Source organism: Cyphomyrmex costatus, unplaced genomic scaffold, assembly GCF_001594065.2.
Source record: "Cyphomyrmex costatus isolate MS0001 unplaced genomic scaffold, Ccosl1.0 scaffold245, whole genome shotgun sequence".
Taxonomy (NCBI): domain Eukaryota; kingdom Metazoa; phylum Arthropoda; class Insecta; order Hymenoptera; family Formicidae; genus Cyphomyrmex; species Cyphomyrmex costatus.
Genome location: NW_017276532.1, coordinates 178,265 through 322,443, shown reverse-complemented (window position 1 = coordinate 322,443; position 144,179 = coordinate 178,265). Strand labels below are relative to the sequence as shown.

The following is a 144,179-nucleotide window of genomic DNA, read 5'->3' as shown; positions in this document are numbered from 1 at the left end:
TTGCGTTTATTGGATAAAAATGTTTATTTATTATTTATGTCTCGATATATTTTACTCTGTATCTATTTATATTTGAAATTATCATAATTGATGATACAATTTTTTCATGTTTGAAGAACTAAACATATGTTTTATTATTAAAATTATAGCAGTATAGCTACACATAAAAACGGAGCTCGTAACTATAATTATTTTACTATACAATTATAATAGCAAATATCGAACACTTTTCTCCTAATATACAATAATCGGAAAAATAGTCAAGAAAGTTTAATAAGTAGGAAAGTTAACTTTATGCTAACAATAAGATACGATGAACTATTGCCATTTTGTCTAATTCTTGAAATTTTACTATAATACTTCTGTACAGAAGACACGTCATCGCATCATTCCGAAAGTTCTTTCTTCCGCTCGGAACTAGGAACGACCGTGGCGAAACTTTGAATCGTTGCTATTGTTAGTTAGCGGGCATTTGCGAGCGAAACTTTTTTAGAATGATAATTACGATTGTAATTAAACTTCTCAGAGTGAAAAGGAACCCTCGCGATATCCGTGGAGAAATGAGCAAGCGAGCGCGCGAGAGAACAGTACGGAAAGAAGAAGAGGTGGGCTGATAGCGGGTGAGAGGGGGAGGGAGAGGGAGTCGGAGGTTCTAGAAGGGTGCAGGCGGTTGGTGGAGTACCCGGACTCGAAGGGGATGCGAGTGGAGCAGCTCGGTTGAAGCCTTGGCAAGGCGGAGTGCCATAATTGGAGCGGTCGCGTGCGCCTGCCGCAGGACAATAGACTCGTCCGAGTGCAAATTATTAACGCAGCGCTCTCTTCTCTCTGTTCCTTTCTTATCGCCTCTTGCCCGAACTACCCGTCTCGAGAGATTCACATTATTCTTATGTTTTGATATGATGATTGTGGGATTACACCGCGATACCCCATCGAGTTATTAAAAAGTCACAGTGAAACAACAAATGCAGATATATTGAAAAGATTTATAATGACTTCGTACAACAAATATACGAGTATGTATATCATATATATAAGAGATACGGATAATACAATATTATAGACATAAATTGGATAATATTTGAGATAATCTTGTTTCTTTGCAAGTTTACTGTCATACGGCACATAACGTGGTATTTACGATATAATGTACGTGGACGTGGATTATTTATTCATCCGTAATTGCGAACTAAAAACGAGGAAACTAGTAGAAAGAAACAAAAAGCTTCGATCTTTAGTTCTGAATCGCAAGCCGGCAGAAAATGCAAAATACGCGGAAGGAAAGAAGAAAGGGAATGAACGTATCCAATACTCGAGATCCTGAAGCATGGCCAGTAGTCTTTTGTTTAGCAAAAATTGACGTCGAGGGCAGAGATGATGGGAAAAGAGATAAACGGAATAGAGGAAAGGAGCGAAAAAAGGGATAACCTGGCAGAAGCTTGGGCAGAAGGCAACGCGGCTTCGAGATAAAAATTTACGCTAAGTGCAAAATCTTTCTGACCTCTCCATGCTTGGTCCTCTCTCTCTCTCTCTCTCTCTCTCTCTCTCTCTCTCTCTCTCTCTCTGTTCTCTCAATACATGAATAGCTGGTCGACGGTGGAAGAACGCGAAGAAGCGAAATTACGCTAAGTTTGAGATGCGGATGAAGCGGCGAATGGATGGCCAATCAGGGATGAGCTCCATTTAAACCGCGGCGGATTCTCTGCGCCGCGACTGAAAGGCATTTAACCGATCCAAAAGACCACTACCCCCTTTGTCTCTCCCTCGCTTTCATTAGACATCGTACTTTGTCCCTCCCGCTATGCTAAGGTTTATATTTTAAATGCTAATTGCTAGTTTTTAATGGGCCATGCTGCGAGCCTCTGGCTTCTTTTATTGTACGAGTCGCGCATCAAAAGCGGGAAAAGGGAGATACGTAAAGAGATGGAAAGGGTGAAAAAGCAGAGTGCAGAGAGAATACTTGATGATGTGAATCGCAACAGGCTGAAGAAAGATGCAAGTTGTTTACAAAATAATGCGATAAATATCGTTTATGAACACCGTAAAAAACCTTATATAATATAACATGAATTCTTATTGGATCGCTTAATTTCAAACCGAATGAGACACAGCGGTCTAAGCTGGATCACGGGTGCTTCTAAATAATTGTGTGTGAATTTATATACTACGAATGTTCTTTGATTACGCGCCGAAAGTTTTTCAGACTTGAAACGCAACACCTATAAACTACCGCAGTAATATCACGAGTTAAATTGACTAACAATTTAACAATTATTGATGCTATTTACGCATCTTATATGGATCTTACTAATATTGAATAATCTATTAAAAAAAACTGTAAATAATTAATTTTTTCTCTGCGAAAAATATTACCTCGGCCGAGAGTCGAAATCGGATCTCATGGTATTTCGTGCGATTATATAATATAATTATGCGTTTCGAGAGAGAAATATCAATTAATATATGTGACGCGAAGAGAGAGTTTTAAATCAAATAAAACTTAAAGGATTTGGAATATGTTGGGGAAATTATGTGGAGAAGAGGAAAAAAAAAGAAAAGAAGTAGGAAACGTACTCGCGTGGGATGAAGAGGGAGGAGAATGCTTCGCTCCTACCTCCCTGAGGGCAACCGCCATCACCGGTATTTGTTCCGTCGGAAATAATGTATAATGAAAAAATTACAGCTTTTGCTGGCAATTATGTATATACGAAGGTGCCCTGTGCGCGCGCACATCCACGTATAACGCGTACAAGATCCGCGTGGTTATAATTTCTCTCTCGTTCCCGCGCACAAATTCCCCCTTTCCCGACCATCTTTCCTCTTCGCATCCTTACCCCTTCGTCTCGTCCTACGATTAAACCGTGCAGACAGAACGCGTGTTGTAAGGTTCCACGTTCTTGTTACCGACAATTACGGACGCTCCTCCTCGTTTAATCCTCGTTTTTTTCCGGCAGCTCCCGGCCGCCAGAGTTATGTTAAATAGATTGAGCGAAAACAATTATGTTACCCTCGAAGGAGGGATATCGTTCGTAATACTTATTATACTCGTCACGGGACGCTACTTCGTGCAATCCGCGCGCATCGATGAGAATCTTGACGTGAGGTTTGCGAGGTTAACGAAATCGGCTTGTTCGCGCCAGTCTAACGAGAAAATTACTTCAAATTGATATAATAGCTTCTCTTTCCTTCCAAATTGCCGAGCGGAAACGTCGAAAGACGTGGAGAGACGAACGCGGTCCACTTGGTCTTTTCTATTTCAGTATCGTGTGTATTATGCTGTTTGTTTATATTTGACAAACGTTAGAAAGTTCAGCTTATTGTAAATTGCAGGGAAATTGAAATAGAAACGTAAAGCTTTAATCTAAACCTAAAACTATTTTTCGATATGGTTCTAAATAGTTTTTAAAGGATGAATATCTTTATAACTTGGAGATAAAACAAACGTTTCAGTTATTTGTTCAAAATATTTATTAGTTTAAAAACTATAATTATGTAAAAGATATAAAGTAGGTATAATATTTGATATAATAAATTGAAATTAATGTCGATGAAATCTTTGTAATAAAAAGAGAGAAAAGTATCCCATATTCCAAAACTAGGAGAGAAAAATGAAATGTGCAGTGAAACGAATGAGTGGATCAAGGGAGAGCAAGCGGATGAAGAAAACATAAAGCATCGACAAAACATGAAAGGCAAGTTGAGGAGGAAAGGACAAGCATTGTCGTTCATATTATTAGCACTTTGAATGGTTGAAAACTTTGGACGGAAGGAAAAGTATTCAAACTTCGCCCTGAATAGCATCATGAGGCCGTAGGAACATTCACAAACGCGATAATGAGGTTGTTGTGACAATGTCGAAGGAACCAGGAAGTGTCGACGAAAAGATGATGCCAAAGAAAGTCTCAATGCGCTAGAAATTATCCAGAAAAATCGTAATATCTGCATTTGAGGGTGTGTTTAGCTGAAGAAAAAAGAGCAACTCGAAAGAGGACTCGACGACGAAGAACCGGGAAAATACCGTGGACTGAAAGCCCGATTATCTTCCGCTCCTTGTCGCCGCCACGTCATAATCAGCAAATTAAAGCGAACCCGCGGGCCAACTTCGGCGCGTTGCTCTTCATCTCATCGTCTTTTTTCTTATATGTTCTCGTTTATCTTCTCCACGAGTATAGTCCTTCTCCGGATCTTTTTCCGCTTCGCGAAAAAGGAAGTCGATTGTGACACTTCCACGCAAAGACGACAGGATGCAAGAAAGGGGCTCAAAAGACTACGAAGGAAGGAAGGCTCGCGAACGAGTGAAAACTTTTACCGGGTGACCATTATCACTTCGCAACTAGCAGCACCCTAACTTCCTTGTACTGACTTTCATTGTGGTCTTTATTCACCTATGAATTATTTTTTTTCGAAAGTGGAGAGCTAGTTTGCTTTTAGAATTCTTATCAATAGATCTTATTTTTTAATATTACTTATTATTAAAAATTAATAAGAAGCATACTTTATATTTTAATTTGTACGTTAATGCTGGTTTAGAAATTAATAACACAACATATAAGTGTATGCACACACATTTTTTAATTTAAATCCAATTATTCTGTTTTCTAGCAAATATCGTTATATTTTTTAACGATATATTAAAAGTATGTGTAATATAAAAATCAAGAAGTAATTATGCATTTTGATGTTATCAAAAAGATTTTTATGACAGTTAAATTTCGTTCATCTAAGTAAACATAATATGGTTTTCAATAATCAGCCATCTCTTCAAAGGGTATAATTACACTATAAACTCCCGCGAGATGCCATTCTAACTCAATGTAACGAGTTTTCGAGGCGTAAGTTTCAATACCGTGTAACGCGAGTTAACATCAGTCACTCGGCCGAGTTAACGAACGGGAATCGATACGATTGCACGATCGCGCGGAATTATTTGGCAAATATAACGGTGCAGCTGGTGCCGTGCAGGTTTAGTCTTCCGCGCGATGGTTTTTCGTGATCCCAATAGAAGCGTGCGCGCGCGCGCGGGCGGGCGGCAGTTCTCGCGCGGTCGCGCGATAGCATGGGCACTCGTGTTTAATGCAAATTTGCAAATTGGAGAGGCCACGGTAATCAACTAACCACCAACGAGTAACTCCCGTAAACTCATTGAAATAGTTCATAACTTTGGGCGCTAGTTTGAGTTTCGGAGGGGAACGAGGGAGGGAGTCCCCCAACTTCCACGGAATTTCCCACATCATACCAGCCGACCGACTGCCCCGACGCATTGTTAGGACGTTCCTGATAACTTCTCTGTAATGTTTTATCTCGAATTGTATATAAATGTTGGCGAGAGTTTCGGAGAATTCCTCTCAATTTAAGAAAGTTGCTTTTAAGAATCGCGCGCGCAACTCGCAATCGCTTACATCTATAAAATCTTTTTGAGAATTAAACGTTTTGACACCATATCGACATGAAGGCTTCACAATTGCATAATATTATTGACGCCGTATTCCCCCCTCCCCCACCACGCGGGTTCCTTAATTATTCCAAGTTCTAAAACCTTCACCCCACACAGACTCTGCGGGAGAAAATCTTGACAAAATTAAGAAAGACTCAGAGGAGGGGAGAGAGATAAGACATCTCATCAGATTAAAAACTTTCACAGACATAAATAAATGAGCCGCCAGGCACAATGGAACAACGTTTGGTTGACGGAGAGGGGAAAGAAGTCATGGTAGCAAAAGCGACAGCAACGGTAGAAAAGCGCGACTCTCCGACTATAGCGATACCGAACAGCGGGGGACTCTGGCCGGTGACTGTGGGTTTGCGTATCCGCTCTTAGTATATTGGAACAGGAGTCTTTCTGTTCCCCTTTACCTCTCTCTTTCTCTCTATTCGAAAATCATACCATTGCCTTCCCCATCTCTCCTCGTCGTCGTCCCATCCTTTCCGCGCCCTTCATCCTCTCCCATACACCTTTCGTCGTTCTTTCTTCGACTCAATCCTCTCGACCAAGCGAGCCCGCCTCACTGCCCTCCGCGAGACTTCGTCTCCCTTCGCTCTCTTCCGCCTCGTCCTCATCTGTCGCTCTCTATCTACCTATTTCTATCTCTCCGCTTCTCTCCACTACGTTATCCGTCGCGCAGACCCTCGGCCACGTACACAAAGCCCACCGGTCCCCGGCTTTTATTACGAGATACGAGATAGCCCCCCGGCCTCGTCCAGGTTTACCCACACCTACTCACCCCATGGTATACGTTCTCCGGCGGGCGCGACGCTGTTCTGTCGCGATATATATTGGCAAACTTTGCGAATGTCGGATCACGCCGGATTACGCATCTCCAACAATATCGCTTTTTCTTACACCCTCGCGCCGCAGTAGGTACGGCAGTAACCCTCGCGACGGGACTCTTGTACGTTCTCTTATCACGATGAAAATCTAACAAGAATTCTTCTTAGACATTAAATAATTTTATTAAATACGTAGTATCGATTGGATTCAAGTTTCAAAATAATTTCTATCTAATTAATCAATCGAAATATTAAAATTACTTCAAAACTTAGATCAAAAGATAAAATAAGAATATAGGAAAGTAATACACAAGATGATCTACTATAAGCACACTCACATATACATATATATAGGTATCTCGTACACGGGTCAACAGATGTCGTATCATCTTTCTGAAATCAAATGGCACAGCGCGGATCCTTTCGATCGTGCTCGCGAGTCGATTTTCATGGCGGACGCCATGAGAAGACGAAGTTTACCTCGCTCCCGTCATTCCGAAGTGGAATAACAGCGCGCGCGCGCACCCTCGCCAGCAAAGGCGGACTTAAATCGATTAGAGGATGGCCCGTGAGATGGAATCATCGGGTATGGGAAACTGATAGAGCAACGAGATTGGACAGAATGGGAAGCCCCGCAAAGTGGATGAGAGAGCACTATCACTCCTCCCTCGCGCGCAAGGCCTGGCCTGCTGCGCGAACTTGCCCAAGTAAATTGCACTTCCTTTTTTCGTGCCGCCGCGCTTCGCGGAATATATTGGGGCCCGATCGATTTTTCTGGGGAAAAATCCATCGAAAATTCAATCATGCGCTTTCAGAGCGAACGGACGGGTCGGCGTATCTATTACTGGCGCATTATGCAAAGATACCTTCTACGGACGCATTAACGCCGAAATGTCGATCTATCTCTTCTCCGTGGAAAATTTAATGGCACGCGTAAAATCAGATTTTTATTGCGTCTCATAAAATTTCACGTATTATGTTGCTTCAAAGTCTCTCTCTCTCTCTCTCACTTTATAAATGGATACATATACCTATACATGTAAATAGTACAGTACTTAGAAAATTCAAATAAATCTTAGCTTCCTCGAAAATTTCACTTATTGTTGATTATTTAATTTTAAGTTGATTCACACACTGATTTGACTCATTGTTGACGTGAGCATTCAGTCAACTGATAAAAATGACACTAGGTAAAACACGATATGCGGTTTTCGAAAGTTTGTCATGCAATTTTGTCAGCACGAGAGGAGCAGGGAGGCATTTAGAGAGAGACAGCTGCAGGCGTGAACAGAGCAATACAGAGTGGACAGGGGTAGGCAGGCAGGCAGGCAGGCAGCAGACGGGTAGACAGGCAGGCAGGCCAGGGATGCTGGGATGATGGCGAACGGATGCATCGCGCGAGCACGGAGGAGGGACACTGACGCGAGTCCGTCGGGTGCGAAAGCCAAAACCGCAGAATGGAATTACTCCTGTTCAATCGTTTATAACGGCAGGATAAATGGATTAAACCGTCGACGCACGACTCGCAGTTTATTTGTCATCGCGCAGAGAAGTGCAGCCGGCCAGTCACATATGTTAGTGTTCGCATGCCGGAAGTCGCACGTGAGAAATCTCGGCGTTACAAGTGTAAGTCGCCAATCGGAATATCGTTATCGACACAGTTCGGAAAAATTTATTGAATCGTAAAACGCTGAATTTATTTTAGTTTACTTTTCACCCTAAAAGGTTGAACATTTTGCTACTCCTTGAAAAAGGGTGGTAAAATTTTCAATCTTTAAGAGTAAGATTCCACTTCAGAGAGTTTAGAGAATATATATTGTAAGAATTGCGAAAAATATGTTCTGTAAAGATACAATTAAAACAACTTTTTTTGCACCGAGGTGCACGTAAAAAATTTATTGGAAAATGAGTGGCAGGGAATGAATACGGCGTAATGAATCCACGCGGTCTTGTAACTAAATGAAATATTATAAAGCCGCAACGAGGGCTTTTTTTTATATTGCAGAAGAGTTTTTACGTTTGCAGGCTTGCTTAAATTGCGAAAAGTGGATATACATTACTGTTCCCTTCTTAAAGAAAGAGTCAAACGTTTGATAACAAAGTACGACAAACTGAACTTTTAAAAATCTAGTAGAGATGATGGGTATACATTTCTCCTTTTCTACGTTTGTCGAATCATCATTATGAGTAAAGGATGAAAGAAACATTATTACACATTTTTTTCCATTTTTCACTTAGGCATTATGAAATATAAAACCAGAATTGGTTCATACACTAATTGTAATCATTACAAAAGCTTTATATCTCATTTATAAAACTTATTCTTATCCAGAGGTTAGGATCATGTTGTATTTTCACGATATCTTCCGAGGTATACGAGCCGAATATTGAAGAAAAATTGCACCCCCTCATGTCACAAGCTAGTTGGTCTCTGGTAACGACGGGCGACGGCGGCGGTAATGAAAAATGCCGGTGAGGGACGGCTGCTTGATACGAGAAGGTAGATAGAGGCCGTCGAGCATAGTAGGTGTTTGCATCGTGCATGCGTGTGCAAAGGGTGCTGCAGAAGGGTGCGAGAGTAGCCCAGGCATTGTTTGAAACGAACGCTTAGTAAAGTTGCATGACGAAAAAGCCTGAGGAAAAGAAAAAAGAAAGAGATACTATCTTTTTCTCAACTAGGAATACGAAAAAAGGAATAATGGAGTAAGATGTGTATGCAACTCACTTATCGTCATCATCTATCGAACCTATGAAGAAGGCCGACTGCGATGATTTTAGAGCAGGTGCTGCTTTATGTTATAGTATTAGAAATGCAAGAAATGTGTTTTGTTTTGACTTGAAAGCAATCGGGTTGTGGGAATTTCCCATCATCGCGTGTGTTAAACAGAGATCAAATCGAACAAAAATAAATTTCAATTTTAAATCAAAATTACGATTCCGTTAATCCTCTTATGTAGTTTCACATATTTGAATTTCTTTTGTAATAAAAAGATTTTATTTGTGCGTATAAAGCTATTGAGAAACTAACTTTTTTGCTCAGGAATGTTTTTTTATACGCATAATTCAATGTCTCCATAAAACATCTCTCTTCACGTTATTATATTTTATTATATATAATACATAAATAAAATACTCTATTTATGAAAAAAAAATTATAATAATATTTATAAGATTAAATTTATTAAATCTTTATGAGCATTATTCAGCTAACATAATAATGACTGCATTAAAACAGTTAGACAGCAGATATCGGTCAAATTAGTTGAATTCTCTTTAAAAAATACATGTCATAAGGATTGTATTGTGAGTCGATATTATAGATGATTAAGCATTAAGTAACTGCATCGAGAAAGTGCGTTAGCAATAATCTTGAATTCGCTACCATATCAGTTACTTTAAATTTTTACTGATTTAAAATGAAACATTCTACATAAGTGTTATTGAAAAATATATTTTATTATTATTTTTTAATAATTTTACCACAGAGCATTCATTTTTGTAATGTAAGGAAATATTTAAACAATTTATTTAGATTTTGTTAATTTAGTCAAGATTTCTACAGAAAATTTGGTGAAGTTTTAATAATAAAACAAAGGATTGAGAGAAGTAATTTATTCTTTAATAACGAATTACTTATCTCGAGCGTTTTTCTTATTGATACGATTCTAACGAAGCGTCTCATTTAAAAAGCAAATGCCGCGTCAAAGCGGTATTTCATTGTATTCGATTGGTAATTTCTACGCTAATTGGAATAAAAAAAACTGAACATGCGCGAAATATCGTTCTTAATCTTTTCGATTGTCTCCTAGACGGGTATTCTTAAAATTGTTAAAGAAATTTTCTTAATCTGTTGGTCCTCATGCATCATGAATACAACAACCTAACGGTATTGAGTGCATCGAATATGCCAGAGCCACAAACTCGCCCTAGGCTCTTTCATAAAGGTGAGCCAGCTACGGTAGGTGGAGAAGAGAAACATCCAATTTTGTATTCCGATTTGGTAAACGAGAAGCACACAGACTGCGTCGACAATTAAAGAAATTACGTAATATTTGACACTTTAATAATGCATCGCGAATGCACCGCCGGCGGCAATGCGACGCGATTTAATCGCCAGTGATAATTGTCCACGTTCAAAGCAAATAGCTCCTATGAGAATATAACGCGCATTGTCAAATGTAAAATAACATAAGCAAACTCTAGGGGTCTGATATTTTTGAAATATAAATAGTAAATATTCGTTCTGTTTCGTACTTTCTCTAATAAAACAATATAAATATTTTTATCGTCACATGTATTAATAATATATTTATCTTTAAGATTTAAATACTTGGAGACTTGCCGAATTTTACTTTGCATTTTCAAATTGTTAATAAATTATTATTACTCTTTTGAATATTTTCTTTTCGAATTTATCACGTTTAAACTAGAAGAACATTCGGTCATTCCGAACACTCGACCTCGAGCGTGCATTTAATTGAATTTTCGCTCGTTTCGATCGAGGGTGCTTTTGAAGTTCTTCACTGATGGCGCGGACGCGATATTTTCGCGAAGTAACGAGAGACATCTTAAATCTCTCAGGAGATCAAAACAAATCGGCTTTGCCTAGGCTTCCTTCTGGCAGACTCCGCTCGATGGGAAAGAAGGGAGAGGGATCGCCGTTCTGTTCGAGGGGTTATTCTTAATATTTGTAAGATTTTCATCTTGCCAAGAGAAGTGAGATGACTGGCACCCTCCGGCATCGCGAAAATGCGCAAATCGTGGATTAGAGCGAAAATATCGACTGATCTCTTCGCCGACGAATTTGCCTAAAGCGTCGGCGAAAATCTGCAGTTTGTACGAAGGAAAAAAATCGCGATAAAATGAAAAGAAATTTTGCAACGCCTTTTTGTTGAACAAAAAAAGATCTCGTTTTAATGATTAATTAAATTATGCGTAATTTAATTATACATAATTATCTGCGGAGCTGCAAAATATCTACAAAATTGAGTAATGAGATTAAACCGAATATTTGTATTACAGCTATTAGATTAACGAAAATGACTGTTCATTTCTGACTTAACAGGCGTGATAACACTACGATAGTCGATGGATTTCTTCGTGACGGAATATGTCGCGGAGATGATTACGCCACTCATATCATACACGTTAGTACTGACAGCGCATAATCCGCCGCAAAGCTGCCGACAGTCATAAAATTAACTCGTCAGTCCTAGAGTGACTCAATGAAAAGATGGATACCATGGAAATCGCTTAAATCATTAATATTCATTACCAGTCTAACTCAAACTTTAATAACACGTCATCCAAGTGAGAAAATGCTTTTTACTAGTTTTCATATATTTATGTCAGAATTTATGACAAATAAGATTTAATTCCATTAGAGATTTTGCAAAATTCTTAAAATAAAAAACGAACCAAATAAAAAATATTTCGCAAATTTATAAAGATTATAAATTTGTTTGACAATATTATAAATTTACGTTTAAAGTGAATTTTCGTTAATTACGAAAAAAAAAACCGGACGTTCCATAATAGCGCGGCAATGATTTTCCATGAAGGACTGCTGAAAATTTCGTGGACGGACGACAGCTTTGTGGAGAGAGACCGCGCCAAGTCTCCGCGAACGTGACAAATGGAAACCGGTGGTTGCTGGCAGCTCGTTCGTTGAACACACCACCGTTATGGAATGACGACGTGGTGCCGCCGCTCGTACTGGTGGTTGTAATCGCAACGCGCTGCCGTCGTACCATCGTTGTTGCTGTTATCGTTGTTGTATTGCCGTTGGTGTTACCGTAGATGGAGAGGTTTAGGCTGCCCTGGGCTTGCTACGCACAGAGCTCACGGCTACGTAGCTAATTACCCGATCCTACCGTGAACAACTGAGCGCGTTCATTGGGACGAAAGGGGATTGGGCGAGAGAAGGATGAAGGATCGGGGTAGCGGGGGTGGCGACATGAGGCTGCGCTACCACCGCCGCTACTGCTGCTGCCGTTGCCGCTGCCGCTACTGCTGCTGCTACTGCTGCTGACACCAAAGACTTCTCAACATCCAACCGGGACTCGACTCGGTGGCAGCCATAATACAACTTCGTCCGGTTATACGAATATTTCGCCGTAAACTGGAGGCCAACGTCGAGAACCGCCGCCGGCATTTGGTTTCAATGGCCAACAGCAGTCGGCTTGGGCAGCAGCCCTCTCTGATTCCGTTGAAAAAGGGAAATTCTACGACTGCGAACCTGTAATGGTGAATAATGGCGAGTTTATAAAATGAGAGAGAGAGAGAGAGAGAGAGAGAGAGAGAGAGAGAGAGAGAGAGAGAGAGAGAGAGAGAGCGCAAAATATATGCAATCTATTTTTATTGGTAGTTTGCTATGCTTTATAAAGAGGATTGAAGCTTTATCGTAAAAGTTTTCTGAAGAATTCTTCTCTAAGTAATTGATCTCTTGCAGTTTCGTTAATGTGTTATCGAAGCCATTCAAGATATAATTTTTTATCTTATCGTCTTATTTTTTATTGATTTATCAAATTCTTATTAAAATTAAATACTGAGGAATATTTACGTGTGTTTATGTATCAACGCACACATCACGATTGTTTTATTAACAATTCTCAATGTGTAAGTCTTATTATTATTCCTTATTAAATACGAAATTTGTTGTTACTTCAATTAATTTTTTTTCTGACAAATTAATTTTTTTGAAGTTTGGATCATTAGAGATTATAGTTTGAGAATATTAACTAAAATTGGTAAAACTATAAAAAAAAGTTTAACAAAATTTGAGTAAATAAAATACAGTTTGTTTTTAGAAAAATGTAAGCAGAGACATATATTTTGCTATGAATCAAAACAATATTGACAAAACCAGAAACTGTGTAACATAATACAGAAATTACAAGAATTCTACAATAAATAGACTAAAGAAACAATTACAAGATGAGAATGCAAAATACATTATTAAATTAAAAGTTGCTCATGTAACTAATTTTAAAGAAATAGCTTCTTCGATGATATGTGTTCAAAGTGTTATTTAATAAAACGAAAATTCTCGCAATAATACGCTTCTGGATTGATCCGAAAAGCGGCGAGTGATTCTCTTTGCAAGGGAACGTTGAGGCGGATGAATCTCCTCGGTGGTGAGAGACCACATCGGACTGACGTGTGATATTGACCTGTATGTCGAGATATGATATGATAGGAAGGTATTTATACTGCAACGCGGCGACCAGCGAAATGGCAGGAGCCGCGGCGAATAGGAGGCAACCCCCCGTGTAGGAGATGATCGAGAGACTGGCAGAGTGAAACGACGGGCGAGAGAGGAGGCTGCTGAAAGGGGAGGGAGATCGATCCGATTTTCCAATCTCGACGGCCGACTGTATTTGTATTCCAGCACAAGCCAGTGGTTCCGTGCCAACTATAGCACACCTGATCTCTAACTGTATATACGGCCGTGTGGTATCTGTCTATATCGCACTCTGATCCCGACTAATAGCGGAGACTGATAGAACAACGATTGGCGTTAGGTAACACCGCACACGGCAAATGTTGTAAGTTGTCGTGATTGTGCGAATCGATGTTTCCTTAGTTCCGATAACATTGTTTTCTCTTTTGATGAAAGATTAGCCCTTGTGTGTGTAATAAGATCTACTATTTCGATATAATGATACTAAAAACTTTATATTGAATTAAAAACTTTTTATATTAAAACATAAATTCCTGCTTAACGCAGATCGATGTTGATGGTTCTTAAAGTGTGAGATATTAAATATTAAATACGACAAATTATAAAACAAAACGTTAAGTGTTACATGGAGGTAAATTAAGAAACTTTTAGAAACAAGAACTAGGAATAACAATGGTTTTGTAGAATGCAAAAATCTTTTCTAATTGATTCGATGGTAAATAAAGGTTGCTATGAAGAGTCTCACGCGGTAAAGTGCATGCATGATTAATTATTACAAAGTTGGTTCCTATCTCGATGAAGATATATCGATTCTCGTCTTTCATGCCTCATCTGAATTCTATAGCGTTTATTGAATGCAAACAGACCATGCGCGAGAAATAGTTTTTCTTCATTTCCAAAGAGAAATATCTGGTTGCATGTATTAGTTTACGAATCGAACAGTTCGAGTGATGTCAGTGAATTTCATTATGTTTCAATATTCTAATAAATTATAGTACCAAATTAAAATTAAATCTGATCTTTCTACGTAAGATACGTTTTTTTGTAACATACACAATTTTTAATTAGCGATATTAAAATATATTTCAGGATATGATTCTGTATTTGTATAGTTATCAGACTCTGTTCGAATATTCGCTTAGAATTTCCATCATTGCGTTTTGCGCCTTGCATCGTCGTTCGTCTCCAGTCGCGAGGAAAGTCGAGCGCGATGGATAAGGGTGGAAAGAAACGAGATGGGGGACGACGAAGAGGAGGAGGGCGACGAAGTGGTGGGTAGACGCGGCGAATGGATCGATCGTATTTTCCAATCTCGACGGAAACCCGTCCACCGCCGGCAACTCCCGCGTCCCCCTTCAATCCCCCCGCGACTGTATTTGAATTCCAGCGCGTACAGCTCGGACGCAAACCGAGCGATCGAGCGAGCGAGCGCGTAGAGCGAGTACAGAATGAGGCTTCTGTGCCGCATCCCAGGGTACGGTCATGGCGTGTCAGGCCTGCCAGAGGATATCCCCCAGTGGCTGTGATAGCCGCGCCACACCACACCACACTGCACCACACTATACCACATCATCCCGATGCCCCCCAAGCTTACTCTCTCTGCGAGCCTCGATAGTATCCTCTCTCAGTTTCAGTATCCTATCCGTTTCTCTCGTTCTCTCGCTTCCGTTCTCTCACTCCTTCCTCTCCTTCTCTCTCGGTGGTTCGCTATCGCTCTCTCCATGTTGGTAGTTGCGGCCGGTGCTGCGATTGAATGCTAGGAATTTCATCATGAGTTGAGTCGTGGAGACGGCAGCGGCAACGGCAACGGCAGCAGCAGCAGCAGCGGTGGCGGTGGCGGGGCTTGATCCAGGGGGACTCGGCACGATGAAGAACGGGGGCGGAAAGACGGGGGAAGAGAAAACCGGGGTGGTGGAGAACCGCCCCCGGTTCGTTCCGGCGTATCCACCCCGCGGACACGCCGTGCGAGCTAACCGGGTCTAGGGAACTCACTGCCTTGCTTAGCAGCCAGCCGTTCCAATCATGATTCCACGCTCCCACCGTTTGAAGTCTCTCGATTGAAAAGGGGCGGAGGTTTGACTAAAGAACGAGTGCTCCGGCTATCGGCTATCGCTCTATGCCCGATGCGCGCGTGTGTGGATCATTCGATGGTCACACGCGCACAGCGTATTATACAGTACGTTTCAAAATCAGTAATGCGTATCTCGATGGTAGATTCGAGAAAGTTATGTATATTGCATGATGAAAGTGTAAAAGATTGCTTTTTTACTTTTATGATTCTTTAAGATATTAATATTTTCACCGAAACGAGATTGACGCGCAAAATGCGATTCAAAATTATCACTAGCACGTATATACTATAGATACATTTACAAGTTTTAGAACAACCTGTAGACGAATTTTATGGATAACGGTCGAACTTGATTATTCTTGGGATGGAATTTTTCTCTTGTGTATCTTCTAAGAACCTGAGATATCAGATATCAAGATTTCGTTGATCAATTATCTCAGGAATTAATTTTCGAAGATATTTTTTATTTCTAAAATATTAATTGCAAATCGTGACACAAATTTCTTTTTACCTATTCCATCAACTGTACATCGTGGAGTGTACGCATTTTAAGCGTATGTATCCAAAAGCCATACGACTCTTCCGTTGGATTTTTTAACGTGCGATTTGTCGTATGGGACTAGAGATTGGAAACACCTTATTAACGAAATGAGCCCGGTTGGCGTTTCTGCCTAGGGTCCTTGAAAGAAGGGGGGCTCTTACAGAGTATTACACGCATATCGAAAGAGAAGCCTCCGTTATATATCATTGTGCCGGATCTCATCACAAAGAGTAGCGATAGCATCGGCCCTCCTGTCGATCTCAATCCTCTCCACCTCTCCCCATCATTCCTTTATTCATCCATTTTTCTTCCCTCGTTGCTGATCGGCCGAGCTGGACACGACCAAGCTGGATTCAGTGTATTTGTGCATATATGTATTTTGATGGGTTGATGTATACATGGGCGTGTATAAGAACGGGGAAGACGGTAATCCGTAGGAAATTACATATTATTATGACGTGTTATTAAACGCGCAATAACGGGGCGATGGTGTTGCGCCAGGTGGCCTGGAAACGGCGATCTTGATAGATCTGTTACGGGACGATAAAAATCAGCGACATCGGTTACATGCTCCCGATCAAAGGAGCTTTCGCGTTTTCGTTTTTCCTCTGTCTTTTGCTCTATCTGTCATCACCATCGAGATTTGAATGACGGTGCGTTGCATTATGTATTTAATAATGAACATGTGATGAGAGAGAGGGCTATAAATATACATTGTATATGATAAAAACGTTGTTTACTGCACAATGAAAAAATATTATTTCAATGCATTTCAAAATGCATAAGCCAATTGTTTATTCTATTTTTCTAAAAGTTATCTACGATGTAATTTCAGACACATTCAAAGTAAAATATGTTATTATACTTAAAATTATTAAGATCTCAATTACGGAGTTGTTATGATAAAATATTTTTTGTGATAGAATACTTTTAAAATATATTTAAAAAAATATATTTTGAAATATATATATATATATATATATATAATTATATATATTACTTTTTTCTATCTTTTTCCTTTATACATCGACTAATGAATATATTTAGTAATAGTAAGTGCAATACTAAAAAAATTATATACGTATTTAAACTTTAAAATACATTGTGAGAATAATCTATGGTATCCATGATATAGTTTTTGTGAGATGTTTCATAAAAGAATCTTGTCCGTGTGATAGTTTCTATTTTAGAATAGTACACAATAAGAACTAGTACAATAAGAGCATATCTGCATATAGACACATGGAATTCGAAAAATAGATTTTTCTAGTTATTGAGCCGCGTGTATTATAATAAACATTTGCAATTTTAATCTTTTTTCGTATTTTTAGTATGATAGTATAAAGTATATCATATTCTCTCTGCTATCTTGAAGGAAAGTAGGATAAGTAACCCTTCTTTTGCTCTTATTTCCACTCCCCCTCTCCCCTCTTTTTCTCCCTTCTTTCTCTTCTCACTCTTCTCTTCCTTTTATCCTTCTATCTCTTCTTTTCAAAGATAAGCAAGGACCAGGAACAGAAAAGAGGAAGAAGGATGGAGGGTTAGGAAAGGTAGGAAGCGTGGCGCACAAAGTGTCGAGCTAGTTTGCGCTATAATCTACTATCTCGTTTGCAATTAACTTCTCTTGATGATGTCACGTTTCGTTCGCGCCTCATTTCCAGCCACGCTGTATAACAATCTGCCGTGCTAGCCCACCCACCCTCTTTTGCTGGGACGATCCTTTTAACGCTCACCTCTAAATTTCGTAATCAAGTTTTTCCTCGCCGAGAAAATTTGCGAATCTCCCTCTCTCAGAGCGTTTCCTCGCTCTTTTTCTCTCTATCTTTTCTTCTTCCCTTTTTCTTCTTTTCCATCTTCTTCCTTTCCGTATACCCTTCGAGCATCAACCACTCCTCACACTTTGATGTCAAACCTTGAACGTCACCAGCCGACCGTTTAATTTACCGGTCGATGTGTTTGATAGGCTCCCTTTTTAGCACCTACGAAACATTCTCTCTTTGTCGCCCGAATGTATCATGCTATTCCCCTCTGTATGTATTAGCTATTCGTTTTTTCCCCTTTTTTTGACGAATATGTGGTTTTGCGAAACATATCGACTCAATTTTTTCAAATTATTCTTCTACTTTGTAAATAAAATTTATTATTACATTATTAATAATATATGTAGACTTATAATTGGCATTTAAATTTACTGAATTTCGAAATGAGGAAAAAACATAATTATAGTTTACTGTTGAAAAAAAAGGTTATATATCTTATAGTGAAATTTCGCAGAGTTTCGAAATCCGCTACTTGTATCATGTTTCACAAAATATCAATGCCGCTTATAGACTCTGTCGAGACTACTGAAAGTTACTTAACCATTCACCGATCGAGTCGCTTGTACAGTAAAGTATTAGCACACGATCTGACTTATGGCATGCCTGTGTATATATTATCCGTTATGTTCGGTATTCGTAAACAAATAATTGAAAGAAGCGATGTTGCTTCGTAAATTTTTCAGTGTCATAAGATTAGATAGAATTGATAAAAATTTCAATCGGTAGATTACTTTAACCAGATAATTCGCGACTGCATTTATAATCATTGTATACAAAGAATATCAATTATAACGACTTTAATCAGTTATTCTTAAACATTGTCTGCATGTGTAACTTTCCAACTACTTAATTAATCTTTTGTACGTATTATGTAAATTATGAAATAAGTGTTTGATCCATAAAGACATCACCGATATCCTTCGAAATGTTTTAATCTTTTAAATCGTTAAAAATATTCAATCGCAAAACATTTTAACGAGTTAACACCACGTTGCAGTGAAAGTTTGTAGCGAACTTTCAGGCTGGTAAGGTTTGTTGAAAGATACGATGAGAGAAGAAGAGAGAGAGAGAGAGAAAGAGAAAGAGTATATATAGTACCGACTGTGTGAAGTATGCCAAAGTCGCGGATACGCTAAAGCGAGGGCGACGGCCAGCATATACATATAACGGGTGAGCGAGACAGCGGGATAAAGAGCACACGGGAATTATGCGTGAGGGAAACGCATACGGTCAGGGCGGCGGGAGAGAAATGGAGGATCCGGGGTAGAAGAGGTAGAGGCATAGCAAGTGGAGCGAAAATCAGATTTGCTCGTTGTCGCCTCCACCCACGTAGCATCGCCACCCATCTCTACCCTCCGGCCCGTCGGCTCCATTCGAACCACCCCGAGCGCGCCACCCGCTTCCCCTCGACCTCTCCGCGTGGACCACCACTCTATCCTCTCTCGCCCCCATTCTCCCTTGCCGCTCCCTCTATCCCAGAGCGCCACCGTCCCTCGAAAGCTCGAACGAGCACCGCCCTTTGATCCTGCCGACAGCCACCCTCCGAGCCACCCAACCACCATCCACCCATCCGTCGACCTAACTCCATCCCCTATGGCCCCCAGGTCGTTCCCTTTCCCACTCCCTACCAAACGCATCCAGCTTCTGCCTACTGTCTCTTTTTCCGCTACACGTTACGACATTTCTATCCTCGCGCCTTGTCCCCGTCAGCACCCTTTCTCGAGATACACTTCCCTCTCTTTCTCTTTCGTCGCTCTTCTCATTTTCATCTCTCTTCTGCGTATGTTACTCGAGGACATCGGCTGATAAATATGCTACCGGTAGGAGGCCACGCGACTGCCAATGCACGTGCGTGGCCACGAGGCAACGAGTTCCGAGCTTTGAATTTGGCGTTCTCGTTTGTCTGGGATTAAGTGTAGTCCCATTGGATCTCATGCTCGCATTAACTTAGTGTAAAATGTAATAAATCATGATAAAAAAATTAGCAAATCTTGTTTTTGTTAATTGTTACGCATTTTATTGCAAAATTGGGCAGTGTCCGTACCCACAAGTCGGAATTTTTTTAAAAAATAACACTTTTCTGTAGCTCTATTTCCAGTATATACACAAGCGTGTACCATTTGATATTAATCGATCATTTAGATTTGTAAAATATTGCAAATAATATTCGGAATTTCTTGCATAATTTGTCATTTGGAAATTTCTTTTTATAAAAAAATTGATATAAAATTTTCTATCATTATGTTATATTTATTTTCTATTGCTGCGCCTTGATTTGGATCAGCACGGGCCTCTCTTTTTGCGCCCTAAAATAACTCGAGTGTGAAACATTTAGCGCGTCGCAGTTTTTTTAGTTTATCGCAAAGTTCCGATCCGCGAACGTCGAAGGATAATTGAATTCCCCTTGGAAGGGTAGCTTTTAATACTGGCGGTGACCGGTTTTTAAACGTGCCAGTGCAGTCAACAATGACATTTTCCGGTAAAAATGCGCGCGAAAAAAAGGGGGAGGCCAGTCCCGGTATTTAAATGGCCATTGGCAGATTACCAATATCGGCGTACTGCTTAGTTAAACGAGTTACCGCGAAAACTCAATACGGCTCGTGTAGAGAGGACAGCAGAGAGAGAGAGAGAGAGAGATGCGTATAGAGAGCGAGAAAAAGAATAGATCGGCCATCGGGCGTGATCTATGTGTTGAAATCACATAGCACCGTTACAAAACCGCACTAAATGTATATTTGTCCGTTTAAAAGGTCACAAAATGGCGATTCATAGGTACGAAATAAACGAAAGTACATCAGATTACCTGTCGCCGGCGGGGTCCCGTTTTAATTCACAAAATTGCATTGGCGTCGAGCTAATTGCAGTTTAATCCCGCGTTAGGAACTAATTACCAGAGCGTGCAGCCGTATTTGCGTTTACGGCGAGGCTCGTTAATTCCATAATGTATCAAAACTTTGTTCGAAGAATATATTAAATTCAATGCTGATATTTTCATGATAACTGTATCTAACGAGAGTTTTAACTCTTCTTGCGCGATTATACGTTGAGATCATTAGAGGAAGTTAATATTTTTTCGATCGATTTAAATTGCGAATTTTTTTCATAAAGAAAATTGAAAAGAATTTTTAATTAATTTATAATGTACAATTTCTATAACTTTACATTTTTATTTAAGACACTCGTTACCATGAAAAAAACATCCCTATTGAAAAAAGTGCGACGAATATAAAATAAAATCGGTGAACGCGTTGTGCATACAGAGACACATCGATCGGCCGCGACAAGTAATTCAAGCTCGCGCCATTTAACCATTAGTCGACTGAAATATTTTAATAACATCCGCCGCAATGTGTGTTCAGCGAGTACATATCGAATATATTGGCATTTTAACATTACGAATTATTCATTTTCGAACGCGATACGAATTCTCAAATAAAGTGGCAACCGATGAGATAGATAGAGAGAAAAATGGAAAGAATGGTATAATCCGAGTCTTTGACATGACGACTACGCATACTCGAGAAATTTGATTTAACGAACCTATCTCTCTATCTCGTGATTTTATAAAATCTTTCTGATACGTACTTTATTTTAATTCGTTCATTTATTTAATTGTAGAGTATTAAAAAACGATATATGACGCGTGATCATAAAACAATTAATTTTTTAAAATTAATTTTTAGATTATTTGTATACGGGATTATTTTTAATGCTTAAATTGATACACAATTCTCTACGTAATTTCTAATCGTTACATTTTTACTCGCCGAACAGTTCAGTTGAGCAACTTAGATAAAAACCGTTTTGAGAAATCGTAGAAAAGAGCATCGAGGTATAAAGGTGTCGTTTAAACAGACAGTTTCGCTCATTATTCACTGTTTCGCGCAAAAAGTCTCCACTCGGAATATTTTCGCTTGCATGAACTTCGCCGAACAGGTGCTTTGCCCTCTCTTTCATTCCCTTCTCTTCCGCTCTTTCTCTCTTTGGCAAACCCTTTTCACGTACCGTCACCCTTATGTACCATTGTGGTGTTCCTTCGTTTCGTATAGAATCTAAATCTACGCTATGGAATCTCGTTGAACAATTCGCAGATCAAACGCGTACGTGAGCGTCGTTTGATTTCACACAATGACGTCACTCGAGCGCATACGACTGACCTCGACCTTTATATTTAATGCCAAGGTAATCGCGAACATTTATTGTATTATTAGACTTTAAAAAAGTTTTTAATTCTTTAGAAAAGAAATAACTTTTATTGTTATTTATGTATATATGTATATATACATGATTAAACAATTTATTAAATATAAAGTTTCTCGGCGCTTCCAGTTATGATGGACTTGGAAAAATCTGCTTCGCAACCCGTCATACTTAATACGTATCTGTACTTAATACATCATATATGTATATATAGTATACATGTAATAACGAATAATAAATTGATTTTTTAATTAATTTTTTACGCACACATACACACAGCTTTCTCTCCACGTTTTGCCGTTACTCATATTAAAAAATATATAAAAGTTAGGAGTTGGCTAAGTCGTACCGACGATTAAATCGTACCTCCATTGTATTTTCTAAACATTTTTTTCTTTTTAAAATAATAACACCGATGTGACGCTGGTAATATGGGTTAAGAACTATCATTTTTGTTTTGTCTTCGAGTCGTCTGTTTACGAGTGACATTCAAAATTGATTTTGTTCGGTCTGATAAGTTTTGGTTACAATTTATCTAAAATATTATCAGTGTACACGGTGGATAATTGAATTATAGTATCCTTCAGAGAGTTATAATTGATATTTAAACTCTTTTCGAGTATAGCATCAAATTAGTAAAATATTTGTAAGTTATGTTGCTATTGGCAAATTTGTAAAAATAGAGAGGGTTGGGTGAATCGTACTTGTCTTTATATTGTATTGGTATATGATTGACGCGAGCTCCCATAGGATCTGAGCATAAGATTGCCGTAACACATTAAGACTTTCAGGATTAACAAGATTATTATTGACATTGCTTACAAACGATTGGATTACTTTTGCTTATACAGTACGTAGCACGCTATCAAGAGATATAGCGATGTCCATTAATTCCAACGTCATATGCCAAAGCTTGTGGATTGCTTACGTCTACAACTTAAGTCTTACAACTTAACATCGGACGCGAATAATTATTAAAAGACTTATAACTCTGAAGAATATAAGGACTCCGAAGAACAAGATTTTTTAATTTACTGATTTTTACTGCCTTTCAACAATATTACAGATATACGAATACTCGATTTCTTAACATTTTTCCACACTTAATTTCAAGTTATAGATTATAAAACGTAGTGAATAACGGAATACAGCCTGTGTATGCAGGGTCTAATGCAAACTGATGTTAGGATTTACCGTTATTTTGACGTTAAAGGTGTTATTTTAATACGTCAAAATGACAATAAGCAATGTCAGCTTCTTGTTTGCTAGGTCAGAAGTACGACTTAGGTGGTACACAATTTAACGACCCGTTTCTCCAAATCGTATCCAAAGCTACTTTTTTTCAAATCTAATTTAAACTACAATTTAATGTTTATTTTCGCAAAAGTATCATTTTGTTTTATTGCCAATGAACTAAAGTTTAATGTAAGTACAGAAATATTCTGATCTCTTCAGTACTTTTATTACAATTTTGTTTTTTAAACGTTAGGTGGTACGATATAGGCGACTTCCCCCTATATTAACTGCCTTATATCGGAGATTCTTGTTTTGATTTAAAATTTTCAACACAACTTTTATTTACAGAAACATAAATTTAGCACTGATAAAAAAGAATCTCGAAGAAATTAATATCGTATTTCAAGATTTCAAGACGTCTTGTGTACGTGTTGTACGTACATGTGCACGCAGTCAGGTATAACGTCGCGCTGTTTATAAAACAAAGGACCTCCGGTGTTTGGCGCCGAACTCACGTTTAAGGAACCGAGCAAAGCGCTTTACGCGCTTGCTAACGCTTCGTGCTTCCAAAGTGGCACCTTTCGCAGTTTTCCTTTTTCTCGACGAAGCTCGACGCGGGAAAAGACGGGAAAGGATGGAGTGACGAGACACAGTAGACGGAGGTGGGAAAAGCATTTCCCTTTTCTTCATCTTTTGTTCTATTTGTTGCTTCCTTGTCGCCTTTTCGCATTCGACATCGTTTTCTTTTCTCGGTGTGTTTAACGCACGTGGGTTTGTCTTCCCGAAGAGAAAGAGCAACATTTTTCTTATCGTCTTATGTTTTCGACTGTTTTCTCCCTATCTTCCTCTTCATTTTTACGCCTAGTTGTCGATTTTCACGCGGAGAGAAAATCACAGACAATTTTTATGTAGATATTCTATTATGCCTCTCACGGTTGTTCGTTTGCATGTGAGAGGTGATTGTGTGTGTTTATCTAACGAAATAGTAATTTGAAATTCATAAAATATAGCTGAAATACTAAATTATAAAGAAATCTAAGTGAGAAGATTGATAGCATTTATGATTCTTGTTTTTGGATAAAACCAAATAGAGCAGATTAAAAAACGATCGAAATATAAAATGTGAAGTTATAGAAGATTAGAGAAAAGTGAGGGAAATGATCGTGAATTCGTGATGGCATCGTTTTTGTTTCTATTTCTACTCATCAGTTTCGTTCATCATCTTCCTTCCGTCGTATGTAAATAAATTTTTTAAATTAGACATAAATTGTTTATACATATGTTATTATCGAAAAGATTGTCCATTTTTTTAACAGAAGTTTCTCTATGACATTGATTTAAAAATACTTTCTCGATAGCTTGCTTAACACTAACACACAATTCATTATTGAATATAAAATACTCGATAAAATAAACTGTCAATGGAATGTTCAAGGTTAAAAAGTTATTTTGCTATTTGATCTGGTTGGACGTTCGTTTCTCTCGAGATAGCAATTTATCGATTCTCTGCAGACGCGGCCAATAGTTGCAAAAGTTTCACTGGACTCCCGGCAACTTTTCGCCCTATGGAATAAGATACAAACTTATCGAGGGAATTCAGAAATCTAAAGGGTTGAGAACGGGAAACAAGGTGAAAGTGAAGAGCGGCCTTGCTCGAAAGTTTGTGTTTGCCAATGTAGGAAAAAGTATTTCCTCCACATTTGAGAACGAGACCTTCCACAATTTACCATACCAAAATCATCTTTCGATCAACGTTTCTGTTACAACATTTTCTGTATCCGTGTAAAATGTTTTTCTATTTTAAATTTCAAATCACACTGAAAATAAATTTATCAGCGATCATACCTCGATCAAATGTAGGTATATAAGCTGATGCTTAAAATAAAATTATAAATGCATGTTTTATTTTTATATCTATAAAATATTTATAATTACGAGTGATTTTTTAAATTTTATACTAATTCCAATAGTTTAACATTATTAAAACAAAATAGTACGATGGCAAAATGGTTTCGAATTATATTGCATTTATTACTTTATGATATATATTTTTTTTCAGTCGTAATAATTTCCCGTGATTATTTCCGAGATTTAATAAACAAGTAGTGTTTACGTAAGTATGGTCGCACGCGAGCTATACAAATACGAGAAATAATACGGTAATGTAATCGTTAAAAGCACGTCATCGGTGGTCAGTGAACGCAGTCCGATAAAAAACAAGATTACAGGTTCTACAAATGAGTGACTTTCTAGACCAAGAAATCTCGTGAAACGACGGCGGTCCTACGTTACGTTTCGCCCTTGCATTTCTATGGAATATGTAATTACATAATGCCAGGTCGAGGAGAGATTTAAGGGGAAAGAGCCCTTCTAGAGGCGAGTCAGGCGGACACTCCCTCTTCAGCGCACGCGCGCTCGTTTATATAACCTTGCGAGCCCTAAATACCAACATTACATAATGGTAAATTTGCTCCTGAAAGGAACAAAAACCTCATTCAAACTTGACTAAAGAGAGAGAAATTCGATAGGGAACCAGATGCGTTATCTCGAATCTCGAAACGCACGGTTCAAAACGCCATATATGTCGTTCAATAATTTTATTTGGGTATTTCCCTAAAACATGTGTGATTTATCTTAAAAGACAAAATAAATATATAGTACGTGTTGATTTATTAAAATTGATATCAAAAGTATCGAATTAAAAATTGAAAAAGAAATTACAAGTGGAAAGCTCCGTGAATATTTCAACAAAATATCTGCACCTTATATGAAATTGCATTATATATGCGTACGCGATTGAGTTATCACTCACAAAAGCAATCTCGGCACACACTTGCATCCTAATGTGTCTCGCGTATTAGCAGAACCGCGAAAGGATTAGATGCGGCTCTCCGCAAATTGCCCGGCATTATTTAAGCGGTGTGCTTCTTTGGTGCTTCTCTGAAGAACGTTCTTTTGTTCTTTGTGTTCTTCGCGCGCCTCAAAAGGGGTGCCGTGAAAAACACGACACAAGCGACGATGGTATGGCGAAGGCGAAAGGAGATCCTGAAGTGTCTCGCGAGGGAGCAACAGTTAGCGGCCGCATGCGGTTTCAAGTTGGTCGCCATTGCACAAAAGTGGGTTGAACAAAGTTCCATATGTCGCGCGCGGTATAGTTCAGCTTTGCTTTATATAGAAGGAACGATATTATTCTACATTATAGTACTCAAGGCCTAACTCATCGTATACAGTATCAGATTGTGTATGAATATAAATCGATACGATAAATTTCCTGAGATAAGAGACAGAGGATAAGATCTGACCATATATTTCGAGAGGGCAAATTTAAATCTTTTATTTTATCACGAGAGAGAAATATAATATACCGTTATATAGACCATGAAAAAATGCACACTGTGATCGAAACTGTATCGGGGTCGCTGGTTAACCAGCGCGGTTCTAGGGTTAAGTTCGTAACAGTTGCAGCGGAAAGTAGGTTAAAGGAGGAACTCAATCTCGTAGGTCCTTGGGCGTCTCGGCGTTGGCCAAGTGTAACGTCGGTATTGGAAAGGAGAAATCTTACGCGAAAGAGGGATGATCCTCTGGCGTGCACGTATACGCGCCACCCCGCGCGCGTAATACACAGTCAGTCGCGTGTGCGTTCGTGTTTCTCGCGTGTATACGTATTTCAGCAGACAAGTCTGCGTGCAAGCCGGTGGACGCAGGCGCCGGTAGCCATGGCGACGATTCCTTCGGATTGGCCGCAGCTTCCACTTGAATCCCCGCCGCCCACACCCCCGCCGGCCCCAACGTACTATCCGCCACCATCGATAACCCCTCCGGCACTCGCATAGTCATGTTCAACCCCGTCGTAGCCAACCCTACCCCCGTCTACCGTTACTCTTCATTCTCTCCTTCTCTCCGCTTCCCACCTTCTTTCGATTCTCCGTTCCCTTCAGTCCCCGTCTCCTTCCACCGACGACCTCCCCGTCGCGCGCGGTCAGAGGTGGCCGGACCATCCGACGCGGACCCGTCGCGTCCACCATTCTTATCGGACAGGCTCGTTCCCTCGTCACGAATGTCGAATGCAGGTATACGCTTTAGTCGTCGCTTTGGTTTTCTTGGTGTTGCTCGCGGTGGCGTTTGAAGAGAGAGTCTGTTGCGAGTTAAGATAAACGGAAATTAATCCTTCAATGTAGAATTGTCTAAAGCGCGTTTTGTATTAATTTCAGGATTTAAATTGTAAAACAAGGGCAAGCGCTTCCGATAAATAAAGGATACAAAACTACACAGTATCTATACATTTTACAAATATTCAAGAATAATCGTCAATCGGAATATTATATAATTATCAATTTTATATATATATATATATATATATAATAGTATTTTATTTTATGTGATGAGCTAAACGCATCTCTCACCAAACACTGTTAAATAATAACCAGAAGCAGTCTTCATGAACGCAGCTCAGCAAACTTGGTATTCGCGATTAATTAACTCCGATACATCGCGTTATTAGCGTGAGGGTGAGGAGGGGGTATGTTGCGTGCGGAGACGAGATATCGTGTACGTATGTGTGTGCGCGACGCTCTCGTTGAGGCACGCGTGCGCGTGCATACGCACAATGTACGCGCGTGGATAGGTGAAACGCCACACTCGACCAATTACCATCCTATTTAACACGAAGAACTAACCGGCGCGCCGTTGCCTCCGGGCAATTGTGTCTCGCATATATGAATCTCACGATTTATAACATGAACGTCGACACCACTGCCGCTACCGCGAATGCGCCGCGTCTATATACTCCGTTATTCACGAAACTAACGTGAAACCTAACGCTCATTGTATATAAAAAAAAACGGAATCTGATTTTACCGAAAAATACGTGTAAATTAGGCTTCTGATTTAAATCTTAAAATCGAAAGAGAGAGAGAGAGAGAGAGAGATTTCCACAAAACCTTTATTTAAAAGATAAATTTTGATATTTTCATTATTTATTATTACGATAATTTGTATAATGGAAAATTTAAATTATAATTCTCATTGATAAAGTGGAAATGACTCTTGAGATATTTTGCAAAATTTATAAATATATTACAAAAGCAACTGCAGTCGTAAAAGTATTTTTCAAATTGTTTATGTTGTTCGTGCTTATGAAAACGCGTTATCGAGGTTGAGCAAGCGTGATGACAAACGCGCATAATTGCGACAGCGGCGTACAATCCCGACACATTTTAAAAACAGTGCGAAGACGAGCGAGGTATACACGGGGTATAATGATTACAGTCTCTCTCTACTACGTCTTCTCGGCTATACGACGGGCATGCGCATAGGACGCACCTATACAGTCTCGGACGATGAATATTCAGCGGTCTCGCAACCACCCTCATATGGATTACTTCTAGAACAACTCCAGTCTCGCTCGATTACGCATACTTTCAGCAATCTGTGTTATAACCTGCTTATAAACGTTTTTCTTCACTGTACATAATATCGATGTCATATCTTCAAATTGCAAAGATTTCATCGTTATGCAAATTAGAGACGAAGAAACAAATATGTTTTATTCGACTTTTGCGATACTTACGTTATTTCTGAATCTTACCGTTTGATATTAATGTCTATAGATAATAATAATCAAACGTACGAAACATGGAAAACTTAATGAGGAAACTTTCTATATTAGGAATCACTTGAAATTGAGTTTGTGAAACTTTAGGAATTGGATCAAGTCTGGTTAAAATTCACCGTTTGTGATATACGTTTTCGGAATAAAAAACTTTTTAAAGTAATAAAATATACTTTGGATATCTTTTGTAATTTTAACGGCAGAATTTAAAATATATGAAAATTATGCAAATGGTTAATATATTTTTTTTTTGAAAGAAATGTAGAATGATTTCTTGTGAATTGTTATACCGAGTACAAGTACACGCACTACGAGGTAATGATTATGTCGGTACCCGCGCCGTCATGTTCTCCGCATCACGTTGACTAGATAATTCCAGTGTCTCGTTTAATTACGTTCGCACGGCTTCGCTTATTGCGTCAATCTGTCAAATTCATGCTGCTCTTATGAGTAATTGTATGTAATGTTCGATTCGCGTTTAACGAACGTCTGCACACATGTTGCCACCATGTTGATAATCAAGACACGTTAATGACGTCCTTAATAACTTTCAAGAACAGACTCAATAATTTGGTCCACGAGTTTCTCCAATAAGTACATATTTACATATTGTCAGACAGATTTTAATTTGAAGGCTGTGAATGATTTTATCTCAATGTAAAACAGTTGCGATTTAAGAAAATAATTTTCGAATTAATATTAACCACTCTCTAAATCACGAAACTCAAAAGTATGTACCTGTTGTTCATAATTATCCAGCGTCGTAATATCATTTTTGTTTTAAATCTAAAATGCGGCTGATAATTACGAATATCTAACGGAGAATTCCATAGCCCGTTCGCGGTAACACGATCTGTTTAGGAATAAATACAGGGACGAAGGGTATGCGAAGAGAAAGAGCGACGAGGGCTTCGTCACCCTTCTCTTCACAGCCACCGGTCGTCGTACTTGGACGTCGCGTCGGTCGTTGGTCGTCGGTCGTCAATTGTCGGTCGTCGGTCGTTGGTGCCGAAGCCGAAACCCTCTCATTCCCGCACCGAACCCTACCCACCGCTTGGCGGTATCGCCACCCCCCAATGTCGTAGCACCTCCGCGTCAGAATCCAACCTCTCGTCGTCCCCGCGACCCTCGTAACAGCCCTGGTCGAACGAGCGAGGGAAACCCTTCCTCCCTGTCCCCAGAGCGCCTACGCCTCCCGCGTTGCCCCGGCAACCTCAGCTTGGGGTTGGCCACCACCGCCTCCGTGTGCCGCGGCTCCATTCACCGCGTCCCCTCTCCTCGTTCCTTCTCCTCCACAGCGTTCTCCGCCCTCTTCTTTCCGCCGTTATTCCTCATCCTTGTCTTCCCTCTCCTCTACCCCTTCTAACCTTCCTCCACCATCCCAATACTCCCCTGCGACTCGTCCCTCTCTTACCGAGGTCGCTACTTCGCCTCGGTCCAACCCTCGTCAGTCTTCACCCTTCTACCCTGGTTTCGACCTCGTCTCTCGACGTCGAGTCTACGAGAAAGGACGAAGTGAGGAAAGGGAATGCGTTGGTATAGGTATAAAAGAAACAAGAAGAAACAGTGCAGCGGTGGCAACGACTCCTCCTCTGGAAGCCAACCGGATTAACGTATCTCGAATAATTCATGCATAATTTTGTGCCACGCGCGAGCGAGGGAATGTGCACACCTTAGCGCTAGATCCGGTTAATTTCAATAATGATTGAAAAAAGAAGGATAAAATTGCAATTTATAAATAACTTGAATTGTGTTTCCTCTAATGAGGAATGTAAGGAGTAACAGATTGTTAAGTGCACGTTAAGTTGTACTATTGATTTTACAAACGTTTAACTGCACTGCAGTGATAGCATCAATCCGATATGTAATAATCTTAGAAAATATACTTTATAAATCGTGACAAGATATAATAGTTGGAAACAGGAGAATCGTTCTCGGCCAAATAGACATTGCGTCGCTTTTCGACACGAGTCCAACACCGACCCTCTTTTAAGAGGGCTCTTATATACGCGACTCTTCGATCGAGAGGGAGAGTTTCGCTCTTGTCTGACACTTTTTCGTGACTATAGGTGAATCGAATTGTCGCTGAACTAAAGGCAGGAAGAAGAGATGGGTCTGATTCGATCTTCCGCGTGGAGGACTCGTATGGCCGTGTTGTTGCATACGAAAGAGGGAGAGAAGGGTAGCAGGTTGAAGGGGGTTAAATCGATGGTAAAATCTTGCTTTCTCTCTCCGTGGACGAAGAAGAGAAATGAGAGAGGCTGCTCTTGACGATTTGGCTCTTGCAACCAAGAGAGAGAACATCCGAAACTTGGAATCGGTCTCCGGCCGCCCTCTTCGCAAATTCGCCAGGTAATTCGATTATATCCGCGCAGCTCGTCCTGCGAGAGAGTCGCGATCGATAATACCCGCGTTTCGCGTCGGATCCTGCCGGTATCCGGTTCTCGGCAGTCGCAAGGTATCAGTTTTCGTTGCGCGTATTTCGACGAAGGGTTCGGAGAAGAGAAGAGACGAACGGTCTCGGTTCGCGATCAGTGCTCTAGTCATAAATGTCAATATATCTTTTGTAACTGTTCACAGTAAATTGGATATAATATGATAAGCATATTATTTTCCGCAACATGATATATGCAATGATTAATTAATGAATAAGAATACACGTTGAATATTACAGACAATCTAGAACCTTTTATGTCATATAAATTTTCATACAAATGAAGGGCCTTTGATTTCATACAAATTCTATTCATTTTTTTTAAGTTACAATTTAGAATTATTTTTTTGCACGATGATTCGATTATACTGAAATGATCCCATTGTAAGGCCGTGTTCAGATGTACATTACGAGTACTGAACATCTATAGTTTATGTCACTATATATATATGTGATGCTATAGGTTTTCAGTATTGGCAGTGTGTATCCGAATATGGTATACTAAATATTAGAAAGTAGTGCAGAGAATCGAATTTGCGTTCGGTCGTAGTCACAAAGGATACCGCAAGAAAAAGATTTGATAAATAGGTATGCCTTACGTAGTGGTCTCTCGTCGCTATATACGGCTATCGTTAAAATATGTTCCGTCTGGGTTGCTGGCGTTACATGGAAATGCGTTTTATCGGTAACGGGTGGTGCTGCGGGATAGATAATCCAATTAAGAGCTACATATACACGAAGATAGGCTCGTTGCTCTCGTATTGTGAGTAAAGGCGGGTTCTAGACGACACGGCCAATGTACGCTAATATTAGCAAACATTACACACTCACATCACATGACATGCATAATTATCCATATAAATGTAGCCCAATATTTAGCGAATATTGCGTAAAGCTGCGGCATATATTGACCATGGCTTTGAAACTCGACTATTTTTCATCCTCGGGCCGTATTCTCGAAAAATATCGCGTACGAAAATAGTATACGACTATAGTATACGTTACGTATGTCATACATTTCTCTAGTATTTTCGTATATGATATTTTTCGAGAATAAGACCCCCGAGCGGTAATTGATACGCGAGATTGTGTAACTTTTAAACTCGCTCCGATACAATCGCGATAAAAAAGAAGCATATATGTGTAGTCGTAAAACATTAAGTAAACGAATATATGTCCTTTGTGTAAATTCGAGTTTTCAAGCTTCCCCTTGCTTTGTCAAACGATTGAAGCAAATAAAATGATTGATCGTATCGGTAATGACAACTGTGTGAAAGAAAATGCAAAGAACGTTTTATCAACAATTTAAATTTCACGATTCAAATCTACATTGGAAAGTAGAGTCTAAAGTAAGAAGATCACGTGATCGTAATTATTTATAATTCTGCAGTTTACACCAATGTATATCGATTTCGCGCGAAAATTGGGGTAGCCCATTGTATTTCAATTAATTTCGGAATGTAGATGACCATACGTCATGTCGATATTTCCTCGAAATCGCAAATTGCAACAACGCGACGGAGGTAAACGGATCAAACCGCATTGTTGCTTATTGGCGTGCGCCTAAAAGTCCGGGGGCGTGTAGATAGCGCGCGACGTACCTGAGAGAGTAATCACGCACATAGTACCTACCTACCTACCTACCTGGCTGGCTGGCTGGCTGCTAGCATAGCCGATCGATTACCGTACAGCCGCGCGGTGCACACGCCTGCCTGCCGCCACGTACCGCAACTACGTGACAAATATTATCGCGATCGACCGACCCGCTGCGTTTGATGTGGACGCGTTTATGAAATGCCGACACGCCGATAATCATGCGCGCGACCAGCGCCCAAGGCTAAATCCGATTTGTAATATTAATCTCACAATCAGCGTTGCGCCTCGCTCTCTTTCTCTCCTCTTTCCTCTCACATTTTCTCACCCTTGCCCCTCCCCTCCTCCCCTCTTCTCTCTCTCTCTCTCTGCATCTGTCTATCTATCTATCTATCTCTCTAAACTTAGCTATTATACTTGTGTTGTATCACTCACCAAGTACTATGAATGTACTTATCTTTCTCTATTTTTTATTTTATTTCATATTTGCAATATTCATTATGCTTGTCTACATATACATTGTTTCCATTATGTTTTTCTTTATAACTAATTTTTTCTTATTTTTGTACATTCATCTGTACATTGTCTGTTTTCTATGTTATCTTTGTTTTAATTTAAGAAGCAGAGCCCTAGAACGATTTATCTTCTCTCTCTCTCTCTCTCTTTCTCTCTCTCTCTCTCTGTCCGACATTTTAACTCAGTATTTTATGATTACTTGCTGTGTATCAGGACTTTAATTTTTTCCTCTACTCTTGTTGCAACGTTTCTATGTTTATCATTATTCTGTTGCTACTATATGATTCTATGTATATCAAGTATTTTAATCTTTAGTACTCACTTACTTATTCATTTACTTTTATGTTACTTTTTCGTTTTGCTTGCTCTAAATTGCTTTTGCTGCATCTAATCATCAAGCTATTATAACAGCTTGAGGATTCAGTCTCAGAGCTCAAAATAAATAATTGATTCATTCGATCTCTCCCCGACATTTTTTAATTAAAAAACATGTAGATTTTATGAAATGTTATTGTAAATAATATTTTTTTATCTTATTCATTTCAATCAACAAATATCGATTATATTATATATTTTTAAGTTGCAATTGATGTTAATGAAACGAATGCCAATGAATAATCCTACACACACATGTTAACAACACTATGTATTACATGTATAAGCATTCAAGATACAAAGTTTATTTTCGCTTTGTCTGTATAAAATTAGTCACGCGGGTGCGATGGTAGACGGGAAATGGGTTTGATTAATCGCGAGTATAATTTACCGGAAGCGTTGTTTTTCCGATTGGGAACGTTCTGATTACAGTGCTATGGGATCGGATGTCAACGATCTACGTTTAGCGCACGCGATAAACAGCCTGAACAAACACCAGTGAAAAGGCCGCGCTTTTAACTCTGGAGCGCAGAAACAAATCTGCGTCTCTTTGTGGACTAACTTGTTTCGCGCGAGCTGGCAGAAGCGTTCTCCAAACACGTCGGGCGCCATTATGCGGCCAAATGGATCGGTATATTTAGTTGACTTTGGCCCGTATTCAGATCTCGCGCTCCCAAGATCTTCAGCAGCTGGTTGTCGTTGATGTACATATGGCTTCTCGGATTTACGCTGGGACAGTTTAGTATGTGCTCGCTAATTGTCACGGTCGCGACCGTATATTTCTCCAGACTCACCAGTTGTAACATTAGCAGACATTACATCGTTGTTTCTGTAATCTTTAATCGTAGCTCAACGTAGAATACTTTTTATTTGGTGACACAAGTCGACACAAGCATTCTGTCTTTCTCTGTCGACATTCCGTGAGTAACAAAGATAGAACGATCGACACGTGTGCCGACTTGTGTCACCAAATGGAAAGCACCTATATAGATGTGAGTTGAAAAAGAAAAAAATACTGATTGTTAAACATTGTTAAAGCTAATTTTTAAACGTTAGAGATAAAGACGTGGAGGTCTTGCCACAAGATTGTCAAAATGCGTCGTACCTCAACTGTACATTGTGCTCTTACAGAAATTTGTACGTTTGACGGATATCAGTTAGTATCGGAGACGAACAATTTGCTTATCTTATCGCCGTCGACAAGCGACAGGGGTACAGTCATCACGAACTATCGCATCGGTGAGACATGAATGTGGCGAGTCTCATACGAGGCAAAGCAAGACGAGCAAACAAAGCAGATACGCGTGGACGCTCAAATGAGGAGACGACTGTACGTGTCTCTCATCTCGTTGTGCCCCCTCTGTCTCGTTTCCGTCGCCGTCGCCGCCACCACCACCATCACCACCACCACTTGTACTCGGCCGCGCGTTCCTGTTATCTCGCTTCGACTTCCCTCGCTCCCCCGCCGCCTCGTCCCCTCCCCCGCATGCCGTGCCAACCAACGAGTCGGGGCCGCTTTCGCTTTGTGCGCGCCGGGGCGGCGGTACATCAAAGCCTTCTAGTTCCCGCTCCGGCCTTTGACGGTCGCGTCGCGGCCGCTCGCTCAGTCATCGCTCGGTTGTAGGCGATGTCGGCGCGGCGCGCTGTAGATGAGCGGATTGCGCGCGCGCGCGCGCGCGTTCTCGCACGATGAGCGCGAGCTCCCAGAGGTCAGCCGCGAGTTTCGCCGTTCATCACGTCCGTCGGGTGATCCGGATACGCGATACAACGACGAGTCGATTTTCGTTTGACGCTCATTAAACGCGTATGTATTCGTGTGAGGCTATCGCGAATGCGTTTGGATCGTGCGATGCCGTCTCGCGGCGGCAAGTGCGCGCGTGTCAGCAAAGTGGCCACCAAGGGGCGCCAAGTGCGCGCTCAGCACGTCTCTCTGGATCTTCTGGAAACCGAGGGAGCAACTATGATAATGGCGACGTCGACAACGACGTTGACGGAGGTGACCACAACGACGACGATGACAACGGCAACATTGACGGGGACGACAACATCGACGGTGATGTCGAGCGGAATGGTAGTCGCGACAACGAGAATGGACAAGCCCGCGGTAACGACGGCGTGCAACGAGGGTCGATCGCAGTGGACCGGGCGCATGCGCCAGTCCCTGGAGAGCAGCTCCGAGCCAGCCCGTGAAAACGGTACCCCCTCGGTGCATCGTTATCCGGAAAGGCAACGACGACGGGAGAAACAAGTCGCGGGGAGGAAGCATCGACCAGTAAGAGATACCACCGAGAAAGCCACCGCCGGCGCCTCATGCTCCTCGACATCGTTGTCGTCGCCGCCGGCGCTTTCCTCGCCGTCTTCTTGCGCGTCCTCGCGCCGTTCGAGCTCCCCACTGTCAAGCACCTCGTCACCAGTGCGCTCCACCACCTCGTCGGTCACGAGCGATCCGCTGGTGATCAAACCAGCGGCTAGAAGCGGGCAAAGAAGCACTCCCGATCACAGCGACGACGGGATTGGGAAGCGGAGGCAAAACGCCACAGAGACAAAACGAGACAACGGTGAGACGACTCATGGAACGACGGAAACGACGACGTCGGTATCGACCTCCTCTTCGACCACTGTGTCTTCCTCGCCATTCCCCTCCCCCGTGTCCACGTCCTCCACGTCGTGCCGAACGGCAACGACGCCGCGCGGCCACGGTGGCGATCACGGCGTTGCGCACATCTCGTCCTCTTCGTCCGCGCTTGAGAGGCTGAGAAGTGCTCTGGAGAATTACGACCGTAGTCGAATCTACCTCGCCCACGTTTGCTATTTGGATTGGCGGGATCTGCCGGGTAAACGGCGTGGCGGCACCGTCGGAGGTCACGACGCGACGCGGAGCAGCGAGCGGGTATGGGTGGTGGGGGCGGCGGATCACGAGGGCCACCATCGGACACGATTGTTGGTGGCCGGCCGCCACTGGCGACCACGTTGTCTACGCAAGGTCAACATGCTGAGCCAACCAGTGGTGTACGCTGGCGGTGGCAGGGGTTCCTTAACTTCTGATCTATTTCTATGGTGGTTTCATCGTGAATTTGCTGTCACGGCGATGGCGATGCATCCTGACGGTGCCGTGTTGGTAGCCGAAAGTGCCGATTATCTGCCACCGGAAGGTGATTGCGTCGCTGCAGACGGTCTTGTACGACTGTTTGTTGTACCGAAGGATTGCATGGAAACGCGACTGGTGGTCCGAGAGTTGAGAGTGCGTCTGGCGTCAGGTATATTATCGAGAGTACGCTGCAGCATTTACTGCGATAAATTTCCGTCAGTTTTGGGCTTGCCCGAAGAGGACAGCGATCACCGATTAGACGCGTACTTAAAAAAATTCACGCTAAAGGAAGCATTCGCGGATCTTCATCGCGCATGGCTCAGTGTTCGATCGGAGACATTTGCTCGCAGCTGGACGCTACCGCGTGATCGCGAGGATCATCCGCTGGCGGGATGCAATGGCGCCATATTGCCGCCTAGAATCCATCCGGTGGATCAAGAGGAGGACAGAATGCTACTTGTCGAATTTCAAAGTCTCGCCAGGGAGATCGGACTGGAGATCACCGATGACGAACTCGGCAGTTGGATTCTTGACGAAGAGAGCGCGCTGGCGCGGCTTGTTAGAAAAAAAGAACCAGACGAGGAACAACACTGCCGGGTCAAAATCGAAGTAGAGACGGACAGATGGTCGGATCGTAATGGAGACGAGGAAGAAGACGGGAATGACGGCATTGAGGAAGATGACGGCGAGGATGAGCCTACCGCCGAGGAGGCTGTAGGACTTCTCTCAAGAGTACTACTCTGGATGGAAAGAGAACCTCTCGATCCGGGACTTCTACTGGCGGTCAGATCGATGCGCGATACCGCCGCACTTATGGTAAGCACCGCGGCTGATAAGAGACAACCTCTCGAGAGCCTTTATATCGATCGCCCGCGGAAAAGAGAAACGGAAGAAGGAGAATGAAAAGAAACGGCAAAGAGCAGGGAATCGTGCGCGATCTTGCGAGTTTACGAGCAGATTGAACCAATTTCATCGACTGTCACTTGACAAAGAGCGACCAGAGGGTAAGGGAGGTTGAACAAGTGGTGGGTGGGTTACGCTACTGTCCTCAAGAAGGGCACTCAATTCCGACGATACGTCGCCGACATTGCGTCGAGGCGAACGGACGGAAAGATTAAACGAACCCTCGAGAAATACATCCCTCCCTCCGCAATCCTGCATGCGATCTTTGCAAATTAACGCTCGAACTGGTCCTCGATAAGCACTTCTCAATAAGTTCCCTTTTGGAGCGAATTGAATTGGATATTGTGTTTCTTCCGGGAGTGAACTGTGAATCCTTAACGGTATCCTTGCACCTTTTACATCGTTGACGTTACCACCTGAATGCACTCGTGCGATTCACTCATTCGAACGTATTATGTATACTGTATCACGCGTGCGTGATAAAGCAAGTACCGTAAGCAGATAAGACAATTTATATCGGCGTAACGATAAGAGTTAACGATGCTCGCAGCAACATTTAGATATGGATCTATTATTATTTTATTTATATTTATACACACATTACTATGGACGTAATGTTTTATTAATACCTAACACAATAAATGTTAAAAACTTAAAGATTTTAATTTTTACGTTTTATGCTGATTCAATTAATCAATAATCTGTAGTCTTAAAAGCTGACTGCTGGCTAACTCTATCGATTTTGACCAATCACGATCTCGCCGATTATCCTTTAGTCGCTTCTATCCACTCGCTTCTGATTCACCGATTATAAACTACCGAGTCATAGCAGAATCTGCATGTAATATAATATTGATATTTAATCTACACTTTTGTATTGAATATATGTATATTGTATTGAAGAGAGTATATATTGCAGCAGCAACTTTAAATATCTCTTTGATATACAGCGAAATTACAGAATAGTAGTAGTGGGAGGGTAAATATATAGAATCTTATCATTCTTTATATGTTGAACCTAGTTAAAAGAATTTCGTAGATCTGAACGGAAATTTTTCTGTATGTAGTATATTGGCTGCAGAATTTGAACTCGCAACCTGTCGATTACTTCAGTCTCACGTGGAACGACATTCCAAAAAATTACAGAATAACATTGATTACTTTTGCACTAAGATATTGATATATATATTTTGATATATTGACACATTGTCAAGTATAACAATATATATGATAAATAGTTATATATTAAATCTTGTTATTTTATAGGCGAGCAAGATGGGCCTGGCGGGGACGCATCCAAGCGGGTTGCCCTTCTTCTGTCCGAATGGAGACCACCTGACGCAACCTCCTCCCGCCCATATGGGTATACCACCTTACGGCGCGTTGGACGCGGGTAAGGCGGCCGCCGCGGCTGGTAAGTACTTTTCAACTATCTGTTAGGGTAACTGTCCTTATTAGTGTGCCTTTAAGCCATCTTACAATATATATATTGCTGAATTAATTATTAAATTAACTTTTTTTCTACTTGAAATGAATATCGGTTTTCTAGTTATTTCTTTTTCTTAGCATATTTTTTTAACTTAAAAAATATTAATACTTCACATAATGTTTTCGATCAAAAAAATTTTTTTATCTCTATGGTGTGCTCTCCAAGAATATAGCATATACTTTATTAATGTGTCTCCAATTTCTTGTGCCTATTTGCATTAGACTTATTTTAACATATAATTACTAGAACAGATAATTTGTAAGCTAATTGTTTAAGTTACTATTGCATAAATCGTTATTTTAATTATATTTTCAATTTCAATGTACATTTATAACGTAACGCTCCCTGCTCTAATACAGGACATTAATAGGGGCAAGTTTAAAATCTTGCGGTATTACTGGACTCACATAAATTCTTCAAAGTTGTAATATGTACCTTTTTAAAAGTACTTACTATAGGTACTTCAATAGTTAAAAAGTACAATATTATTCTTGGTATTGTATATACATACATTAATAATTTAACTTAATAAGAACAAACACTTTTTCTTATTTATTTATGCTAGATTTTTTATGGTTTATTTAAATACAAAGGCACGTTAGCAGACATATAATAATAGGGACAGTTATCCCAGCAGTCATTTTACATAGCCCGTTTTCTTGCTAGAACAACTTACTTGGTTCTAGTTTATTTGAATCAGGATTGATAAAAATTATGTTTTATATTCAAAATATATGTTTAATCAATATTTTACACACGTTTCATGCATATTTTTTAAAATCCTGTTTAAAACATTCAAAAACATATTTTTGAAAAACCACAATATTTTGTTTAAAAAAAAAACTTTACATTTTCCAACTTTGACTTGAATGTATGGAATCATACATGTGGAAGGTTATAAATTTACGAACTGTGAATCGTTGATACATACTGTATTACTGGAACATTTAACTATTCCGAAATCATTTATTTTTGGCATTAATATCGATTTGTTAAAACCAAGTAAGAATTTATAAAATTTGTTATAATTATCTGTTATAGTGCCGTAAAATGTGCAAAGTATTATTTTTATAAGTAGGAAGTAACATATTGACATTGACAAAGATTACAAATTTATATACTTTTAAACGATATACATCAATTGCGTTTACATATCATCACATTTCGCAATATATCTCGATCCCAAATATACAGCCGTTAATAATATAAAATCTCACTCGACGCTTTCAACATGAACTTTCAACTACTGACAACACGCTCATAGTCTCGATATCCCCAATACGTATCGGTTGAATCAACAATTCTTTCACGAAGTTAATCCGCTATTGTCCGGCCAAATATTGACGTTCCTCTCGAATTGTAATTGATGGAATACTTCTCGTCCCCGCTCGCGTAATCGACACGCTCCGCCCCCGCGTCGAGAGAGCTTTATATATAATTTTATTGTATCGAGCTGCGCAAATATTAACATGGCCGTTACAACCCGACCCAAGCGAGTCCAGCTTGTGTCTGGCCTTTGCGCAAACCGTTTGCAACCACGTTAACACACGTTAATCTTCGTTATAACGATTCGGTAGAATCGAAATACCGAATTACGTGTAATATAAATAAATCTAAAGTGATCATAGCAGTTCGTATTGGTGTAGCACTGGTATCAAGTTTGTAAATTTCTGAATAGAGACATTGCACGTTGCACAACATGGAAATGTCTTTATTGTTAAGTGCGTTTGATTCTCTCTTGAGGCTAATCGCGAACGTATTTTTCATGCTCTCGAATTGAGTCGAGCTAAAAAGTCTGCATTGATACTTCGACGTTTAATTGAAGGAATATTTCTTATCAAGTCAAGAGGCACGGTGATGTCGAGATTTAAATGCAGAGTGATTGTGAAGAGGACGGCATAATCTTTAAAGAGAGCTTTGAGAGATACAGAGAAAGAAAGAGAAGATAGCAGCAAATTGGCGTCAAGTATGATAAGAGGAAGAGGGAGAACTCACTATTAGGCTAATCAGCAAGCATGCAGCTTTCCTCTGGGTCAAGGTAGTTTTTTTTAATCCACCTATTCAGTTTTGATAAATTCTGCTCTCGTTCTATCTTTCAAACGCTTTTCTCTTCTGTCAACTTCAATTTATCATGGTGTTATTGTTGATACATCGCCAACTTAGTTTTTAGGTACAACTTTGAAAAGTTTTGAAGTAGCACCATCACTGAAAGAGCTTAAACATTGCTTCTGCTAACTTATCTTAAGACAGTTTTCGTCGCTTCACTCTTTCTCAATATATTTCTTTGTCAAAAAACTTGAAGGGTTTTCTTATCATTTTGTCTATAAATAAGTACGAATAAGATATTCTTTACCTCCTAAATTCTGAAATATGTAGATGATGTTGATAGCGTTTATGCATGCACGGCGGCTCTGGTTCTTTGTCTTGCAAACAAGGGAACATTCCGTCTCTACTCTTCGCGAAGTAAACTGAAGCTCGACCTCATCCTGTTTTATGCCCCTTCCTTTGTCGCTCTGGAACGACAATCTCCCTACTTTTAATACTTCTCGAACCCACCACCTACTCGCCCAATCTCTTCTCCGCTAGCAGTTGAATATTGTGGTAAAAATTTTTCTTTCCTCCCGTTCATCCTATGTTCCGCACTTCATCTGCTCTGTTCTCTACTTCTTCTCTACATTTATTCTCTAGTCTCTCGATCCTCTTTTCTTTTCCTCCTGTCCCTTTTCGTCTTACTTTTCTTTATTTTTAATTTGCGATTTATTCTACGATTTATTTTCCTTTACACGGATGTATTTTTTAATTAGCTTTACTTTTCGATCTCTGTTGCACGTATTTATTTAAAAACTTCATGGTAAAGAACAAGCAAAAGAGAGCGGATGGAAAAAGAAAGGAAAGTGGTAACGCAAATGAAAAAAAATAGGAGGGAATGAAACGTAAAAAGGGTGGAGACACGGCCACCAATAACAATCCTGACGTTTCGTTTCAACAGAGCTTCGCCATTGATCCGCTTAGCTTCTCTCTTTCTCTTTCTTCCGTCATATTCTTTTTTCCTTATTTTTTCTTTTTTTTTTAATCTATTTTTATATTTATTATTATACCGATGTCCATGTCCTTCTCTTGTTTTTATTTTTTTTAGGTTTTCTCACATTTCTTTTTTACTATACATTTTTTATGTGTAAATCTTTGCATGTCACAGTTTGGAAAATGACCAAAAGACCGATTTGCTTAGTTTTTTGTTGAATATGTTATTTCTCACGGTTTATTATAATTGACAGCGGCAATTTATAATTAACAATGATTCTGTATTTTGCAATCTGAATATGCAAACTAAAGTTTACTAACAACCTTAATAAGTTAATAATTAAAACTGTATTTTATAAAAGTAACTTGAATAAAAGCTTGATTGATTATTCAATTGAGATTTAATTAATATTGATATTGAATAACATTAATTTGTTTCGAGCAAAATCAATATCAGAGAAAGGATTTAGATTTAGTATGTACCGGTCTTAAGGTAAATAACCGCAATCGAAGTACCCTTTTGCAGCGTCTGCACTTTACTTCTTATTAAATCTCTTGTCGATGATACGCTCCCTAATTTGCTGACTGCTATGATTTTATGGCTTTTGTAATCTTTTTATTTTATTTTTCTCATCACCAAGAACAACAATAATAACCACACATTTAAGATTTTAATAAATTATGTACTTTGCTTCTTTTGCAATGAATTTTAAAATTCTCGATACATTTCAAGAAAAATTCTGACGATTAATTGCAAGAAATAGATTTCTCAAAATACACAATGTTAATTTCATGATATTATGTACAAAAACAATTTTTTTATTTTAATTAAGATTGAAAAACTTAACTAAATACTTTTATACACTGTAAAAAATAAAATGTTAATTTTAACTCAAAGACGTTGACTGGATTTTCTGAGATGCAAAAATGTTAAAATTAACATTTTATTTTTTACAGTGTACTTATATATATACTAAAAATGCTATAAAATTTTTAATATGCTATTATATCTCAATAACATCTCAATGTATTTGATATGAATAAAATCGTTTGCAAAAATTATGACTGCATATGTCTTATTCTTTGTGGTTTTATCAACCTTATCAAATTTTTGTGTAATTGATGTTTTACTATATTTTACAATTTAAAAGAAATAAAATTTTAAAAAACGAAAATTGGGTAATTATATATTAGTAGATAAAATTTCTTAAAGAAAAAAGGGATAATTTTTGCTATTTCTTTTTAGACTGCTTCACCGCTTCCACTCTTATTTCCATTGCATTCATTCAGTTTCTGAACCTGTACTACCGGTTTCCCGAAGCCGGATGGATAGAATTCACGACGATAAGGTTTAATAGAGCGAAATAGACGAATTCGCTCGCGGGGTTGGGCGAAGCTACGAGAAACGGTTGGAAAAAAGAACTCTCGAGCACCAGCCGAGTTAAAATCGACTTGGATGGAAGCAGGAAAAGAGTGAAGCGAGCAAATAAAAGGAGAGAAAGAAAAAGAGAATATCGCGGTACACGGAACATCGGGAACCTGAGTTGTTCGAGAATAAAAGAGTAATTTTCCGGATGGTGAGATGCCGATAATGGGGTTGCAGACTGCCGAGTCAACTGGAAAGTGATTAAGCACACATGACGGAATCTACGGACTCGTCAGGATATTACGAGGCACCTCTTTCCGCTATCCTATTTCTTCGCTCTCTCATTCGCATCTTCTTGGTCCTTCGTTGTCTTTCGTCTCTGTTTTTCTTATATTTTGTACTCACTCACTTTTTGTACTTATATATATACTCCCGATTTTCGGTATTCTCTGGCACCGTATTAGAGCTTTCGTGCTCTAACGAATACACATTTCGAGCTACCCAACGATGAGCAGACTCACCTTCAGGTTCTTTTTATCATTATAACTGAAATTATGTCATGCTTGCACGATTTTAATCCTGCTCGTTCTCAATCGCTTGTTTGAAAGTTCATTGAATATGAGAAATTTTAGTTTTTCATCTCGTCTTCTTATTCCGCATTACCATCATAGATGCGATATTAAACTTTAACAAATTACGATTGTAAATTATAACAATAAGTAACAGGTAATATATGAGTGTCTACCGCTGGTTATTGCGAAATTTAATTTAAATCTTCAAAAGCACCTTATACGTTTCGACTCTTGTTTCGAGTCATCTTCAGCAAATACATGTAGTGAAATCAATAGCTCTTCCATAAAGAAGACAGCAACAATTGAACTTTAAATCTTTTTTTTTTAAATCTTTTAATAAAATCAAAGTGGTTGAAATCAAAAAGTAAATAATATAAACTAGTACTTATAACGTAATAAAAATTGGAGTGTTCGCATATGCACATAATGTGTAATTTATTTCACGATTTATACGTAAAACGACAGACGGATATATCGTGTTGCACGCGACACATAAATTCGTGTGCGCAAGATAAAATATCGGATTATTACTTTTACGTGGGATTAAATTTCGTTTCGGCAGCCATTGTTTTCACGGGCTCGAGTGTGCTTCGTTATTCAAATGAGATTAAAAGCCCGGGGCTGAGTGGGAGCCGGTCTCGTTACAGTCGAGTGGCTAATCGTCGTTATGCGAAGATCGAAAGTAGCTCCATTGTACAAAAAAGCTCCAGCGAGTTTTACATACGTCGTCGAATCGTTTTATCTTTTTCTGTCGGTATTACAAATAATGTCGTGAAATAAAACTAATATATTGGTTTCTCAAAAGAGATAACAAATGTAACTACAAAAAAGGATAATAAAAAAGAAAGATAGAATTGTTCGACTAATCTGATTACTTAAAAAGAAATATATATGTTTGAGGCTACTTTTTGCTATTTAAGAATCAGTCTATATACACAAAGTCACAATGGACAAAAATAGAATACGGCCACGATTATTCAAAATCACAATTGTTTTCGCGAAATGTAGCAGCGCTTCGTTATTCCAACGCAAACGGGAGACGGAAGTCCGATCTCTTTACGGTCGATCAGTCGACAGTCATTATAGAGCTGGGGATTGAGAGTGGCCCTATCCGGAGAAAACCACGCGTTGACCGATTTCAGCACGCGCGATGGGATGAGAGAGAGAAGAGCCAGATTGTCACGGGGAATATGCCTTCGGGACATGATCGTCCGCAAAACGCAAAAAGGAACGTGGTGGAAACAGACTGGAGAGTCCATCCAATCCGTTCGCGTATACTATACTCGCCGAATGACATAGAAAGAGAAAAAGGGATTGGCGACGAGAGAGAGAGAGAGAGTGAGGGGGGGTAGTGGGGGGGGAGAGGGGGACGTATTGGCCTCGTCAAGCGGTTTCAGGCTTGCCGATATTCCGGGCGCTTCTCGTCGACCCTTATGAAGCCAATTACACTTCGCCTCGCCAAAGGCACCCCACTTATATCCGCGCCCAACATTTCCCGAGCTCTCTTGAAGCCGCGATCGGTTCCGCGGCACGTACTAGTTACATTAGATACCAATGTAAAAGCGATATACCTTGTCCGTTATTCAAACCTGTGAGAGCCATGTACATCTAATTTTACAATTTGTTATCCGAGTGCTGTAAACTTTAAACCTACCCCCGATTTGAGTTACGTGTACTCTTACTAAAATTGCAAGTGTCATGGTTTTAACAGGAAAACTGTTCAAATAATTAAAGTATTGGTAATAAATGATTTATTATAAAGTATTAAAAATTAGCAATTGAACATTTTGTTAAAAATAAAATTATAATATGTACTATTTTATTTTTTATAAAAAATATAATTATTTAGCATTATGTTTGATGTTTGTTTCTATCAATGTAAATTAACTTTATAAATAAATTAAATTATCTTGAAAGACTTTTTTACATAAAGTAATACTCAAAATCTTACAAAATGACAGTAAGAATCAAACACAGATAAAAGAGTGCTTAAATAGAAATATATAATACAATTAAATATAAATATAAATATATATGTTTTTTTTTTATTAAATCCTACAGATGTCTTAGCTTCAATTCGGGTCGTCAGTTAAAAAAAATTGTGATATTAATTTCTTACGAGCTTCTCTCACACGTTACAAGATAATCGTGAATCAACTGCTTATGTAACATTACCCAATGTTCGATCACTTATATATGACCGTGACAGATAGAATAAATGATCTCGGTTCAATTTATTCTTTATTTTTTTCTATAGTTCTAAGAAATAGAAGAGTAAATTGAACCGAGATTAAAGTTAATCTGCATCAGTAGAAACGAAATTAATTTTTTGTGTTTAGAAACAATCAAACAAGCTTTTTTAACAAATTTCTGTGACGGACTGTTTCATATATCTTATAATCAATGTAACGTGGCTTGATCGATCGCAATTATGTAAAAATCGTATTAATATCGATATCGCTCATCGGTCTGGGATGAATTATACGGCATTAAATTTCAACAACGACTATTCTTTGGACGACGATCCCGATGGCGTGTGCATTTCACTTCGTGTTGGGTGCTAGTTACAGAGGGTGCGGCCGCGCACGCTGATCAATGTTCGTTCTCTCGCTACGAAAGAGAGAAAGCTCGACCTCTCTCACTTCGTATGTTTATATTACAAACCTACACGATAGTAAAAACATAGTTTTTTTTCTTTTCTCGTTCAGTTTTTTTTTATTTCATCGCGCACGCTAGTATTTACTTCGTGTGTATTTACTGTCAAAATATGGATACATTTTATGATATCCAAAACTATAATAGATCGAGTTTTTAACATTCATAATAATAACATCAGTAATTTACAATATATTGTGAAAAAATCGCTGTTGTCTACGAAATAGTCGCACGCATTTTATTCAGATTTAAAATTTTCTTTTAAGAGATAGATTTTTATCTTTTATAAATAGAAATAAATACATAAACTTTTTTTTTAATTAATAGCCGTTAGAAAAACATATCTTGCAATAAAATTTACTTGTGTTTGCCGCGAATGCGTAAAGAAATTTCCGTGCATTCATTTGATACCGATTCAGTCTTTTGCTATCTCACCGCTATTAAATTGAACGTCATCACTTAGTGACCGTAAAATTAGTCACGCTGCCGACTAATGATAGATTAAACGCGTTATGACGCCGTTAATCACGGGTACGAGATGTACCCGTGATTAATGGCAGATTTATTTTGTGTTCTAACGTTCGGCACATTAATTCACGAGACTCTTCAATCTTAATTATCAAAGAAATAGAAAATATAAGAATGAAAGTGAAGGAACGTGACGAAAAAAGTTTTGTGGGTCAAAAATAAGTTATATCTAACGATCCTGTAACTTCTAAACCTCTTGGAGTAACATTTCACTTTAAAACACTGCCACTATTGAAAAAGAGTAAAAAATTTGCACTCTTGAATAAAAATGGCAGATTTTCATTTTTTTTTTTAATAGTAAAATTTTACATTTTTAGAATAAGATTTAAAAAAAAGAGTCTTCTTTGGAATGAATCTTACTTCAAAGAAGAGTGAAAATCTATTACTCTTACTCAAGAGTGCAAATTATTCACTATTTTGAACGTTGATAATATTTTAACTCTCTTAGAATGAGATTTCACTTTAAGAAATTTAGAGAACAAGATAAGGAGAAAAAATAAAATACATATATGAAATATGTAGAGTTAATGGGGAAAAAAATTTTGATTATTTGACATTGAATCTAAAAATATTTCGATAAATTTCTTTTTTTTTTTATAGGTCTCACGAGAGCACCAATGTACCCCTTCTCAACGGGCCAGTATCCATACCCCATGCTTAGTCCAGAAATGACGCAAGTCGCGTCCTGGTAAGTGAAAATATTTAAGTGTAGAATTTTACGTCAAACACTATTTGTTAATTTTTTTATATCTATATTAATACCCTATAGTTTGATAAAAGCTTCAATTTAATGCGCAATACAATTACATCGATGTTATTCTACGATTGGTTGCATTACAATATAACGTAATATTATTTCAATTTTAATCAAACATATATTCAACTGTGTGTTGAGAGCAATATTCAATTTCGTGATGCAAAACGCGCGCGTCCATAGAACAAGAATCGTTTTACATTCCCGCGTGTATACGTACATATACGTGTATACATTATATTGTATTTTATATTAATTACGCGTTAAACAATCGATTCGTATTTCACAGTAACGCAAATGAAAAGTAATGGAGAGCATCGGATTTCGATCGCGTGCCGAAGCGATTCTTGGCGATTTAAAATCGCGACACTCAAACGCAGATCGTATATCGTGAATTGTGCACAAAGGCTACTAAATATTCATAAAAAGTAACAGCAAAATACAAGAATACAAGGAAAACGTTACATGACGAGTCTTCTCGATAAATTTTTCGCTTTAAAATAAATTCTCTTTTAATGTAAAGTGCGCGAATTTGCATGATAAACGTCGTTAGAGTTTCTGCGGTTCAAAATATGCCCACTGATCTTGTTAATTTCCTCTCGTCAATAACGATTCTCACGGAGTCTCACTTATTTAAAACCGACTTTTTATTAACGGCTTCCATTACGATATTTCTAACAATGTCAATTATAAGATTGTGTCTACCTTTAAAATAAGACACGACGTGTGTTCACATTCCAGTTCAGTTTTCTAATCTGACAAATCTGGACATTGGATAAGTGCGGGCTGTTGTTGGTCAGTCGTCCTCAGTTCCGGTCTATTACATCAGATACGGAACTTTGCCTCGTCCTTTTGGACCTCATAGACGTCACCCTCTTTTCGCAAGGAGACAGGTCCTTACGATCAGGTTTTCGTTCGAAGCCGCCGTTTCCCCTGTTCGTTATTTGCTTTACGCCCGAATCGTCCCAAATTGCGATTTTCCACGGGTGATTAGGTTTCTTCTTCTCAATTAGAAGGACCCACAACATCCTTATTCGGTCGACAACCTAGCGCGCGGAAAACTGTTTGGACGTCGCCGTCACTGTGTGCACAGAATTTAACTCTCGCGGTTTTCAAGGGATAGCGCCTATCCTTGAAAAGAGAGAAGTGTGAGAGGAGGCCACTTGCAATAATGAGAAAGTCGGCAGCGTTTTTATTACGCGAAGTGCATGGATCTGGTTTCTGTGTTCTTGACAACAGAAATGCGAACAGCGCAGGAGACACGAACTAATTATTCTTATGAGAAGCAGTTTGTAACGTTAATCATAATTAATTAACTGTATTGCTGGTCGCGCGATGCTTTACAAATATTATTTTAACGTTTTTGCTCAATGAATTAGTTGCGATATCGCATTTGCGCGATATCACAAAATTATACATTTTTTATAAGAGTAATTAAAATTATTATCAATGATTGATCAGTTGTTTGATTAAGGAAATAATCCAAATTTAGCAATATTTAAATTACAAATAATTATTTTTATTTTATTTTTCTCTTTTTTAATTGCTAAAAATTAAATTTTTTTTAATATTTTGATTTTTTTCCATCAAAAATTTATCAGACTTCAAAATATAATTTACGTACAATTTTACAAATACCATTCCCCGTATATAATTTATTCATACAGATATGGCAAAATGGTCGATGTTATGAAACGAACAGATATATATACATGTATAAATGTATTAATTAATTTCCTAGAAAATTCTCCGCTAGCGTCCAAATTTCGAGGAAATATTTTACGAGAACTCTCGTTCCGGAGACATTTCCAGCAATGATAAAAACTTAATTAAATAAATATTTACAGGCACACACCGAGCATGTATCCCATCTCGCCGGCAAATGCGGGCTTCCGAAGTCCATATCCCACGATACCCATCACAAGTTCTAGTTTACCAAGGTCAGTAAAAGTATTTGATATCGATAAAAATCGTTTTCGCCGCGCTTGTTTGCCATTATTTGGAAATGTTACTTTCGAGATTAAAAACTGTGCCTTGATTTTCCAGTGATCTCTACCGGTTTTCACCGACGGGCCTTATGCCTCCGCATCCTGGTCTGAGTCCACACGCACACGCGCTAGCGTCACACGCGTTGGTATCCTCAGCGCCAAAGGCGGATCACTCCACCCTGGATCACAATCACAGGTTCGTTATGACTCTCAATTTCGTATCGCTGGCGACATCTGAACAACTAGCAGCAAAGCCGGCATCGATTATTTCCGTTTAATGCCTGATGTCCTTTGTCCTTCCACTCCGCTCGATAAATTTTGCGGGATTCGACCACGAAGAAGTTTACCTCGTTTCCGGCATCGCCGAAGACTATAGTCGCAAAAATATCAAAACATTTAAAGCAATAACTTACGAGTGATCCAGTTTATATTAACGATCTTAACAATCAATTATCATGATGATATCTATTATACGTTTGATGTACAAGACAAAAGAAAGAGAAAGGGACATGCGGCAAAAAGAAGTGCCATAATCTTTGAAACGATGCGACATAAACTTTCAAAAACAATTAATGAACTTGCCAATTTGCCGCTTGGAACAGTTTTATCTACCAGTGCTTGCAATACCATCATTGATTAATTACTCTCTGTAGCGGGATTATAATTAATTTATAATACGTCGCACGTCGTCCTTTACTTGCACACTAACAATATACGATGACTCTACGAGTTAATAAATTGAATGATATAAAAAATAATCTATATGGAAGAAAGAATTTCAGTTTTGTCCGGCATTAAACAATATTCTTAAAAAATAATTATACATACTTCCGTGTATGTATTGAAATAAATGTGAATACAGAAAATGAAATAGATCTACTGAGAGCCGCTATGATAAAACACAATTTTGTTCATTAAGAAAACATTTACTTCAAATTGGATAATCTTGCATCACAAAAACAACTAGGAATATATTATGATAGTTGTATTATGTCAACTCAATTTATTATTAATTTACAATTTATTGAGTCATAAGAAGAACGCTGTTACTGAACAAATCAGTGGATAACTATTATTAATAGATGTTATCTACCATCAAGTGGCATTCTGTTAAAAGGATATTCTTGACCATTCTGCAGATATTATCCGTCGGAAAACATTTAGTAAAATTCTGCGAGAATCTTCCTAACCACCTCACGATTGTGTGCCGATGCAGTCGTATCCCATGAAGCGCTATATGCGTTGGTTGGTGCTTTTGCTTGACGATCGATAATAACATCCGAATTGCGCTGACAGCTGCAAGACACGGGTCATGTACCAACGCAGCGCGTCTGCTGATAAGGAAGCGTCGTGTCGAGGATGAGGATAGTTGCGGCGCGAGGATCGTAGGGGGTAGCACGTCTCGACTACCCCGGAATGTTCGGCTGAACCCTTCGTCGCGTGCACTCTTTACTCTTTCGCTAGTTGAGAGAGCACGTATAACACTTATCGAATGATTCTCTCTACACAGCGTCTGCGCCTGCTACCCCGACGCTGCCGCCGCCACCGCCGCCAGTTATGTATTGATCATTACCTCTTAAACAGATTTCTAATTTACATTAGTACCCGGGCGATCGCTTGCCCCGTATTCGCGCACATACAAAGACGCGTGGTCGCGTGCGACGTACGCGCTTTGCGTCTGTTCTCTCTGTGCTTCTGTCTTCCTCCAGCTCTCTCTCCCTCTCTCTCTCTCTCTCTCTCTCATACTCTCTACATATATACTGCGCGCAAGTGCGAGGCATCATGAAGGACCAGCTGACTCATCTTCCCAATCTATCAGCAACACATCTATAAAGATGGTAGAATTGCATTTTCAAATTTTCATAAATTCGTTATATGCGTACGTTTGCATCCACATCAATCTATTGCCGCTGCATCTGTGATACAAAGAGTCTTTGATTTTCTATTCAGAAAAACAGATTGGATGCTTCCAATTTAATTCTTGGTGAATGTACTGTGAGAATGCTGTGTTTTACAGAGACTCATATATCTTGTTGATTTCATTTGAGAACAAGAGTAATTAGTCAACGTGAGTGCAAAAATTCAAAATTCGAAAAGTCACCGTCGCTTGTTCAGTGACCATATACATGGAATCAGGTACAAAGATCCCTCGAGAGGAACATTGATATCGAAAAAGGACAAAATTCCTTCGAGTAGAGCACTATCGTACTCGCGAGTGATCCATCTTATTAGCTCGCCGTACTGCTGGCGAGTGGCAGCGGAATACCCAGGTTGATCAGTGGTCGACGGCAGCGCCACGACAATTGGTCAGAAAAGGAAGAGTCACAGAGGCACGTAGAAGAAGAAGGCCACAGAGAATGCGATATTCGCTGCGTCCCCCCCACGCGCTGCCAGAATTGTAGAACCGGCTGATGGTAGGGTTGTCTCTATCGCCGCGAGAGCCATGAATCGCGATGATGCCACCCATCTCGCGATGCCACCCTCGCGCAACCCCGCACTACCCGCCCTCCCCCCTCGCGCAATTCCCCCGACCACCCCCAGACTCGCCGATAATCAATCGTCGTAACACCGGTCGGTGGTGATTCCGCTGACGCCAGAAACGAGCGCGTTTGAGACGCGCCGGAAAGTGGGAGAGAGATACAGGATACCGTGTGCGCGAAGAATAATCCGGCGTGAGGATACGCGAAAGCACGCTGGAGATAAACGGAAATCAAGATCGGGGAGGAAGACGAGGTGTCGACGTGTATCAGGAAAGCGTAGAGTTTTCGTGCGGGCGTTACGCGTCAAACGTCACTGAAAATCGAGACGAGAGGGTGCGTTTTCGTGATATAACGGAACGAGCGCGCTATAGTCGTCGATGAGATAGACGGGGTGTTTGGTAGGTATATAGAGCCAACCCTCTACTGGCGGCAGGAGGAGCGGGGAGGGGAAGGGGGTAAAAAGGGAAAAGCAGAGAGAGAGAGAGAGAGAGGGTGGCGAGAAGAGGGGGCGGAAGACAGACAGAGAGAGCGAGAGAGAGATATGACGAATGGGTGACCGTGGGATGCCGCCCCTGGAGACATTTCACCGCACGAATCGCCGGGTGACGAAGTCGCGTCAACGACTGGCGCTGCCAAAGCGGCGACTGGTGGACGCGAACGTGTAAATGAAGCCGATCAACGACAGGGTAGCAATGACGGTGTCATTAGGCACGTCGGACGTACATACGACTCGCGGCAAATGCGACGGCTACCACGTACGTCTCGGAGACTTCCGGCGGAGCGAGGCTGCCGCCAGCGTCTGACGGACCACCACGGACGGCGCGTAAGTGTGCGCCACCACGTACGTGCTGTTTACAACGCTGACCGGTTTACGGGGCTCCGTTTCATCATTTTACGCGCTCGCTCTAACACGACGCAGCGCGCGGATGTGAATGAAGAGTGTAAATTGTCGAGTGCCGCAGCTGGACCCAAATCAGCTTGTCTACGTGCGATGCTGCGAATGATGAGCGTGTCGTTTTCCGGACTCGATGAGGAATAACGCGAGTGAGATGAGGCCTCTGAGAGTTGATACGAAAAAAAGGATCTGAGGCCCTGATGTTATTGAAAGTGGACGGTGATTTGATTCGTGATAATTAATTTCCGAGCAACAGCACTCGGAACCGACCGAGTGAGATCGTGTAGCATTTAGGATCGTTCCATGGATCGATTTGGATCACTTCGACGGTCGGCCCACGAGTAAGCACGAGGTAGTCCCGTATGTGGCGATGGAGCCAGCCGAGTGCCTGGAGCCGCTGAACTTAGTGATCAAAAAGGACGACACTGAAGACAGCGGGCCGACCAGGACTGTGATTGGGGTGAAAATCGCAGAGGCGTCGATCGACGAGGAGGAGAAGGACGCTGTTGTGGCTGAAGAGAGCGCGATCGAGGATAATATGGCGATACTCCAGGACGCTGTCAAGTCCGCCGAGTCCGGTGGTTTACCAACCGCGGATCACAAACTCTTGACCGCGCTCTACATGAGCAGTCTCGTGCAAATGTCGAGCTTAAGCGCGCCGCGCGGCATTGCGCCGCCGCCATACGGCGCCAGCCAGCAGCAACAGCAAAGCTTTATGCAGCTGCTGGCGATGGTGGAGGCACGACATCGCATGTGGCAGCAGATGAACTGGCCACTGCCACAGAGCTTTCTGAGGAGCCCGCTGACGCTACCACCGACCGCGCCATCCTATTTTGACGGCGCAACAACGACGCCGACGCCGACGCCACCGAACCTGTCTGACCAGCTATCCCAGAACTCCACACCGACTTACCCTCTGTCCTGTGCGAAATCTGAACCCCTCAATTCCGAAGTTAAACAGTCCTACTTCAATAAACGGTACACAAATGTGATTGATGGGCTTTGTAGAATCGGCGTTAATCACGTCCAACATATTCATCATTGAGTCTTACATATGTGTTGCAGGTCAACGATAGAGCAGAAAAACTCCACATCGTTACCTACGGACAACGCAAAAGCTCAGGATACAGGACAACAAAACAATCAAGGTAAAGATTTAAGGGTTTGAAATCACATGTGGATAATCGTAGTATTAGAAGGCTTGATATTGATCGAAGTGGATGGTTTATTTAATTGTGTTGATGTTTTGACAGATAAAAAGAAACCCCATATAAAAAAGCCTTTGAATGCGTTTATGCTGTATATGAAGGAGATGAGGGCGAAGGTTGTGGCAGAGTGTACCTTAAAAGAGAGTGCTGCGATCAACCAAATATTAGGAAGACGAGTGAGTACATTTTTTTACCTAGATATTTTTAGACTTAAACTAAATTGTTCTACTTCGGAGTAGCAAATTTGAATTTTTTTATTCATTGAATATCGTAAATTATTTTGAGTAAGAAAGTGCTGAGTTTATATTCGAGTTATAAATAAAATTTATTTATTGCACTCTGATGTAAGAATAATTAAAATTTGCAAAAGTCACAATATTTTCTCTTATATCATAGTGGAACAAGATTTTTGAAATATTTCGTGTAGAGAGAAAAACAGAGACGAGAAACAAATTTGTTTCTAAGCAGAATTTTTATTTCTAGCAATTTATTTAGTTAACTTAAATTTACGATTAGATATATAATTATATCGTATCTTATATCGTTATAAATGAAAAAAAATTTATTTATAAATTATAGATAAATTTCATTATATATTGAACCGATTCGATTATTGAATTTTTATATTAGACATCAAGAGTTTTATATTATTTTGATTTTATAACATTGGAATGATAAAGAGAAAATATTGATCGACTGTTTATTAAAAATATTCCAGACGAATTTTTATTCTGGATATACAAGTATTGCATGTGTTTTTAATGCTTTTGTCGAACGAATCATCTATCGGGTTACTAATCGGAGCTAACTAACCGTACCTACTAGTATCTCAGTACAAATAGAGCATTGTAGGTGGGATCTAAGGAAATCTCAGCAGATTCGCCTTGATAGAAAGAACGCTGTGACAAAAAGGGAAGGGCCGAAGGGTGGTTTTATGGGTCTCATGGGACACGTGACGAGTCAATGATAGTGACTTGTCCACTTGTCGCTAGTGATAAATAAGTTTGAGCAAGAGAGGGAGAGAGAGAGCGAAAGAGAGAGAAAGGGAAAGGGAGGGAGAAATAATGGGGACGGTGCACGGTGATAAGTACGAGTACTGTGAGGCTGTGAATCTGTGAATCTGAATTTTGGGGGTATGACACGCAGTGGCACTCGCTAAGTCGGGAGGAGCAGGCGCGGTATTATGAGGCGGCCAGGCAGGAGCGCCATCTGCATCAGCAACGATACCCCGGCTGGAGTGCTAGGGATAACTACGGATATGGCAGCAAGAAGAAGAAGAGGAAGAAAGAGCGATCCGCAGATCCCACCGGAGGTACCACTTTCCAGTGCTAGAACAGCAGGCCCTTAATAATTCATAATTCATATATAATAATTGCTAGTATATACCTATACTGGTTGATTGAAACGATCAAAGTCTCTGTGCGTTTCTTTTTTCGTACGTTTCTTTTTTTGCGTTGTTTATTTATTTATTTATTTATTATTGTTTTCTGGCATTCAATCTTTTTCAACGTGTGCAGGCTATATATATATATATATTTATCGACATATATGTATATCTCTTGGATATTTTATATATGTACATATATGCATATATGTATATTTTTTCATTTTTCGAAACTTAATTGGATTGGATTGTCTGTGGGGATTGTGGAATGTGGCACAGCAGAGAACTAAAAAAAAAAAAAAAAAAAAGAAAAGTACAAAAATAAGAAACAAAAAATGGAAGAAAATCAACACGGATTCTCGCGGCATGCAATGCAATTCTTTTTTTTTATCTGGCCAAACTCCCTAAAGCGGTATTCGTTCTCCGGTGAACAAGAAGAAATGAGACGAGACAAATAATATCACCGATGATGCGATAACGAGAGCGAGAGTGAAAACCAAAGCCTTAGGTACGGGATGTCTGGTAGAGCCTAGGGTCTGATCGTTTTTCCCCTTTTTATTTTTCGCTGCGGGGCGACATCTGTTCACGCTTGCTTGTCTTCCAAGATGAGTCATGCTATGGCGATTTAACGAGAACTGTCCATCGACCCCGCCTCCTTCAAAATTCATTTCTTCTCTTCCGTTTTCTTGTAAATATCCAATAACATATAAAGCTGAAATAAACGTTTCTTTTGGGAAGTGACAGTATTTTATCATAAGTCTTACATCGAAGTCCTTTACTACTATTTCAATGACATACGTGGAGAAGAATTGAGGCAGGTAGTAAACGGAAATACACTGGAGGAACCAGCATCTTTTGTATGAAAAATGCGTACATATTATCGGAAGGATTTTTCATAGTGAAACCCGATTGAATCGTCTAGCACGATAATTGTCTAATAATAACAAATTTGTAATTCTCAATCTCTCAATTGTACTTTGATAAGTATAAAATTAAATTAATAAATAAAAAAATGTATTAGTTGGTCGAAATGATATATTATTATAATATGTATATCCTAAGAATTGTATCTTCTAATGATTGCAAGTATATCAATTGTATATAGCGTCCAAAGAACACGTTTTCTTCAGTGTATAAACATGCAAACATTATTACTCTTTCACTTTTTCATCCGTACGCGTACTGCATTAAAATATTTTACTATCTCCTCGCTAGGTCGTATTCTATCAGACACCCTGTATGCCTTTAGGTTGTTAATATCGACCACATGCGACGAATAGCGGTGCGACCGAGGGGGAGGGGACAACTTAGGCTGTTCTTCTAGCACTTTAAACGGAAAGTAGGGACCCCAGTGTTACTGAAATGCTATGAGGCAACGAGATATTGCTAAAAAAAATAAAATAATAAAATAGATAACGAAAAAGTAATAAAAAAAAATTAATTTCTAAATAGAGTTAGCTAATTTTTATACAATTAGGGTGGCGGCAGTAGCATTAGTGAATTTTCTTTTTTCTTGATTAAAAATATTGTTTAGTCCACACACGGTTCATGCACAATTACAAAAAGTGTTTGGTTCTCTCTCGGTAGTGGCACGCGCTAGGGCGAGAGGAACAGGCCAAGTATTATGAGTTGGCGCGACGGGAGAGACAGTTGCACATGCAGCTGTACCCTGACTGGTCTTCCCGCGCAAATACCAACCGAACTAAGAAGAGGAAGCGCAAACAAGACACAAACAGTGATCCTGGAGGTACCCACATGCCTCACTCCACACATTCTTACAATCCCCCCGTCATAAGGAAAGAGCCCCCGCCCCCTCCACCCTATTCATTATTACATATATACTATTATATTATATTATACATTCTTATATTGCTACACTATATTATGTTGCATGTTTCCTCCCCGTCTTAGGGGTTTTGGGTCGATATCTATATTATAATATATTATATATATATACATATATATTTTATTATGACTATATTATTAAACACACACGCATATACGTCCATATATACATATATGTATATATATATAAATGTGACTCTATTATATATATATATGGTCTTTTACATTAGTCGCGAGTACGGACGTGCACATTCGCATGCGCACGTGCGTGCCTATATATCTGCATTACACATTGGCAACATGTGACACACATTATGCACAAGACAGAGACATGCACACATCACATGCTCACGCGCGCGCGCACACACAATCGAGACAAACATCCATGCATTTTATTATTAATTACGTATACAACTTTGGGGACGCTGGCCATTTTGCATTTTTACAGGGACCTACTCCGCAATCAGACAATCCTGAGCGTTTAATTTTCTTTCAGCCTTTTTCTCTCTTTTTCTCTCTCTCTCTCTCTCTCTCTCTCATTCACTCATTTTCTTATTTTATAAATATTTATCTCTTTTACGTTTTTCCCTCTATTATTCTCTTTTACTATCACTCTTTTTATTCTTATACTTTGATTCTTAATTTGTACATTTATTTTTCTTTGATCGTTTCAATATTGCCTGGATTCCTTGATTTTTATTCTAATTTTATTATTTCGTTCTATCGTCACTTAATTGAGTCACTCAGTTTATTCTCGACCTCCACATACGAAAATTTCGTACGATAGAGCGTTCACATCCATAATATTTTCGATATTTCTTTAGATATATTCCGAAATTTTTATGTTTAATACAAGTCACGACATTTCAACCAAGTAGATCTTTGATCGTGTTTTTAAGCTGTTTTAACGTTAACGTTGCATGCTATATTATTTGTTTGACAAAGATAAGCCATTCATCTAGAAAGTGACGTAAGTCTGAGTTTGAAAAAATAATAAATTAAATAAATTTATTTTAATGTCTTATATTGAAATTTATACCATTAAAAATGGATTTGCATCGCTTTCAAAAAAAATGATTCGCATCTTTGTCAATATGCGTGGATCCTTCCTCGAAGACTATCAATCTTACTATATGAAATCATCTGAAATAGAAATTTACGAAAACATATTCTTGTACTTTTGTTTGTTTATATCATATTTTTATATAAAATCTGTTTTTTAATATTATATTTGATATCGATAGCGTCTTCGATGAAGATCTTATGACATATCGTTTACAGTCCTTTGAGGTCGTATAACACCGAAATAAATTTTTGTTATATTAATTTAAAAAAAAATGTTGTATTCAATTTTAAAATTACATTTTTTGTGTATATACAACTTTAGACAATCTGTATGGATTGATCGAATTTTTAGAAATATTTTTTCGAAAGATTGAAAACCCATATGATAATTGGTGTTCTTGGATCTCAAGGGATTAACATCGTTCTGTTACACGCATGACTAGTTGACATTCGTTAAATTCATTTGACATTCACAAAAACATAAGTACGTTTAACGCAAAAACTCGGGCACTCTATACTACGTAGATTACGTCGTTTCCGCATATTGAATCGTACACGACAATTTCGCACGGTTTGTCAATATATAACATTTATTTATATTATATATATATTATATAAACATCTGTTTTTTCTTTACACCACGTGATCATAGATTATTCGAGTTGGTTCTTCACGTCTTTCTCACATGGCGATGTCAATAACTACGTCATTCTTTTGACAGAATGTACTATGTCGAATAGTAAATCTTACTTGCCAACAATCCACGATCGTAGCATTAATCATTACTGTTTCCCTTTCTAGGTAATAACATGAAGAAATGCCGTGCCAGGTATGGATTAGATCAACAAAGCCAATGGTGCAAACCCTGCAGGTATGTATGCCATGTGCAGAGCTTTTTTTCGATATATCTTGTGCTTCAGTGAGAAAACAATTGTCAGATCGCGCGTACGATTTTTGTAGTTCGTGTGTAAATATATACTAAATTTTACGGAAGTCAATAATTTGGCAATGTCATGTTTGTCGATTGTATTAAAAAAAATTTTTTCCTTGTCTATCATTATAAATTTCATATAGAGGATACAGTACACGAAATATTTCGTTCACCAATATTGTTAATTTCTCAAAAGAAGATCCCGGATTCTTCCGCGTAACGTCAATCTTCTGTTTCACTTAAAATATAACGAGTATATAATTTAACATTTTACGGTAATGATACTCGTGTAGCTTACTTAAAGTGTACTCTGGCGCTTTAGAAGCAACTAGATGATTCGGAAACGTCTGTTATTTTCTACATGTACTAATGACCTTCTTCAAGATTGCTCGCGACATGTATCAATTACAATTCTAGTATTCTCAATTTTCGCTATCTCGTATCGGTCTCGGACCCCGTTCCGTCATCCACATGTTATCCACATGGAACTTACTATAACGACATCACCAAATGCCATATTTCCGGAACATGCACAGAAAAAAGGACTTTCGATACCACAGTATGCTCATATAATGTATAAGCTAAAATATTGTTTCAAAGATTTTAGTCTTGATTTGATTGAGTTTGTATTGATGCTAAATTTTTTATTAAGAAAGTCTTGAATTGAAAAGTAATACTTTCATCTCAACACAAATTCAATCAAATCAAAACTAAAATCTTTGAAGCAAGATTACTTTTGCTTATACATATATGAGCATGGTTGATTTAAGAATAATCTTTTTTTCTGTGTATATACATTGAAAACAAGTGATGTTATATTAACAGCATTAATTTCATTGCAAATAAATTTGTTAATGCAATATAACACTATTAATGAAACAAATACGTCATGCTCTTGCTTTGATAAAATTTTATTTGTTTAATTAATACTGTTACGAATTAACAAAGTTATTTTTAATTAAAATAATGCTGTTGATATAACATTATTTTTTTCAGTGTACAAATATCGGTGCGATACGATGCAAAACGATATGCGCAACAGGGTCGTCTCGTGTCAGGAATAATTCATACAATGATGGTACTCTCTACCTGTCGAATCTACAAATATAGCATAGAGTGAACGAGGAAAGAAACAGAGAAAAGAGCACAACGCGAAGTTGCGCGCTACCATCAGAAAATGTGTCTTCCAAAGAGAAAAAAAAGAACAAAAAGAGAAAGGGATGTGAACGACTAATCTCGTCCCTAGTTGCGAATGGGCGCACGACGCCGCCTAATGACGCCCAAACGTGTCCAACTGTACTTGGCTTGTAAATATCGGTTTCTAGAAGCACACTTTCGTAGTTTGTCGCGGTATCACGAGCCACCTGTTTTTAGCGTCGACTATACACTGCCTCGTTGTCACGGCGTAGCCCAAATGCCCCAACTCCCGGCTGGGTTTGTGAAATTTCATGGACCTCATTAAAGGGGCGAGGACGAATCCCATCGACGGTTCTTTTATTTTCTCCTTTCATTTATAACACGATGAGACGATGAGTCTCGAGAGCGATTACTAGATTAAGGCGCCATTTGGAGAACGTAGTTTATCAACGAATCGTGCCAACCTGGCAATCTTTCATCGTCGCATGCATGGGAATGAATTAGAAGCGTATAAAATTCGTGTCGTAAATCGTGTAAAATTCGTGTCGTAAAGCGTATAAAATTCATTCTGTGCGATTGCATTTCGCGGAGTCTACAATAGAAGTCGTAGCTGTCGTGGGGTCTTAAGTTGTAGAAAATTAATCAATCACAGTCGAATATGAAAAGAATAATCGACTATGATAGTTTTTTCTATGACTTCAGACCCTACGATCACTTCGACTTCTATTATAGACTCCATATTTGGTTTGTGTTCGTCCTGCCAAAATCGAGACTTACTGTCAGATATCGGGAGCACCTAGTTTGTTGCACTTGGACTTGGCCGATTGCACTCTGCATTGAATTGAATGCACGTAACTTACATACCGCCTGTATAAACGTCATTGTGCTTTCGATTAGTAATGTTATCACGAACATTTAAGAAATCATGTTAAAGGATTGTAAAACGTGGGACAATAAAATTAAACATAAATTGTAACGTAACCACGAATATTTGTAGCGCTATCAAATGCGATTCTAAACTATCGCGTCAGCGCGGATACTTGGGAGACATATTTTCTGATCGATACAACAATCGCTATATCTTCCACTATCTTTCTTCGTTCCAGTTAAAATCCAAACTTGTTCCAACGAGGCTCACAATCACTTACGTAACGCATAGATTACTATATCACTCGACTATCTTTTCTTGCCAAAGTTTTATTTTCAAATACATTTGGAGATGTCATTTGTTATCAGCAAAATATATTTACATATAGTTATGTATAAAATAGAAAAAATTTAGAGTTGCCATTTTTTATTTCTTCTGAAATAGTGATATGAAACGATTCTGTCTGGCATCGATACCGCGCATTCCAAAATATAAAAATTGCGTTTAAAAAAAATTGATAATCTTGATAATCAATCTCGATCTGCTAATCGCCGGCCTCGTTTCCGCGATTTTACTACCACAAAAGATCTAGGGACCGAAAGTTAGAGAAACGGTAACACACTCGACATACGTAGACACACGTGCGTGTGGGTGACGACACGATACGGTGCGAGATTGAGGTGGGATTAAGTCGACGATGTCTTAGCGAGAGAGCGCCCCTTTAATGGCTGGTGGTTGGTTTTGGCAGCCCAGTGGAGCATGGAGCGGGGATGGGCATCCACGCGAGCATAATCCATCACGGTGTGGGAAGTAGCGCGGGGGCAGGGGTCGGGGCTGGAGGCGGTGGAGGGACGGTGGGGACAGCCGCCGCCCCGCCAAACACCAACACTGCCTCCAATGCCTCCTCGCCTCAGCAAGAACCCACTTATGTTAATCTCTAGTCAAGCCTATCGCCTCCCTTCTACTGCAACACTTCTTCTTAAACAGTGGTCAGTCCCGACTTGAAACCTACGGGCCTTCGTCGGTCCTCGCTATGGCCGGCCAGTCGCTCGAAAGATAACTCCAATGATTTTACTGTATCTCACAGAACTGGATATTGAACTTTTTTTTTCTGAAACTCTTGATGAGAACATATAGCTCGTTAAATATCATTCTGGAAAGATACGAGCGAAGAGAGCCCCATAGTAAGCGGCACGACGGTGGCCCGTGATGCTCGCATTGTTTCTCATTGTTGTGGCTCTTTACAGCTTATTATTGTTATTTATTTATCCCTCTCGTTTAGTTGGAATTTACTCAGTGTTGCCCTTAGCATGGCTGATTTGTAATATATATCATATTATATATATATTATACATATATGTTTCTATATATATATACACATGTAACAGTTATTTACTCCGATTTCGGAACGTTTGACACTTAGAAGGTTTTTATATATTTTTTAGCATGACAGTTCGTACAATTAAGACCGGATGATTGCGGATGTGTTCTTTTTTACATTTTTTTTTACTTTTAATATCTAATCATTTTTTTGTAATATTTTATACAATAACGTGTTTTATACGTATAGTAACCACTTAAGGCACTTCTTTGGAAAAAAAAATCTCGCTGGCTGAACGTGTAGAATGAAATTTAAGTTAAAATTTTGCACAATTTCGTATTATCAGATTGAATCTCGGACTGGATTGCAATTGCAGTTCTTTTAACAACGTACCTATTGCCATGTCTGTATAAAGACATTTATTGTTTTTATGTAGACAAAAGAAAGAATGCAAATTATTATTTTTTGATATCTTGTTAAAAATAAAACGATTCTTGCTACTCGATAGTAACTACAATTATATACATAACTATCATCGATAATTCATTTAACAAAAGCGTAATATATATTATATATATGTTGCAATCCAGCACGAGATTTTCAAATGCCCGTTCGTTGTCGCGCACTAAATTACGGTATCTATCTCCCGTAAATTTTGTGTAATGCTTTGATATCCAAGTGTGACTGCGAGTTAATAGCAACTTCCGTCGTCCTCGGCAGTACGGCCGATGAAACTAATTGATTTAGCTGAGAGATAAATAATGAGAGCCAATGGCAGAGCGACAAAATGTCTCGACTGCGAAGCAGTTCTCGGACGAGGTCGGACAGGCTCACTTGTGAAAATTGTGCAGTAGCAAAATGCCTTTCTTCCTCTCGTCACACGGAATCTTTTCTATCGATGTCCATCTTTTACGCGACTAAAAACTTTACTTTGAATACACTTAGTCGCAATATTCCAAGTTCCACGTAACATCATATACTGTATCCATTCAATGTACATACGTCAATTGGCTGTTTTATGACAAATTGATGCCGAAAAAAAGAGCGCGGATCTCTATAAAGTTATCGATTAACGGATGATAAAGGATTCGATAGATGCCCCCTGATAAATATCAGTTTCAGTTTTGTTTCCTTTGTCACGTACAAATTTCTTACACGTTATGCTTGTTACGTCCAAGAATTTTGAGCATGGCATTTGCGAGCGAGTGATCAGTGTCGAGCAATCGAAGCATTGTCAGGCGCACAAAGATTGTTGCCTTCGGTAATTGAGGCATTGAAACATGAGATAATTTACTAACTCGAAATGGAGAAGTTTGTGTGTCTGACCTTGCGATGATGATGTAATAGCATGTTTTTTTTTTAGTTGGTAACAATTTTAGATGTAACATTTTTCATGAACACTGCGCATTTCCAACGGTGAGGTTTCCATCGAATATCGAGCTCCACGTAAAGTTTAGAGATAATTGAAGAAAATTTAGAGACACAAGGGTCGAATTAAAATTAAATGTTATTAAAAAAACATTACTTGATTAGTCATAATATCAGATTGAAATAAGCTTCTGCCTATCTTTTGTACGTTAAAGAACATTGTGCTTTAATCTTGCATTTTAGAACATTGTCCAAATATAAATAAAAATTTACGGTATTTATATATTTGCTATTATTTAATTAAATTACCTCTCACAGATGGAAATTGCAACAATCGAAAGACAACATTATATTGTGTTTTCAACACACCTAAAGAAGCATGTACTAATCGGTTTCATGTCATTATTTGCAGACGTAAGAAGAAATGTATCAGATACATGGGGGAGGGAGGAGACGGCGACGGTGAAGCTGACGGTGAAGCTGAGGATGATCATTCAGAGGATAATCTGGGTAGCGTAGGAGAGGCAGGGACTCCTGAGGAAGACGAATCTTTGAGTAGTCCCGGGGGTCTGTCCGTGTTGTCTAGTCTGGCGAGTCCTTCGTTGGTCTTACCATCACCCTCGAGTCTGGCCAGTCCATGTCCGTGCCCGTGCCCGTTAACACCCCCGGTGCCGCCCCCGCCTCTGTCAAATACGAACCAGCCAGCGATGGTGACGACGACGACAACGACGACGACAACGTCGGTAGCGGCGGCGGCAGCGGCAGCGGCAGCGATGGCAATGGCAGGATCGGCAGTAACATCGGCGGCAGTGCAACCGCAACCACCTCCGCAGCCTCATCGCAACCCCGTCGGCACGAATCCTCACGACATTAACAACCCGCTCAGCGTGAACCAGCTGACTGGACAGTGTATAAAAAGCGAGCCCGCACCTTCGGGCCCTTCCAACCCGGCAATCAGTGTTACGTAGCCCCGGCCGGACCCACGTGACCGAACTGTTGCTACACGCGGTGTCATCTATAGGGTCCGTCTACGTATGCACGCGATAAGAAGGCTGGATGATGAAGAATCGACTGAAATGATGATAGAAGCAAAGAGAGGAACTTGGCGAATGAGAGACCAAATAAGAATCGCTTTCGTCGTTTAACGTTCCTCTCAGAATTCCGTTCTGATTTTGGAGGATTTGATAGAGGTTCAAGGAGACTATAGTATTTTCGAGACGCCTGGAGGTAATTCGCAAATAAGTGATTACTTGGTCGACTTAGACGCAATCTACAATCGAAGTGGTACTGTTGTTGATGATTTGGATTCGAACATGCAGAATCATCGTGCGAATCTTCCATCACCATTATGGATTGATAAACGTCGTCTTGGATTACCTTCTCCTGGCCTCGTTCTTATCCATTCGCCGAAATAGAGATCATCCAAAGTCGAGAATAATGATCAAGACGTTATATACGTGTTAACAAAAGAACAGAAATAAATACTATGTGCAGAAATACTCAGGACCAAGTATTTGGTTGTAGTCACCCGCTCAGCAAAAAGACAAATGTAAGCGAGATGTAAGCGTGAGAGAATACATGTGCATGTATGCTTGCGAAGCTGGGGAAGAGCAAGGTGCACGTCTGATAATAATGCGACAGAGAAAGCAAGCTCATTGAAAGTGCGCGTGACGCAGCTTGTAGTCCTTGTTACGTTGTGATGCCAATGACTGAGAGTCATGTTCCTGTGCCAGCTACTATACTTTAGGAAAGTAATTATATTGCGGACAAATAGCTAGAAGTGTAAAGCGGAGAAGCCGCAAGAAAGAAACGAAGCGGCGCGCTCGCGCGTGAGATGCGTTTTATTATCATTTGTTTATTCGACCTCACCTTACACATCAAGTGTGTCAAAATATCTAACTTCTATGTATATGCAATTTGTTATTTTTTTAAAAGTCTATACACAGTGCGGTTGATTAGCATGTAAGATCCTTTTTATCGACTCTGTTTACTTTCTACAAATATTTGTTTCTTTCTCCTTTCTTTCCATCTCATTTTTTATAATATTACATTGATAAATGGCGCTATACGATCGATAAGGTTCTAAAGGCAACGTATTTTGTAAAACTTATCAAGCAAATTTTTATATTCCGTACAAATTTTCATTTGTACGGAATATAACACGCTTAATTACGTAGTTATTAAGTATGAATACGTATATTGGTATAATTGCGTATTAATACTAATAATACGTATTGTTGAACTTCGTGTTTTTTTATTGTCATTATTGCAACCGACTTAACATTGCTCAATTTCTTCATTTTTTGATTCTTTTTTCAAATTAGATAATAATTTCAGCCGTTAATTCGCATGATTTGCATTTTCGATTTAATAAAGACAATAATAACCGCGATAAAATAAAAAAAGAAACTAAACTCACACAAGAAATACAATTATTCTCTATAGAAATATTGGAACGAGCTGCGTTAGTCAACTTGCGAGTGTCAAAAATGTTTTTAGAAGATATCCTGTAATCTGTCTATTTCTCTCTCGTAGTTTTATTACTCTTTTCAAACATTTTCTACCTATCTTTTCACTTTTACGTATTAACGTGAGCGTTCGATGAGCGTGTAGCAATGTGCGACTTGAGGATTAGTTGATTTGTAATTTGTACGTTTGCGCGCATCAGAGAAATAAGTTTCTCTCTCAAATCGTAAAATAGAAAAATTTTTATTGTTGGAACAATCGCTCAATAAACGATGATTAAAAACGGATTTTACGGAGAAAAAAAAACATTTTATAATATCCTATAAAACATTGTAGGTTTTACTAACGTTTTATATATTTTTCTCTCTTTTCGTTATTAACTGAGTTTAGCATGTGGTTTCAAACATTAGGATAATGCAGGTTTTTGTTTCTAGGTGCAAAACGTTATAAATATTTTTATTGGCAATTCTATACGTTTTTCCTTATGTTTTATTATATATATATATATATTGTTTATAAATCGTATCTCGGTGTAACGTGCAAATGTAAAACGTACTATTTGAACAATTAATACAAAATAATATGAAATAATGAATATATTTTTTATTATTTCATTAGTTGTTTTTGTTGCGAAAAATCTGTTAGACGCTAATCCTCTTTTTATAAATGTAATAGAAATTAATTAAGTATATATAGTAAAAGATTCTTCGCAATATTGTTTTGTAAAACAACCGCTGGATCTTTCATTTTTATTTGTCTTATCATTAAGATTTTAACATCGCGCTAATTGAAAAAATTTTTTATTTTATCAATTCGATATTTTACATATTTACGAGAATGATGAGACTAAATCTTTTTGCAATAAGACATTATACGATAGTACGTTTCGTAAAAAGCTAAAATCATGTATCGTATGCCGCCATTTCGAGCACACCGATTATATAATTACGATGAGAATTGTTAATGACTGATCTCGTTCTGTTATGCGCGACATTTTGGTGCGATTCTAGTTTTTCTTTATTATCTATTACCAAACCGGAAAGAAATGCGCGAGAAGGGTCCTTTGTAACGATTGTTCCGTAAACGTTTATTCAGAGAGCAGTTTCTCTTTTGTACATAAAATAAATATGTTTTATATAAGATGCATTTGTTGCGGCGCATGGGAAAGTGCAATGGAGGTGCCAATGAGAGAACGAGAGTGTGAAATTGCGCGCGTGTGTGCGCCACGAAACGGAAGTAGACGTTGCACGAGGGTGCACGCGCGAACGTCTATGACAATATCTTTTCCCTTATTTCCCTTCCGCAATGTGTTTCTCCTTTTTTTATACTCTTTTGTTTTTCTTTTGTTTTCTTTTTATTTCATTAGCCGTATTCAGTAGAAAAAGCAGCTTTACGATTGTTGTAAAATTCTTCAATATGATTAGTTCTTGTTCCTAGCTTCTTATCAGATCTATATACATAACCAATAATATTAAATAATTTTACAATATTTTTTTACAATTGCTTTTTCTACTGAACCCAGCCATAGACTGGAATCACGGTAACCGGTGTCTGTGTATATTAAACATGGCGAAAATCGCTGTAGAAACGCATCGAGTATAGCAGCGAACTAAACGTGCCATAACAACGTCATGCCAATATTATTCATATAATACATATTGTTTTTAACATTATAACCCATTCCTAGTTCGATCGATCGTGGAGCGTAAGCCATCGACGCGAACATGCCCTTTTCTCCCTCTTTCCCCCTTCACTCGATCCGCCGTTCTCTCTCCCTTCCTACCCGCCTTCTTCGTTTGTCGATCGAACTCGTTAAACAGACTGAAAATGGCATTTAGTAAGAACTTTTTCGCGAATGCTGATCTGTATATTACACGATCGCAAACAAAGCGAAATACAATATTTAGCAGTACTCGAACGAAAGAGAAACGTAGACTCTCGCGCGTACAGGATGTTCGATCGAGGAACTGAAGTACATATCGAATAAGTACGGGGCAAGGACAACCAGCAACGTCTCACGAGAGACGAGTGCGAAAAGAAAGGAGGTAGCGATAAGGACAGCCAGGACGTGAAAACGAGACTCTTCGAGTTTCATGCGAGACATTTGAGTATCGCTACACGTGAAGGTTGTGAAGAGAGTGGCGTGAATGGGACCGATTTCTTCCTGTTGAACAATCTGATGTCGCAAAGGAAGTAGCGTACTCTCCCATGGATCATCTCGATCCCGCTCGCTGCCTCCTTTCTGCTAGAAACGACGAGGCGACGTCGTCTAGAATTCGATGGCGAACTATTCGGAGACGTGAAAACGTCCCGGTTTGACGTTACCGGGTATAAAGAGAACGTATCCCCTGGGATGCAGAATGCCATTCTCGGAATGTGAGCAAACTCGCTCGATACGGCCTACAGTCCGCTCGAGTAAAAGAGAGTATCGAGATTTGCTCGCGAGTCGCAGATGACGACCCCCTTCCTCCGGTGACGAGGGTGACCAAGCTCGTGCCGATCGAGTCGGGAGTTCGGAGCTAGTGTCTCGCTTCAAAGGAATGATTGTATCATATTGTAAAGTATCAATCGACAGTTCTCAACTGCGTTGTACAGTGTTTTTTAAGTATCTAGGCTGATAGCGCGCGTGTAATTGAGGAAAAGGAACATTGTATTTATACTAATAAGCGATCTGTATCATTCATTCTCGTATAGCCTGTAATCCTACTCATGTAGATGCTAAAAGTGATTTGTGTCATAAAGAAACCCTATAAATAAAATTAGCACTTTGAGAACGTTGTCGACCGCGTGTACGAATTCTTTCTCTCACTTCCATTTATCTTTTGTTGGCTTAGACACGAAATTTTTGCATGCGTTTAAGGATTGTGAAGTATTTTTTTTAATTCTGAAAATTTTATATAGATACATGACCTTGAGACTCGTATCAATCGTAGCTATTTGATGAATAAGGAAAAGTAAAACGTACAACCAAAAATTTATTAATATTTAGCACAAATGCCTCTAGTGGTTGAAAAAAAGTGCAGATTCAATACGTTAACCGCGTTCAAAGTGTATACATTCGGTCTCTTCGAGTTGCAATTGTCCACGAATATCTTAGCCATCTTTGCGATACTGTTACACTTGTACATACATGCGGCGCCGTCGTAGGCAGGTCTACCCTGAGCGTTTCTCGAGCACGGGTCGAACATGTAGAATTTACCGTAATGCTGCATCACAGCCATCGCCAGATTGGTCGTGTGCAATATCCCGGCGCAGTTAGCGCGGAAAAACATGGCGAGCGCCTCGGACAGATCGAAGGTATGAAGTAACCCCGCAGTGGTGTGATTATGAACGTGAATACTGACCCTCAAGTCACCCACGATAAACACGGTGAGTAACTCGCTGGGTGAGAGATTCCTGGCACCCGGTCGAGCGGCTCGGGCACTCTCTAAGTACAGAGAGTCACCGTACTTGAGTACGGCGTCGACCAGCTCGGAAGTCCACGTGGATGGCACGTGCAGTAGCCCTACTACAACGGCGACCGCCGCGATTGCCGTACTCTGCAAACCCCTGTTTCTCAGATTGAAGATACGATGATTCATGTGCAGGCTGCCACGCAAAACGCTCAGTTCGTCGTCCACGAAATTATACTCGTTCAGCGGCTCCACGTTCAACATAACTGTCTTTTTTGGGCAGATAATTGGAACGAGTGGCGCGATACGATCTAAATATGGTCGAAAGCCACCTGGACATGGCAATGTCTCAATTATGACATTCCTTATGATCACCCGGCAGATCTCGAAAACTCCGTATCTCTCACGGGGATCAATGTTTACGATGATTGTATCGTATAAAGGTTCCAGACAAGCGAACCACATTATACACGAAGTTCCGTTAGAATCCGGCAGACCCTGATCGTTTTTAGCTCTAGGATCGTACATGAAGTAAACACCTAGATCTTTCCAAATAGCTATCATACCGCGATCGGTTATTAGAATACCGGCACGATTATCTTCAAAAAATTTCCGCAAACCTTCCTCCAGTAAAATCGAAGAAGGTAATGGTCGTTCTCGTCGAGTCGTTCTCTTCTTGCGTTCGTCAATCTTTTCTTTCATCTCTTCTTGCTTTTTGTCTTCAGAGACGGATGGTTCAATCGCCACTAGACCGATTACGGTATTAGGCTCGATGTCAGCAGTTAAAACATTGACACCTGCGAGAATAAATTCAGAAATTTGTTTAGAATAGTTTCTATTCTAAAACAACGGAAAAAGGAGACGTCGGATACGACAAATTGACGTACATACCTACATAGAATACTCTGATAATATCCTTCGGTTTCAATCTCGATTCGGGTTTGATCTTTCTTGTCTCCTGATGAACGTTACTACCGATCGCCAAAATCTCGTCCATGGTCTTTTTCGTCCAGGTGACGGGGTTCTTGACGATTGACATGCCGAGCGCAACGACACAATTTGCCGCCGTTTGTCGACCACGCAACGTTTCGGGGAAGATCTTGTCGCCTTGATGATAGCTTCCGCGCAAGATAGCACGCGCCTCGCCCCGTAATTTTCTGTAAGCGTTCAAAGGAGGCAGGTTCGCCGGCCGAATCGCCGGACTAGGATCAAGTTTCCAAAGTGGCGGTTTAGTCCAATCCACCACGTCGATCGCAGTAATTTGGTAATCGCCTTCGGTTCCCAAATGGCGTAAAAGATAATCTACAAGGAGACTCGTATCCTTGAATCTGATTACTCGCGGTACCATTGACACGTTTTCTTTCGTAGTAGTGGACTGATAGTTGGGTATCAGAACATAATACGCGTTATCGACCTTCCACATGGCTAAATTTTGGTTTCCCCGTACGGTCAATACGCCAGCTTCGTACTTGTTGAAGAAATCGTCGATTCCTCTCCGTAAATCTTGAATCTTAGGTGGTTTCCCAGTAAGACTACCCGCTTGAACGCAATCCTTGATTGTTAGAGCGATTCGTCGAGAAGACAGGAAAAATTCACTGATAATTTCGTTCACTAATGGTATCGAACCAGTACCCAGTCTCTCAACGCACTTTGAATGCAACTTGTCGCCAGTAACGATAATTTGGTCAAGAATGGATGGTGTCCACTGTCTCGGTTGGTAGACCTTTATTAATTTTCCATGTTAGTTATCTTTGCACAGTTTAATTATACAGGAAAAATTAAATAAAATTAATTAAAACTGATTATATAGAGAGAAAAAGAAACCTTGGAGAAGACGATGGCCATCGCAGCGATGGCTGCACTTTGTTTGCCACGATTTCCCTCGTCGAACCTCTCGTCTGTCATAGTGACGTTACCGTCGATGCTCCAAACACCATTGGCGAGTTTGGGAAAGTGATGCCACAGATCTTCACCGGAAGTGGTCTTTTTGACACGTTCGGCTTGGGCCACTCGCGTCTCATACACATTCTCAATTAAGACGGCGTCGATGACGAAGTTATCGACATCTCGTGCAACTGTTCGAAGAACGTCAGCTAACGAGGGAATATCGGTGAACCACATTACAGCTGCAGCTCCATCCTTATCTCTGGGTTCGCCTTGAGCGTTTCTACCCCTGGGATCCATCGTGAAGAACACTTCACCTTCTCTCCAAATCGGCATCATTACATTATCCTGACGAAACACTCCCATCGAGTTTCCCTCGAAAAATTGTTCGAGTAGTCTTATCACGTCAGTCATGCTTCCGATGATAGATTCTTCTTCAAGCTCGATCGACATTCGATTGACTCCTATGGCGAAATCTTCTGTGATTTCCGAAGGAAGAAGATAATTTCTGGGAGTTTCTTCTTCAGCCTCTATTTCAGGTAGATTTATCAAGTTCTCATTGGTGAGTTTATCACCAATCCTTAAGATATCATCTACGAGTTCACAGTACCACAAATGAGGATTGTAAAGTTTTGTCATAGCCAAGGTTGTCAAAGAATTAGCGGCTTGCTGTTTATCTCTTGTTGTTCGTTTGAAAGCCGATTCATTTCTTTGATCGATGGTACCCAAAAGTAAAGCGCCAGTCTTGCCCAAATTCGTATAGTTGTTCAAATCCGGCACAATCGGTATCTGTTTATCCGCTTCAATCTCTTCGTTAGTCATAAGCGAGCCGATAGAGACATTCTTTAACTCGTGTATCATGAAATCGTTCTTGCCTTCATTTTGCCCCGCATTCTTTTTAATGAGATCTGCTAACGCTGAGATGTCCGAAGATCGCACCAAGCAAGCAGAATTTTCTTCGTCTCTTGCCGCTGACAGTTGACCTAATTTATCACGAGGGTTTGGATCAAAGTAATAGTAAAATATCTCTTTTTTATCCTTGTCCTTGATCTCTTCTTCTTCTTTCCATACCGCCGCTGAGAGTCTCTTCGTCTCGATTATTCCATAATTTTTGTCCTCGAAGAATTGATTCAACCCTTTTTCCAGGTTTGGCAGTTTAGAATCATCCGATGCTGATAGATCACCGACAACTGCCGCCTCGTTGATATCAATACTAACTTTTCGATTTTTAAAGTACAAATTTTTCTTCAGATCTTGGACAAGAAGCAATCTTTCAGTTTCTTCTTCCGTTTCGGTAGGCTTGGACCAGTTGTAATAAGCATCGCCCTCCCTGATCACTTCATCGACGGTCTCCTTACTCCAGTTTGCTGCTGGTGTTTCCCTTGCGCTAACCAAGGCCACAACTGGCATAGCAAGACCTTGAACTCCTTGGTTTTCTTCCTCGAATAACTCATCCACATTGGATATTTCACCTTGCAACACCCACGTCTTACCCGCCATACCTGGCTGAAACTCATTCCAAGCTCGAGTGCCAGGCACATCATCCATGATCGTGACATGCCGAATAGTAAATCGATCGTTCTTTTTTGTAGAATCAACATTCTTCAGGAACAGCGCAGTTAAGGAGTCTAAGTCTGGAAATCGAATCACACAACAATTTCCTATTTCTTTCTTATCTTTCTGTATTTCCTCCTTCCTATCTCTTTCTGCAACTTTGGCAGTTTCCTCTTCTCTTATCCTGATTCCGGTAGCATCGCAATGTCGAGGATCGAATAAATAGTAACAATCATCCTGGCTCCAAACTGCCACCGCCATTGAACTCGTTTCGATCACACCCTCCTCGTTTAGTAGGAAAAACTCTTCCAGTGCCTGCTTCAGATTCAAAACTGACGGCACCTTTGAGCTAATCGTACCGGTCACGGTGATCAGATCGACATCTATCACTAGTTCACGATCTTCTATTTGCAATTTGGTATTATCTAAATCGGCCGCTGTCATCGTCTTTATTATTGGCTTGTCGAATTTAACTTTAGCATACAATGAGTCACCCATCATCAGGATTTCATCCAACGTCGATCTCACCCATGTCTTCACCGGATGCATCTTCTTCATAGCAATAGCCGTCACGCAATTTGCTACGTTTTGTCCACCTTTTCCTTTATAAATTTCATCTCCTTCGTGAGTTAAACCATGAAGAATCGCTATTTTGCCAGGTAATTCCGTAAATGTGGATGGCACGTTTACTCGCATGTCATCGTATGAATATCCTGTGTCAAACTTGTTTCGATTCACCAACAACTCTGTAGCAAGGTAGCGATCGATGCTATAATTCGAAATATTGATTAATAACGGTTCTTTCCGTATCCTTGCGAGTGTATGTAACTTTTCCTCCTTTGGCACAGGCTTTGTGCAGTCCACTTTGTGATCATCGATGTCAATAGGATTAATGGATCGTAGTACGCTCTTCCGAACTACGGGTGGACTAACGACATCGAATGAACGGTCAACGAACTCATGATCGACCTATAAATGTTTACTTTTCATATATATGTACGTAAATATGTTTTATATAAAAATATATAAAGTTTTATATATATATAATTTTTATAGACATTTCTCTTTTTATCTTTATATAAATATAGTATGGTATATGAATTTCTTTATGTAATAATAATAATTTATTCTTACAACATTTATAGAGAAAAGTAAGCTTCTCTCCCTTCTCTGCCACTATTATCACTACTCTACTGCTTATACTATTACCTCTGTAGCACGCAACAAGGAGACTTTGACGATACAATATCGAGAGTCATAACGCCAATTTAAGTTCTTCAGCAAATGGTCGTGCAAGTCATTTATGTATTTAAACCTCATGAGGCAAGCTGTACCACCAGGATAATGCAGACCAGTCTCATCGCATGAAGATGGATCATAGCATAGGAAACCGGCATTTCCAGACTGACGCCATACAGCAACGGAACTAGCCTGAGCGGTGATTACTCCGGAATCGTTATTCTTGAGAAATTTTTGGAGACCTTCAGCAAAATCGGAACAACCAACTGACTCGCTAAAGAGATTGCCGTGAATACCGTTATCTTCGATATCAACCAAAATTTTGTAGAAACCAATATCGAACTCATTGTGTATGAGATTGGTCTTCATATATTCATCGTCCTTTAGCTTGTTCCTCCTCAAGCTTACGCGAAACAACTTATCACCATATTCAAGTACTTGATCTATGTGATTGCTTGTCCACTCCTTCGGTTCAAACAGACGACCATAAACAATGGCCACTATCGCACACGGTGCTGCTTGTCGTCCTCGACTTTTATACTTGAATCGGCGATCACTCATCGCACGAGAACCTCGAAGAATAAACGAACATGGCGTTAGAACTCGAAAGCGATGCCATCGTTTTCCGATATTGTTACGAGGTGGAACTTTTTTCTCTTTAGTTTGTCCGATATCACCCTCGCCGATACTACCATGATTCTCCATGCCTCTAATTTTAGTGGTAATTTATTTTTCGATATTTGTCTTAAGATATTCAGATAATCCGAATATGCATACGTGTTTATCTATAAAAAATTAATAAAGAAATTAAATAAAAAAAGGTATACATTTATTATATATATATTTTTGATAATTTTATAAAATTTAGTATTTTAAGAATTTATACAAGTTAGTTTACTTACTTAACCCATGATAAAAATTACTGAATGAGAATGATATTAAACTACATTTTTGTTTCACGTTTTTAACAATATAAAAATTACTATGTTGTGCGCAGAATTTTGCTTTGGGATTGATCCACTTGTAGATTTACACCAAGTATGACTAAATAAACTTTATATATACGCAAAGGAAGACGTCTGTCAAAAGATAAATTTGAAACCGAAACAAAAGGTATCGATCAACAAGCCTGTAATTTTTTATTTTTGATACAGTAATTGTATAAATGTACGTATGTTTCAAAAAGTAAACAATAAAAATCATACTTTAAATTTCAAAAAGAATTTATAGCGATTTGAAAGGTAAAAAACATACAGAGATAATTCGAGTAAAGTATATATACTTGAAACTTTATTACGTCAACATATGAAAATTGTAATAAATACTTTATAAATACAGAAGTACAAATAAAGTGAAGCTAAATACAACTTGCTTTTCATAGTAATAATATCAATGTTTTCATAAAGATGTATGTACAATGTACGGATAACAGAAATCAAGTTGCATTATCGCTTATTCGATTTTCAAAAAATTTAATATTCGGAACTATAATTATATCCCACAAATAATCAAAGAATGCTGTTGTACATATGTATTTAACAATAACAAAATTTTGATTAATTTTCACGCAATGATAAAAGCTCTTTTGCTTTATTCTTTATTTACAACGCAGATATATATATATGTATATTTTTTCTTCCTATATATATATATATATATTATATATATAATATGTAACTTAACTGGTCTAATCAGTTATTGTAACAAGTTACCAAAAAATATCTACACGTAAAAATATATAGATATATATGTATATACATATAAACACGCAATTATATCCACGCAGGCATGCGTGCATGTGTGCCACGGTTGTACTATATATACATACACATATACACGAATTCTATTATATGTGTATATGTATACCTATACATATGCACATATAATAGAATATACATATAATATATATACACATATTTGATATATTTTTTATATTATTAAACATCAACGAAAGGCTCCAAGAAATTTTTTTCTCATTGTGTGCGTGTAAATATATCATTTTTATAGTACATATTCGTACATGTATATTAAAATATATGTTATACATGCACATATCACGCTGCGTATACCTATATATATATATATATATGCATACTCAATAGTATCTTTTGGCTTACATTTTTTAACGCGTCTAAGAGATCTACAATAACATTCTCATAAATGTCAGACTGATCTAAGGTCTATCTACATTGAAATTGTTTTCGTATGAAGCGTATCCGCCCCGAAGAGCAACGTAATAAAAATATGCGTTACGCATGTGTGTGTATATACATATATATACATACACCAATAAATGCGCGTAATACATATCAATCTTTGCAAATATATATCTGTAATATTTGAATGTGTGTCTGTATTCGTTTAGTCCATTCTCGTATTCGTTTAGCGACATGTTATTAATTTACTACATTAGCTATACATGTCAGCTCAGAGAATGCACTTATATACATTATGCATATATTTCAAAAATATACCCCTAAATACGGCGTTATCTGTTTCATGCTGCGCAAATGTCAGCTAAAAATTTCACTACTAACTACATTAATCTTATTAAAATATATGTTTAACAATTACACGCATTTATAATTTGAATGTCAAGAAGAAATATCTGGCCACATTGGTATTGATCCGCCAGTCGATTGCTACATTATTATAAGACCGCGAAATTACTCAACGGTGATTTATTCTTTCATTTATTTATCATCACAGACGGAAAAGAGTTAATTATTTAATATTAACAATATTATCGCATCTCTCTTTCTCTCTCTCTCTCACACATACACATACACATAATTCTTCTTCTTTATAACTTTTGCCCGAATTCTGTTCAATTACCAAACGCGTCCAATCGACGAATAATAAAAAAAAAATATAATAAATCAATATAATTTATACAATCAATGCATCTCCAATTGCTTCATCAACTTATATATATATATATAATAAAAAAAATATAGATTTACATGTAAACTTCTGCGGAGTGTATTGTAAGAAATGTTTTATTATTCGAACTATATACATAAAAGAAGACAACAAAAATTTAATAAAAATTGTAAAGAATGCAATACGTTTCGTACTTGTTAGAGATTCAACAATGAATCACAGGTGAATAAGACAACAAACCATCTTTGACGCAATTTAAGCTATAATTAACCTTACTCAGCACTTTTACAACATACATATAGCATACACGCAACATTCATCGGATGCTAGGAAAACGTGAACAGTCACGCGATTTGTTACCGCTTTACTTGTACATTATTAGATGAGATTCATAATCGTTTATACAAATATTTGAAGAACCGCGGCATTTTCATCGACATCATTAAATTATGTTACTCTTCTTCCTCAGATGGGAAAAAAAGTCAGTTGGGCAAGAAGTCGTTGAAATAATGAAACGCGAGAAGAACAAAGGAAGAGGAAATCGTGTGAAAGGTCGATGACTTTTCATTATTTTTGTCACTCGGTCTTTCCACGAATGCAAAATTGTCTTTTACATTTTGCACACTTTGTTACATTACCTCTGCAATATATATATATGTATATATATATATATATATATGACAACATCCGGTGTATGCACAAGCGTACGACGATCTTATTCCGTGAAAACACGAATGCTTCAGTACTTTCCTCTTTTTGTTTTGTATTTTTCTCATTACTCTATGTATGATACTTTCACGTATCAACTAATGGAAGTTAGAAGAGCGAGTATCTTCTAGAAATTCAATGTCCAAGATATGTTATAAATAAACTTATCCAAATCTGGGGCAGACTGTATGCATGTGTGTGTGTTGTGTATGCGTGTGTAAAATTTAAAAAATATTATTAAGGAATTTTGTAATTTTAGTTAAATTATGTAATATATGGCCCAACGCAAGTAAAATTTGGATTTTTTATCTGCCATATATACAAGTTATTGTTATTATTAATTCGTGTACATATATAATTTGTATATATGGCAGATACGAGATGCGAATTCCATCTGTGATGGTCATATATTACGAAATTTAATCAAAGTTACAGAAAATTCCTTAATAATGCTATTAAAACTTTTTATCAACTTTATGTATACATATATATACACATATGTATATATACATATATAATGGAGATGTCTTCTTATGACTTGGTGCATTTAGTCTGTCAATATTATATGATTTAATATTCATTATTGAGCGTTCTTGTTTTGGTCCCGCGAAATTGCACAATCGCTTCTAGTATTGGATATTGGGTATTTCTCTCCAAAGCACGAAGGAAACAATTTCGAGGATAATCAGCAATAAAAAACTTTAATTAAGGCATATACATCACGCGAATCTACAGTACATTTTTGGCAAATTCGTTTGCAAAATCGTTTTTCATCGGAATAATTTCGTATCGCAAATGCAAAGTCAGGGACGACGACGTCTAGACATTGGAAGATCAAGACGTCGACTCAAATCGAGCATGTAACGTCAAAGATTCGTTTAGAGGAAGGATTAAGATTTTGTCTTAATATTTATCTATACAATGGCCCTTTAAAGTTTACAAATACTTCTTATTGCATAATATCGAGTTTTTAAAAACACACATTTATCCTATGTTCATTTATTATATTACTTTCAATTTGTAACTACATAGTTGAAAATATAAACGCTATAAAGCGAATTAATATGTGTCTTATTAACTCGAATATCTTCCTCCATCCGAATCTTTATGATATTATAATAAAATCCATCTTTCTATGTCTATTCTTTATACTGTATATAAATTGTATAAAAATCAAGCAAAGTAAATTCGGGCTGACTGGACGATAATTTTACGTGAAAGAGCACGGGTACTGTGTCTATATAAATTCACGATTGAATTATACAGAGGTGAACAACACAAAATTCATGTTTCAACAATGAATGCGCGATTACTCTGAAAACAACCGTATGTCCCATGCATATTCTTTAGTGACTCCATGTTAACAAGCCTCGATTTATATACATACATTTGTGAATGCGTGCGTATGTATGTGTGGGATATGTATGTATGTGTATGTGTTATATGAGTGTATTGTGTAAAATATATACAACAAAAGTAACTCCTTTGTTTTTAACAGCCTCTATCATAAAACCAAGATAAGTATTAACTGTCCCGGTTAGGATGCTTGGCAAGAAACCGTCGAGGCCAAGGTAGAGGCCAGTCGTATTGTCGTGGCACTGTTCCGCCCACATTTTTCTCAAAATACTTGAAAATAGAGAACCACCAGAGACGGGCCAAAAAGTTGTTTGGTCCGTATTGCTGCAAAAAAAATTTATTATATTATACATTAACAATATATAAATTATAATACAAATGTAACATTAAATTATAATTAATGTTATTAAAATTATATTAATTTTTAAATAAATTATATTTTTCGTACAGCAGAGAATTTTCATTTTTGTTCGAAAATGAAACATACCTTGAGATTTGAATTATTGGCTAGCGTGTGATAAATATACCACAGACGCGTAGTAACGTAGTAAGCTATAAGTACATCCACGGTATAATGGCCATGAGCTACCAAGACCATAATTACCCCGACGAGTACCGCTAAACTAGCTAACCAATGAATCGGTTGACATCTCCTTGGAGAATCTGAAATTACAAATTACTATGTGAAATTATACCGACATCATGTATATCCGTATTTATTTCTTGAACAAATGACGAAGATACATACACTCCTTAATAATCAGGTAACTGAGTACAAGCACAACCGTGTGCCCACTGTAAATGTAATCTCCGCAATAAGTGTGCTTGCCATTAATAGACAAACCGAAGCCGGAGATGAGCTGCAAGACTCTCTTTGTCACGAGAAGCGGACTGGTGTTGTTCGCCTTCGGGCTACAATAGTAAGTTTTACTGGCGATCGGTAAGACCGTCACGTACATTGTAACGCTTCTCATCATGTAGAGTAAGCCCATCAGCAAAAATATTCGTCTAGCTACTATGAATCTACGGAAATAAATTAATTACATAGATTTATCTTTAGCAAAGATGATTTGGTATCGATTTACTTTGGGTTTAATACATACCTATGTTTATGAAAAATAATAAAAACCATCGCGGAATTGGACATGATCATAATCAAGACTTCCGAGACATTAAGCGCCCAATCCTGAGCATTGACATTGTCTAGTACCACATCGGGAAGCGGTCCATACGTGTTTCTGTCTGGGACGCGCTCGTGTACCATTGCGAGGGAAGCCGTCGTTAGTATGAAGTTTACAACCATAAAGAGAAATGCTGTAACAAAAAGCATCAAACGTATACATATAGATCTCTGTATGCAACTCTCCGAATGCAATTAGCATACTATTTTCTTTTTTCATATATCATTTCTTAGTTTCTTCCGTTCCCGGGTGTTCGAGAATAACCGCGAATTAATAAATTCTGTCATGCAACGACGATCCGCATCGTATCAGATATACATAACGGGACTCGTGAAATCCGCTGCGTTGTGCATTTCGTGAACAACAGCGAATATCCAATTGCTCATTTCAATTAACTCTGATGCAAAAAGCAATCGAGATAAATTATACGAACTCTAGGCAAGAGGAAATCGATGGGAGGGAGGCTCTCTGTGATATCAAGTTACGCGAACAGAGATGTATCGAACGAATACCAGGCCATGTAATGACCTCGATCTCGATGGTCTGCTCGCTGCGAACGAATGTTACGTACACGGAGTTAAATTAGAGAGGCTCTGCAGTCGGCGGAATTATCTGGTGAGTTTCTTGATATTTGCTCAGAAAATAGTTTGCTAATTCTCGTTCCATTCTTATTGCGTCAAGACGTGTCATCAAAACATCCGGCCATAGTAAAAACCGAGAAAACTGATAGAGTAAATATAGAACATTTGGTGTTGTTCTCGGTGTTTAATTACTCAATGCCGTACGTACGTTTTAACGACGCATTGCTTAATGGTCAAAATATCTATTTACTAATTATTATAATTAAATAAAATATTCGAAATATCTTATCATTTCTGAAATTTATTTTTAAAAATTTCATATTTATATATTCTTGTAAATTTGCGACACAAAAAAAAAATTAAGATACAATTTACGAAATTTGTTTTAAAAATTATAATAAAAATAAATTTTTTTTAAAAAAAGAATATATTTTTTGTGAGTTTAGTGAATAATATCGTATGTCGATTTAATCATCATGACGAATATATAATAGCTTGGCTATTAATGATATTAATTTTTTCGGCATTTTAAAGGTCTTGGACTTTTATTTTAAATCACGAAAAAATTATTATACTATTAATATGCTAAAGTAGAATTTTCGTATATCAGAATGTTTATTCAAATTTTATTACAAAATTCTCCGAAAATTCCTAAATTTTGCCATTCAGAATTCAAGGTAAGATTAGAAACTTTTTAATGCATTTTAAAATAAATTAGAATGCAAGTAATGCAAACTATATATTGTAAATTAAAATAAAATACAAGGATTCCATGAGACTGCATCTATCCTTTTCTTCAATCAGAGTCGCAAAATTATATGATAAGATAAGTATAGGGAACGCTCACTACAATATCAGTGAGTTTCTCTCTTCTGCTGTATATTATCATCTACTGTCACCCGATGTTTTTTTATAAAAACTCACGAGATATAAATGAGAATGTAAATGTACAGTAGTAAAAACCAAAAGTTAATATATCACTTATTGTTAGATTTTTTTAGAATAACTTGATTTAAAATGTATGGACTTTTATTAAATTAAAACATTTTGATAGCATGATTTTTCATCAAATAATGGAAATAATAATTTGAAAAAAAATTCATTTTATTTGAAATCACAAAAATAAGTTAAATTGAATAACGAACTTTGAATCGCGCGCCATAAGAAGTTTAAATGCTAGCAAAATTTTGAAACACAAAAGTAATCACTAAAATTAGTTTGTAATTGTGAAAATAGCGATATGAAACACAAAGACAATATAAAAACACGATTTTATAAATATCAACAAAGGTTTTAAAAATCATGATGTATTCTATTAAACTTCATCATACGTATGCAAAATGCATCTGCCACTAAGTGTCTACTACAAAATTTTAAGCGAAATCTATTCTATTTTGATGAAAGTTATACTCCTGAAAACTTAAAAGATATACTTTTTGGTACTGTATATGCATGTGTATGTCATACTCATCGTTCAACTGATTGCCGACACTTTGTATTATCAAGAACAAATAATAAAAAGAATTCGTTTTCCAAAAAAAGCACGATTTAAATTTAAAAGCAAAATTTAAAAAATTTTCCTAAGTACTGGTAAAATTGGTATGAAGAATTTTAATTTTCAAAGATGAAAGAGAAATCTTTTGAAAATTCCAAGTTTTTCCATGTAGAGTAAACATGTTTTTTTTCCAAGGTACAGCTTTCCATGTGTCTACACGTTTCTAAAGAACCTTTCTTTTTTTTAAGTACAATGACTTTCGCACGTTCTCTTACCGAGAAACGTTTTCCATTTTTCCTTGGGGAAACGTGGCTCTTCGCGTAGGGGCGCCGGCATGTCGATCTTGACCATGCCACTGCTGGAACCATTCGGTATCCCAGGATGTCTACCCAGACCTTCGATGTCCTTTTCGTCCTCATCATCCTCGTAGTATTCCGAACCCGAGGCCACTCCGGACCACTTGTCCTTACTTTTGGATAACGGTGCGCCGGGCAAGAGCGGTTGCCGTTGATAAACATCGCTGGACTGTGCCATCCCGCTGCTGCTTCCATCAACCGCCGCTTCAACGTCCCTCTCGTGGCCCTCCCCGGCGCCCAACGGTCGATCGAAACTTCCGTAATCGTTGTGCAAACTAGTGACCTTGGGATCTAATACCATCCTGCACAGAACAGAAATCGACTCGTCCTGAATCCAAACTTTCGAGATGCATACAATACATATATCAGGAAACCTAATTATTGTCTTGTGTTTTACTAGCATCTTCATTGGCGGCAAAGATGACGAAAAATGAGAAGAATGTATGAACTTGCGAAAATGAAACTAATCTTGGTTTACACGTTACTTGATCGTGAAAAATAACTGAGCCATTGCTGAATCCACCATTGGATTCAACTATGGTCGAATCTAGATCGCGAGATAAAAAATTGCTTTGCATGTTGCGTGTAAAATACTTAAAGGTGATGCACTATCTACCTTATAAAATCACATTAAAAAATTCTCAAGTAAAAAGATAAATATCGTTTAAAGCACTGAACTATATTTATACTAGAATATACTCTGGTCAAAACTTTTAGACGTGTCTGTATTCTTGGAGAGATGTGCGGATGCATACAGATGCATGCGTATAGATGCAAGCTCACTATCCTCTTATACATAAAAGCATAGAAGTGATCATTCTAGTATAGACATAGTTCAGTGATTTAGGCAACTTCTGATGGTCCGTCATATTTTTCGTTTACCTGCTTAAGGTAGAATAAGATAGATGCATAAGATAGAACGAGACAAGATAATGCATAGATCTCATTCTATCTTATGTATTAACCATCTCAAACTATCTCTATTTCATAATACCACGATGTAGTCTTTCCAATGACTGGTTTGACCGTCTCGAAGATGTGATGTTTTCACATATTGTTCCCTCTTTTTTCATATTTTTATCTACACAGCGTCGAAAGTGTCTTGAAACATTTTTCTCATTATCTGAAGGTCAAAATTTATTCGACTAACGTTCATTTCTGTCATTAACAATATAGATTCTTCAACTGAATTTAATTTACTCTCTTTTTTTTAGTACTATACTAGTACTCTACTAGATATTAGAAGAAGATAAAGAGTAAGTTGAACCGAGATTGAAGTTAATTGGTAGAAACAGGCATAAATGGTAGTTACTTGTCCAACGATCGACGTACCGATAAAATTGACATTGTACGTGACATACATTTGCGAACGGTGCATATTTACCCAGAGCGTCACGTCCCGTAAAGTGTGATATTTTTAGACATTTGCTGCCATACAGAGGAAAAAGATTATCGTGACTAGAAAGAAAGTGCGGATTCGAGCTGACAAAAGTCGCTCGTCGCAATCGAACAAGATGACTGTCTATTTGTGGATAGAGCTCACTCCGCGTGATGTCAGAATCATAATCGGAAACGACGGTAGAAGGAATGCGGCACCGCTAGTAGTATTAGTAGCTTGTAAGTATATCTTATTTTGTAAGAGGTTGCGCATAATCAAAAAAATAGGGAGCAGAGAATAAGAATTTCAGCCTATTACAAACTGTGAAATACTTTTCCACAGTACGTAGTTTCTAATAGGTTAATAAAATTATTATTCTTTTATGTCTTGTTTATTTCTTTGATTGTGTACAGCTTCTAATTCTTAAGGGAATGCTGGAGTCATTTGTAATATTGACGAAACGTGCATTCCGTACTCTTTTTCATTTTCGTCGTTTTCTATAGAATATAAAATCCTTTTTCAAAATAAAAGAAAAGACTCAAATTGCAAATAACTGTCAGAAAACACAAACCTGTATAAAAAACAAAAAAATTACATATATTGTAACAATTTCCTGTTACCATGTTATTTCTTCACATTATAAAAATAATCCCAAATACATATATCCAAACAAAAAGTAGTTTTCTGAACATTTGAATAATGTATAAGAATATAATGAGATTTTTAAATTATGATTTTAAAGCTTACAAGAGAAATGAATGAAAATATACGATCTAAGTATACATGACTTACATAAAAATATGTGATATAACACACAGCACAAGAAATGTGTGTATAATTATAATATAATATATAAACATTACATACAATACATTAAATAAGGTATTAAATAAACATTATGTTTCACCCTTGTGAAGCTAGCCTTCCCTTATTAAAAAAAATAATTTTTTTGATAGTTCTGAATAGATTTCCAATAGTTCCAGAGTTCCTGATAGGTTTAAGAAATAGTTCCGTTCGAAAAAGTAAAAAAAAAACGTCTTTAAAAAACTCGAAATTGACACCTAAAAAACAGTCATTACTTTTGATTCAACAGACTCAACAGTTGAGTGAGCGCTCGCTGTTATTGTAACGTATTTTTCTAGATCATTCAATCACAGATCTTTAGATCTGATTAGATTGATTAAGTCCGCCCGTCACTCCAGCATCCAATTAAAGTTCGAAGTTTACATAACGATATTGTTATGTCGTCGCGCAGTAACTTTTTTATTTTAACTTAAAGCAATAAAATTGAACAATTTATAACTTAAGAAAACATATATTAAATTTGACTCCTTAATTTATTATTTATTAAGTACATACAATAATATGGATGCTGTTAACTTTGAAATGAAACACAGAAATAACATAATTTACATTTAAACATACATAAAAGTTAAAAATAACAAAGTTTAAAAAACAAATGTCAAAAGATTAAGTTGCCATTGAACCTTTGACAATCTAACAATACTGCATTACGTATAAGGCATAAGAAAAATAATTAGTCTTCCATTTTGTATTCTCATTAATTGATTTTTTTATGCCTTATGCATTATGCAAAAGTCAGAGCCATATAAATTACAAAATTATCTACTGAACGAGTACACGGAAAGAACGATTTTGCTGAGCTATCTAAAGCCGGATACAAAAATTTGAAAATAATTTTGTTAAACTCTTAAAATATAATGATTAGATAAATCTCAAAATAATTAATAGAATCTCAAACATGATGATCAATGCTGGAAAAAGTTTTGATATTGTCGCAATTAGTTCCAGCATCCCACATAATTGTTTCGATGATTTAATAAATTTATTTTCAGATTTGTATCCAGTTAAATTTGTTTAAATACGTATTTCAGCAAAACCATCTGTGTATTTCAGGGGTCTATGTTTTGTGCAATCAAGGTAATGATCAACCAAATGAGATGTATACATCGGTCACACTGAGAGAAAAAATTTTTATTCCTCTATATAATTTTTATGACCCATTTGTCCTTTCGCTTACACTGCAAAGAAATAACAATTGGAACAACTTGCGTAACAACACGTAGGTAATCTGAGGTAATCCTCAGGTGAAGAAAAATATTTTAATTTTCTTACTTAGCGTCATTATGACGAGTCTCTTCTTTTACCTGCGCCTCGTGCACGTCGCTTGGCGTCTCCGAAAACATATCACTGCGGCGCGGTGCAGCGTTTCGTCCAGGCGCGAACTCTCGTCAAACACAACCAGACGCATTTTAATAGAATCGCGCTATGCTGCACCGTGCATCGGTGAAATATAACGCATTGCTTTCGATTGGCGAACCGGCTATACCACGCGACGTTAGGATGATGTATCCACCCGTGACATAAATGTTTAACATCAAGGACCGTGCTTAACATGATATGTGATTTCATGGGAAAGGTAACGGCTGTGCCCGACACCTCTGTCCAACAACTCGAGCTCGGCACGGTAAGGCTAAGTATCGCCCACGTTTATTGAACAAATTACAGTTTGACGATACAGAACATGATAGTCTGCACTCATTAAAGCCTGGAGCATTTGCGAGATTAGTGTGATTACACAATTGTACTATTGTAACATATTGCTCGATCAATCAGGGGTACACACAACGTCAGAATATAATTTAAACTAAAATTCTCAAAAAATAGATATACAATATTACAAAATCTCACAAATATATATAATCTTTTGAAGAAATAATATCGTATTAATGTTCACGTACTATCATTAAAAGACTTAACTCTTTGTGTTTGAAGTGCTAATCTGATTGATTTTATAAATTGATTGATTCCACATACCAATTCAATTGATAATAACGATAAAACTTTATATAGTGTGTTACATCTCTCTTAAAAGGATAGTAGTTAAGAAATTTAAAAAATTAACTTTTTTATCTTTTTTAAATATTAAGAATCTCAAAAATAAGTTCTCAAAAGGAATCATTATCGTATTATCTGTATTTCTCAATACAAAAATGTATTATACATCATATATTTTTATTTAAAAAATATAATAAATGTATCATATCATATAACTCTAGAATATCTCTTTAATGTACATGTATAAAAAATATAGTATACGAAATATACGATACATATTTATCATAAACTCATGGCACGCAAAGTTAACTCATTGCGTGAAAATTTGCAGAATGTAAGTTAATGGGTTTTTTAATGTGAAGCTTATTGCGGAGATAAGTAATGTTAAAGAAGTCCAAACCGTCATTATATATATTATATAGATAGCAATCTTCCTTGACATTTTCACTAAAGAAAAATAAAAAATTAGTCGAAGAATCGGTTTTTGCAAAGTAATGCAAAGTAATGTACAACAATAGAACATCTAACAATACGGTTCTATTGATGATTCGGCATAAAAATGCGAATTTCTAGAACACAATTCTAATAAAAGGCTTTTCGTGCGAAACATCAAGAAACGAATCCTCAAGACGGGGATATTACTTTTACGAGGTCAAAAGACGGAATTCTCGGAATGTGACTTCTGGATACTTTCGTACCGATAAGGCGATAAGAGCTTTCTCACCTTAATCACGACCCTTTGACCCGATTATCTCATAGAAATCCATATAGTTAAATATGATATTTTTTTTTATTGATATAAATAAAACAACTATACAGTTTCAGTAGCACTTTTCCTGGTGCAACAATTCATTCTACATAAAAATACAAAAAATTCCGCATTTTATATACTAAAAGAATAAAAAAAAAACGTGCTAATTTCAATAATGTTCTAAGATTTTTAACAAAGTTTGGGTTGCGCAATATGCTGCATATACATATTTAAACAGCTTTTTTATTCTCTAAAGCTCTAATTCATTAAATCTTTTCAGGCGCTCGTAATTTAATTAGATACATAAAATTATAAAATCTCTAGTAATATATTTTATGAGGCATGTAGTTGATAATGTTTTTTTTTTAACAGAACATTGTTTTTTTTTTTCAAACATGTTTTTAATGCTTTATACATACTTCAAACAGTAATAATATAAAAAAACATGATGGAAACATGTTTAAAACATGTCAAAACACCGATTAAGCACATTTAAAACAGTTTAAAAACATGTTTAAAACATTATTTTTATCAATCATGGAAATGGTGTGCTTTTACAAATTTTAGAAATAAGAATAAATTTAACATATAAATACAAACATGCGTATTTATATGTAAAATTTGCTTAATATATGAATGACCGTATAATCGAGTCTTTGTGAACAAAGTACGTGGATCAAAATTAAAACATCATAGACATTTCAAAGAGAAGTCAGAACGGTCATACAATTTTGCGTTATTGATGATTTCTTACAAGTTAGAAAAAAGTAGGATAAGATATATGTATATAAACACGCAAGAAAAGCCTATTTACACATAAAAGGACAGTTCTTGTTCATATAAGACAGTTGAAAAAAAGTAAATAGAAATAAATTACTGGTGATTCTAATTGCGTTAATTGATTGAATAAAAATTTTTTGTTTATACTGTACAAAATTTTAAATTTTTTAAATTGTTATAATTACAAATTTATGTAAATATCATTGAAAATTAAAAAATGCAAGAACAAATAATTAATCTTACAGTTATTTCGAAGTATACATATACATACATTTAATTTTAATGCTTTAGTTTAAACTTGTGTAATCATAACATATTTTAAAGAACTAATAAAGCTGCTACGCATAAAGGTGCTTAAAACATAACTACAACTTACTTGCATAACGACGCAAATTATTGTGTGTATCTCTATATATGTATATATATTATATATATATATACTATTGTATATATGCTACTGTATATATGCCACTGTGTATATACTACTGTACGTATCGCACTTACCGCGCAATACTCACGTGTGAACAGCCATTGCTTTATTCTAGTTAATTCACAAAGTTCATTAATACTGCACACAATCTAGCATTGTGTAGTAGGTTTTAAATAGAAACTTGTGTCAAACTTTTGTATAAAACGAAGAAAGTCAAACAGATATGTAAAAATTAGTCATTAGCAAAAATAACATTTCGTAAAACAATGATAATTATCGATTCCATATTTGAAATTAAATGTCAAATGGCTGAAATATTTTTAACGCACATATATCTCTTTTAATTATTAAATTTGATTCTCTTTAATTACATGCTTTCGCGAAACATTATGTATATAGCTATATACCATACAATAAAGTATGATAAACTTGCGATAATATCAGTTCTTAAAGGCGGATTATTTACTTATTTAATTGAATATTTACTATTCTAAGGTCTTATATAGTATATAGAAGAAGTATGTAGAAGTCTCAATAACTTTTATAACAGGTGAACATTTTCACATAACTATGTTCGAGAACATACGACACTATCTAACAGTTCGTAATCCATTAGAGTGGAAATACGACAAAACTTTACGACAGCTAAGCACATAGTTATCATTATTGTCTACCAATACTACTACTATTACTATACTGTTACTACTACTACTATACTATTACTATACTATTACTATCTACTACTTTCGACGCGTCACTGTGCCAAATTGCAACGCGCGGTTTACTGTGAAATACGATAAGTATAGCCACTTGTCGATGCAAAACATGAAAGAAGATGTCAGTATAATTGTAACAATGTTTGGAATTCCCAGACAATTCTATATTTAAACGACTACGATGCTTTCATTTAGTTTGAAAGTCTACACAAATTGCTCAAAAACAATTCCATATATACGAAAAGAACGACTTGCGGAGATATTAAAAAATTTAACTATAGATACAGATCTAAAAAATAATTTTATTGAACCAACAAAATAATATGTAGAAATTTCAAACATGATAAATAATTATACTGCTAAAAAAGTTCTGACACTCTGACAATCAATTTAAGCGTTGTAATTATTTTGATGATTCAACAAAATTATTTTCAGATCTGTATCTAACTAAATTTTTGAATATTTCAGTAAAATCGACTTTTCCGTATACATTTAATGCTTATTGCGTATGCATATTGGCCATAAAAATAACTGTAAATTGTATCGCGTGTATTTTCTGATAACAGACTAACATCCTCATGTATACATTTCAATATTTATACTTCGCCAATGAATATATTATTTGTGACTCTGAGAGAAATATATATAAAAAAAACTTATTAAAAAACAGAAAACTCTACTTCAAAAATAATTTGTTTTATATAAAAAAATTTATAAATATATATTTTTTCAAGAATTGTTATTTAAAAAAATGATTCTAATTTTCAAATGTTTGTCGATGTTACAATATTGCATATAATATTTAGATAAAATACTAATACATCAAATGTTCAATAAATAAATGATAAATATGATTCACGACTTGGTAAATTAACGTATAATTTAAAGTATAATGTTCGAGATATGGAGTTTATTAACTCCAAAACTGAAATGAAATATAAATTACGACCTAAATAAAAATTCTTTGTCATCGCGCAAAAGCGATCGCAATAGCGAAACCATCTATGTTTTTCAAAGCCTGGAGAGTTTGACTGCAATATCGCACTAGTCTCTTAAATTAAACGTGCCACAAAATTACTATTCTATCGTCGGACTACGAAGTAATTTGCAAAATGGCATGAGCTTTCTGTTGCCACGCAAATTGGAAAATTGCTCATCATCAATTCTAAATGGTGTAAAATTATAGCTTGCCGAAAATCTTTTTCGCGTATATGCCGTATAGTAATGACGTCACAACGTTATTTTTTATACGTTGGAAAAAAGTGTCTTTTATACTCGAATAAATTATCTTTAATAATATTTCCTTTCTGTTATAATTATTATCTGTTGATAAGTTTTATAATTTTATGGACAATATTGAAGCTCAATATTAGATCATGGTTTGCATAATACGTCATTATATAGGTATTTGACTTTTTTAAAAATCGGTTTTAAATGCCTTAATAAAAAAAAACGTTAAATTTCTATGTGTATACCTAATATACATTTTCCAATATGATATTCCCTATGATATTTCGTGAATAGAAAATCTCGATAATTAAAATCAACATACGAGAATTAAAATGAGAGATTTAATTTTTATTTTCTTTCTGAATGTCTATACTGTCCAATTTCATATTTTTGTATTAGTTTTTTGGAAAAGATTTTATACTTTAGAATTAATTGAAAAATTGTCTGCAAGAATGGTACAGATTGACTACATTATTATTATAATGAAAATTGCACCGATGAGAATAAATCTAATTAAATTTATCATTGTGTTTCAAGATTAAAAAAAATGTCGGTGCGCAGTTTACAGAATTGAATATAAATTCACATTGAAATGTTTAAGCACCCAGATTCGCTGCTTTGAGCGAGAGAATACAAGATTCTCTTTGTTACTTAATTAGATTTAACTATATTAGTTTTAACCTTTTCAAGATATATATATATACACTTATCGTTTTCGTGACCATAGGGTCACGGGAACTCGGGGGAGATCGATCGAGGGTTCAATCACCGCTCTTCAGACACGGTTCAACAAGCCGTATCAGAAAACTAACGAGATTTGTGCAATCTTGTTATATGCGGCATGACTCACTTATTCACTGAATAATTTACAACGCAATTTGTTCAAACTGTAAAACTATTGATTACACTGTATAACAAGGATTTTGCTTCATGTCTTGTGGCAGGTGATTCCAGGGTTTGCCGAGGTGGGTTTTATTGGGCTGGGCCCACCTAAAAAAACCCACAGAAAAACCCAGTCAACTATTTTTATTGGAAGTAACAAAGTATGATCAATTATCGAAGAAAGATAGAGTACCATGATACTTAAATTAATTCAAAATTAACTTATTATTGTTATATATTTTTATTTAAAAAAAATTAAACTCAAAAGTTACAAATAAAAAACAAAATTGTAATTTAAATTAAGACCAATCGATGGTTAATGAGTTTTGTTATCAATGGAACGCAAATAACGATAAACAAGCAATAACGATAAGCAAGTTTCGTTGCTTTCTCTTCTATTTCCCCCGCTAAGAATTTCAATTTCCGTTTTCATGGACCGTTTAATAACAGCAATACTTTGGCATCTCGTAAGGTGCTTCAAATTGATATTTTTGAATAGAGGAAATCATAACCAATCAGTTGGTATAGATAAAAACAGAGGAACGGGGTTTTATTAATTTTTTAACAATTTTTCAAGTTCGAGTTGGACGCCGCTTCTCAACAAAAATGCAACAGCAGTATAAAGTTTATAAAAACTTTCAATCAAGGATTAAAAATCATAAAAGAATTAATAAACGACCATGCCTCTGTTCTGATCAATACCAATTGATTAGTTACGGATTAGTTATGATCTCTTCTATTCAAAAACGTCAATTTGAAGCACTTTACTAGGTGCTAAAGTACTGCTAAAAAAAATTGCAAATTCTTTCTTAAGAATGAAACGATGCCACGACCTGCCCGGAGATGGCCTTGATTATTGATAAAAAAATATATGCTATAATATGGCTGCTAAATTGTTTTCCTTACATTTAACTCCAAACAAAAGTGGAACTTGAAAACACGAATAATCTAATAAAACCCAATAAAACCCAATAAAATCCGATAAAACCCTATAAAACCCGACCGGGCTGGGTTTTTTCAAAAAAACCCGGTTTTTTTCAAACCCTGGGTGATTCTGCTAAATTTTGTTCCGTAGATTACAAATCCGTAATTAAAAATGTTTTAATTGTCAGATATTTAAAAAAAAAAACGAGATTAAAAAGTAAAAAAAAAATATTTCTGGCATATTTTTAAAGTTATTTAAAAAAAATAGGATGTCATAGAAATTCGAGTATCATCTCGAACGAAAGAATAAACCCCCCCCCCCACCCCTTAAAGTAACCAACCACTCTCTCCTAAAAAAATTTAATCATTTTATTTATTTATCTTTATTTTATGTTTACAGTTTAAGGTTCGAGCTATCATTCGAGCTAATACCCGAATTTCTATGATGTTCCTCCCTCTCTCTATTCTTTTAAAAACAACTTCAAAAATAGCCAAACACGCATTTGTGTGCATTTATTTTTTAAATCGGTTTTTCTAAAAAAAAAAACTTGATGTGCTGAAATATTTTTAATTACGAATTCGTATTCTACAGGAAAATTCTTACCAGAATCATCTGCCACATTTCATGAAAAATGATTTAAAAATGATTTATTGTAGTGTTATTGTACACTTCCACGAAAAAGTCCTCGATAAACTATGTAATATTTGAAAAAGATCGAATAGCGCGATGCGCTAGCCACGAATATTTGTTTCAAGATTATTATTAAAATATACCAATACAATGCTGTTATCAGCTATTGTGACGAAAATTAAAAAAAAAAAATAAATTGTAAAATATTTTTTTAATATATTTAAATAGATATCAGTAGTGCCTGATCATTCTTCACATCAAATAAACTAATATAGTGAACGAATTTTTATACAGATTATCGAGTAATAAATAACTGATACATCTGATAACGTCATAGTAAAAAAAAAATGAAAGAAATCGATGAAACGTTCGTACAATATGTTGTTTAAAAATTTATATATTTAAAATTTATAAAATTTAATTTAAAAAATTGAATATATATATATATGTATGTACATTTTCAATTTTTTTATTAAATTTTATCTCACACGATTTCTTTTTTCGTAATTCGAGCACGGCTTTTCAGTGAAACCCCTATCTAATTACGTCACGAACAGACTGCCTAACCCATGACTCACTTCCTTTTTCCTCTCAACTGATTCACGGCAGTCGGCCTCCGATATTTCCAATTAATTTTCGATCGCTCAAATAGATGCCACGTTGGCGTCATTAAGGCATTGAGTGATGGCGCCAATTCGTTAATATAAGTAAATAATGTTAGAAAATAAATTTCACGTTCGCAGAAATACATTAATGTCACGAGGAAAATAATTACCCTATTATTACAAACGACTATGCTGTTAAAAATGTCATGAAATTTAATGTACTTTTAAGTTACACAAGTTAAATTTAATTTAATGACATTACTTTAAATTTTATACATCTATAACTAAAAAATATACGTGTGTAAAATTTAGTATATTTTCTATAAAATTTTATATGGATTTGGGTAAAATTTAATTCGTGGATACTAAATTTAAGTTACTTGTAACTTTATTTTCATTTCACAACATCAAATATTTTTATTAATGCAGTTTAATGAAATTTGATGCTTTTTTTGTAATAGTATAGATACTTATATTCAACAATAAAATAATAGTAGGTATATTGATTAATAACTCCAAAAATAGAATAATGAAGTGATGGATTGTTTATACTGTCTTTTTTAAAAGTATCTTACAATAATACGATTACAATTTCATCATTTTGCATATAATTATCTAAACAATTAATTATAGATTTAATAATAAATAAACTATATAATTTTTTGGAAGCTATTCTATTGTAGTTAATAATAAGCGCTAGTATATGTGTATGTAAACGATCGAATAGTTATATTTAGAGAACAGTTACGAATGTGACGAAATTTGTAAATCTCGAGGCTGAAACAACTGATTAAATAATTTATTGCAAGCGCATATAAATCAGTTCTATCACATATCGGATACACCCGCGTCTATCATATTACAGAGTAATCTGGGTCTGTGTTCTCGAAAAAAATATGGCATATGAAAATGTACAAAAATACTGTAGGACGTTACATATATTATAGATTTTTCTGGTATTTTCTGGTATTTCTGATATGCGATATCTTTCAAGAATAAGGAACCTTATTGCACACATGGTGGGTGTTCGTGTGTGTAAAAAGAATATACATGCCATTCGCTATCATAAATATAAATGATGAAATCAATCACAAATGATACGGAGGATATTGTAGCAGCTTGCTAATATCGAAGAATTGATGACGAATCTTGTAAAATTATGGATAGAATCGCTGTCATAGCACGTAGGCGATTGGAGGTCAAATTATTCCAATCATTTTCATGGCAATGTGAAAGAAGTTATAAAACTGACAGAAAATTGTGCATATTACTTTTAGTGTAGTTTACTTTATAATTTGCTCTCAATTATTCAAACAATAATTAAGCATAAATAACTTTGAGAATAATAAATGAATATTATTAGAAGCTTGTATGTTTTATCAAGAAGTTAATCTATATAATCTTTGCTAAAATCAACTCCCAATAGATTCTACTCATTTTCGGGAAGGAAAATGTATTCAAATACATTGATTTCAATTCCTAAGCTTTTTATTTGGAAAAGTAAGTTAATTAGAAACAAGAATTATATGTATGTTATCGTATGTATATTATTATATGTATATTATTATATGTATGTTATTATATGTATGTTAATATATGTAATTAGAATTACATGCATTTAAGTAAATTTATTTAAGTAAATTTTCCTCGAACTTTTCAAATTTTGTTACATTTGTAACTGTTTACAATTATCGATTTTTCAAACGCATCTCACAATCTAATGTATTTTCAATGAAAATTTGAAAAACGGTATCTTAGTCTTTTTTTATTAACAAAAATAAAACAAATAAAGGACTCTTTCTTTAAAAACATTATAAACATGGAAATGGCATTGTAAGAGTCAAACGAAAAGTAAATTAACAAACAATTAATACATATATTCCAAAATGAACTTATAAAATTTACATAAATGTAACGATTAAAAAACAGATGTTAATTACATTACTAGTTTCGACCACCAAATCTAGTCCTCTTCAGATGAAACACTTTACGTTGAAATGTACATAATTATGGAAAAACATCAATACATAAGAAAATCTTGTGCGTAGTTAAATATATAACAAAAAATTTACAAATCTATACGTGAGAATATTAGTTGGTCCGTGAATCCATATATTTACAAAAATAGTCATAATGATAAATGTCACACAATAAGAAAATAGTCGGAATTGGTCCGTTGAGGATGTTTGACGTGTTCCATGTATAACTTTTTATCTCAAGATGTACTTCGATAGTTTTGTAATATTTCTGACATAAGTTTTTTTAAAGGAAAAAAATTTTTTTTTACTGTTTTCTTATTGTGTGACATTTATCATTATGACTATTTTTGTAAATATATGGATTCACGGACCAACTAATATTCTCACGTATAGATTTGTAAATTTTTTGTTATATATTTAACTACGCACAAGATTTTCTTATGTATTGATGTTTTTCCATAATTATGTACATTTCAACGTAAAGTGTTTCATCTGAAGAGGACTAGATTTGGTGGTCGAAACTAGTAATGTAATTAACATCTGTTTTTTAATCGTTACATTTATGTAAATTTTATAAGTTCATTTTAGAATATATGTATTAATTGTTTGTTAATTTACTTTTCGTTTGACTCTTACAATGCCATTTCCATGTTTATAATCTTTTTTTATTAATGCAATTTTTTTAAGTCTTCTTAGCTTGCTCGCTAATGATTAAAGGATCAATAAGGTTTCGATGTAAACGTTAATAGCATTAAACATCTCTTATCGTCAATAGGGGTTTGTCACGAAGCCGACTTTTCACGACGGTTTTGACGTCACTACATCCCGGACGTAAATACAATGAATGTCGTGTTATGTAATAACTACAGACACATTAGGAAATATTACCTGGAGAAAAAATCCGTACAAAAGAAGAAGACACGAGAAGATGTTCTAATCAGGTCTGTGGGTCATAAATAGCGAAATCAACAGAGCACAAAATATCGAGCATGTTCTTACTCACACGTCAAGTAAAAAAACCGTTTGTCGAGGCTTCATACTGCCGCGCTACATAATTACTACAGAAAGGAAAACCGTGCGTGAGTAACAAGGAAGAGAGAGAGATAAAGAGGGAGATGGAGATCTGGAGAGAGGGAAATTGTGGTAACCCTGACAGACGAGAAAAGAGAAGAGTGGAAAGGGAAGAGAAATGTCAGGGCAGGATCGAATAATCGAAACGATAAATGACGATAAGCGAATAAATGTAAGTATAAAAATTATGATAGAGTTTATTTAATCTTAACTATATATTACATTAAAATTAAAAATTTAAACACGAAAATTGCGATTGTATATACGGTTTGTAAGAACCATAAAGAATTTCCGTAAAGGAAATCATGAAGAAAGAAACATGTATAAAAGAAAAACTCCAGAAACACGATTTAAAACATCCCAAAATTAATTTTGTAAAATAGTATGACATAATGAAATCGAAATAACATGCTCACGGTGAACGAAAGCTGCTCAAGATCAAGTGAAAGGTCAAATCGCTCCAAGGTTTCGTAAGAGGCGCTGCTCCAAAAATACCAAGTTAAACATTATCCATTATATTCATAATGTCAAATCGTACCCAATTTGAATTTATTTTTATATGTCGTAAATGCTTTCATTCAATGTCGTTAATTTTTCTAAAACGTTGGAGTTAAACAACTTAACTCAAGAAAAAAATGTATTAAATTTAACTCGAATTTAATTTATTATTTATGGCCACCAGTCTGGCCGCGAGATAACAAACTTTAAATTGGCCGGTCGTTTTTGTCGTCAACTTCAGTAAGTTCGAATGAGATAGCGTGTATAAAAAGAAACGATATATATTATATATCCTTCTTTTTCACTCTTAGTTTGATAAAATAACTCGTGACCAACGGTCTTTGTGATGTCATTCTACACATAGAAATATACCATTTTATTGATAAAAACGATATTTAACAAAGAATATTTCTTTTGATAATAATTTTAAAATATACTTATTATAAATTTTAGAAAGATTCATTATTATGAACTCAAACAAATTAGTTTCTTTGGAAGAATATTATATAAAATTAATCGAAGAAACGAATTTATATAATGCAAATCGAATTTGTTTTAATTAAATAATCTTGATTAAAATATTAAACTTACCAAGATTTAGAATATACAACCTTGTGCAAAAATAGGCAGTCTTATTATTGTAGTGTATATCCGATAATTTTAGAATTTATTCTTTTATCAGTGATTCGTTGAATGGTATGTTTAGTCTAAAATGTAAACACAGATATGATTTCAATGAAGTAATAAATGACTAGAAGGCATCAATTGAAAATATTTATGTTTTTTCAATGAAGTATTATTCCATTGTCAGTGTTCGTAATGAAAATATAAGCGTCAATTTCATATTCTACTGCTCATATTTTTGAAAGATAAATTTTTTTTCCATAAATAATGCCTAAAAATGCACAATAGCGCTTGTTGATTCAACTTTTACACGAACAGGGCAAATCTCAGGTTGAAATAGCCCAAAGAGTTAAATGTTCGCGTGGACTAAAACTAAGAATGGACCTACTAAATACTGATAAAAGCAATAAATATTGACTAATTAAAAGTATATATAATTTTATTTTTATCTGCCTTTACCACAATTTAAAATAACTTGGTAGTTATAAGGTGGCTGATACTTTTGCACAAGGCTGTACGTATTTTTGGAATAAATTTAATGCTTGTGATAAACTTATAGATTTGCGGATATATAAATTTTTAAAATATACTTACAGGGACGGGTAATTATTACTTGTACTATAATACAATATGTATTTTTCTGTGTGCGTCGTTATTCAACAGACCTAAAATAACTAAGGATAGAATGACACAAATAGTGTGCTAATAGTATTTTCCCAAACGCATTTATAGATACAAAATTATACAGATCCAAAATTTGCGGATCTAAAAACGGATGAACGTTTCATTTTCTCGTGCACGTGCACTTGGCAGCAATGAGTGCGCGCGCACTCGGATACACAGGTGGTTCACGCGGTGATCTAACTTTACCTAAACAATCTTTAGACCGGAATCAGACTACACATTAAAGATTGAAATCGAAAATTGAAGATTAAAATTTGACCAATCAAAACAATACGAGCTAAAATTCCTTTGTTCCCATTGGTCAAATTTCAATCTTTAATCTCAATCTTTAACGCATAGTCTGATTTCAACGAGGATTTCAACCCTAGAAGGATACAGGCCGCACGATCACTCACCCTTCCATAATTTCATGCGTGTTTCTTATCAGGATTTAACCTTCATAGAGAAAGACTTTTCACGATAAAAATCAAATATCATAAATCTTGGAAGTGTTATCTATGTATAAGATCATAAGACATGCGTGATAAGTAGATATAAGCAACGAATTAAAATGAATATATTCATGGATGATGAATTGTTATATCAAGACCATAAATTTCAGATTATGTATATTTTTTTAGGATTATTAAATTCCCCCCCCCCCCCTTCAAAAAGCTAACAGCGCTTTAATCTCTTTCAGGATTTAAGAGATAAAACCAATGATATATTTTAAAAAATATAAGACACGCGCGTGATAAGTATAACCTCCAAATTAAAATGAGTATTCATAAATTTCAAACGTTTTTCTCAGGATTATCAAATTTCTCGAAAAAATTAGCAGTGCCGCTTTCTTTTTCAAGATTTAAGAGATGAAACCAACAATATGTCCCATTTACAAATATTTATAGCTTTCTTTAGACTTCCTCAAAGGATTTTAGAGATTTAAATCACAATTTACGTAACAAATCGTTTCATACAAATAATAACAAATCGAGGTTGATAATGGCTAAGGTTAACCGCTTTTTATAATACTGAATAGTCATATAGTTGTTGCGACGCTACAAGACGAACGAAGCTTGATTAACGGAAGGAGGGACTAACCGTCTTTGAACATTGAAGTGATGACGAAATTTATCGTCTTCTCGAGTCTCCATTGATACTGCGCTCTGAAATGCATTCTATGTGATAACGATGTCGATTAACTTATCTATAATAATCATCTGAGTGCAGTAAAGCGCTCAGATCGTGTAACGATTTAAAATTAACGAATCAACTTTAAAACTAATTTTGGTGAATTTATTACCGACGAAATCTTTCCTTTTCGATCATCATTGTCATTTGTAAGAGATCAACATCGTCAGCACGATGCGTTTCAGAGGACATTCTCGTTTCAACGTTCACATCTGCGGTAGACCAGATTACACATCAGATATTTTCGTAACCAGCTGTTCAATCAGCTGCGTCACAGATTACACGCGTATGCAACAATAACAAATATAAATTAACTGATAAGTATTTTCTTGCAGTATTTTTTTGTTTGTGATGATTATCTCATCTTTTTAAATCTGAAAATGTCAGATAATTGATATATGTATACACATAAAAAGAATAGTTTTATTGTTTGAAGTAACTGAAAATTTAGTTAGACACAGATCTAAAAATAATTTTGTCAGACTATCAAAATGATTATGTAGGAATCTCAAATATGATAAAAAGATATACTACGAAAAGTTTTAACGTTCCAACAAGTTTAAGCATTTTACATAATTATATTTTATTAATGACTCGAACGAAATTATTTTCAAATTTGTATTTAACTAAATTTTTAAATACTTCAATAAAACCACTCATTTCATTTCATGTACGAATAAGTATTCGTTGAAATGATATGACTAGTTTGAAAGTGAGATAATACGAATATTGTCGTGAGATAATACGAACAATGATAACGTTTGATTTGTATGTAGCTATAAAATCGTCACATAAAGGCGGCACTCGAAAGATTGAAACTTGTATTCAGAACGCTCTAATATCATAACCTTTATTTATCGATAAATACATGCTTTTATGCTCAAATTCTATAGTATATGCAACGTGAACTATATGCTAAATACGCTAACATCGCAAAAACTGCATTCTGAATACGGAAATGAAATTCTAAAAATAATTCAAAACGTATTAAAGATAAATAAAATTTAATAAAAAGCTTTCGTAACATTAATACGTTTTAAATAATTAAAATCTTGATTTTCGGAAAAAAATTTCTTTTTCTGAAAAAAGTAATTTAAATTTTAATCTTTCAAAAATTTTGTTTCATAAGATTTTATTATATTTTATTAATAAATGACCCATATTTAGATTTTTTCAAATATTCAATATGCAAAATATAAAATTGATAAAATTAATTAATGTCTAGATTAATGACTTATCTAAATCGCGCTAAATGAGAAAAATGATATCGATTATTAAAATACGTGATAATAAAATACGAAACTTTTATACTTGGAATTATGCACGATTCTCTATCGGAAAAATCATAAAACATTTTATCACGATCAAGTAGCGCAGTCAATTTCGTCATCAATTTAAAATCTGATAAATATTTTTACATTTTTGATAAATAATAATTTTCAAGAATGTGTGTAGTGTTCTATGGATGTTTTGTGTGTGTAAAATCAATAATATTAACAAACAATATATACAATTAAATATATGTGCATCTCTTAAAAAATACGCTACAATATACAAATATTTTTCTTATTTGGCTGAAAACTGTTGAAAAAGAAAAGTTAATTACAATGGATTCCATAATTCTAGGTGCGAGACGAACGTATTGCACGATTGACACGATATCATTAGCATAACTGTGTTGTCATGATAACGAATGAAATAAGAACACAGGGCAATGTCCATCTTGCGAAAATAATGATGCATGTTATTTTCTAAGCATTTTTTAAATACAAATATATCTACTTCTTACGTATAAAGACAAAATTAAATTTTTTAGTAAAAATCAACGTGCAAAAAATCAACGATAACAGAAAAGAACGGTTTGGTAGAAGTACCTAAAAATTTAGCTAGATACAGATCTGAAAATCATTTTGTTTGGACCATGAAAATAATTATGTAAAACGCTCGAACTGCTTGCAAAAATGTTAAAACTTTTGCAGAATTATCGTCAACGTTTTAACATTCTATATTATTTTGATAATCCAACAAAATTAGTTTCAGATTTGCATCTAATAGCGAATTTTAGTGCGCATCTAGTGCATATTAAAGCTGTTGATTTAAGCAATAGTATAAAATGCAAATATTTCGAATGATAAAATACAGACTTCACTTGACAAATACAATATATTTTTATATTCAATAGAATTTTATATTCAACATATATTTACGTCAATTTGTGTACGATTTTAACGTGCACTCGTGCGCACTGAGTGCATCCAATCGGATTCGCTATTAGATATCTCAGCAAAACCGTTCTTTCCCATGCAAGAATTAAAATCGTACGATAGAAATATTATAAATTTAAGTATCGTACAGAGTGTCATCGTACCATAAGACTGAAGGAAACCTGGCGAATATCGGCAGTAAAGTATACGAAACGAGGCTTTGTGCGATATACTGTAGAACTACGTAGACACCCAGAATTATGTATATCCAGAACTTAGGCATATAACCCCGATATCAGAAACGGGAATAAAAAACGAAAGAGAAAATAAATAGAAAGAACGAACCTGTAAATTAGGTCTCGCCATACCTTGTTAAAGCACTGGGCAATTCGACCTTGACAGGTAGTCTTAATTTATGCATTTTACTTTATACGTACACACACTGCTATGTCATTAACAGTACAGTCTCCTCTTTGCCTCTTTTTCTCTCTCTCTCTCTCTCTCTCTCTCTTTCTCCCGCAGCCAGATGCGTAGACGTACCCACAGGCGCGCGCTTTGCACGTCCCCGCTGTGTGTGCTGCGTCTACGTATGACTACGTGCGAAGCGATGTGTAACGGGAAACATAACCAATAAAATATGTACCCAAATACAATCGCTTTCTTCAAAGAGGGGAACGGAGGAGGGAGAGAGAGCCACAGAAAGAGAGTACGAACTCGTGGAGCGTGGGTATGGAGAGAGAGAGAGAAGAGACCGAGGGAATCGAAAGTCAGAGAAAGAGAAAGAGAGAACGTGTGAAACAAGAGGTATTACACACACAACACTAATCAAAACGACACACGAACGAAACTAACCAACTATATAACGGAGGAGAGCGGGGGAGAGGGCAGTCTAGTTAGTGATTTTTACATGGACGGCAAATGATTCCTCTTCGAGCTCACGCTCGTCTCTCGGCGACGATGAATTCTCGAGACTCGATCTCCGATGCAAATTCATTTAGTCGCTATTAGACACTCGCGACACGGGCAACGGACGCACGTCAACGTACGTATAGGTACTTAAAACATAGGTTTATTCCGTACGCGGAGTGTATCGGTTGGACGTAGGACGACGCCACCGGTGGCGATCCGCGTTGTCCGCCGTCGGGTCGGTCGGTCGGTCGCACACACACTGACTCCGACTGACTACGCGCACCGCACTCCCGCTCCCGCCTCTTCAGTCACCCCCGTCATCCCCCGTGCTGATTTGCATACTCCGACCCAGACGTAACGTTTCGTGGAGAAAAAAAAAAAAAGCACGAGCGAAGATGGCGTCGTGCGAGATTCGTCTATCGCGCGCATTCGCGACAACGCGAAATGACGAAACGAGCAATCCGGACGTATACTGTATACGTAGAGTAATTGTAACGAAGGAATGGAAGAGTCACGTGTGCAAAAAAAATGTTAGCGTTCGTCCGCGAGATAAAGCGTATGAGCGCGCGTTCGTTTCTTCGAATCGTTTGACGTCGCGCGGCGATGTGAGCGCACCTACGACGATTACGAATTGCGATAAAGTCAGCTGCGAGATATCGAATGCCAACCCGGCAAAATTCGAATTGTTCACGGAAAAAGAAAAACGGCTGCGACCAAAAGTGGTCCATCAATATATTTTTGGTTGTAAGAACTGTAGTATTACGATTGTGATAACCGTAAGATACCATATGTTAACGGTTGCTAAGATATGGGTCCATCTTACGGTTATCACCAAATTTGTATTAATAATGGACGGAAATTATCATTATTTCCGATTATGGCAATCGTAAGATTTTTTTCTCTTGGGTCTCTAGTTTGATTCGATCCATTATGATTACGATTGGTTTTGAAGATGTCAAATGAGGTTACTTACTGATTTATGTAAAATTTAATTATGAATTAATCAAATAAATCATTTGCCACTATTTATAATATATGACACAGTCCATTTAAAAAATAATTAGTTCGATTAGAGTGAAAGTCGACCGACAACGCTTATATGGATTTCAAAATAATTTATCCAAATATTAAAAGTCTGTTGTTTTTATACTTCTAGCATAATTTATTTTTTCTTTTTCTTCTCTAGTATAAAAATAAAAATAATGAACCGTGCAAGAATTCAATTAAAACGAACAGGCCTATTCACTTAGAAAAATAAAATTAATTATCACAATCTCTATATTAAAAAAAAATACAATTAGTTCAACTATAATGAAACTTGATTAACATATCGCTTGTGTGAGTTTCAATTAAAGTAACGTCTATCATTGTTTTAAAAAGTAAAATTAATTAATCGGTTTTTATTTAAAAAAAAAAAAGAATAGTACTATCCGATGGAATGAATTATTTGCTTTTAACAAATGATAATAGAAGAAGAAATAATATATTATACTTGTTGATATTTCCATCGCCTTATCACCGACATCACTAACATTACTGAAAAACGCTTACGATGAAGTATGAAATTACTTATGTACGATAATGAAATGAGATCGATGAAAAATGATATAGAATTAGCGATGAAAATATTGCTTTATTCAAAGCGGATGATACATTATTGATGTCGTTTAATGCTGCTCGTAAATCTGGCTGGGAGTACAAACGCGATCATGATATACGATCTGATCCTTTCTTCAAGTGATGATTGGATAACGCATAATGTAACTGTAATAAAATAACCAATAACATGATAAATAACTCATGATAATACGTCTCATGAGACGTAAAAAATGTAGAATTCTTTCAAGTAATAATAAAGCAGAAATCAAAGATAGCTGCGCTACAGAAATTAGTAATTAAGCGTATTATTGTTAAACCTACGATACATTGCCTTCCTATTCTTTCTCATGAATCCAAATCGTTAATCCGCTAACGAATGAATAAATGTCGAATAAATGAATGATTCATTTATCTGATTTTTGCGACATAAATAACCAATAAAAAATATATTGCAATACAACGTCTTTACTTGTAGATGATAGAAAAGCAATTGGATTTATTAACAACAGCAACATCCTTTTAATCATTTCGTATTATTCATGCAACTCAAAATTGTCAAAATAGCATAAATACAAACAAGTAGATAGACAAAATGTACACATAGAATATTTGTTGGGGAATCGAGCGGAGATAAAAAAGCTTACCTAAGCAACGCTTTCCTCCAACAGTAGTCCGTCTCGATAACAAGCAGCTGCAATTTCATCATATATACGGACGTGGACCAAGACATACGAACAAATCATAAACGGTTAATGATTCTCTTCTTCGTCTGCCGGCAAAAAATCTCCCTCATTTTCTAATCCTTTCTTTTCTTGCTCCTTCTCTCTCTTTTCGTGAATGGAGGCGTGCTAACCGAGTTGCGATTAGCCGTACGCGACCCAATTATCCAGGTCTGTGTTATCGATCAATTAGAACGAAGCACACGGAACGAAACAGAGCAAACTGACACATAAATGCTCCTCTTTCTCTCCTTTTTCTTGCTGGCTCGAAAAAAGAAAAACGGAAAGAAAGATACAGGTTGAAAATTTCCCTGGGAAGCGCACGAAATGACACACTGCACAGTATAGCTGAAGATGTATTAAACGCGATGATGATCGCTTATTTGGAAAGCGGTGAAAACGGAAGCGGTCGAGAGTTGCGAGATCTCAATTTCGAGGAGAACGGTTTCTGATCGTGTAGCTTGTTGTCGTTACGTGTTTCTATCTGCTGCCGTTTTCTCACACTAAACTCAGGTAATGATGAAAAAAAAAACAGCACGGAAACCCGCCCGCCTGGCTGTCCGCTTGCTACCGTAGCTGATATACGTGCTCCTCCATCCAATACGCGTCGCGACGCCAACGAAGGCGCACGCGCTTCCTCATGGATCGCTATTTCTCATGAACTAGTGTTATGACCAGTTAGCTATTAGTGACGTCAAGTAGAACAAGGGCACCGGTTTACACACGAATGTTCAGCAGCTGTATGTACAGGATTCATACCTTAAGAACAATTGGAGTATTAATTAATCTTCTTATTTACTAATCTAATAAAGATCTTTTCTTTTAGATTAAAACTATATCTTGAAAATAACATCTCCAAGACAAAACAATAAAACATCTGTACAGACACTATGTGAAACAATTAAAATGGACGTGCATGTGTGTTTCAAATACAAATAAAATTCTTATTTACAAGTAGACAAAAAATCGATTGTACAAAACGGGGATATTCCTATAAAATTTATATTATAACTAAAATATAATTACCAATATTAATTTTTATTACAACTAAATTAATAATATGTATCTATTGAAACTTTTTTTGTTAATAACATTAAAATTAAAACGTTTTACGTTTACACGTTTAATTAGCATATCCGTTTTATTAAAAAAACACACACACACATTTGTAAGAAAAAGGCTTTCTATACAAACTTTAAGCATGTTCTATAAACTAAAATGAGAAACAAAGTGTTATCTATAAATTTACATTTCAAAGTGCAATCCACTCGTGGCAATACAATTAAGCTTAACATTGATGTAACTGAATAAATTTATCACCTTTTTTACAACGACAAAAAACCTACTTGTTAGAGATTATATAATAAAGATTGTCTCTCTCTCTCTCTCTCTCTCTCTCTCTCTCTCTTTCTCTCTCTCTCTCTTTCTCTCTCTACATTCACAAAAAAGGTGATAAAGTGAAATTTACATTGACGTCAAGCTTGCATTGACATGGCTTAACAACACATTACGAAATACAACCTTAGATAAAATTGTTTCTTACATATTTCATATTTTTGTTAAAATAACTTTTTAATAAAGCATTTTAAGCATTTACCTATATTCATATAACATTTCTTCTTTATTTTGGCTCATGAAACATTCAGCTGAAGTTTATATTGAGAAATCGAAAGTCATCCTAAATCAGCTATTTTTTTTATAATTATAAAAAAGTTGACAAATAAAATAAAGAAAAAATATACAGTACTTATAATACACCTTATCTTCCTTTATGACTCGCTTGTTAACAATTGCCAACCAGTCTATCAGTCGAAGATTTTGAAGAATCTTTTCAATATTAATTGTATATGCATGATATCTAATTTTGATATTAATATTTGTAAGATTTTCTAATTTTTTGGATTAATCAGAAACTCATCAAATCTTTCTTGCATATCGTTTATCACACTCATTTTATAGCTTTCATTGATTGTAATTGGACAATAAAATTATTTATGAGCCGTATTATTCCAATAACGAGTGTCGAATAATGATCGATCTCACACGATAAAATATTGTCGTGATTTGACTATCACACACAGATTCAAAACTCTCCTATAAATAAATCTTTATATTGAAACAATAATCTCTTATATGATTATACGTTTTATAAATATAAATCTCGCAGCAGTGTTATTGCTGCTTTAATATCAAAAATTGCGCGAATATGTCCTTAACCTATACTAACCTATCATATACGAGTTGTGTGTATCACAGATTTGTACATATATACAGATATATATGTACATATATACAGTACATACATATTATGCATGCTTTCTCAATACTAAACATAGAAAAAGAGAGAAGAAAAAGTACCGAAGTAAACAAACTGAAAGAGAATACCTATATCGATAAAACTCGATCGTGATTTCTCGACAAAATCGATTGGTTTTCTATTTACGCTACCAACAGATGAAAACTTATCATTGAGATCATTTAGTTCGCAGTGGTTCGCAGCTAGTTCGCAGCAGCATGAGGAGACACGGTAGTGTTTTCCTTCTCCTTTTTACTTCTTTCTTGATTCTTTGTAATTTGAAAAATATTTCGGAGTTGTGCATTGCAAAAGGAGATCGCCGAGTGCGGATTTGTAATTTTTGAAAATTCTGACAAAAGTAATTCTCTTTTTTTCTTCACTTTTAATAAGTATTTAACAAATATTTTAACAAATATTAATCGGACTATTGGTTATTACCGACCGAATTAAACTTGAATTGAGGATTGAGAGTCATGTGTGTAACCTAAAGTCCAAATTGATGCAGATTGGAACAATGTAAAGATGGACGATATTTTGAAGAATGTAATTTAATTATGGAGTATTTTACCGAAATAATTTTACTTGGAGTTGACACGATCGTATTCACTATCTGCTTGAAACAGTATATTCATTACAAAAATGCGATTAAAGCGGTTAAGGTAGACTATATCAATTCGCTATTAAAACATATTAATTTAAAACGTATTAATAATTAGAACATTTTAAAATATTAAAGGCAATTTAAAAACTTGTATTTTTTATAGAATGTTGAGCTACACGACGTTGGGCCAGATTTGGAAAATCTACTGGATAAGAGCCTGAATAACAAAGTAGATTATATCGCTGTCAGAGGGATCGTGAAACCATTAAAAGAATCATTACTAAGTGTTAATAAAAAAGATGTCACTGGAGTTATACAGAAGCTTAGTGTCAGAGAACATGTTGTCGCAAGAACGTCAGCTGGTTATTGGTAGATTATTGATTATTGTAACTTTATGATCAATTCTGTACTGATTGTAATATAAAAAGATATCAATAATCTTGATATTTTTTTTTCTAATTATCTAGTTTGTAATTCCATAGGTCTGACCAAGAACGAACAATTCATCAAGTATATCATATGGTACCATTTGTTTTGCAAAATAGATGGTACCGTGTTGAGATAACAGATCCATTGTCAGCCGATATTTTAAACTTGGATGTAATCTCTGATAATTTTCAACCTAGTGTACCTACAATTTTAGATCACATATGGGGATTTTTTATAGGTAATTATAATAAAATTTGTAATCTGATTAGTTTTTATTTTTATTACATAATATAATAATCATTTTATGTACAAAATATGTATACATATGTTGTACATGATAAAAATTTTATTTGAATTTATCATATGATTTATTAGGAGTACGCCAACGAGGTATACAGTCTACAGAAAAAATGTTGCGTGAAGATTCAATTATTACAGCAATAGGTGAGCTCTCGAGGTCAAAAACTGAATCCAATTATCTTATTTTGCAACCTCCATTAAACAGATGTCCTTTTTATATAACAAGCATGTCAATTACTTCTTTGATGCGGAAATTAGATGATCATAAGAAAATATACAGGCATGTACATTTTAGTGTATTGGAATATTATACAAAATAATTGGAATATATTATTTATTATATTATTAAGTCTACATTTATATAATCTTCTGAAACACACAGGCTATTTTGTTTGATGAGTGGCACAATTGGATTAGTACTCGGAGGAATTATGGTAAGACGATATTGGAAGAATAAACAGCAGCAAAGATTAGCAGATCAGTTACGTCAATCGCTTGAAACATCTCGTCAAGAAAGACGTCAAAGAGTCAGGGATAGAGATCTTAGAGAGGATCAAATATGTGTAGTTTGTAGAATAAACGCACGTGAAATTATTTTATTACCTTGTGGCCATGTATGCATATGTGAAGATTGCTCAGTTAGCATCAATAACAATTGTCCTGTTTGCAGAACACAAATTACTCAAAGAGCGGCTGCATATATAGTATAAATTTCATTATGTATGAATACCACTTTTATATAGCAAAAATATTTTTATTGTTTTAGAAAAGTGTGAAAATGATGATTGATTAAAATATTATTCCATACGATCCTATCTCCTTTACATGATACATGTGTGTACAGTTTTGTTATTTACAAATGAAATTTACTAATTTACAAAAACAATATATAAGTATATTAATTATAATAATTATAAAAAATACCAAACTATTTTCTGATTATATTATTTTTAATATGTAATATGTTTATTAATAATTCTTGGATATACACATATACAAGTTATTTTTTGTTATTAATGCTATTTTAAAGCTATATATTTATAACTTTTATATTTAAAAATATATTTATAGTTACAAAATAGGCTCCTTAATCTTTAAACGAAAAGATAATAAAATAGTTTTTTTTTTAAATAATTGAAAATACATATGTGTAAAAAATTGGTTTTTGTAAAAATATTTGAAGTGCACATGTTATATATTTAGACAGTTACACATTTAATTACATAAGAATCTTAAAGTTCTATATTTTGCAGTTTGTTTTTTTTATCCACATGTAAGTTCATTATCTTTTTGGCTTTGTTAGATTTACCAATACCGAGTTTCGGCAGTCCTCTATTCAAACCTTCCAACAAAATACATGCTTTACATATTTCTTGACTTGAGACAAATCCACATAGAGTACAATTTCTTCTCTCTGGCATTTTTACATTATCTTTCACTTGTAACTGCTCACCTAGTAAATAATAATAATTATTTTACTCATTTGAAAACGACTCATTCATTTTTCATGAATTTTGACAAGAATACTCCAAATGATTTCAACGAATAACCCTTAAATGGATTTCTATCTTTTACTAATAAAATTTAATGCTAAAAATGTTAAAATAAAATTATAGAAGATAGGATATTATAATATAAGACATATTAGCTATGTTCTATAAAATTTACTTTTAAAAGTAACTTGTTACCATTTCACAAATATAACGCAAAATGGTGACAAGTTACTTTTGAAAGTAAATTTTTCTAATCTTAATGCCACTTTAACGTTTAGCTAATTATTATTATAGTCATAAAATATTGGAAAGTCATCAAATTGTTATGATATATTATGCATTTTATAGAACATAGCTAATATGTCTTATATTATAATATCCTATCTTTTATAATTCTATTTTAACATTTTTGGCATTAAATTTTATTAGTAAAAGATAGAAATCCATTTAAGGGTTATTCGTTGAAATCATTTGGAGTATTCCTGCCAAAATTCATGATAAATGGATGAGTCGTTTTCAGATAGTTTGTTACTTATAACACATTGATATGTTACTTTATTCATTACAATGAATAAAAGAAACTCGTTATAAATATATTAAATTATTTTATTTCTATCGATAACAATCCATTTCAAGATAATTTACACTATTTCAAGTATTTTTATCAAAATTCATTGAAATTGGTTGGATTATTTTCAGAAGTTATTCATAATTTTTATAATTTTCAGGTTACATGACAGATAAATATTGATAATGTAATAGAAAATTAACAAAAATATATTCTTACCTGAATATATTATGTCTATGATAGATGATGGTCTTATTTTCTCTAAATCCTTCAGAAAGGCTCTTGCATGACCTCTATAAGCATTTGGAGCATATATACATTCTGTAGAGAAGTATACTAGATTTTTAAAATATGCATACATAACAATCTCTTTTTCATATGCATATTTCAGAGGTTTACACCGCATGATAGAATCTGCACCAGTCTGTATTACATAAAAATATAAATATCAAAAATTTTAAACTTTATATACATTTTATATATAATAACATTCTTACAGTGATTACAGATGTACATCTCTGCAGTCGAGCAATATCACCCCTCAAGATATTCATTAGTACTGTTTCAGCTATATCATCTGCATTATGACCTGTTGCGATGCAATCTACCTTTAAAATTGCAGCCCCTCTGTCCAATGCCTGTCTTCGGAAAACACCACAAAATGTGCAATTATTCTTACGGCCGATCTAAAAAAAATACACTTTGTTACACAAGTGTTTGAAGTTATCAAAAAATATGGTTAGGTCTCATATCAACTTGATATAGAATAAGATAGACTGTATATTTTTAAGTAAAACATTTAGTTGACAGATTCATAAACTATCAGATTTAGGTAAGTACTGGATTAAAGACAAGTTCTTAATAAGTTTTAGCTGTTAATAATTTAAATTTTTGATACAATTTACCTCTGTAACTATAGAATCCATTGTCCATCCATATAATTCCTTGTATGATAAGATTTTAAGAGGAATACCATAATCATCTTTATTTTGTGTCACAGTTTTTAAGCTATCATCTCTGTAGCCTAAAGAGATACATTTTAAAAGGAAATTATATTTTTTATATATAATATAAAGTTTTAATAATGTTATTTTTATAGTTGTATTACCAGTAATTCCTTCATCAATGGATAAAAGAAACAGGTCCAATCCATACTTATATCTTTCATTCAAAGTTTTTAAAACATATGCTAGTACAGTGGAATCCTTTCCACCTGATGCTCCAATGGCAACCTTATCACCAGATTTGAATAATTTACCATTGATAATAGTATCGTGAATCTCGGTCTCAAATGCCAAGAAAAAACATTCTTTACATAATGTATCGCCAGTTTTTGGCCTCTAAAAAGGCATACACATTTTTTTAATTTAATAATACAATAATATATCAATTCCTAATGTAGTATATAAAACTAGAAAAATAATTTACCTTCAAAATAGCATTTCTTCCACATTTTGTGGAACATAGTGGAGATGGAGGCATTGTGATTATTTTTCTTAGACTATCAATAAATCTTGTTACATGAGAATTTCTTTAATAACACAAGATGCAAAAACAAACACGTGTTTTATACATACAGATCTTCACACAACTAAAGTTATATATGGCAATTACGCAAGTATAAAATTATAATATAGTCACAAGTAATATTGATCTAATGACACTCACTTAGGTTCATTAATTTTCCCCTTGAAAAGGAAATGAAATTTTATACAAAATGAAAATTATTTATATTTTCGAGAATTAAAAAGAGTTTCTATCACACAAAAAAAATGTTCGAACAAGAACGCGATTTAATCCTCTGGCTTCTCAGGCGGTGGTCCACAGGGTTGCAGCATCTTCTCCATAAGATTGAATCTAACACGTGCCTTGGCTTCGTTCTCGGCAATCGCAAAGAAATTTAGCAAATCGTAGTGGCCCATATAAGAACTGCAGGAATCCCTGTGCTGATTCACTAACCATTCGAACTTGGTTGTGTCTGCATGTCCCGTACCAATGTACTTAGATTGTAGATGCTCCAACTGACTATGGATGTTGTAACGTTCACCCATTCTTTCAATTTAAAACAAATTTCCTCGTGCGATCTCGTTTTTTCTATATTAATATTGAATAATCACGAGATATCATCTACAGTTCTCTATCTTTTCGTTTAACAGGTTATGTTTTCTTAATATCCGATATACAATGGTCACATTTAGGGCCTCTTTCACCAACGCCGATTAACTTAATCGACGATTAGTCCATTGGAATTGACCAATCGCGTCTGTTGTCAAAACTAAATGATAAATGCGATTGGTCAATTCCAATGGACTAATCGTCGATTAAGTTAATCCACAGTATAACCTACTGTGATTAATCGGCGTTAGTAAGCCCGGATCTACAATAGAGTTTTAAACCTTAAAGCGGGGAGCACAGACTTTTGCATAACGCATAAACCATATACATAAAGAATTTGATTGGTCCATTGACTCATGCATAAGAAAATGGACCAATGAAATTCCTTATGCACATGCTTTATGCGTTATGCAAAAGTCTGTGCTCCCCGCTTAAGCCATAAGGAATGGACGAATCATATGGTCTGTTTTCTGTGACTGAACTAGTACTTTTAGAACTTAAAGTAAGATAGGTATATGTTTGATATTTGTAGAAAGCGCGAAAGAAAGTTCTAGTTCAGTCTAGTGCAGGAACAGGAAACAGACCAATAGTCGATTATTCTCCTCGAATTCGACTGTAATTATGGTTAATTTCTTAAGCGGGGAGCACAGATTTTTGCATAACGCATAAACCATATACATAAAGAATTTGATTGGTCTATTGACTCATGCATAAGAAAATGTGACAGCCAATCTCAAGCTTGCATTTTGAAATCAACGCTTCAGATTAGCTGTCACAACAAACTTGCGATCGGCTTGCAACTAATGTAGAACCGACTTAATGCGTCATAAGATAGTAATAAGTCGGTAGTCCGTGACCGAGTGGAGATGGCCAAATTCCATCTCTTCTGAGGGAGCTGTCCCATGATACGGAAATTACACCGGAACGGAACAGTGAGACCAATCACAATCGCAGAAAGGAAAGTAGAGTAATGATTGCAGAGATCTGATTGGTCTCACTGTTCCGTTCCGGTGTAATTTCCGTATCATGGGACAGCACCCTGACTTACAGCTTATGATTACGTTATGACTGACCAATCAAAAAACAGTATGTGTCTGCCATTTCTTACGAGAAAACTGATTTCGTATAACCTAAAAACTGAATCGAGAATATTTTGATCGAAGTGATTTATATCGTATTAAAAATGGAATATGAATGTATACAAAAAATTTATGACATGGAACTCATCAAACTTGTCGAATTTAATTGTTGAATCTAATTGCTGAACTGTTATGATGCAACGATCTAATCGTGCATGTATGTATGACGTCACTAGCCAGTATCCAGTCATTTGAGAACGCTTCTTCAGTGCAGTATCCAGCAAAATGGCGGCCACTAGCTACTGCACTGAAACGAAATGAATGGGAATGCACCCTCGGTTTACGTCGCACGGCCATTACCTGACGTGAACCGAGAACGTTGACATTGGTCAATAACCAAAAAATTTCAATTTACATTATTTATTCGTACCCATATATTGTTAAATAATGTGCACAAGCTTTTTTCATTCGTTTCAAGAGATAGATATAGATCACACTCCGTGAAATTATCTGCCGCAGCCATTTTTGTACATCATATCCGTTACGCTTAAGACATTACATTCCCCTTACCCTTTGTGCCTTATCCCGGTGGCGCTATGCTCCGTCCAGGTATTTCATACGTGGTACATACAAATGAGCTATAGCAGCTAGAAAGAAAGTGAGAAAGAGGAAACCAACGACATATATACATAGACCTAGAGTCCTAGATATCAGAGAAGCGCAACCGATGTTCCGCGTCCTGATTAGCTGACTGTCAGCCAATCATGACATTTATTCAGTGGTATTAAAAATGGCTGACTAATAGACGATTGGTGGATTTCATATTTCGTCTGCAAACGACGCCATTTTTAATACTTTTCTTAGTAATTTTGCGATACTGACTTAAGCCGGTTGCGCTTCTCTGATATCTAGTGCTGGATTCACACTACATCCGATTTTCGTCGTACGATGACTCTGCAACCAATCAGAAAACAAAATTTTGCTTCGTATCGATGTTACGATTTTTCTGAATGGTTGCAGAGTCGTCGTACGACGAAAATTGGATGCAGTGTGAATCCAGCATAGGACTCTACATAGACCGAGCATTCCCTCTCAGAGTGCAAACCCATGCAGCGGAATAGCGTAAAGCGGGGAGCACAGACTTTTGCATAACGCATAAACCATATACATAAAGAATTTGATTGGTCCATTGACTCATGCATAAGAAAATGGGCCAATGAAATTCCTTATGCACATGCTTTATGCGTTATGCAAAAGTCTGTGCTCCCCGCTTAACGCGGAACGAGAGCGGAACCAATCACGAGCGTTCCGCAGTTTTCATTACGCGGTTTCAAATCCCTTGATCTTCATAGAGCGCAATGAGCATAAGCAGAATTACCAGCAAGTTCGTAAATGACGTTTAAATATTGTATTTATCATTCATTTTTTATTATCAAGTATCTAAATACAGAATTAAATGCATTTCTCAATGAAAAAAATATTTAAAGATGTTAAAATTTATGAAATTAGTTTTAATGTGATTTGTAACCTTTATGAAATAACGATTTATGATTGGTTGCGCAAAGTCTGCGTTGCGCTTATTACGCTATACATGGGTATTAAGGGTTCACGTTTCAACGTAACAAAACTGGCGGAATAACAACGTGGTGAGTTCTGAAGAACCACTCGACCGTAACGGACACGTTTCGAATCGTAAATTTTTGGAAAAGCGTTGCCGGCTTTGACTGAGCACCCTAAATTGACCTGGCCGTATCGACCTCCTATTTCATTATTTGGAGACGAGAGCCATTAATTAATTAAGAAGAAGAACGTGGTGAGTACAGAGATAAATTATTAGTTATTACTCACTATTAATGACAGATTTCCTAACTTACATAGTCGTCGACTTTAACGTTATACATCTTGGTTCGTAGGGCCGATCGACGCTTATTTTTGTCAAAGGCAAGTCGCGTCGTATGAACAGCTGGAAGGAAACGAGTACAGAATAAATCATGCGATTGCTGTAAAGCAATATTCGAGATCTTTTGCAGATCAGGAAGAACCGATGCCCCATGAATTAAGACCTGTAAAATCTTTGAAGATGATCTTCACGAATTGATGGATCTTTGTGAGCAGGAAGGCACAAATCTAGCCGAATGGTATCACTTTCAGTTCGCAAAAGCTATTCCGCTAAAGGGATTCAAAATCGCGTAATGAAAACTGCGGAACGCTCGTGATTGGTTCCGCTCTCGTTCCGCGTTCCGCTATTCCGCTGCATGGGTTTGCACCCTGATGAGGGGTTGCAAAATTTGGAAACAGATCTAACGGAACGATTCTGTGATTGGAAGTTTAGATGGCGTTACTGAGCAACTTACCGATTTCGCGCATGCGCCAACATTTTTGCGAACACTGATATCTAAAGTGCCGACAGAGAGTTGCCCTACTATATATATTGTGATCGAGGGCTGCAAGCGGGTTGGAAATCGTATCACTGATTCTCATCGACCTTTCGTCCATTGGTTTCGGCCCTGATGCGAATATCACCGAGGTTCGCCGTGACGTTGCAGGACATACATCGCACGTAAGTACGATTGTGAATCCGTTGTCGCGTTATTTCCCCGATGTTTCTTCTCATAGCCCTCGGATTTTCGCTCGGCAAATGAAACTGGGCGAGTCCGTGCCATGTAAGAGTAAGCGGCCGTGCTAGTTCGTGATACTCGTGGTGCTCGCTTACATCTCACTCTCCTTTAATCGTGTCTGCTCGCTCATTGTTATTTCGCGTCCGAGTTAAATTTGAGTGAATACAACATGGCTTATTAGCATAACGCAACCGTTCGCTCGCAAAGTAATCGCGTCGTTCGTACGATTTCGCTGTACATGTACGTGCGTACCGTTGATGTGTGCGTGTGTGTGTTTGTGTGCATGCGTGAATACGTGTGCACATATGTGTATTATGGTTGTGATCGCGCGTGAGTGTCATACATGTCCATGACGATTGGCCTCGAGATCTACCGAGAGTCCCGAGACACTGTGGAGGCACGTTCAAGCAATAGCGTTATTTCCGTTATTTGCGATCGTTTCCGTCGATGTCAGGGTGAGCCAGGAAGAAAAGCCTCACGCTCGATCCTGTTGATATTTTCCTTACTCCTATCCTCAGCGATGGCTCATAACAATACATTGCAATGTGAAATTACTTTTATATAGTTAGAGATGGTACAGCATATTACATGCATTTTTTTACCAAAATAAAATGAATGCGTATGTGTATATATATATATATATATATATTTGTATCAGTATTTTACCAAAACAGTTGTGGAAATTTTATAAATTTATTAATAATTGTTATGTATACATGTGTGCGTGCGTTTGAAGAATGCGGTCTAAGATATTATAAATATATAAACAGGATTTTACTGTTATTTTCCTATGAAATTTTATTTTTACCATTAAGTATGTACAATAAAAACATGCTTTTATAATTAACATTTAATTAATATATATGTATATAATAAATTTTTACACACCACACACACACGTATATAAAATTTTATTGGATCATTGCTTTATTTTTAGGAGGTGACATGCCTAGCACTCGTGATATCGAACGGGCAAAACGTAATGGGAGAATTCAATCACAAAGAGGTAGTACAAGCAGCGAAGTGAATCGCCATAACTTTGATGGTATTGATAAGCGACACAGGAGACATGGCAAAAAGAGTTCTGGGAAAAAAAAGAAGAAACGTTCGCGAGATAAATCATTAGAGACAATTCCAACCGTAGCTTCATCTGTTGTAAAACCATTGGTCGAGTATTCCGATGTAAGTAGCGAAGATCTTTCAGAGCCTGAAGCAGGAGAGATCCAATCGGAAGATAGTCGTGCCAACAGTTACACGGATGGAGAAGTACCTGATTCATTTCTTCAAAGACGATATTATGGCAGTAGCCCAATTCGTACTCTCGGAGTATCGCCTATCAGCGTATCTCCAACACCGTCGGTTCAGCATCGACATTCCAGTAGACGATACTCTTTGTCGAACGAGCAACAACAACCGACAACGATGCACGGTGCGACACCAGAATACGAAGAAGAATCGAGGCGATATGCCCGACGAAAAGAAAAGAAACATAAACGCGAGAAGAAGAAGAAAAGGAGTCTGAGCCCTTTGTCAAATTCGGGGAAAAAGAAGAAGAGAAAATCGAAGAGATATTCTCATAGCTTAAGCCCGCATCGCGTTGCCGAGGAAAACTGCCCAAGTCCAAATCGTGACAAACAATCGTCGATTATCGGTTCTGTTAATTGGTCTGAATCACCACCATTACCACTCAAGGACAACATGTCGCCTATTTCACCAGCTACGCCGCGTGAACAGAGATATCCTAGTGACGAGGTGGAACTGGAAATGTCAAGGCAGACATCTCGCAATATTACACCGCCGTCTCTTATGTCAACGCGGCAGATAGAATCTCCCCATACACCATTAATGCCTCCATGCGCCACGACGCCAGAGAATTTGAATAAAGCCGGACCTATCGTCGTGTCAAAGCACAGCAGCCCTGATCGGCAGAAACTTAGTCCCAGTATGCACATGACGCGTCGAACCAGCGTTAGTCCTGGACCCATCGTTGTAAATCGTAGAAAGCCATATAGCCCGAGTCCACCGTCAAGACGAAGGGATAACAATCCACGAAGAAGAGACTTTAGTACTCCAGTACTCCATAAACGTAAATACAGCCCAAGTCCGGCTACTGTCAAACGACGAACGGATAGAAATATTTCCCCCAAACGTAGAAGACGAGACGAATCCGATCAACGTAGCCATCGGCTTCATGATGACAGAAGAGGCAAGCGGAAATCGAGATCAACAAGGAGTCCTACTGGAAGCAGGTACATTGACAAAAGTTACTCTTTTCTATCATATTGAGATGTGTAATGTTACAATAAATTAATTTATCACGTCACGCATAATGATTTCTTAAAATTTTAGATTACAATCGCCTTTGTCTCGATCGCGATCGCGCAGTCCAGGAAGATGGCGGAAACTGTCTCGCTCGAGGTCACGTTCGCGTCCCAGAAGAAGTCGCACCCCGAAGAGATCGCGCTCACCCAGCAAGTCTTGCAAGACTTCGAGAAAACTCAAATCAAAGAGCCCACGTCCTAGAATACCTTCTCCTTCTCCTCGAGCTAGAAGTCCGTTGAGCATCACAGCTCGAAATCTTCGAGGACAAGAGAAAATTAGCGTGACCAGTCTGTTTGCAGAACTCGTTAAGGACCGTAATATGAGAGAATTGGCATTCAAGAAGTTGCAGGCCGCAAAGGAAAAGATCGGGAACCAAGATGATGTGCAAATCATAGAAAGTACTGACGAGAAGGACGGCGATGGCGGTAACGCATCCTCCGAAAATAAAGCTTCCACTGACAATAAAGACAGACCTATAAATCACAAAGACCAACATATAAAGGCTGGCGATAATGTGGTCGACGTCACCGATATTCCTGTTCCGACGAGCGACGATAACACTATAGCATGCAAAACGCCGCCATTGCCATCAACTGGTCAACCATCTAATGTACCACTACCTAATCCGATATCTACTGCGATGAATCCGCTTACTTCTCACACCATTGTTCATACTTCGCCCAACCCACCATCGGTGATGCCCAACAATTGTCCGATGGTCTTGTCACACAGTCCGAATTTCCCGGCTCCCGCTCCTGGAGTGCAACCACCACCGCCACCGCCACCACCACCGCTACCACTGCCGCAATCTGTCGAACCTACATCGACAGTCTTGGTTGGCGGGCAAGTTCCTGCTCATATGCCCATGTCAGTGCCGCCAATTCCGATTCTGCCCAACATGTCTGTCCCACCACCACCCATTCCACCTATTCCCGTTCCAGCACCCAATACAATCATGTCAAAATTTAACCCACCCAATAATCTTGTACCACTTAAATCTGTGGATCCTCCTAAACCTCCCATAGTAACATTCACGACCAAAAGCCTAAAGAGATTACCGTTGCCACCTGGCATTAATCAGAATGATTTGGAAAGCATAGATTCCCCACCGAGCCGTTCCCCGAGCCCTCCTAGCAAAGCGCAGTCGAAGTTTTCGGCATCAACGAAACCAATGCAGAAAAAGAGCATCAAGGATCTGCCAATGCCACCGGGTGAGTTTTTGAATGAACTTTGAATCATTATTGTTTAATGGCGATATTTTAACTTATCATTATCTTATCACTTGAACTATAGTTGTACCTGGATCGGAAGATTTGAGCGGCGAGGATGATCCAAATGCAACGCCGCCACGTTTGAAAATCGAACGAGTGGCACCGAAGCCAAAATTGAAAAGACCAAAAATATTGAAACGCAGAGGATCGCGAAACTGTCATGCTCCCATGTCGGCTTCTGGCGGCAAAGATTGGGGTGAACGATGTGTCGACGTATTCGAATTTATTACTCAGATCGGCGAGGGCACATACGGACAAGTGTATAAAGCACGAGATAAACGATCCAGCGTAATGGTAGCTTTGAAAAAAGTCCGACTTGAAAATGAGAAGGAAGGCTTTCCTATCACGGCGGTCAGAGAAATAAAAATCCTGCGACAACTCAATCATAAAAACATTGTTAACCTTAGAGAAATTGTTACTGACAAGCAAGATGCACTAGATTTCCGAAAGGTACCTTTTTAGTTATATTGTAGCTATATGCAATCTACAGTGTTCTATATTACAATATATTTGTCGGTGCTTTATTAATAGTATTATATATGTAGAGTAATTCACTATTACATTGAAAAGATATCGCTATCATATATAAAAAGAAGAAGCAAATTTTCTATTATACTTGTACATTAAGAATCAATATGCTAATTTAATTATCTTCTACGCTTTATTTCTCAATTATTTAAGATACTGACAAACATATTCAGTTGTTAAGAAGTATATAATAATTGTACGATCTCTAATTTTTACAGAATCAATTAATTGTGTCATCTTGTATGCTTTAGGATAAAGGTTCCTTTTATTTAGTTTTTGAATATATGGACCATGATTTGATGGGTCTATTAGAATCTGGCATGGTGGATTTCAACGAAATGAATAATGCCAGTATCATGAAGCAGTTATTGGACGGCTTGAATTATTGTCACAGCAAAAATTTTCTTCATCGGGATATTAAATGTTCAAATATACTGATGAACAACAAGTACATATACTTCATTTATTGAGTAATTTGTTTTTTGCAATTTTACTCAGTATAATATAATGTGTAATTTTAATAGGGGCGAAGTTAAACTAGCCGACTTTGGATTAGCACGACTTTATAATGCAGAGGATAGACAAAGACCGTACACTAATAAAGTGATCACTCTGTGGTATAGACCTCCTGAACTTTTACTAGGAGAAGAGCGTTATGGACCTGCAATTGATGTCTGGAGTTGTGGATGTATCTTAGGAGAATTATTTTCTAAAAAACCTTTATTTCAGGTAATAACTATTTCTCAAGCTAAAAAACATCAATATTAATTTATCATTAATAATAAGGGTAATTTTTTATTTATTAGGCCAATGTAGATATGATGCAGCTAGAAATGATTTCAAGGGTTTGTGGAACGCCCACTCCTGCTGTTTGGCCTTCTGTGATAAAATTACCACATTGGCATACACTTAAGCCAAAAAAGCAACATAGGAGACGTCTCAGAGAGGATTTCGCTTTTATACCAGGAGCAGCCTTGGATCTCCTGGATAAAATGTTGGAATTGGATCCAGAGAAGCGGATAACAGCAGCCGATGCGCTTAAAAGTGCTTGGTTGAAAAATGTTCAGCCCGAACAGTATGTTATTCTTTTGCGTCGGTTTTTCGTGTGTATTGGAATATGTATGTTTCTTTGTTCGAATCTTATGATATACATTACACTTTCACAATATATCAGGATGCCAGCGCCACAGCTTCCAACTTGGCAAGATTGTCATGAACTCTGGAGTAAAAAGCGAAAGCGCTTGTTGCGGGAACAGCAAGAGAGTGCTGCAACAAAATTGCCTCCTCTCCTTCCCTTCTCGAATAAAGGAGGTCCTAACAAGGATGATCTGTCAGATGTCGGGGGGTGAGTAAAGGCGTAAAGAGAAATCTAATTTACGGACTGCTAAGACGTATATCTTAATGCCAATTGAAAACTAATTTGCTTAGACATTTAGATGGCTGTGTACGACAGTTGTGTTTGGCATTTATTTTCTTTAGCAAAGTGCATTGTTTAAATAACGAGAATTTCTTGAAAGAAGTGACATCGAAAAGAAAATGTAGTATTTCTATGTGTTCCTTCCGATTCTCGTTTGCATGCCAACCTTTCTTCCTTTCATCTAATGAATCAACGAGTTAATTTTAGTTTCGTTCACAGTCGTTCGAACACGACGATGGCAATAATGCAGAACAATGGAAAATAGAAGCACGAAACATCCTTCTCTGTTTGTGGCTTCGCTCTACAGAGATTGTTTACTTTTAAACGATTGATTTGATAGACTGTATGAGATATACTTAACATGTATTTTTCAGGGCATACGCTACATGCCTCGGCGATAATATATTTTACCATTATGAGATATATATTATATTATTTAACTCTTTGGCTGCATCATGTAAAACTTTTTTAAATTAGAAATAAATGAAAAAAGTACGAGATAGTACGAGAGCTCAATTTTATTATTTTTATATTAATTGATTAAAATAAAAGAATGATGTAACATAAATTTATACTGAATATATATAGTTCCCCCTATAGTCCTTTCTTTCATTAAAAAGTTTTTGATTTGAATTATTTTATGATATGTGTGTTTAAGTTATGTGTTAAAAATATATACAACATTTGCAGCTAAAGGGTTAATTATCGTCCCACTATTCATATCGAATCATTTATAAAGATAATAATGAAATGATTTTTATGATAACTATATTATTATAATCCTGTATATAAATGCCTAAATAATCGCCACTTATAACGTACAAACTTCTATACAAGAAGGTATATGTCCTAATAATTACTGTGATTCAGTCTACCATTTGTTTTTAAGGACGATTGTAAAAATTAAATTATCGGTTTATTCAGTTTCTATCTAGATATGTGTATATATCTTGTCAATAATATTGACAAGGGAAACATACATGTGAATACATTAGTGTGAGCGCATGCATTATATTTTTTTATGATGTACATACATGTGAATACATGTATGTACATCATAAAAAAATATAATGCATGCGCTCACACTAATATATACCGAAATGAGAAACATTTTTGCGCATATGCATACTGATTTAGATTCTTTTAGAGATTGATTTAAAATATCTCTATATAAATATATATTTGTATTTATATTTAAACACAAATGGAAAAATTATGATTGAAAGAAATGATTGTAAATAAATATAGAGGTCACGTCAAAGTGATTTCACTTTGTTGTTTTTTCGTTAAAAGATTCTTCAGTTTAGGTACCTATAAGTAAAGCGTAAAACAACAACATGTATAAATAGACGAATTCTGGGCTGTTAAGCTCTACAATATAAATATATGGACAAGATGTACAAAGGATGCTTCATCAGAAGACTGAAGAAGGCGAATACGGGAGGATCAAGATTAAAATCATTAATTCTGTTAATTTTATTTATAATTAATTTGATTTATTCAACATTCACATTTTTGGCATATATTTATGCTTTAATCATTCTCTAGCCATCCTTCATATTACAATTTAATGATTCATATTATAGATCTGATGTTTTTCGTAATGTACGAATGGCGAATCATTGTGTATTTATTTAGTATTTACATTATTTGTTTTTTGCATGTGCGTTACATTAACTGACACTATCTTTATGATGAAATTCAGTCTTCAGTTGTTTTCGAACATAATGTCATGCAATGTAAAATAATATTCGAATGCTGCAATATACTTAAGCGTACTCAGAGACATTCACTTAAAATATCTTTATGAGCGGTGAATGGATCTTTAACGCTTTCAAAACATTATTTTTACAATTTTTAGGTTCTAGCATTTTTTTAATTTTATGGTTATATATACATTATGTATTAGTATCTCTCCAAAAAGGTCTAACAAGCAGCACTCGACAATTATGGAAAATACTTATTTACCACCGTTCACTAATTCAATATATGTAAAATAATCATAAAATATATGTTACTGTTTCTACTTATTCCACAACTATTTTGACACGTATAACTTTTTTCGTTATTTATTTTTAGAAATAAATGCAGGAAAATTGGGTGTTTCATTTCTTTAATATATAATTGTTCGAATAATGTTTTTGGTAGTAAATCAAGTACAATATCAGGAGTATAAATGTGAGAGTGGTATAGAATGAGAATATTAAAATGTTTATTACATATAATATTAGTAATGAAATTACAAATTACTTTTAATAAATAGAATTTTTTTTAATCAAACAGATTGTATAATTTATATGTATTTATGATGTACTATTAAATACATGTACATATACTGCACATTCTCTTATATATATATATGTATATATATAGCACATACACACACACACACACATATAGATACATACATGAATATGTGTGTGTTTGTGTGTGTGTGTGTGTGTGTGTGCATTTCTCTATATAATAATAGAAATTGTATTCAAATTTTTTTATTGTAAAGAATATGTTCTATTACACTCATGGTGCACTTAATATGTCATTTTATCCTCAATATTATCTGAATATTAAAGAAAAATAAAATAATACGTTATGCTCATCATGCATGAAACGGAATGCATCCAAAAATATCACATACATATATATAAAAGCGTATATGCTATATTATTTTATATATTATATAATATATATATATATAATAATATGTATAAAATAAGCACATACAAAAAACAACGATTTAACAAAATCGTTTTAAATACCAAAGTTTATGATATCTCCTGATTCATCTTTTATTTATATATTATATACATATATCTGTATGCGTGTGTATAGATTCACACGTGTATGCATGTATGTATCTATATGTGTGTATATATTTATTTGACTATATTAAAATTAATTGTTCAACATAAATCCTTCCTCGTGTTAAAAAATAGAAAAGCATACATGTATTTGTCCTTTGAATTGAAAAACAATAAAATCATGATCTTCACAATCATAATTTGCACAGTCTTTAATGGACCAGTAGATTACAGCATAACTAGACAATTTTCATATTATTTTATATTCCAAAAATGTTTCGATAAGTAAGAAAAGAAACATTTGATCTTTTATATTATAATATATATTCTGTGCAAAAATGTATAATGTAAGAAATGCAGATAAAGATATATTAATAAAAGTGTTTGTATATGTAACAAATACATTTATAAATAATGATGTAAAATGTTTTGGAAAATATAATGTTTTAAAACATGTCACATATTTTTACATATAACTTTTATTTAAGAATTTACAATAAGTGTAAAATCTAATAATATGATAATTTATTGTATATATTTGTTCGATAATTTATTTATATTGGTAATACATAATCGAATATTACGCTTATTGTATGAAAAAATGGCTATATTATTCAAATTGTAACATTCGATATTAATAAGATTCTCTTTCTCTTTTTTAAATAATATAATCTTCCAAAAATTTGTTTTTATACGAATGTATTTAAAAAAATTATATCAATATTTACATCTTTATTCATATTGTTATAATCAATGTTGTTTCATTATTAGTACGTAAAATACAGTTATCACTTGTGAATATTATACAAGATAAAGCCTTAGAATAATGTTGTAAAACTCTAAGAGAATATAAAGTATAATTAGAATACTTTATAAATGAGTTTATATATAATATATAAACTTATGTAACTTAAATACATATATATATTTTTTAATACATGTACACTGCATATATATAGAAACATTTTTTTTTATTCAAATATATAGTAATTGTTTCATATAGACATGACGTTAGTATAACTGTATCACATGTTACTCTGTATTGTGGAATATGTAAAAACTGACATATATGATTTTAGATAAATTATAGATAAAATAATTGGCACAACGTCTAATAGGAAAAAATTATGTTTCAGGAGATAATATAATTATGGCTGAATTATAAAACGGACAATTTTTGTAACACTTGTAAGAATATACATATAATAGGTAATGAAAGCTTCAAATCTTAATACGTGTTCACGTCCAGTGTGTCCAATTTTTTACTCATATTTATTAAGTGCGTGAATCATATAATCCATTCGCTTGAGCTAACCAAATGATGATTGAAGTGTATAGCGGTATAATCGTTGTACAATATTGTTTTATAGAAGGCATTTTATATAGGACATCTATGCATTAACTCGTAATGAAGAGGAAATATCTTGCTATTCTTCATTGTTCTTCAAAATTGTTACATAAATAAACAATAAATACAATTTTACGCTTTATATTAATACGTATGTATGTGCATGTGTATATGTAATTTTGGTGCATGTGTAATTGAGCTTGCTTTAAAATACGTATGGCTTGCTAGTTGCATGATTTTCCATTATTCTTTCATACATTTAGACTATTAAATATAACAAAAATATTTCATTAATGACAAATTAGATATAATGTTCATATTTTTTTTGTTAACAAGTTACATGTAAATATTTCAGGATTAGAAATTTAAAAAATATTAATTAGATATATTAATAAAATTGAATTATAAATATACAAAATTAAATTCAATTATAAATGAATTTCATGTAAATGGCAAATGAATCAATTTCATTCAAGCGTATATTTTTATTGTGTATATTCATTTCCATTTTATCTTTAAGTTGTATTTATTGAATCTTCACACATAGCCTGTAACTTTATTACAGGTCTTCTAAACGACTAAAGATGGAAGCAGGCTATAACTCATACCCGAGCAGACTTGGCGCAGAAGCTCATTATGGTGAAGATAATTTGTTTAATCAGAGTGGACCGTACATAGTGTCTACGCCATCGTACTATTATAATACTTCACCACCTGTTAAATCGCAATCGAATCTGAAAGGAGATCAATCATTGGAAATGTGTACAGAGGATAATCTATCTCGGAGACTGATAATTCTCACGAATGCCTTGAATCAGGGAAAACCGATTCGAGTTGACGATCTTCTCTCGTTACGGTCAGATCAAAATGAGGTACTTATGTAAAGAGATTTTTTAGACAATTTTTTATTACATAATTATGTATCATTTTTCATAATCTCTTGGTTTGCATTAACTAATATATATTTAACTTTTAATATTTATTAAGATAATATTTTTTTAAATATACTAAAATTTTATCTATAATATTTACAGTGTGATTCCAAGGTGGTACAATTGTTGGCTGATCTACGCGCGGAGCTTCGTCTTGTCGCAAACGCTCGGCCAGGTGGACAGCTGGATCCTCAGCTTCCTATATTGAACCCACCTCTTCTAGGTATATGCGTACCTAGTACTCCCAGCACTATATCTATTGCATTGATAGTGACACGTATAACTTTTTCTGCAGATACGAATACACCGCATATGCCAGGCAATTTTGATGCGCACGCGGTGTATGCCGGCGACGATGCCGTGAGCTCTCACGGAAGATGGTCCCAGTTGGCCACTGCTGGTGTTCGAAGCGCTTTGTCGGCGCTCATATCGTATCATGGTCTGGATAACATCTATAATCCTGCTACTTCTGCATCCGCCATCAACCGATTATCGTCAAATAAACCACCAGGCCAGCCCAATCAAGCGCAGAACCTTTTCCTGCCCTCGACTTCCTCGCAACAATCTACTTTTAGTTCATAATGTGATTTTATAAAGTCGTGCGGTACATGACTGCGTTTTGTGTATGTTGTATATGTGCGTATGTATAAAATTAGAAAGAATCTATAAATCGCTATTTTTCAAATTATGCTAGTGTGAGAGAGAGAGAGAGAGAGAGAGAGAGAGAGAGAGAGAGAGAGAGAGAGAGAGAGACTGAGAGAAGAGAGAGCAAACGAATGAGAAAGAAAGATGATACGATCATGTCATCGATTTGTGTACAGTTTCCATTATCACTCCATTAGTCTAAGTGCACGTTCAGTGTATAATTGTATAATATGCGCGACCAGATACTTAATTAGAATACAATCTCTCTCCCAATGACAATGGTATTATAGTTATCATGATACTTACCAAATTATTAATGATATGATTATTTCCAAATTATTTTTCAATCAGTCACGCGTTGAAGAATATTCTGTAACGTTTCTTTTCTACATCATTACGAAAGGTCTGTGATACACACATGTGTATATTTATATATATATACAAATATATATACATATATACATTATATATTGCGAGTGGGAAGCTGAATCTTAAAAAGAATTGTGCTTGTTTTCATTCTGATGAAAAAAGGAAAACTTGTTTACGATTCTCGACGTAAAATCTTTAAAAAGATTTGCGTTTATTTTAATCTTATAAAAGAATTTTATTTCAAGAGAAATTAGGCGATGCTATGAGAGAACGTTGATAAATTTATGTAATATTATAAATGTGAATACTTATTTATCGTTTAAGATTTTTTATATAAGATACTATTATATATCACGAACGCTTATTTATTACGAATGTATTTACAGTATACAATGTACATATATGCTAAGATTATAATAAAGATGTCAACGAGATAATCTCAAGGCTTATTAAATCGCACATCTATACACTTTATCGTATGCAGAATATACAGAATATTTGACGATTAATGAAAAAATAAATAAAGATTAATTATTAATTAATTAATTGTCAGATATTCTGTGTATATGTGAATATACATACATATTCGTGCATTAAGTGTTACTTGTCAGTTGATCAGAGCTGTATGAATATTTTTACGGCTTCCGGATATATTTTTACTTTTCTTTCTGTATAAAATTGCAAAATCATTCCGAATTATATTTTTGATGCCCACAGCTAGACGGTCCTGAACTTGTATGTGTACATACATGATCATGATATACGTACATACATACACACATGTACACGATGAACTGTGTTCAGATAACTGTTATGGCGGAATGTGTTGGAATGTGTCGAAACGTTGACGGATATAATCGGTACAAATAAATATTAAAGATAATTGTACATTTAACTAGTAAAGATATATTATGAAGATAGATCGCGTTTATATGACTTTTTGAGAACGATTTAATATTTGTCGAAAAAACAGGAAAGATACACCAGATACACGTGTTACTCCGAAACGTTTACTCCAAACCGAAGTGTTTACTCCAAACAATGTCAGTAATTTTGCAGTTTAATTGCTTGACGCAGAACGAAACTGCGAAAAAAGCAATGGAGAGCTACATTGGAATCTTGCAAAAAGCATTTGAACATTATCAAAGTAGGTATATTTTATTATTATAATTTATATCTAATTAATATATTCCTTTCTTATTGAACACTAAAGGAATGCGAAAATATTTGAAAAATAACATTTACAATATTGAACTATTCACATTTCACATAAACTTATATATTTTAGAAATCGTAGAATTGGTCAAATTTAGAGTTATGAATCTTTAAAATTCTTTGGAAAACTTTTGTACAGAGATACTCAAGTAAGATCGAGATTGGCTAGACAATCTCGTTTAGACAACTTCTGATTGGTCCGTCATATTTAGAACAGTGCTTAAAATAGAATGAGATAAATGCATACCATTATATATATATATATATATATAATGGTATATATATTATATATATATATACATACGTATTTGTGTCATTTGGTTTGTTTTCTGTTCCTGCACTAGACTGAACTAGAACTCTCTTTCTCACTTTCTACAAATATCAAACATATACCTATTTCACTTTAAGTTCTAAAAGTGTACACTAGTTCAGCCACAAAAAACAGACCTATTATATCTTTGTTTTGTCTAATAAACAGTAAAGATAAAATGAGAGAAAACGCTAATAACATCATCTCGAATGCACCTAAAGAATGAGATGTATGGATATCGTATTCTATTAATCTATTATCTTATGCATAATCTATCATTCTATCTTAAGCGGGGAGCACAGACTTTTGCATAACGCATAAACCATATACATATAGAATTTGATTGGTTCATTGACTCATGCATAAGGAAATGGGCCAATGAAATTCTTTATGTATATGGTTTATGCGTTATGCAAAAGTCTGTGCTCCCCGCTTTAACCTCTGTTTTGGATACATATGGCGGACAGTGGCCAATCTCTTTACTCTCTCCTCCATATAAAGAAACTTCTGCTCTGCCCTCTAGAAGTATAGAAGATATAAAGCGGGGAGCACAGACTTTTACATAACGCATAAAGCATGTGCATAAGGAATTTCATTGGTCCATTTTCTTATGCATGAGTCAATGGACCAATCAAATTCTTTATGTATATGGTTTATGCGTTATGCAAAAGTCTGTGCTCCCCGCTGCTAATATTACATTTGTCGTACGATAAATGTAATGGAGCCGCCTGTATTACCGATAAAACTAGTGTTTTTAGTAAAATTATCGTTAAAAAGTTACAGAATAGACCTACTGCATCATCTTAAGACCGGTATTACGGTATTATATGCCTGGTTTATGCTTCAGGTCTTAATCCCAAGATCTTAAAATTCAACCAATAAAGCTACCAGTTCTAACCGAAATTTGAACCCTATTGGCTGAATTTTAGGATTAAGTCCTTAAGACCGAAGCATAAACCAGGCAATAATAGTTAATAAACGATGCTAAGAAATTTTCGAACGATTATCCAAAATTTACTAGATCACTAAACCAAGCATTGGAAAGTGCGGCAAAATTTAAACATTACAATATGCATTAATGCCTTTTAAAAACAATTTTCTAAATTAAGCTGTTAGCTAAATAATATTCTGTTTTACAGATTTATGGGAAGATTACATAAAATTGCAGGAAAAGTATAAACAGTGTAATGCGTGAGTTCAAAATTATTATTTATTTATATAATCTGCATTTATATAATTTAGATTTTAAGTCAAAACTTAAATTATTTATAACTTAATAATATATAAGTTCTAATAATAGGTAATAAAAGTATGTGTGTATACATTTATGTACATATAATATATTGTATAATATACATATATTTTGTAGAGTGCATTCTTCATCTCAAGTGACGATCGATACAAAAATAAAAAATGAAGTGACGTCGCAACAATCAAGTAACGCTGAGATACGAGAGAATGGTAGTACTCCATTATTGAGATTAAATACAAATTCGATTGATTGTAACTCTGATATAGGACCTAGTCTGTCAGATACAATAAATGAATTTTTGCACCAAGATACCGACGAAAATAATCGACCAGAAAGTCCAGTATTCTCTAAAATATTTCCAAGAACTGGCAGCAAGTCTGCAAAAAAATTGTGTTCATCTAAAATACTATACAGTGACTCAACTCCAGATATGAAGACACATCATAGTGAAAAAGTTGCTTCAAAGTATAATCACAAATTAGAAATTAGTACAACACATCATGTGGAAACCACACTTTTGCCGGATGGAAAGAGATTGAAGCAATCTCGACTTGCATTTCATCCAGTCAAAAGTAACCAAAATATGATATTAGCTTCAAATATAGATGAACATAAGCCAGCTAGTCGATTGCATAATGTCGAACAGAATTTTACCGAAGAAATCTCTAATGTAAACGCAAACATTACTGAAAAAGATACTATAAAAAATATTGAAATTTCCGAAGATGTGATAGATGTTAGTCCTACGCAGAGAAATATTACATCTAAAGTCAAACGACGTTTAAAACTCAAAAGGAAAATTCCTTCAAAGACTTTAATAAAAAGTTCTCCAAGTAAAAATAAATATCTTGATCATAGACCTGGTTCTAGTGTTGTTCCAGAGATAATAGATGTAGATTTTGGATTATGCCCTTCGCCAAAACATACTTCTACACAAATAGATGATGATAAATCCTTAATGTATACTGCAGCTAATACATTGAAAGATAAAGTTAGCAGAAATTGTCTTTCACCAATAAAAATGTATAACAAAACTAATACTCATATTGAAAATTCAAATGAAGGTCAAAAGGAAGATCCATTATTAATAAATAAAGTAGCAAATCTTAATAATATAAAAGACTTTGCCTATGAAGACAAAACTTTTTATTTTCCAACAGCTGCAAAGAAAAATGACATGAATAATTTAAACGATGAAACACATTTACACGATTCAGAAAACAAGCCACCTGAAAAAAAGTCAAATAAATTTAATGTGTAAGTATTAGTTAATAATTGTGATAATACAAGTTGCTTTTATATATCTAATAAAAATATATTATTTACAGATTTTCAAAAAGAAAGGCAGATGTTTCAAAACAACTCAATATGCGATGTAAAGCTGATAGAGAAAGATTAAATGGTTTGGATTGCTGGGAATGTAAAAAAGTAATACATAATATTAATATATGCAGTTACGTAAAATATATACCAAAAGCAATACATTTTCTATAGAAAAATAATTCGTATCATTTGATTTTTAGTACTATCAGAATTTATCACTTTCAAAAGAAGAATTCCAAAAACGATTGAACCAATGCTCACGACATCGACATAAGTATGAGAGGCCAAATACACCAGAAGGTATAAAATTTTATTTTATTTTTTATTATATATATACATATATAACTGTATACAGATAAAATATAATTTTTTTAAGGTTTTTGGGATCCGGAATTTCCTGAGACGTTGTCATGCACTTATCGACAAAAAGAAAATTGAAGTATAAGTACATATGTTTCATCATTTAAATCTAATTCTCAAGGTTTCAATGTGACTTGCAGTAAAAATCATAATAATATAGTGCACAATGAAAAACAAAAAAGTTAGTTAAAGTGGCCTTATAATGCCCGTTTCCACTAATATAGATTAACTTTATAATCTCGGTTAAACTTACTGTTCATCTTTTTCTAATTTTTAGAACTAGAAAAAGACGAAGAGCAAATTGAACCGAGATTAAAGTTAATCTACATTGATGGAAATGGGCATAAAAAATTGACGATTCTAGAATAGAATTTTGTCTACATGTTCATTTGTACATATATTCTAATTATATATTCTAAATATTAATAACTGATAAATATAAAAAATGCACAATGAAAAACAAAAAAGTTAGCTAAAGTGGCCTTATAAAAAATTGATGATTCTAGAATAGAATTTCGTCTACATGTTCATTTGTACGTATATTCTAACTATATATTCTAAATATTAATAACTGATAAATATAAAAAAAAGTATCATAATTCCATTTTTTAATAAAAATCTTAATATAAAAATGAATATTAAATATATAAAATGTTTACAATAAATAATGTATAGATATATGTTAAAATACAAACAAAAGGAATATAAACGTGTTCATGGCTTGAACATAGATCGATTTATTATTTTACAACATATATATATAGTATTATATATTGGGTAACATAGTATAGATTTATATAATTATCATTTAAATATATATAGTCATCCCTTTACATAAAAATATAGAATTTGTTTTGTGAGTCAGTCGGTGCTAAAGAAGGCTAATCAAACTCAGTTGCGGTGACCAAGCGAAGTTTGACACAGTTTTAAGGTACATTAGTGTTGTTCCTGCTTTTCAAAATCCCTTCTAAAATAATATTTGCATCATTTAACGCTGTTAAACAATTAATTCTAGGCTTGCGAAACATTAATTCTTAAACCTATTGCTGATTTTATCTAATACCAATTTCAACATAGGTTTCAAAAATATATTTAAATAACGAATTCTGTTATCTTCCGTTTTCAATATGTTTTCATTTCTGAAAATTTATAATTCTCAATAAATAAATAGATGTTACAAATATATATATGTATATATATATATATATATGTATGTATATATATAATATATATTTGCAGAAAATAAAAATAAAAAATTTTGATACAAATTTAATCGCCGAGCAATAAAAATAGTGATATAATATTAGATGTACATTTACGTATGTAATATCCATCATTTAACATCATATTCATCAAGCTATATAATTTCTCAGCAAAACGATCGCACGCACACACAATACTTTAAAACATCAAGTCATATTACTGATTTTTTTATAATAATTCTTGAAAACAAAATGCTGATTTATGATTGACTAGATCATTTCGTAATACAAATTTACGCGATTTTTGTCTTTATTTTGCAAGTTTGTATAATATGTTTGTGGCTGTCCGATCGATCATTCGCGTACTTAAAATATATATCTGATAATTCTATAGTATCCAATCTCATATTTGATATACTTTCACGAATGATCCAATTTGTTTATAAAATAAATATAATATATAGAACATGAACAATTTTTTTATGAAGGAAATAACGAAGTTAGTTGGAAGTGGCTATTCCGAAAATGTATACAGCTTTAAATGTAAATTCTTACGTTCTGTCATATACGTATTTTGGTATCGTGCAATTGACTTAGCTGATTGGTTTACGCTGATTATTACTTATTGAATTTGAGATTAAAAGTTCATTCATTCTTTTAAAGCTATTTTAAAGCACATTAATCGAAGGGCACGTAGAAGTTAATGTAATTCAGTGTACACAAATAATGTACACGTAAGAAAAGCTTGTCTTTTTTTGGAAATGTTTTATAATATAACAGGAACGTCCTGTTATATTTTGTAAATGTTTTACATTATAAATAAATTTAAATTATTATATAAACAAGAAATAAAACGCTCATATGAATTCAAACAATAAAAAATAAGAAAAGGCCTATGTACGAATAAATAAGATGTGTGTGTGTATATGTATATTTAATAATAACTTTTAATATTAAAATAAAAAGAGATGGAACGTTTCGGCTTATTTAGTTATCTTCAGTTATCACAGAGAATTAATCCATGTAAACACAAATCTTAAATAGCATTACATAATATTAAACACAAATCACGTGACGCATATCGCAAAGTCAAGATGTCAATTGCGTATGGATACTCAATATTAAATTGTGTCATTATGAAAGAGAAGTTAATAACAGTAGTCATTAATTTTGAAAGAGTTAAAGTTAAAAAAAATGGATTCACAATATGTCTATAGTATTTGATTTCATGTGAACATCCGTCATGTTGGTGTTTTAAGATCTAGATACTATTTAAGATTTTCGTTTATATGGATTAATTCTTTATGATGGCTGAAGATGGCTAGGTAAGTTAAAACGCCTACCATCCCTTTTCGTAATATTACAAGTTATTAAATGTACATCTTATTTGCTCGTTCATACAAACTTTTTCTTATCTTTTCATTATTTAAATAATTATAATTAAATTGAGCCGCCTTTCTAATAAAATGTTAAAATTTCGAGATATATAAAAGTGATTTTATATATAAATATTTCATAAATTTTCTACAAAAAACAATATATTGTTCACGTCAGACAATAAAAATCTTGGCCTGTATTAACATCGCATATTTAATGCTAAATGCAGTCAGTTTGATCATCAGTCCACGATTAAAAATTAACTGAAAAAAAAAATATATATATAATTCTTATTAAATAAATAAAAACATCAATCTCAAACGTTCGCGTAATGATAAAAAATCGAGGTGCTAGTTAGACTTGAATCTATCAGTATAAAATGTTCCGTTGTTTCACCGATCGATCGTACAGTGTAATAATCATTCAGATGTTGATACATTGCGTATGCCTTGAGTAAACACCTAACGTATCTATCTATCTTTCTGTTGTCTACAAGTATTTAATCCTTGAAATAGGCCGCGTTTGAATGAGCGGAAGAGGACGTTACGCGAGTCAATGTAATAAAACAGTACCATCTTACATCAGAAAAAGAAAGGATTCATGCACCATGTTAATATTTCAAGCTGTCTTAACACATACAAGTATCGCTTTTACTTTCCCTCTCTTTATATATTGTTCTTAAATTAAAGATTAATTTAAATTAATACTTTTCTCTGATATATATATATATACGGCATTGTATATTTCTCATTATAGAAGTTTAAGTCTACTATCATTGATCTTTTCGTACTTTAGAGAAATACAATCGGAATACGAAAGAAGCTCGCGACAGTTGGTGCACTCTAAAACTAATCACGCGAAGGTGCGGGTCAATCGGGAAGTACCGAGCGTGTAGAAAATTCCAATTATAATGAAACAACCGATTGATTCACTCTTTACTCCAATAGGGTACATCATAGTAAACAGCTAGTAAAAGTATTTAGTTTTTTCACGACACATCAAAATTAATAGAATAGATACCTGTTATTCTCGTTCGCATCTTGATTATAATTATTTTAACTCTGAACAGTATAAAATAGCCGACAAGTAATTATACATTTAAATTTCTCGTATATTTCTTCTCTCTTGTAGTTAAATTTTCAAGAACAGAGCTTAAAACATTTCATTGGAAGAAAAATATTTTTCTTAATTTTTTAGAAAATTTGTAAACAAACATTAAAAAATAAAAAAATGCTAACTTTCTAAATTATTAGAATTAATAAGATGTCTCAATTTTATACCGTTTAGAATTACACTTGCGTCGTAATTTTAGCTTCACTGCTCCGATTTCGTGGGTGGCGAAGAACCAGTAGCCGTAACGGATTTCTCATTTGTCGATACGGGTAAAGCCTTGAGAATTGCATGTACCTCTTCCGCCACTGCCATCAGGACGAACTCGAACTGTTGTTTTGTAGCAACCATGTCAGGTCTTTGATCTCTAATATGCTCGAGAGTAGCTGCAATATCAATTTCCTTCGCTCCCTTCGTCATACGGTTTAGGACCATGTCGATCAAGCAGTAAGTACCAGTTCGTCCAATTCCATCACTATGAAATAATTAAGTATGAGGATATACCGAACGTTACACTGATATTTTAAACACTTAATATAAAAATATAGGTACCTACCTGCAATGCACGACTATCGGGCAAGACCTTCCACGATATGATTTATTAACTTTCCTAGAAAAAAAAAAATTGAAATAACTTAAAAATTTATTTTTAGACATGATGTAATATAAAAATATTTGCCATTCTTTTCTTGGATTTTAATATATGAATAATTTATATGTATAAAACACATCTTTCGATTTAATTTTTTAGATATATAATTAAATAATAATCTTTTAAACAGAGTTACATTATAGATATAATAAATTATTATAGAATAATATAGAGAGAATATAATAAATTATATAATATAATAAAAAAAGTCGTACTTTGTGTGCGACATTACAGTTAAATCGACACAAACCTACGAAACTCAAGCAGAGCCTTTGTAGAATACGGGACACTGTTCTCCGGCCAAGAGAGGAAGTGGAATTGCGTGACAGTACGAGTCTCACAAGTGCGGAGATTTTTCAAATAGAAGGAGCGCACTAAATAATCGTCGCACCAAAAATGCTCCGACACCAAATGCACTTCATAGATATGATAGAGCTCCGATCCTTCCTCGGGCCAATAACGATGGCACATGGCACGACCTTCTTCGGTAAGTCGTGTCAGCATCACAATTACTACACTGCCTTGTTCCCAAACCAATTGCCAGAAATCAGCCGTAGTCTGCGGTAATGGCCCTTGTGTGGCTATGTAAGCCGGATTCCTAGGATCGTGATCCGTCTGCAACGAACAAATAAAAAATATTGCGATTTTCACAAAAAAAATTCATTAAACTCTCGGTCCATTGTAAACAATAAACTAGATTTATTTAAAAAATTGTCTGTTCTTTTTTCTTCTTGATTATTATTAAAATAAAAGAGCAAAATTTTAATAAACTTAATCGCAGTTCGCGAATTCAATATAAAAAAATTATCATTTTTATTCTTTTTTCTATTAATTTAAAGCAGGGTCGTTTCCATTTGTTTCCAATCATGGATGTTTAATTGTAGCAAACCAATATCCCATTCAACTCTTATTATTAGTTTTTATTTTTTATTTGGGTTTCTCATTTACGGACATATCAATAAACATAATATGGCCATACATTGTCAATTGTGCAGTTAGAATATACAAAGCTTGCTCTCTCGACAAACATGCTAGTTCGTTCGCTTGTGTTAAGATTATGATGCATTAATTAAAAATAAAAATATATCTACCGCAAGCGTCAGCCTTACAAATTGTGCCGAGAACGATTTTGCGATTTTTAAATTTGACATGCCCATCGACTGTGAACTTACCGACTTCTATATGTATGTACATATTGCGATGGCAGCCGGAAAACCGAATGTCGTACGTATTTCAGCAACGTTATCGTGAAAACGAAAATATTTATTTTATTTTTACATAAGTTACCTTGCAACGATTGCATGGAATAATTAGAAAATCTGTTATTTCTTACATCATGTATATTGAATTTTTCGCGTATTAAAAATATGATAGCCTCCTGAATCCTATTTTACAAAACATTATGCACTAGACGTAATATTCTAATCATCTAATTTATATAAACAAAATATTATTTAATATTGTACTAATCCGAACATGTAATATATGTATAATATAAAATTATGTACATACATATATCCTCAAATGATTACAATGGAAAAATGATGTTATCATTCATGTAGTATCATTCACCATATTCTGTATTATTTAATATGATTATAAAATATATTTAGTTTTAAAAAAAGAAATGTTTAGGCTTCAGGAGGATTTATGGAAGAAATAATATGAAAAATAATACCAGAAATACTTACAATTGTGGAAGCATTTATGTAATCGGAATTATTAGCGTTTGCTAGATCGTTGAGGACTACTCGAGAGTGATCATAAGGAAGTGCTGCGTTAGGACGATTCTGCTTGATATTTGCCTCATTCTCCGCGATCTCTGTGGACGATGGTTCAGCTTCATAAGCACATAATGCCGCCCATTCCTGATCCAGACGATCTTTATTTTTCAAATGATCCTCCATGTAACTCTGCAAATACGAGTTCAATATAGAGCGAGAAATGTCAACATGAAATAGCGTAACGATTTATTTTAAATTAATCAAGACAAAAAATTCTAAAAGCTATGTTTAAAATTCTTTGAATATTCGAAACATTTTTTTAAAACTTTGTTTCCTATATTTTATTATGCTTACGAGAACCATGTGACCGGTTGATATGTCCATGTTGGTGAGAGCAGGTTCTTCGCCCCAAGAGGATGTACTGGATCGATTAGAGGACAGATTATTAGATTCATTTTCGCGCGATAAGCTTGTGATACGCGGCGATTCCAACTTATCACTCGGTTGTTTCGCTTGCATTCTCGCTCTGCACAGATCTTGGTAGTCTTTGGATGCTTCTGGATCCGGAGTAGCTAACCCAGCAAGCTTAGCTCGACATTTGGCGTGGCGACGCGCAATTATAAGCGTGACTATTGCGGCTGCGATTGCAGCCGCAACTCCAGCAGCTACCAATGCACCAAAAAAACTGGAACTTATATCGCTTTCTCTAGCTACCTCCAGAGTAGCTGGTAATTTAGTCTGCAAAACAATATGACTTTAATATTATTTTTTTTATGTAATCTTTGAATTGTAAAAAAAATATGTTTTCATTGTAAAAAAATATATTTTTATTGATAATATTAAAAAATAATATTTAAAAAAAATATATTTTATATCAGTATATACATGCAAAAAATTTAAAAATTAAAATTTATTTATTTGATAAAAAACATATATATTTATTATAGTACCTTATCACCTATACCCGCCCGAATAACTTCTATTCCTAGCGCATTTTGTAATTTACCACGTATTTTATCTAAAATAAAATATATTTTTAAATACATTTTGCAGAAACAGATTTGTTTTATCTCACATCTTATGTATATATAATATTCATATATTTTTATTAGAATTCATATTCATATCAAATAAGTACGGTATATAAATTGTACCGATGCTGTTAACAACGTCGGTTGCATTGTAATTTTTGTCATTTTGAATAACTTTAAACGTTACTTCGGCGCGACCCACTCGTATGTCTCTTAACGTTCCGAGAGGCAATCCCAACAGTTCTTCAACCTTAAAAATTCAAAAATTTTACATTACAAATTTAAAGTATTATTTATAATTAATACCGTCTTGAAATATTTTGATTATCGTTCTATTTTAGTCTACCTTATTAACCACGTGTTCTCCTTCAAGCCATGTATGAAACTCTTGCTCAAACTCAATATAGACATAATCTAAGTCAACGTTTTTGTAAGTTTCTGGCCGGCCATTGTTTGTTTTGTACATATTATCGTGTAATTTCTTCTTAGTCAATGGTGCATATATTTCGTTATTATTCTATAAGGATATACATATACTTCATTTTAGTTTACTAAAATATTGATGTAATACCTACTATCTAATAGGCAAAATGTCAACTCGATACTTACATCTTGATTATCCATCTCTGAATAATCTTTGTCAAGAAGGACTACAAAAACATAAACCAATGAAATCTTGTGAATTACATCTATGGGACATCTTTAATTTTTTTAATAAGAACTATCTCAAAATGGTAAGAAAATTGATCATAAAACTGAAATCAAATACAGATTTAGTTGAAAATGTAGGTATACTTTACTTACTAGACGGAGATTGGGTTTTAAATGCGTAATTATTCGTCGAAAACGGTGGTCCAGGTTTTTTAACGTCTAGACGTTCCCTGCGTTTAAAGCCAGCCAACTCTCGTCTCCATAAAAGTGCATCTAAGTTGTCGTCATACATTTCGTCATATATAGCTTCTGCGTCCAATACATTTTAATTTAATTGAGGATATTTAAGTAATTCTCTAATTTACATATTGAAACGAAAAACTTACCACTTCCATCGGATTTAATTTTATGTTTCCTAGGTCGCAAAACTCCTCCCTCAGTGTACATCTCTCGTATTTTCGAAGTATTCATGTCAGATTCTTCAATGTTTGCTGAGTTCTCTTCATCAATTTTGCTATTTTCATGATCGAGATCCTCATCGCGTCTCATCACTCCCCTTTTTACATCAGCATCGGAAAATTCGAAACGCAGTGGTTTCTTCCGATGCTTATATTTCCTTGAGAACGCTCTTTCGTTTGTCTCGGAAGAGGGCTTCAACAACGTGTAATCTGGCGACTCTTCATTCTGCAAGAATTCAAGATTGGCGGACAAAAGTTGTGTGTCATAAATATTCTCATCGTCATCCTTGGACAATGTTTCATCTCTTAAAGTATCCACGAGTGACTCGGTAACATCATTTTTATAATCATCGATGAAGCTAAATCGACGTGTTCTAGGCGGATAAAACTGCTCGCGCATATCGTTCAATGAATTTCTGTACTCGTTATATTTCTCATTGTTGATTGAAGCCCGATTACTCTCATCACCTTGCCAGTTCGTGTATCCAGATCTGTAAACAAATTTGATAAGTTTCTGATTATATGTCAATAAGTGTCGTTCACAAAATAGAAAATCGATATTTCACTTAAAAAGTGAGAATTAGATAAAGGAATATTAAATCATTTTTTATTAATATATTAAATTGCTTACTTAATATATTTAGTAAAGATAATTGTATTCTCTACATATAATTGATTTTTAACAAATGCAATAATTCATATATGCAATATATTATTTAATTTTATATTTAAATTTTCAATTGTCTTTTCAAATATACATATAATAGATATAAAATTCATAAAATAATTACTGAAAGCATTTTTTATAAAAATATTAATCTAAATTTAATTATAATAAAATAGCTTATAACAATATATAAATTCTAAAAGTGTTTATGTTATTTTTAATTGACTTTTCTTTAAACAAGGTAAGACCTACCTATCCTCAATATCTGTAGGACGATATAGAACATCAGCCAAATTACTCTCAGGATTTTCGTTGTCCGTAGATATTCTTAGTATGGCAACTGCTGGAACCATCTGAAAAGAAAATCAACTGATTATTACAAAGTAATATTGCGATCAGTTACATATATTTTCAAAAAATAATTATAGTCACAACAAATGATTACTTTATTAGAAAAAAATATTTTTCGATATATAGTTGAGAATGTGTGAATACATTTACGGTATGATTTATACTAACTTCGTCAATAAATCCAATGTTTTCATCAAAACGTGATGGCTTCTTCAAATATTCACAAAGACGAAAATCAAGAACGTCGTTTTGTCTGAAAAATTTTTCCAAATTTTTTTTATTAAATACTTTTAGTCATACATTAGTTAATATCAAGTATTTAAATAGAAACGATATAAATTATGTATCTATATATTATTTTCATAATTTAATAAATTGTATATATGTATATTGTATATATATAATTTTTGAATTTTGCAAATTTATAATTGTTACTTATTAATTTTTTATCACGTTAGATACATGTCACCTTTTTCCTATTATAGTATTATATTTTGGTCTAAAAGTTTCTATGATATTGTATTATATTAAATATATGTATTTTTTGTTATTTTATTTTTAAGAATTTAACCTGGAGAAATTAAATATTTAGCAAGCACTGAGCAACATACAACTTTCTTCTCTTTAATTGCAAAAATTTTACATGATGGGAAAAATAGTGACACATCTCTAAAATCTATATAGTAAAATTGTGAAAATTCATATTGATTTATACATATAAATCTTTTTTGGCAAATTTAAGTTTGTTACGACTTATAAGTTCTAATAAAGTGATGTACCTATATCGTAGATTATGCAATAAGGTTTGCACAATACATTGTGTAAATGGATGTTTCCAGTTGTATCCGTTGGATTCTATAAGTTTCATCAATTGTAGTCTCATCGGATGTAGCAGCTTCAGTTCATCGATATCAAGATT

General features: G+C 35.7%; 9 protein-coding genes across 18 annotated transcripts in view; 4 read left to right on the top strand and 5 right to left on the bottom strand.

Annotated features, from left to right (window-relative positions):
- Positions 1–35,966: 35,966 nt before the first annotated feature.
- LOC108774359 (uncharacterized) lies at positions 35,967–65,906 on the top strand. Its single transcript, XM_018540450.1, is given in 12 exon segments — positions 35,967–36,678; positions 36,765–36,877; positions 36,879–37,748; positions 39,102–39,249; positions 48,067–48,154; positions 50,068–50,160; positions 50,267–50,404; positions 54,649–54,731; positions 54,837–54,967; positions 55,938–56,103; positions 59,887–59,956; positions 65,123–65,906. Coding segments are annotated over 12 exon segments (3,141 nt in total). The 5' UTR covers positions 35,967–35,993; the 3' UTR covers positions 65,679–65,906.
- Positions 65,907–70,053: 4,147 nt separating this feature from the next.
- Positions 70,054–75,967, bottom strand: LOC108774361 (uncharacterized). The gene is made up of 4 exons (XM_018540454.1): positions 75,216–75,967; positions 72,393–74,975; positions 71,460–72,291; positions 70,054–71,365 (listed from the first exon to the last, which is right to left on the bottom strand). Exons 1-4 carry the CDS (start codon positions 75,948–75,950, stop codon positions 70,155–70,157), a joined length of 5,361 nt encoding a protein of 1,786 aa, XP_018395956.1. The 5' UTR covers positions 75,951–75,967; the 3' UTR covers positions 70,054–70,154.
- Positions 75,968–80,031: 4,064 nt separating this feature from the next.
- On the bottom strand, positions 80,032–104,378 carry LOC108774343 (phosphatidylcholine:ceramide cholinephosphotransferase 2). Of its 4 annotated transcripts, none has more exons than XM_018540432.1 (6): positions 104,074–104,378; positions 83,725–84,107; positions 81,296–81,506; positions 80,941–81,215; positions 80,680–80,855; positions 80,032–80,516 (listed from the first exon to the last, which is right to left on the bottom strand). In XM_018540432.1, exons 2-6 carry the CDS (start codon positions 84,104–84,106, stop codon positions 80,361–80,363), a joined length of 1,200 nt encoding a protein of 399 aa, XP_018395934.1. In that variant the 5' UTR covers position 84,107; positions 104,074–104,378; the 3' UTR covers positions 80,032–80,360. The 4 variants fall into 4 exon arrangements, with proteins under 4 accessions (XP_018395934.1, XP_018395932.1, XP_018395933.1 ...); XM_018540430.1 differs by lacking the exon at positions 104,074–104,378 and adding an exon at positions 103,590–103,870; XM_018540431.1 differs by lacking the exon at positions 104,074–104,378 and adding an exon at positions 103,567–103,616.
- A 4,377-nt stretch (positions 104,379–108,755) lies between these two features.
- On the top strand, positions 108,756–110,801 carry Mul1 (mitochondrial E3 ubiquitin protein ligase 1). 2 transcript variants are annotated; one of them, XM_018540436.1, is made up of 6 exons: positions 108,756–108,975; positions 109,250–109,403; positions 109,509–109,714; positions 109,828–110,012; positions 110,150–110,354; positions 110,457–110,801. In XM_018540436.1, exons 2-6 carry the CDS (start codon positions 109,299–109,301, stop codon positions 110,782–110,784), a joined length of 1,029 nt encoding a protein of 342 aa, XP_018395938.1. In that variant the 5' UTR covers positions 108,756–108,975; positions 109,250–109,298; the 3' UTR covers positions 110,785–110,801. The 2 variants fall into 2 exon arrangements, with proteins under 2 accessions (XP_018395938.1, XP_018395937.1); XM_018540435.1 differs by lacking the exon at positions 108,756–108,975 and adding an exon at positions 108,999–109,102.
- A 439-nt stretch (positions 110,802–111,240) lies between these two features.
- Positions 111,241–113,737, bottom strand: Ctu1 (Cytosolic thiouridylase subunit 1). Its single transcript, XM_018540441.1, has 6 exons — positions 113,564–113,737; positions 113,244–113,475; positions 113,041–113,159; positions 112,633–112,821; positions 112,355–112,559; positions 111,241–111,527 (listed from the first exon to the last, which is right to left on the bottom strand). The coding sequence occupies exons 1-6, from the start codon at positions 113,615–113,617 to the stop codon at positions 111,307–111,309; spliced, it is 1,020 nt and encodes a 339-aa protein (XP_018395943.1). The 5' UTR covers positions 113,618–113,737; the 3' UTR covers positions 111,241–111,306.
- Positions 113,738–113,928: 191 nt separating this feature from the next.
- Sf3b5 (splicing factor 3B subunit 5) lies at positions 113,929–114,297 on the bottom strand. The gene has a single exon (XM_018540447.1). The coding sequence runs from the start codon at positions 114,184–114,186 to the stop codon at positions 113,929–113,931; it is 258 nt and encodes an 85-aa protein (XP_018395949.1). The 5' UTR covers positions 114,187–114,297.
- A 3,479-nt stretch (positions 114,298–117,776) lies between these two features.
- Positions 117,777–129,267, top strand: Cdk12 (Cyclin-dependent kinase 12). Of its 3 annotated transcripts, XM_018540451.1 has the most exons (11): positions 117,777–117,889; positions 118,885–120,196; positions 120,297–121,480; positions 121,563–121,990; positions 122,320–122,516; positions 122,593–122,797; positions 122,875–123,143; positions 123,243–123,413; positions 128,197–128,503; positions 128,666–128,786; positions 128,859–129,267. In XM_018540451.1, the coding sequence occupies exons 2-11, from the start codon at positions 118,893–118,895 to the stop codon at positions 129,143–129,145; spliced, it is 4,473 nt and encodes a 1,490-aa protein (XP_018395953.1). In that variant the 5' UTR covers positions 117,777–117,889; positions 118,885–118,892; the 3' UTR covers positions 129,146–129,267. The 3 variants fall into 3 exon arrangements, with proteins under 3 accessions (XP_018395953.1, XP_018395955.1, XP_018395954.1); XM_018540453.1 differs by lacking the exons at positions 128,197–128,503; positions 128,666–128,786; positions 128,859–129,267 and adding an exon at positions 127,420–127,468; XM_018540452.1 differs by lacking the exons at positions 128,197–128,503; positions 128,666–128,786; positions 128,859–129,267 and adding an exon at positions 123,705–123,930.
- Positions 129,268–130,618: 1,351 nt separating this feature from the next.
- Positions 130,619–134,240, top strand: LOC108774356 (uncharacterized). The gene is made up of 6 exons (XM_018540446.1): positions 130,619–130,724; positions 132,242–132,293; positions 132,472–133,611; positions 133,683–133,782; positions 133,878–133,977; positions 134,054–134,240. Exons 1-6 carry the CDS (start codon positions 130,619–130,621, stop codon positions 134,113–134,115), a joined length of 1,560 nt encoding a protein of 519 aa, XP_018395948.1. The 3' UTR covers positions 134,116–134,240.
- A 2,536-nt stretch (positions 134,241–136,776) lies between these two features.
- IA-2 (tyrosine phosphatase IA-2) overlaps positions 136,777–144,179 on the bottom strand; it is a 16,151-nt gene continuing 8,748 nt past the window's right edge. For 2 of the 4 annotated variants that reach the window (XM_018540421.1, XM_018540422.1), the window contains exons 5-19: positions 144,040–144,179; positions 143,429–143,513; positions 143,162–143,262; positions 142,171–142,733; positions 141,938–142,093; positions 141,743–141,783; positions 141,480–141,650; positions 141,257–141,383; positions 141,053–141,120; positions 140,457–140,840; positions 140,070–140,291; positions 139,551–139,556; positions 138,629–138,993; positions 138,283–138,336; positions 137,887–138,201 (exon numbers count right to left, since the gene is read on the bottom strand). The exon at positions 144,040–144,179 is cut by the window's right edge and continues 4 nt beyond it. In XM_018540421.1, coding sequence (XP_018395923.1) covers positions 137,931–138,201; positions 138,283–138,336; positions 138,629–138,993; positions 139,551–139,556; positions 140,070–140,291; positions 140,457–140,840; positions 141,053–141,120; positions 141,257–141,383; positions 141,480–141,650; positions 141,743–141,783; positions 141,938–142,093; positions 142,171–142,733; positions 143,162–143,262; positions 143,429–143,513; positions 144,040–144,179 — 2,754 coding nt within the window. In that variant the 3' untranslated portion in view covers positions 137,887–137,930. Of the gene's footprint in view, positions 136,880–137,886; positions 138,202–138,282; positions 138,337–138,628; positions 138,994–139,550; positions 139,557–140,069; positions 140,292–140,456; positions 140,841–141,052; positions 141,121–141,256; positions 141,384–141,479; positions 141,651–141,742; positions 141,784–141,937; positions 142,094–142,170; positions 142,734–143,161; positions 143,263–143,428; positions 143,514–144,039 lie in introns of those variants that run through there. The other 2 variants (XM_018540423.1, XM_018540424.1) reach the window with 2 other exon arrangements.

Coding starts and splice junctions, on each gene's coding strand:
- LOC108774361 (XM_018540454.1), bottom strand. CDS start 75,950: ATGGAGAATCATGGTAGTATCGGCGAGGGTGATATCGGACAAACTAAA. Junction 72,292..72,392: donor TGGCCATCGTCTTCTCCAAG/GTTTCTTTTTCT, acceptor AAATTAATAAAG/GTCTACCAACCGAGACAGTG. Junction 71,366..71,459: donor TATCAGAGTATTCTATGTAG/GTATGTACGTCA, acceptor TTATTCTCGCAG/GTGTCAATGTTTTAACTGCT.
- LOC108774343 (XM_018540430.1), bottom strand. CDS start 103,642: ATGCATAAATTAAGACTACCTGTCAAGGTCGAATTGCCCAGTGCTTTA. Junction 81,216..81,295: donor ATTATTTTTCATAAACATAG/GTATGTATTAAA, acceptor TTATTTCCGTAG/ATTCATAGTAGCTAGACGAA. Junction 80,856..80,940: donor TTACCTGATTATTAAGGAGT/GTATGTATCTTC, acceptor TTGTAATTTCAG/ATTCTCCAAGGAGATGTCAA.
- Mul1 (XM_018540436.1), top strand. CDS start 109,299: ATGGAGTATTTTACCGAAATAATTTTACTTGGAGTTGACACGATCGTA. Junction 109,404..109,508: donor ATGCGATTAAAGCGGTTAAG/GTAGACTATATC, acceptor TATTTTTTATAG/AATGTTGAGCTACACGACGT. Junction 110,355..110,456: donor GATCATAAGAAAATATACAG/GCATGTACATTT, acceptor TGAAACACACAG/GCTATTTTGTTTGATGAGTG.
- Ctu1 (XM_018540441.1), bottom strand. CDS start 113,617: ATGCCTCCATCTCCACTATGTTCCACAAAATGTGGAAGAAATGCTATT. Junction 113,476..113,563: donor GAAGAAATGCTATTTTGAAG/GTAAATTATTTT, acceptor ATGCCTTTTTAG/AGGCCAAAAACTGGCGATAC. Junction 111,528..112,354: donor CATAGACATAATATATTCAG/GTAAGAATATAT, acceptor ATTATTTACTAG/GTGAGCAGTTACAAGTGAAA.
- Sf3b5 (XM_018540447.1), bottom strand. CDS start 114,186: ATGGGTGAACGTTACAACATCCATAGTCAGTTGGAGCATCTACAATCT.
- Cdk12 (XM_018540451.1), top strand. CDS start 118,893: ATGCCTAGCACTCGTGATATCGAACGGGCAAAACGTAATGGGAGAATT. Junction 121,481..121,562: donor GGATCTGCCAATGCCACCGG/GTGAGTTTTTGA, acceptor CTTGAACTATAG/TTGTACCTGGATCGGAAGAT. Junction 123,414..128,196: donor GATCTGTCAGATGTCGGGGG/GTGAGTAAAGGC, acceptor ACTTTATTACAG/GTCTTCTAAACGACTAAAGA.
- LOC108774356 (XM_018540446.1), top strand. CDS start 130,619: ATGTCAGTAATTTTGCAGTTTAATTGCTTGACGCAGAACGAAACTGCG. Junction 132,294..132,471: donor AAGTATAAACAGTGTAATGC/GTGAGTTCAAAA, acceptor TATATTTTGTAG/AGTGCATTCTTCATCTCAAG. Junction 133,978..134,053: donor GAGGCCAAATACACCAGAAG/GTATAAAATTTT, acceptor AATTTTTTTAAG/GTTTTTGGGATCCGGAATTT.